The following is a 122,307-nucleotide window of genomic DNA, read 5'->3' as shown; positions in this document are numbered from 1 at the left end:
TAATTGTCAGTTGATTTTTTTTTCCTTGCAAATTACATAATATACTGATAAATTGCATTTTCACTCTCAATTTAGTGTTATCCATTTTTATTTAAAGATATATACACAAAAATATATCACACACACTCATGGTGAGCATCACCATTGGCCCCGCTAAAATGATACTTACCTATTATATATACGATTTCAACGTGTTTCATCGTATCCAATAGGTGAGTGTCACATCAATCGTGTCATGTTGGTGTTCATCATAGGTGTGCAGAATATCTTTTATGATATACACACACTATACTTGAAAACTTAACTAATCAAAATTCGAATTCGAACAAGTTAGTGGAAAAAAATATTGAGTTTGTTTCAAATTTTATCATAAAAAAATAATATAAAGATTGAATTTTAAATTTTTAGTGTTTTATCTACCCATTAAATATTTTAGTGAATTAATAAATTAATTAATGAACTTTAAGGAACTTATTTACTACTTATCTCAAATTACTTAAATAATTCCTTAAACATATTTTTAAAATAAATTAACTTATTATTTATCATAAATAAATTTTGGGAATGTTTTCTTAACATTAAATTTTATCTCAAAACTCCAAGTCCACTCCGGTCTCACTTAATTAACTGAAAAGACAATAACTAAACTACTGTATAAAATAATTAAATTTAAAGAAAAGAATTTAAATCCTCATGAAATAAAAAAATCATTTTTCGCTACTTGAATATGGGAGATGTTGATCGCATGAGGTGTGCTACTTATATGTTTAGAGATGATGCTTCCCTTTGGTGGGAAGGAGCAGTGTAACGTACCGACTTTTAAACTACTTGAAATTTTGCGGAAAAATAAAATTTTCTTAAATACCAAATGAACTTTCAAATTTCCCATAACTAAATTGTCCAACCAAAAGTATTTGCAATAAGATGGATCACAAATAAAGTTTTCAAGAGAAAAATACTTGTTTAAAGATCATAAACCGAAACGTAAAATCAGAGTATTTTAAACATTTCATAAAACTTAAAACATGGCGGTCCTCGGGTTTAGCCTCCCGCTCAGTCCAATCCAGCTCACTGGTCCTCAACTCTCGTCTCTTCAAACTCATCCTCACCTGCATCGATCAAGTCTAGTAAGTCTAAAGACTCAAAATGCATAAATTGGAAGTAACAAGTAATACGTGTATAGATGTCGCCTTGGGAGCCTGGAGTCGAACCATCAACCTGAATATACACAAACAAGCACAACCGTGAAGAGCATCATGAAGGGGCCGAAATCTGCACTTTGTATTTTTCTGAAAATTCTCCAGAGTTAAAAAAGAACATATAAAATTTCTTTATGATGCAGCAAATTCATAAAATTACCAAAAGTCACTCACGTCCCCTCTTAAAAAATATATATGTATCGATAATTACATAAAGTATTTCGATCTAAATCAATTATTTTTATAAAAAAAAAAATTCTAAGAACACACAACACATGTATCTCAATGCATGGGTGTGTTTAGTGGATATCACGATCTAATATTTTTTAATAAAAAAAAATCGAAGTCCAACCACATAGACATATATGCTTACGATTAATTCCCTCAGTCAAAAGCAGTTGTGCATTAAATGGAAATTCTTAAGCTGAATATACTCTACACTCCGTTGAATCGAGATGCTATATTTAATTTAGATGAATCCCATTTATTTAATATGAAAGCTCCAAACTTTTTCCCATCCATATATTATAATTTGTTATGCATCAAAATTCTTGAAAGGGGACAGGGTGCAATTTTCCGGGTCAACAATTTATTTTGTAGTATGTAATTCAAAAAATAGAATTTTAACTGCATATTTGGTCGCATAAATTGTCAGTTACGTCCATATTCATTCTCATCGTACAAAAAAATAGTTAACTCAGATTGTTATAAGGTTTCTTATAACCTCTCATATAGTACATCTAATAATAGATAATCGATTATAAGAAACTATTATATCTAAATATAATATTTGTTTTCGGGATTTTTAGTCGTTATATTTGATTCATTTTAAGTGGGCTACTGGGCTAGCGGCATTTATTTATCGTCATTAGGAATCAATATATATATATATATATAAAATAAAGAGAAGGGATTATTATGATATGTTTGTAGGCATAATGCAATAAATGTTTGAAAACATTAATTCTAATCATTTTTTAAAAAAGAATTATCAGATATTTTTAATTCATTTTTAAAATTCAAATTTGAATCTAAAAATTACATTTTAATGATTGTATTTTTATACCAAATCATGTAATTTATGTTATTGTGTTATTATTATATATTTAGTACAGTGAATTATGCATAATCTAATACATACCAACAATCATTTTTTCAATCATTAAATAAATGGCTCCATTGTTCAATGTCATCCGTGAATAGAGATGGCTGGATAGGGATGTAAATGAACCAAATCGTTTGTGAGCTATTCGAAGCTCGATTCGATAAAAGCTCGTTTGAGCTCGTTTAATGAGGCTCGTTAAGATAAACAAATCAAACTCAAGCTTTACTATATTCGGCTCGTTAGCTCGTGAACATGTTCGTTTGTAAGTTCATGAGTAATCTTTTGGATGAAAAAATAATAGTTTTGATATTTGATTTATTGATTTTGCATATTATTTATGAAATATATAGAAAAATCTATTAAATTTATTTATTATAATAAATTTACAAATTTTAATAAGAATAATATATTTTTCTTTAAATATATAAATTATTTTTAATTAATTTAATAAAAAAAATTAAATATATAATTCATATTTATTAAGCTTGTATAGGCTCGATAAAGACTTGAATAAGCTCGTGAGCCATACATATATTTGTTAAATAAAGCTTGAGCTCGGCTCGATTATAAACGAGTCAAGCTCAAACATTCAAGAGTTTGGCTCGGCTCGACTCGATTACATCCCTAGGGGTGGGTATGGCTAGACCCAAGACCCACTCAATGGAGAAAACTTTGACTCATTACCCGCCTCACCCCGGTTAAATATTATTTGGACCCGCTCCTTTCCGAATACAAAACAGGGCCGGTTAGACCCGTGAGACTCGATTTTAAAAAAATGAAAACAATAATTTTCTTCTCATATGACTAAATTATAAAACAAACAAATATCTAAATACAACACAATAGAAAACTAATTCATTTCTTCGACCGCACTTAATAATGACAAACAAACTATCTTCACGACATAATGAATTACATAAAAAAAGAGTTACTAACTCTCCAAAAAAAAATATTGACATTCTCAAATGGACATTAACAAAACTAAAATCATAGAGTATTTATATGCACATATATAGGCCGGGTATGAGGCGGGTATTATAGGATCCATGACCCGCCTATACCCAGACGGGTCTTAAAAATTATACACGAGACCCGTCCCATTACCCATTTGGTATGCCCAAAGGGGCATGTCCATTGCGGGTTTGGGTAAACCTGGACCCATTGACATCTCTGTCCGTGAAGTAAACCATTCAATAATATATTGGACACTTAAACTCTGATTGATTCGTTGTTATGATCTACCTGCATATGGAAATAATGGAGATTCCAGTTTGAAATACGTCTTCCATGAACAAGAGCTTATTAACCTTTTTCATTAATTTTTTTCCTGATCAGAGGGTGTATTTCTGTTTTTGTTTCATGCTTCGTTGATCTAAATTTTCCAGAATTTGTAATTTTTTTGGTTTTTAATTGTATGATTTATATCAATTTATTTTATTTTTTATTTTATTTTATTATTCAAACTCTCATACTATTAGAATATTTTTATTACCTAAGTCTAAGTTTTGGTGATTGAAAAAATAACAGCATTAAGCTGTTTCAAGTCCAGACGCTCATCAATTTTATTTTTAAGATTCCAGACCGTTGGATCAATTCAAGTCATTAAGATAAGTGCCTTAGAAGATCGAGTTGTTTTGGCAAAAAGTCAAGCCGCAGAATGTTCGAACTCTAGCTGCAAAATATCATTTGTCAAACTGACAGGCAGTGCTAGGGGTGGGTACGGTACGGTATACCGTACCGAAAATATCGGTATGGAATTTTTCCATACCGATACCGATACCGAAAATTCGGTATACCGAATTTTCGGTATGGAAAAATTTCATATCGGTACCGTACCGACACCGAAAATTTTGTCGGCATACCGAAAAAATGTCGGTATACCGAAAATGTTTCGGTATACCGACATTTTTTCGGTATGTTTTAGGTATACCGACATTTTTTCGGTATACCGAACTTAAATTTAAAAAAATAATAATAAAAAATTATTTTCGGTATATATACCGAAATACCGAAAAAAAATATTTCATACCGATACCGATACCGAAAATTTCGGTACGGTATGATACCCTACCGAAATGTTCGGTATACCGATTTTTTCGGTAAGTTCGATATTTTTTTCGGTACGATTTTTCGGTATTTCGGTATTTTTTCCCACCCCTAGGCAGTGCACTTGTTCAAACCGTTGAAAATCCAACCATATTGCCACCGATCAGAAATGAGTTACTTCATATAGGATACTGAAATTCAAGCTATTCGACCTCTGATCTATTTAGAATGATTACATAAGTATCATATCAAATTTTGAATAACAAAAAATTACCTATTTCGATTATTGTACATCACCTTTATAAAAATCAAGAGCTTAAAGTATCAAAAAGACAAATAATGTTAAATGAGCATTTAATTATACATACTGAAAGCGACATGTTCATTATGTCGGATGATAGTAAAAATGACCGTTAAAAATTAAATCTGACAGTTGGATTTTTTAAAACTATAAATATGCATAATTTTTAAAAAGAAAAACCCGATCATTTTTACAGAAATAGAACTATTCTCAAGCCTGCATTCTTCAAGATTTTCGAGCACTCTTAATCTTTCAATATCAAGCTGCTCACTTAGCTTACTCTTATCAGTTTATACCATATCATCAAAGATCATTTCGTGCTACACCAACAACATAATCTGTCAAACTGAACGATGGGTATACATGTCAAAACGGGCTGACGGGGCGGGCCAGCCCGCAACCCACCGCAACCCGCCATTAGGCGGGGCGGGGCGGGCCAGCCCGCCAAATTGGCGGGCCTCTAAATGGCCAACCCAGCCCAACCCACCTTGGGCCGCGGGCTAGGCGGGCCAACCCGCTTATTATTTTTTTAAAAAAAAAATACTAAACAGTATTAAAATAAACATAGAAGAAAATATATTTCAGTTAAATATTTTCATAAAAAACTTAAAAACATTGAAATAAGACATTAAAAGCATACAACAATCAACATAATACATAAAAAAATAAAGTGTTTATTCTAATTCACACAAGATTTCATCGTATATATGTACTAAAAATTAACTCATGTAATATTATGTTTTCAATAATACAGATAATTACTTTATTTACTATATTATTTTGATAATTCTGGATTAGTTCGAGTTAAACATTAAAAAAAGGGAGGGGACTGAAGAGTATAAAATCTTCAAAAAAAAATAGAAGCATATAGATTTTACAAGAGTGATTGAAGTTAGGCACATGAGAAAAAATAAGGAAGAAATATGAATTTTTATATAAAACTTAAAAATATAAAATTTTACTCTAATTTGGCGGGCCAGCCCGCAACCCAAACGGGCTCAACCCATTTGGCCCGCAACCCAAACGGGCTCAACCCATTTGGCCCGCAACCCAAACGGGCTCAACCCGTTTGGCCCACCTCCAAACGGGCTGCTATTTTATCAACCCAACCCGCTCAATTTTATGGCGGGGCGGGCCGACCCGACGGACCTGACCCAATTTGACAAACCTAACGATGGGTGTTTTATTGTTGTCTGGTGAACATAGAGTTCTAAACATCCAGATTTATAAAATGATTACTATAATTTTCAGTTTAGGCATCGATAAGTTATAATTGAAGTGATTTATTACAAAACATTGTAAAATCAAAGTCTTTAGTAGAAACTTTCTTAAGTGGAAGAATGAGTGGCATACGGGTTTTATCTCTAAACATCCATAAAAATATTTGTGTTATTTAATTACATACTTTACACCTTTGCAAATCATATTTCAAAACGTTTCTTGTTGAACTTTCAAATATATTTCGTCACTAGTCAAGCTGGATCGTTCCATTTTTACTCAACTTTTAGTTGTCCAAATAATCTAACCGTTTAAGATTATTTCTTTGTAACCTAAAAACTGTTAAGAATGATACAAATTTTAGAAAATTTTATAAAGTTTATTTACCGCCTCTAAATTTTAATCCGATCCTAACACATACTTACTAATTTTAATAATTAATTATATAGAATAACATCACGTGCATCGCACTGATGAGATAACAGTAAATGAAACAACTTTTTCCTCCATTTTGAAGTATTGAGGGTCATTTTGTTTTATTTTTTATTTTATTTTCGCTTAAATAAATTTTAATACATGTAATATATGTTTTATTCTCGTCACATGTGTCACGTAAAAGATAAATCGGTGTCAAATAAATAATATTTAATGAATTTCTTGGTTTCGAGTAAAAAAATCATCAAAACAAAAAAGTCCAAGTTATTGGATGAAAACCAAAGTTTTATAAATATATGACTAAAACTCAAAACATATCAATTTATATTATTAAATTTACAGTTTTATCTTGCAATATTTCAAACTATGAGACAACTCTCTTGAAGTATTGGGCTTGTGAAATAATTAAATATCAGATTCTCTATGAGTCTATGACCGACAAAACACATACATATATGTGTATATAAAATCAAATGATGGTCCTGTATCATATACAAATTAAATGATGATACTAAAATGACCTACATATAACTCTTCTTGTTTAAAATCATATTCTGGATGTAACATCGACACAGTTGTATGTAGGGTTACAATATTACTTCCACAGAGTAAGTAATCAAAATTACAAAAAATTGAAAGATATATTACTAAAATCAAATTTTAATTTACAACATATAAAATAAAAATTACAATGAAATAAATAGATAACAAGATATTGAGTTAATCGTGCATGAGTGAGAGTGATACTAAATGTGTGACCTCCTAAAAAGTTCTCTTGCGTCAAACTTCCGATGTTGCTTCTCTTGATCTGATTTACTAGGTGGACCATAAAAAAGTGACGTCAAATTTTAACAGATAATATTGTATCTATTGAGGCCAGAACCAAAGGTAGAGAAATGTATGACTGATCTTTAAGATATATGACATAACATATCATGAGACAATATCAGCAGATAGATACGTACATTTCCGAACTCATGGATCTAACCGTTTGATTCATCAGCACCTACTTAGGTGTACTTTGCGCCGCCACGAGTATAAAAAAATAAAGTTTCATCTTGTATAACAAGTATAGTTTTTTATCTAATAATAAATATCCATTGATCCTGACACATAAAAGTTGCAATATTTTCTTTAAATTTAATATCCAAATGATATCAATACAATATTAGTTTAAAACATTATTTTATTTATCATTTCATCTGTGCAAGCCCCAAATCAAGTACTCGAGACATCAATTTAAAACGTATAAAATTTCAAAGCGGTTCACATGCAATACGCTTTCGACACCTGCGCTTCAATGATTAATAAATTGTCTCCTTATAATAATAATAGCTGAAGAAATTGATCCCTAATTTCCTATTTCAGAACGTGTCAATATAATTATTTGCTACTGTGGTCCACAAAATTGAACTAATTTTTGTGATATATCTTGTAGGACTTAACAATTCTATCGCTATATATATAAAAAAAAATGTATTAGACTTGAAATATATAAATTACTTTACACTAATTTAGTGATTTTTTTTAAAAAATATGTTTAAAGTATCATTCTTAATTCAAAAGGATAGGCGAGAAAATTTATGAGCGAAATCGATTGATTAAATAATCGAGCTAAAGAAAAAAACAACTCGATCTCTTTGCAAACGCCCACTCACATGAGAGACTGTGTCAGTTTATTTTTTAAAAAAAAATTGCACACTTAGCGACGGTTTTTGAAACAACCGTCGCTATTAGCGACTGCTTTATAGAAACCGTCGTCGATTTGCTGACACGCGGGCCTCACGTGTTTTGAATTAGTTTAACGCCCAAAGAAATTGGACATTTAGCGACGGTTTTTTCAAAAACCGTCGCTAAACGTTGTTACTTATTTAATGTATTGGTTTAAAGTATCCGTTGGTGAATATAACCGTTGCAAAATAGCCGTTGCAAAGTAGCCGTTGGAATATAGCCGTTGCAAATTTCAATATAAATAGACACCTTGTACTATACAATTCTTCATTCTACAAACATACAATTTGGCAAACAGATACACTTGAATTTGTTTACTCCAAAATGTCTCAATATTCCAATAGTTCAACCTCTAACTCGACAAGTGAAAACGAAGTCCAAGTTGAAGTTGATGACGAAGATTATGATCCGAGGAAAGAGCTAATGTCATTGATACTTCAACAAAGTCGACAAATAGTTGAATCATGTCAAAGTAATAACGTGATGCGGCGAAGAAGAAGGTTCATCCAAAGAAATCGTGAAGCCGGGCATGCGAGGCTCTTCAATGATTATTTCTCCACAAACCCGGTGTATCCAGATCAAATATTTCGAAGACGATTTCGCATGCGAAGAGAGTTATTCTTTCGAATAGTGAACAACCCGTCCAGGGCTCAAACCGAGGATTTCATGAATATCTCCGAACAAATTCCGAAATACATGACACTCATGTGCATCACCAACTTCGTGCCGACTTAGTTGAACATATTTGGTCACAATACAACAACAATCCTTGAATTAGTATTTTGCATCTTCTGTTAAATTTAATTTATTTTCTTTTATTTTTATGCAAGTGTTATTTATTATTATATGTTGTACCGTTTTATTTTAGGTTTATAATAAATTTTTAATTTTAAGTAAATGACACTCATAAAATTAAATTATTTTACGTATTGAATATATAAAAACAAATTATTATTAATATAAAATAATAATAATTTAAATTTCTTAAAAAATTTGAAATTGAATTTATTTAATGTAAAATAAGAGTAAGATGAATGGGTGGACAGCGGGACCCACAAATAATGAGTGTGAATGTTAAAATGAATGTGGGAGAATAGATGTGTTAATGTAATGTGTATGTGGCATGTGGACCCCACGATTTTTGATGTAATGTGTATGTGGCATGTGGACCCCACGATTTTTGGTCCACCGTATTTTCGAAGTTTGGTTTTTTGAACTCACTTTGATTTTTTTTTTCTTCCAGACAATAGTAACAATTGGACCAAAATAGATGAAAATTTAAAAACTTAATTTATCAAAACCAAATTTTATAAATTTAATTGACAAAAACTCAAAATTTGACAAGTTAGAAGACCAAAAACATTATTTCCCCCGATAAACATATAAAATTCACATTAACTTAACACAGGACTCGTACATATTCAAAACATCTAAAAAATTGAATACTACACATGGATCATTACATTGTTGGTTCCGTAACACAAAAAGAATCTCATCACAAAGGCACATAATCATAAAAGTAGATCTCACACACACTGTCTAATTAATATATTTAACTAATTTATTGTTGAGCACCGTTTAAAAATAGTTAAAAGGACTAACGAGAAGCATGTGTTAGGCAAGGCACATGAATTTCTATAATAATTGGTGTTGATGGGGCCTATATCACATAATTTTGATGTAATAATTGAGATGGAGGTGGCTAGTTGGTCAAGTACCCCTCCACCATGCATGTTCCTGCGTGTCTGTGGCTTCCAGAGTAGCATAAAATCTCCTCTCCGTCGCTCTACTTTTCCGCCATAAACTAAAACCATCTTCGATATATACTATACATACATATTGAAGCTGCAAGCTACTATTCATATATATAACATAATGGCTTATAATTCCATCAATGATTGTTCAAAATATGCTGAGATTATCGTGATTCGTCATGGCGAAACCGAATGGAATGTTGATGGCAGACTCCAGGTTTTCATTATCATCATTTGATAATCTTTTGATATATTTATATATATGCCTTTGTGTGTGTATATTCTCATGCATGCAAAATATATAGGGGCAATTGGATGTCGAATTGAATGAAACCGGGAGACAGCAAGCCTTTCTGGTAATTATAAGAGTAATACTAACCTTTTTGTTTGTTTTCAAATATTTCTTGTGGTAATTATTATATATATGTATGTATGTGTATCGTTAAAGGTGGCTGAGCGGCTTTCAAAGGAGCCGAAAATCTCTGCTGTGTATTCTTCTGACTTGAAACGAGCTTCCTACACTGCCCAGTTGATAGCCAAAAACTGTGGGGTGCATCAGGTATATATTATATATATACATACTCCATCAGTATATAACACACACGCACATGCACACACATGTAAATATATATGAGTTAGTTAATGGAAGTACTGTTGTTTTGGCTTTATATAAAAAAAGGTTAATGAAGATCCAAAGTTGCGGGAAAGACACGTTGGGGTCCTCCAAGGTTTCATCGTTCGTGAAACAGCCATATCTCATCCTGAGGCCCACAATGCTTTTGTCTCTAACCGCAGAGATCAAGAGATTCCAGTATATACACACACATATTTACATACCCTCTATCTCTTCATATATATAATTAATATATATTAATTAAAATATAAAATTTTGGTTCAGGGTGGTGGAGAGAGTTTGAATCAACTCTATGAACGAAGCACATCTGCATTGCAAAGAATTGCAAATAAACACCAAGGTATAATCTGATTTTAAAAAATGACTAAAATTGTAAAAGAAGCTGCAAAGTTATCGCACTAATACTAAGACGTGACTAATCAGAGGATAAAAACGAAAACATGGACATAATTTACAATTTTCTCTGTTCTATATCCACTTTAACTTTGGGTCGAGATTTTAAAATTATCGACATGCATGGTAAGAAAAATGATAATTAATTCAAAACGGTTGCATTTGTATATAGGTGAAAGGATAGTTGTGGTGTCCCATGATGTTACCATAAGAGCACTTCATAGGAGGGTTTTTCCACACGGGAAACCCATTGGGAAGGTTATTAACACGTCTCTTAATGTGTTTCTCATATCCGATAAGGGTGAATGGATCGTTAAAACTTGGGGCGACGTCAACCACCTCTTGAACAATGGCGCCGGATTCATGCTCGAATAGGGTTCCGATATCCGTCGAAACACGAGTTTTATTGAATTTTATCCAATTGCATTGAAGTGGATTGCGATTGGAAAAGAATAAGGAAATTTTATGAGATTGTTGGATTATTAATTATTTATATGCTAATGTGGTGAATTGATATGTATGAGGCTATTTGTTTGGTTTTAATTTTATTATTGTGTAATATGTCAAGTGATTCTATTCAATAATAATGATTTATTTCACATGTTACTTTATATGCGGTGATACCATTAAATAAGGATAACTAGTTATTTATTCTTTTGTTCAATTATTGTTAAATGTCAACAAAAAGATTCTCGAGTAGTTTATTTGTGCACCGAAGCAACAGATTTTATTTTAAAATTTTAAAATATTATATACAATAAACAAATTAAATAATATATTTTTGATGTGATTATATCTCTTATATAAATTAATAATTCCTATATGATATGAAGCTTCAATAAAAATATATATCCTTCAAAAGAAAAAATTGAAGTGTCACACATAAATTAAATTCTCGAAAATATTTTTCATTACCTATATATTATTAAGTAATTTTTTTCTTTAGAAAAAGAAATCAATATACCCGGCTCTCGCATTTTTGGTTTCGACTAAAATAATTTATTTATGCCTCTTCAATTGGACCCGATTTATTTGATTATGACTCGCGGAATTTATTTAATATTAAAATAGGTGCAGATAATAAATTTGATGTATATTTTCAATTTTAAAAATCACAAACATTACATTTTTCTTATAAATATATTCGAATATTCTCATCAACCTTGAGTCTCCACTTCACTTACATTATTGATTGCGTGGGCCATGTATTTAATTATGTTACATTTTAGTTCAAAATCATTCTGTCTATCTATACCTCTGTATAATTATATGTGAGATCATTAGAGTAACTACCTTAAAAGATAACAAAAGATTTAATTTCATATTTATCCTTCTTATCCTATTAAAAATCTCCTCAAGTTACAGAAAAAAATCTAAACAAGACTTCTTTTTTAAATCGAACAACTTTTCTAAATTGAAAATAATTTCATGTTAATTTTTTATTATTATTTGATCAAATTAAAAATAATAACAATAACACATGCCACACTTGTGCATCTTTTACTGAAAAGAAAGCTCGTGCTATTGTCGAGAACCCAACATCAACTATATTAACAGAACCCGTCACAATCATAAAACAACAAACTGTAAGTTGGTGCGACCTGAAATTTTATTGTTATAATATAATGTATCATAAAACAATCCTGAGTACAGTAATTTATTCGATTCTTGAAACAAACTCATCAGAAATAATAAAAAAAAAAGGTTAAAGAAAAAATAAAATCTCTTTTGGGGGTGCCCACCGACGACGTCTTGTTTTGAAGCGTCATTTTGTTTTCAATACTCAAAGTTGCTGCAAAATTCCAAGGTGCGATCACCTATAGACGTTCCATATATGATCCTTTCTAAATCGAACCTTCCGGCTAGGATCTCGAATTTCTATTCCTCCACTCTTTACGCGCTTGAACCCGCACTGTTTGAACCCCTTGGGATCGAGCCTACCGCTGCATGCAACTTAGGGTTTTGTGAGGTGTTGGAGCATGCAACTGCCTGCATCAGTACTGCACCACCACGTTTGTTGTCTGGTGCCAGCCACGAGGAACTCATTTGTCGTGCCGAAGGTGGATGCTTTCGAAGGTGAAGTCTGTATTTCTGAAAAACAAATAAATGTAATACATTGTCGCATAGATGACCATCGTATTAATCGATCTCATAGAATCAGATATATACACATGCAGTGACCAATATTAATTAATATAACCGAGGTTAGGTGTGACACCTCTTATCTCACATATAAAAATTAAATGATGTAAAATGAATTTATAATGAGTTTACAATAGACTTCTATAGCAATTTGAGTTAATTATTTTCGTAAAGTGATGACGAATACGAAGTAGTTGCTACAGAGGTCCCATTGTACAGTCACGCAGGCGCAGACCCTGGACCTGAGGTATGACAGTGGGGGTGTTTACAAAGTCGCGAACAGGAGACCTCTTCCCAACAATATTTTTTTAGGGTTACCTGCAAATGGCTTTTGACTTCATCATTGGTCAGACCTTCAAAATTCATCACTTCCCTAATCTGCTTCGGTGTTGCAGCTGTAAAATGAACAAATAAATTATTTGAAGTCTATATACTTATTTTTTTTCTAATTTTTTTTTAAAAAAAGAAAACGAAGTGGGGAAGTGAAAATCTGAAATTATTAATACAGTTATAACCACAATCATTAAATATATTATAAGAAAATCCACAAGGTAAAAACCCGTCGAAGGATGAAACTAACTTCAATATCACCAACAAATATTTTCTTGAAACAATTATGAAAAGGTCCAAATTAAATTTCATACTGCAAACCAAATGACATGATAAAAAAAAAAAAATTAGTATATATATAAAGGAATATGATCTCCTTACACTCTACTCCTCCAAGCTGTTGCAGTGCATCAACAAACTGATTGTGCAACTCCGGAGACCAGCAACGTCTCTGCTTCTTCGGCAACTGCCGTGGATTCTGTTCATGTGGTTGTGGATTCTCTACTGTTACATTCAAATAAATCAGTTCCACCTCATACTCAGCAGCTGAGGAAGAAACTGGATCAACCCCTTTGTTTTTCATGGTGGCTTTCTCGAGTGGCATAGATGCCCCTCCCTTGTGCTTAAATTTCCCTCCTGTACTGCCATTGGCTTGATCTCCTTGACCAGTCTGCAAAAACAAAACTGCTCATTGGTACAAGGGGATCAAATGCAGATATAACTGGATAGAAACCCTTTAAACAATTATTCGAAATGCATAAAAGATGATCCAATAATGATTTAAAGTAAAATTTATTAAATATAAAATTTTAAATGGATTGTAGTGTAAACGAATGTCAAAATAGGTTCATAGAGGAGATTTCAAAGGTAAAATAAAAAATTTGTGTTAAGAAAATAATTGTCAATAACATGAACGACCGGAATATATCACTTGGGATGTAAACATAAAATATTTGAATTATATATGTATCATCGTTTATATTTTTTGATAATGTGGCAATGACTAAATCCTATAATTAGTATCAAATCAAGATCGCGTGTTCATTTATAATGAGCCACAAAATTGTTGCTGTTATTAGGAAGATGATTGTTGAGGAGTAATGATACCCCAATTCAAAGAGATTGGAAAAAAAAAAAAAGCACACACACATATAGGACTGACTTTCGCCGAAGTGCCTATGTGATATCGAAAAATGTTGATGTGTATGCTGCCATATCTGCACTCCGGCGGAATATGATGAAAAAAGAAAGAAAACAAATTTATAGGACTAAGACTCAATTTTGACTAACTAAATTACTAAAACAAAAACTCGTCAATTTAGATAGCGGTTAGAAATTTTCTCTATCTAAAAATATAAATTTTATTTTATAAATTCAAGAATTTAATGGACTTAATTATTTATGTCTAGTGGGAGTAATAAAACAAACTTACTGATTTATGGTGCAAAATTTTGTCTTGGTTTTTGATATGCAAGTTATTGTCATACTGAACCGGAGTGGTCCAGAGCTTAGCAGAACTCATCCATTCCCTCTTCTCGCTAATGTCCTTTGACTCTTCAAACCCTGTAGACCCTTCCAAGCCACTTTTTAGTGGCTTGAACTCCTCTACGACAGGGCATTTTTTACTTTTTTTCCACCTTAGGATCTCCTGTTTTATTATCTCAGTTGCTGCAAATCACCAACCATTAAACAAAAGTTTAAAAAATACCAACAAAAAAAAAGAAAGATTAATAATAAATCAATTATTCTTTACTTTTTTTTTAAAACCCAATTCCTAGGAAAAGGAGCCTGGATACTAGGCACTCGCCACTTGAATAAAAACAAAATAAAGTAATTAAAGTCATCATCTCGACAAGTTTTTTTTGTAAACTGACCATCTTCTAAAAAGTGCATACAATGAGGAAGTTGACGCTTGTAGGCGTCAATACGCCTTGTTTCTTCCTCCAATGCCTGGACATGAAATTCCAGGATCATTACTTTCTTTGCAACATCATCGATTGTTGAAACGTCTACGAGGATTTGTGCTATGGTTTTTGGAACATAAATCCATCCCAACTCTTCGTGAAATTCTTTGTATATCTCAGCCATTTTTATCTTTTTTTAAACAAGAAATTATATGTTGTACAAATCTTTATGTTTTTGTATATTCTCTCTTCCCAATGGCTTTTCTGGTGATTTAAATGCATGGAGAGTGTGGGGTTTCTCCCATTTATATAGATGTGTGGAGCAAGTAGGGTGTAAAGTGTGAAATGTAAATTAGGGGCAAAAAAGGAAAAAAGAATATGGGATTCTTAGAATCAAAAGATTCCTTAGGTTTTGTGTATCACATTCTGGTGGAAGCATAAGTTCATGAATTTTTTTTAATAAGTTGTCTCCACGGTAGGATTTTCTTAATTATATTTTTTAAATTATTTAACAATATTTTATTTTAATTTTTTATAACACACAAACCAGCTGTTAAAAAAATTACTTGGAAACACTTTTAAAAAATAATACAAACTGATTTTATTAGGTGTTTTCAAAAATCTGATTGGATAAACGTTGAATTTTATTCGATGTTTGTCAATTTTGCCCCTGGTTCGTGGGATTAGTATAACCTTTGTTTATATTAAAAGGATGAGATTCCTTGTAATTAATTTTGAGGTTCACCCCAAACCAACTACTAATTATTTATATATATGTAATCAATTTCACAAGATAATCAATCACTACAGTCTATTCAAAGAGGAAAACTTTAATAGAGATTATATATGCTCATTTTATCCTCACTTTATTGAATGGGATTATAGCATTTATTCTTGGATTTCAACATTTTCATCCTCATTCATGATTGATGATTCCTTAGATATTGAGGAAAATTTAAGAGATAGAATAAGATTTATTCATTCTTAAAAAGTCTCGTTCCTTCAAATCAATTTGCTGGATGATTTTTGAATTCCTAATTTCGTTTAAAACTTTATTATATTTATATATATGTGTGTGTGAAATTTTGTTATTATATCGTGAAATTTTGCATTGAATTGATCACAAGACGTTGATAAATGGATTTTGTATTGAATTTTTTGTATTGTAAGAATTGTTGTATAAATTTAGTTGTACATGTAGCATTACTATATATATATAGACACACACACACACGACAAAGACGGGAATCTTATCTTTCATACTAAACTAGTGCACTGACGCACGCGTTGCGCGCTTGTATAATATTTTTTGTAATTCATTTGATTTATATTTAAATGAGGATCAAAATATAATTATAAGAAATAGTGAGAGATTACAAAATGGTCTCAATGAGAATTGAACATATAATCTAAACCTCAAGAAACAATGATTCTATCCATGAACTATATATAACTTACATTAAAATTTTAAAATTTTATTAATATATATAATTATTAAAACAAACCATGACACCAAAGTTAGTTGTATATTTTTAACATTTTAAAAAATTATTGTATTAATTTAGTTGTACATGTAGCATTACTTTATATATATATGTACACGACAAAGACGGGAATATTATCTTTCATATTAAATGGTGCCTTTAGGAGAAAAAAACACATTCGTAAACATTTGGCACGAAACTCAAACTCAAAATCTGAGGTCTTTATTATTTATAATTAGTTAAAATTTAAAAATTAATTTGAAGAGTATAATGTTTTGTTTTGGCCCTTTTTATAAAAATTATAGAAACATAATCTTTGAAATAAAACTAAAATTGAAATATTAAATTGTTAATTGTATTTATGTATTTTTAAAGTTGACACTTAGCATACAAAAATTTTAACATAAATTTTAAATTATGTAAAATGCATGGTATAGTTTTTTAATCTAGCATGAGGCTCATTAGAATTTGTTTAAATAGTAAATTTGACTACTTTTCTCTAAATTACATGTATCTGCTCATATATGCAAATCGAGGGTACCTTTTCGGTTTATTCTACTTTTCAATTAATCCCTTAATTCTAGACGTACGAAATATGTGTTCTTATCAAGGATGATTCAGGTGCATGATTTGAAACATAAGAAAATGGAAAAGATTGATAGCACAGTAATGGAACTTAATTATGAGCAGATTTTAAAATAGAAAGGAACAGTTGATTATTGTTCACCGAGTGGTTTATACTCGACAGGGGTGTGGAATATACATATTCTTGATATTGCAATGAGTTTAAATTTCATATTTATATTTTGTTTTTCGAAAAGTTAAGCTCCGCATGTCCCAAAATACACAAAAATCAGCCGGTGGGACAATTATCATACTAGAATCACCCCGTAATGTCCAGTATAGACTGAGACGACGAACGTAGCAAATTAGCAATCATATTCAGGAAACTTAAGATTTATATATTTGGGGTTTGAATCAGCCATGGCTCAATATCTTTCAAACCAAAAGAACGTAGTACTGTTACTATATATTATATATGATTAACAAGTTGAATGTGAACAGATATAAAAAGTTTATCAAAGTAAAGGAAGAGATTCCACAAACATTTGATTTTTTCAAACTCTATCCATTCGCCGAATTAAGAAATCAGCAATGGGGTTTTTTTTTGTTATGGTTCGCCCTTTTAGCTATTTGTCTAGTTTAAACAGTCAAGATAAGAGAATTTTGGGTTCAAGACGCGTATGGTTAAGAATCCTCGCGTGGGTTTTCCTTGAATCTGAAGAACTTAATCTTTTTTTCCATGTATTAAAGATTATCAGTGCTATTTAATGTTATCGTAACATTTATTTGAATAGATCATATGTATCCTGAAAATAATAAAGCTTAGGTGACGAACATATATAAAACGAGCTAGGCGATCACACGCAACCATGGATCTGAAGAGTTGAAATGCTTTCGACAGCGCGACATAAAAATATGTATACAACAATTCAATAAAGACTAAAGAATAAATCCATGGAATATCGGTCAGACAAAAGAAACATAAACAATCTGGCGAACTATGAGGTTGCATTCGGAGGATTTGGATTCAAACAAATACTTAAAAAGATTTTTATTTTAAATGATTAGGAAGAAATTAAGGACCAACTAATTTTCTCTATTTTATTCGAAATAAAAAGTTAATTGTGTCAGAGTTTTTCTCAAAAATCATGTTTTCACGTATATATAAACATGACAAACAATATGCGGAAGCGGATCGAGAATTACCTCCGGCCATTGAAAATTTCTGATTTCTCTGCTTTTCCTTCGATTGATGTCTTCTAAGCACTTCGTCCTCTCGATAGATGGTGTATAATTTTCTTATGAGGGTGTGTGCTTAGGGACCTCAATCGCTGCTATTTATAGACATTTCTCATACCATCGATGAGTGTATCGGGAGCCAAGAGTCAAAAGAAGAATCATGTATGCATTTCAATTTTCTAAAGTTGCGCATGTTTGTCAAAAGTTGTAGGCATGGCCGTCGTCATTTCCTACACGTCTGTTTTTATTCTGATATGTGTCAATTTTCCTTACATTCTCCCACTTGACACATATATCTCATTACCATAGGAGAAAATAAAAAACATGAATCATGCCGATAGGTCATCTAAAAACGATTATTATCTTCCATGTATTACAATGTATTATATCTCTCAAATAACTTAATAAATAAACTATATGTTTATTCGAGGTCCAACTTTATTGATATTTCTCAAATCAATGAATGTGTACACAACAAATATGAGAAAATATCACATCATAGTTTCATTAACTTTGTTCTTACAACAAAATTACATAAAAGAACCAAGTCTCATTCTTTATGTATGATCCTTAAATTTCAATGGTGACATGCCTTTAGTCAAATGATCTGCAATCATCAATTCAATGTTAATGTGTTCGATAAGTAACTTCTTATCTTTAACACGTTCTCGTACGGCTAAATAATTAATGTCGATGTGCTTGTTTCGACTACCACTTTTGTTATTTTTAGCCATAAAAACAGCAGCTGAATTGTCACAATGTATTCTTAATGACCTAGATATAAAATCCATAATTTCAAGCCTCGAAATGAAACTCTTCAACCATACACCATGTGAGATTGCCTCAAAACAAGATACGAACTCAGCTTCCATAGTGAAAGTAGCAGTCAGTGTCTGCTTTGCACTTCTCCAAGATACAGCTCCACCAGCTAGCATGAAAAATATCCTGAAGTGGATTTTCTTGAATCAATGCAGCCAGCGTAGTCTGAATCAGAGTAGCCAATTACTTTCAAATTCTCAGTTTGTCTAAACATAAGCATATAATCTTTGGTCCCTTGAAGGTATCTCATTACTTTCTTTGCAGATTTCAAATGGTCTAAACCTGGATTACTCTGATATCTTCCCAATATCCCAACAATAAATGCAATGTCAAGTTTAGTGCAAATCTGAGCATACATCAAGCTTCCGACAGCAGAAACATAAGGAATGTTTTTCATTAGTTCCCATTCTAGATCATTCTTTGGGCATTGGCTCAAATTGAATTTATCGCCTTTCACAACGGGAGCTATACTTGGTGAACAATCTTTCATCCGATATCTCTCTAAAACTTTGTTGATATAGGTTTCTAGAGACAGACCTAAAATACCTCTAATTCGGTCTCTATGTATCTTAATGCCAATGACATAAGATGCATCGTCCATATCCTTCATATCAAAGTTTTTAGAGAGAAATTGTTTCACCTCATATAACAGATCCTTATCATTGGTTGCAAATAATATATCATCCACATATAGAATAAAAAAACAAATCTTGCTCACACCGACCTTCTGGTATATACATTGATCCATGATGTTCTCTACGAATCCGAATGAAGAGACAACATCATAAAATTTTAAATACCATTGACGGGAAGCTTGTTTCAATCCATATATAGATTTCTTAAGCTTACATACCAATTTATCACCATTACTAGAGAAGAATCCTTCAGGTTGTTTCATATAAACCTCTTCCTCTAGTTCTCCACTGAGAAAAGTTGTTTTCACATCCATTTGTTGCAAATCTAAGTCGAAATGTGCAACCAATGCTAGAATGATACGAAGAGAATCTTTTTTAGATACAGGAGAAAAAGTCTCCTTATAATCAATTCCTTCCTGCTGAGTGAATCCTTTAGCAACGAGTCTTGCTTTATACCTTTCAATGTTGCCTGATTAGTCTTTCTTTGTTTTGAAGACCCATTTACATCCAATAGCTTTCATACCATCAGGCAACTGAACAAGTTCCTAGACTTCATTATCTCTCATAGAATTCATCTCTTCTTTCATATCATTAAACCATAGTTTTGACTCATTACAACTCATGGCTTGTGAAAACATTTCAGGATCATTTTCGGCTCCGATGTTAATATCCGATTCTTGTAAATACACAACATAATCACTAGATATAGCTGATCTTCTTATTCTAGTATATCTCCTTAGGTTGTTTGATTGATCAACAATTTCTTGTTGTTCTTCATTAACAACTTGATCTACTGGATTTTCATCAGCGATTTGTGGAACTTCAGGAACTGGTTGTCTAACACCCATATTTGGTCTTGAGGGGTGTGAATAACGACCAATCTATTATTTGAATAAGAGGGTTGTGAATTAATGTGATCTTTCTCAAGAACTATGTCATTTGAATGATCACTCCCACTAATCAAATCATTCTCAAGAAATTTTGCATTTCTTTATTCCACAATTCTAGTGTTATGAGATGGACAATAGATTCTGTACCCTTTGGATTTTTCGGCATACCCAATGAAATATCAACTTATAGTTCTTGGGTCCAGTTTCTTTTCATGTGAGTTGTAAACTCTTATTTCAGAAGGACAACCCCAAACGCGTATATGTTGAAAACTCGGTTTCCAACCTTTTAATAAGTCAAATGGAGTCTTTGGGATAGCCTTAGTTGGAACTCGGTTTAATATATACACAGCTGTCTAAAGAGCTTCAGTCCACAAGGATTTAGGAAGTTTAGAGCTACTAAACATTCTCCTCACCATGTCCAATAATGTTCAGTTTCTCCTCTCAGCTACGCCATTTTGGTCCGGAGAACCAGACATAGTATATTGGGCAACAATCCCATGTTCTTGGAGAAACTTCGCAAACGGACCAGGTGCTTGTCCATTCTCAGTGTATCTACCGTAATATTCTCCACCTCTATCAGTTCTCATGATCTTAATATGTTTTCCACATTGCTTCTCCACTTCAGCCTTAAAAATCTTAAAGGCTTCAAGCGCTTCGTTTTTATTATAAAGCATGTAGATATACATATATCGCGAATAATTATCAATGAAAGAGATAAAGTATTCGGACTTTCCAGGTCCATATCTGGACAACAAATATCTGAATGTATGATTTCTAATATTTCCGTACTCCTCTTGGCACCCTTTTTAGACTTATTGGTCTGCTTTCCCTTAATGCAGTCCACACAAGTCTCAAAATCAGTAAAATCTAAAGTACTGAGTACTCCATCATTTACTAATCTTTTAATTCTCTCTATGGAGATATATCTCAATCTCCGATGACATAGTATAGAGGAATCTTCATTTATAACACATCTTTTAATACCTCTCTGAACATGCATAGTGGTGTTATTATTTTGTAAAGAAATAGAGAAAAGACCACCAACCATTGTTCCATTTCCAATAAGATTTGATTTATAAAACAAATTTATTGATTTATCCAAAAACAGAAATGAATAATCAAGGGGTACAAGTTTTGAAACTGAAATTAAATTCTTAGAAAAACTAGGAACATAAAATGTCTTTTTCAATTTTAAAATAAAACCACTATCCAATATAAGGTAGCAAGTCCCAATAGCCTCCACATGCGAAGACATCTTGTTTCCTGAATAGATGCTCCGTTTATTTTCTATTGGCTTTCTTAGGTTTTGCATACCCTGCAAGGTATTTGTAACATAGATTGTAGAACCAGAATCAATCCACCATGTGTTATAAATTATATTCATCATATTAGATTCATAACAGACAAATGAAGTAGGAATACCTTTCTTTTCAAGCCAATCCTTAAATTTATTACAATCTTTCTTCATGTGTCCCGTCTTTTTACAAAAGAAACACTTGGATTCTTTCTTGATGTCAGGTTGGGGTGGAATTATTCCTTTCACTTTTCCCTTGACTTTGGCTTGCTTCTTGTACTTTCCTTGTGTAGTCATAAATACATTATCACTCGTTTTGATTAACAACCTTCCTTCCTCTTGAACACACATGGTCATTAATTCATTGATTGACCATTTATCATTATGTGTGTTGTAAGAAATTTTGAAGAGTCTATATTGTTGTGGAAGAGTGCATAAAATGTAATGCATAAGAAAAGTTTCAGACATTTCCACTTCTAGTATCTTAAGTCGAGTTGCTATGTCCCGCTTAATTAATTAATTTTTTTAAAAAAAATTTAATAAAAAAAAACCGACACTTTGGAAACAATTTAAAAAACATGTGAGCTCTTTTATTTAATTCAATACATTACATGTGATACAATTGATTAATCTCATTCAATTGCATCCTTACTTAAACAGCTGCTTTCTTCTACAAATCCTTCGTAAATATTTTTGCTCTCAAAAAATTTCCTCATCTCGAAAAAAATTTCAGAAAGCAAATCTATAATTTTTGAGATTTCATAGGAGAACTTCAAACTACGATCGAGAACACAATTCTAAGGTAAGTATCTTAATATTATTACGTCCGATCTTTAAATTTTAAGTTTCTTACGTAAATTTCCGAAAATGAAAAACAAATTTTCAAGGTGGAGGTATCACGGCTCTGATACCAAATGTCGTAATTTTTCTCAAAAATCATGTTTTCACGTATATATAAACATGATAAACAATATGCGGAAGCGGATCGAAAATTACCTCCAGCCATTGAAAATTTTTGATTTCTCTGTTTTTCCTCCGATTGATGACTTATAAGCAATTCGTCATCTCGATAAATGGTGTATAATTTTCTTATGATGGTGTGTGCTTAGGAACCTCAATCGCTACTATTTATAGGCATTTCTCATATCATCGATGAGTGTATCGGGAGCCGAGAGTCAAAAGAAGAATCGTGTACGCATCTCAATTTTCTAAAGTTGCGCATGTTTGTCAAAAGTTGTAGGCAATGACCATTGCCATTTCCTACACGTATGTTTTTCTTCTGATATGTATAAATTTTCCTTACAAATTGCAGCAGTAGTACGAAAACTGAATGAGTATATGTTCAAAACTTAGAAACATAATCGATTACTTGTTGATATGATATTTAGGGGTCGTTTGGTAGATATGATTATGTGTGTTTATTTTTTTTAATCCCCGTAATCACATGTTTGGTACGGGTGATTATTTAACCAAGTCTATCCCTCCTATGAATGAATAGGTTATATTAAGTAGGTTAAAATAATACCTCCTCACCCCTAGGATTATTTATCCCACTCTTAATACATCCTATTTTTTCAATTTTACCTTCTCCTAAATTCAAACTCGTCACCACTTCCTTCCACCGACCGCCCACCGCCAACCCCTGCTGCCGGCCGACCGCCACCGCCGGACGACCGCCGTCGCCACTTCCGGTCGACCGCCGCCGCCACCTCCGGCCGACCGCCTCCTCCTCCTCCGGCCGACCGCCGCCGCCACTTCCGGCCGACCACCACCGTTGCTTCCGGCCGACCGCCGCCGCCGCTTCCGACCGGTTGCCGCCCCCCACCGACACACAATTAGAAGGGTAGTTTTGTCAATTCAGCAAAAAATTATTAATTATCACATTCTTATCCATCATACCAAACATAATATTATTTTATCATTATATATTATATTTCTAATTCAATGATTCTTTTAATCATTTCTCTCGTAATCATTTCATTAAGCTATTCTTCAGACCAAACGCAGTCTCAGAGTCTTCACGAAAATGGTAAATGATATTTTATTTTACAAACCAACCCCACACATATGGCATCGAGAGTCAAGCCAAACTCTATCCAACCAAGGACATTTCAGTAATTCCACACCAAATAAGAACAAAAACTCCATGGAACGTCAAAGGGGAGAGAGAATATTCACAGAGCAAAAATCTTCTTCCCGATCAGCACTGCGCTAAACGTCGTCGTATCCTGTGTCAGAAAAACCCCGGGGATCTCGCAAGACGACGCCGTTTCATCGGGCATCGCTACTTTCTTCAGCGCTTCGCTGGAATAAATATAAAAAACAAAACAGAGAGATATTAATCCTATCCCTTTGGCCGACCACGGGAACAGGACACAGGAGAGTGAAATTACGGAAACGCCAGTCCAGCCACTCCTAATAAGTGAACTTCCCCTGGGGCATAATCGATTTTATCGCCACCACGATTGGGTCAACTGTTCCCGCAACCATCGCCGGTGGTGGTTACGCTGTCGTTTCGGTGGGTTCGAGTAATGCGAGTGAATCCAGTTACTGGATCCTAGGTTGAGTTCTGAGGGAGTTCGCGGCGGAGATGTATCGGGCGGCGGTTACGGTCGTGCCGGGCATGGACATGCCGATCATGCATGACAGTGATCGGTACGACCTGGTCCGGGACATCGGGTCGGGTAACTTCGGCGTGGCCCGGTTGATGAGAGATAAGCAGACGAAGGAGTTGGTTGCGGTTAAATACATTGAACGAGGGGATAAGGTTAGTTTCGTGATATTATTTGGTGCTTTTCGTATATGTTTTCCTATTGGGTCTCGGGGTTCTGGTTTTGGTAAGTACTGCTGCGCATTATTTCGGGTTCGATATTTCTGTTGCCGCAATTATGGAATGTCTATATTTGGAAATTTTGTTGGTACGGTGAGTTATGGCTTCCAAAATCGATTTTGTCACTGGATACTGATGAAAAAGCTGCTGTTCCCGAGACCGGATTGATGTTTTTTGCCTTTTTTTGCTGCTAAAATTGGAGATTATCGTTACATGATTAGTTAATATCAGGAAGTTGAGATTCTGCTGCTCCGCATGTTAATCAGCTCTTCGGAGCCAGCTACTAGTATAATCTCATTAATTTGTTAATTTGAGGTTTGTATGTTGTGATGAATGTTTCATGGATGGACTACGGATGGGGTTGTGTAGAAGGTTTTCTGGTTTCAGCAATCTTATCTCTACTGCGTGTGGTGGGATTGAATTTTTTTTTTTTAAAGTTTTGTTGAAGGTTTGTGTTGTTTCTTGCATTGTTTCATCTGTTCTAGGGAAAAATCTCCCTTTCTGTGTTGGTTAATTAACGACTCCTCTGTAATTGTTTTCCTCCACACCCCTACCTCTGTAATGGAATTACTTTTTAGATGTTCCATTTTTGTTTTTACTTAAGATAGTATCATTTTTAGTTTTCAATCTTGGAATTATGAACTTTACTCACTTGGTCTTGTCATCCATGTTCTAAGTAGCATTTCTTGATTTGGACCCTAATTCTGTAACAGAGACGCTCTAGTGGAAATGTCTGAATTGTTTCCCTTATATTCTTTAGTTTGTAATCTCCTATCTTCCAAAGTACTGGTCATTTTCTTCATTACGGTTGAGTGATTTAGAGAGTCTTGGCAGGATCATCTCGAGATCCGACTTCAGACTGATATGACAGATACTATCGACGTGAGAAATCTGTTGCTGGAGCTAGACATGCATATCAGAAATTCCTAATTATAAATTGACCTTTATTGACTGTGAACATGTTTTCAGAATTAAAAATCCTTGGAAATACCCACTGTATACATACTGATGTTAAAAGTTTTGTTGATGGGAAGTACGTAGAGAGGATAAGGTGGAAAGGCAGGTCTCCATATATCACATTTATAATTTGTAGGAACAACGTGGTCTTTTGTGATCCTATAATCTTTTATGGGGTTGGTCTATGCTCCACAGGGAGAAATCATGTGGGTCTCTCAGTTTTTAGTTGAAGTTAAGGGGTAAAATTTCACTACATCGTAGGTGAGAAACATTCCAGGAGTAGCTTGGAAAAATCTTGTTCTATGATAATAATGCTGGTCCTTCAAGGAACAAATTTTCCCAGAAAATGCATGTTATTTGACCTAAATAATGATGAAGGTCTTTTCTGTCGACCGCTGGCGATTTGGAAGTTTATTTATGGGGGCACAGTTGTAATTTAATCCCTGAATTAAATCAAGCGTTAAAAACACGTCACAAAAAAAATGAAGATGAAAATGACACTTTTTTCATTGTAAGATGAGAAAATGTTCATATCTACCACCGTTTAACTGGCACTAAATGACAATGTATTAGTCAGCATCAGTTATGTCTCCACCATCCTCCTGTTTCATACTCCATCAAAATGCAGAGAAAAGTACCCACTCTCTCTAAAAATTGAAAATAGAAAAGTAAACGCCATCTACGGAATCAATTAATAAATCCATTTGAAAACCAAGGCAAAATTTATCTCTAATTTTCTGTCTTCTCATCATTTGTCATGGATGGCCGTTGAGTGATGAGGGTGTGCTGATTTCTATTACTTCTAGGGGGCTTAGCAAGAATTCAGTTGATTATATGGAGCCTGGAACCAAAAATTATTCTCCTAGTGACGTGCCAATCTTGCACGACAGTGATCGATATGAATTGATTAAAAATATTGGATCTGGTAATTTTGGGATAGCCCGGCTCATGAGGGATAAACAGGTTGATGAGCTGGTTGCTATTAAGTATATTGAGCGAGGCAGCCGGGTCAGATTTGCATTTTCATTGCAAAACATGTCTATTTGATCTCTTTATTTTACCTTTTTTTTTTCACAATATTAGCGTTCTTATTTTTTTCTAGGAAATGTTGGGGTGCTAATTTGGCAATTAGCATTCTTATTTTTTTCTAGGAAATGTTAGGGTGCTAATTTGGCAAGCAATAACACTGGTGGCAAATTACTGCATTTTCTTTCAATTATATTTTTTTGCTTTTAATTTAATAATGGGTCATTTATATATTTGTTGATTTATTTATTTTATTTGTTTTCTTAGGCAAGACTGTCTTGCTATTTTCCTGGAAATAGTTATTCTTCTCTTCTTTTGAGGGATGGAACAATTTGAAATATCCAAGAATGCAGATATCTCGGTGCTTATTCTATATTGTGTACTTTGATGTGTGTTTCGAACTTTATTTTAAAGTTTTAAAAGAAATTGTTGCACTAAAATAAGTTTCTTGACTGGAGATCTGTTTACGTTGAGAATAAAGCTATGTGTTCCATCTCAAATAGATTGTTATGTGATTTTTTTAGTGGCCGTGGAATTTAAATTTTGCATCGGTTTCTATTTCTGCTTCAATTTATATTTTCTTATCGTTTGTCCTTATGTCCTTTGCCTTGCCCACTGTTACTCATGTTTTATCATTCGAGATCTAAACTTCATTATATCTATATTTTGGGCTGTAGACCTGGGTTGGGAATATATAAAATAACGTTCCAGCTATGATGGTTACATGTTGGTTTTAATCCAGATTGATGAAAATGTTCAGAGAGAAATCATCAATCACAGGTCTCTGAGGCATCCTAATATTGTTAGATTTAAAGAGGTTAGCCTCTGAATTCTCATTATCATTTTCGCATTTGCCTGACTTGTCATACCAGTGAGTTTTAATGTTATACTATTTTCAGGTGATTTTAACACCAACTCATCTGGCTATAGTGATGGAGTATGCATCTGGGGGAGAGTTATTTGAGCGGATATGCAATGCGGGACGCTTCAGTGAGGATGAGGTTCTTAATTTGCTCATATATGTTTGTTTTATGTAATGTGCGAATTTTGATCAGAGTTATTGTGGGTGTTTCTCATGCAGGCTCGATTCTTTTTTCAACAGCTTATATCTGGTGTTAGCTACTGCCATTCTATGGTATCAAAACCTTCTTTTCTATCGGGAATCTAGTTTCTTGATTTTATTATACGCTGCCCTCTGCAGAATAGAAATCTGATCGATCTCTCATTTTTGTTGATGAAGCAAATATGCCATAGAGACCTGAAGCTGGAAAACACTTTATTGGATGGGAGCCAAGCTCCTCGGTTGAAGATATGTGATTTTGGTTATTCAAAGGTAATCTAAGATATACAAGTAAAATCCCATCTCCCCACCCCCCACCCCCCACCCCCTCTCCCACACCCACACCCACACCCACACCATCTGGGATCGAACAGAAGATATGTTTCAGCTATATTTATATCTTCTTAGAGATATTTTTAAAAGCCAATTTGAAAAATAGTCATCAGCTATCTTCTAATCATTATTTGATCTTTGATCATAATTGTGCTTTTACAGTCTTCTTTGCTCCATTCTCAACCAAAATCTACAGTGGGAACCCCTGCATATATTGCTCCTGAAGTGCTACTCAGGAAAGAATATGATGGAAAGGTAAAACAATTTGGTGCCTTAAAAAAATTTCACTCATCGAAACTGTAAGATGCTATTTTCTTTGTGTGCGTGTGGTTTCATGTGAAGAATTTCGTATATTTTCTTCCAAGATCATTTGACATGCATTTTGGATGTTGTATAAACACTGGCTGTGCCAAATTTTATTTGTATTAGTTATACTGTGGCATTGTGCTGAAATGGCAATGTGCTTGGTTATTACCCAATTGCTTTTTGTTCATCAAATTATTCTCTATCCCATTTGTCCTTTTATCATTTGTTCATTGTTGGGGGCTTTGTTCAAAAGATGTATGATGCAATAAATTGTGCATTCCCGGCTAATTTTTTAATCTTGCATTTTATATTTGCATCAACTAGGGAATAAGTAATGCATTGTTAAGCGAGTATTACCACTGTTAAAATGGTGCTTCTGGTCATCTATATCAAATTTGGTGGTGAATTTCATGGAAAACCTATTGCCAGACTTTGCTGTTCTTGCTGCCGAATGTAGTTCTATTATGTGCTTGTGAGGTTGATTCTGGGTTTTAACCCTCCAATCATAGCTCTATAGTAAATTGATGATCTATTTTCAGACGTCGCTTGAGAACAATTGTGAATGTAGTGGGAGAGATTGATTATTAATTTGTTTTTATATCCCTTGGCATGTTCTGATTAAGGAAATATAAATGTGGTTTTAAGCACTTATTGGATAATTTGGATCTATCATTATAGAGGACGGCTCATGTCCTTGTTGGTAGGAAGTCTTCACATGTTTAATACTAACCCCTGCATAACAATTTAAACAAATGTTGTTTACCAGTTGAACGATGTGACATATTGTCATTCCTTTATAGTACTCATGAGTGATATTTGAAGAGGTCATGAATCTTGACAATGCCTTTGCTTCAGATTGCGGATGTGTGGTCCTGTGGAGTCACACTATATGTTATGCTGGTTGGTGCCTATCCCTTCGAGGATCCTGATGAACCCAAGGACTTCCGAAAGACAATTCAAAGAATCTTAAGTGTTCAGTACTCAATTCCAGAAAATATCAATATATCCGAGGGTTGCCGGCATCTAATCTCAAGGATCTTTGTTGCAGACCCTACACAAGTGAGTTATTTCAGCTTTTTATTTGATTTAGCAATTGATCTGCTTCATCAACTCTTTTTGAGCGAGGGCGATTATTAATCTCAAATGATCCCCCTAAAGATCGTGACATCTTCCAACTTGTGGGACCAAACTCAATTGACCTTAATGAAGTCTTTTGAAACCTAGGGATGTCAATGGGTGGATTTGATTGGACCCAAGACTTGACCAAGATTACGAGGGATCCATATATGATGCATTTCGTTTGCATTTGATGTTTTTAACTAATACATCAACAACTAAAATTAAATAGGAAAATTCAAATTAAGTTGTTATAACCAACGAACACAATCAAATTGATTAGCCAGCATCCTTTATGTCAGTATCTTCTTCATCATCGAACATTCTTTACTAAATAGTTCGGGTTCTATAAAATTCATTAGCCGATTCAAACTCGTCTGATAGAAAAATAAATACCCATTATCCGCACACACCCGTTTAACTTATCCAGACATGCCCCAAATGGGTCGGGTTTACCCATCGTACCTAGAATCTTTGTCATCCCTATTTAAACCGTACAACGGCTCAAGTACTATATTCCAACCACGCTCCCCTTGTCGTAATTATACTCCCAAACATTATACCTGAACTTTTATGTGAACTCAATTACTACTTTAGAGCAATGATCAACTCTTTTTGGTGTATATATAATGCAAGACATGATGAATAGGTTATTAATTAGTCGATTTCCTTGTTAAAATTGGTAATTTGAAGAGGCGTAAGTAAGTAAACCTGTAATGTGAGGCCTGAGAAGTGTAGTTATGAATCAAATCCATTTACATATGACAAAAGGTAACTTGGATACTGCACAAGCAGAAGAAATGGTCGCTATATAAGTATTTATTTTTCAAACCATATTTCTTCCTCTCTCAAATTTGTTCTTCCGAGGAGTTTATATTTGGACCGGAACACTGACCTGAGACTAAGTTCCCAAGTCTATTGTTTCCATATAGTTTATTCTTTATTTATTTTTATTTTTTAATTTAATCAAGCAATGTATTAGTCGTCCAGCATCTTGTTTTAATTTTTTATGCAACTTCTGCCAAATACTTGGACAGCGAATTACAATGGCCCAAATTGCGAATCACCCGTGGTTTCTGAAAAACCTTCCTGCTGATTTGATGGATGAAAGGACAATGAGTAACCAGTTTGAAGAGCCGGACCAGCCCATGCAGAACGTGGAAGTCATTATGCAGATAGTTTCAGAAGCCACCATACCTCCTGCTGGTTTGTATAATCTGGACATGATGGATGATGACATGGAAGACTTGGATTCCGATCCCGACCTCGACATTGACAGCAGTGGAGAAATAATTTATGCAATGTGATTGGCTTCTAATGGTTTCGGGATCATGACGATTATATAATCTGAAAAATGGGAAACTTTTTATGGCCTATGAGGAGAATGTCAACCAAAAACGTACTAGGAGTCGTACTAAATCTTACTCTGCTTATGGTATGAAAACTATCACCTATGTACCTCTATTCTTCTGTCAATTTGGAGTGATGACATAGAAGAAGAGGCATTGGTAATGGTTATTATTCTGCACCTGTTATGTGTCTTCTCATGGTGTAACCGTATATTATGTCGAATTGTACCATTACCTGTTTTACATCTTGACTATGGTGTTGTGTAATTGCTCCTGTGGTGCATGCTATTTTGTGTGTTGTCTTAAACTTGATGACATGACTTTTGGGGAAAACAAAACCAATTCCTTTTGGAGGGATCGGATATAGGCCGCTTCTATGGTCCCCTTCAGTTTGAAAGCTGCTTCAAGGATCCAACGAATAGCTAAGGTTTGTTGACGATCCCTGGTGTGTAATTGCTCCTGTGGTGCATGCTTTTTTGTGTGTTGTCTTAAACTACATCACATGACTTTTGGGGAAAACAAAACGGAAAAACTTGAGCATGTACCGAATTATACTTATTTGTTTATGTTTTTCTCCCGGATTTTTAAGGGGTTAGGTGTTGAACCAACCAATTGGAGCCCTTCACTTTTCTTTATTTTTTGTGAATTTATGATGATTTTGATTTTGAACTATTGATTATCCTGTGGTGCATGCTATTTTGTGTGTTAATCCAACCGTATAATATGTTTAATTTGGTTAGTATTTTGTGTCGATTTCACCACTTGGCTCATGGTTAAGATATTCCAATGCTATCATATGTTTGTAATCCGATCATATCAAATAAAACACAATACGATCAATAGCAATGGATTTGTAATAGGTTAAGTGGGTCAGCGTCTTAGGTTTACAAAGAAAACAAAAACATTCGTCCAAACACGAATTTGGTATTTTGCATGCATCGTCCAAACATGCATTAAATAGATTGACTCATATTTGTCGACATGAGCACATTGAATATATAACTAAATATATTATAATTTTTTTAACTAAATATAAAATATCAATAATTTGTTTTAAATTAATATCTTATACTATATATTATACTTGGAAGACATAAAATTGATTTTATGACGCGTCTTTTTATAAATATCAAATTTACTTTATAAGTTGTGATAATTCTAATATTTGATATCCCGGCAGTCAAAGCTCCCACATAATCAGAACTGTCCAAATTAATATACTATATTCGAGTGAATCCAATTGTCCCAACAAGAGTCTATTTTACTTTTATACATATTTTAAAAATATATATTTTACTCTCAATCTTTACTACCATTAATTCAAATTTTAGATATGTCCCGACTCACATTAATAAAATTTATGGAAAACAATGTTTAAAGTTCTCGAATAATGATGGGAATGAATCAGTCTCATTTTGTTGATTTGAAGACATGCATTAAATCAAAATAGTAAATTCCGTAAAAACAAAGTCTCGAGTTTGAATCTCATAAATAGGAAAAAAAAAAATAGAAGACAATAGAGCTTACAAGGCTTCGACACGATCCAACCAAACTCGAAAATTAGTTTCGTGAAACAAATCGATCTTATTTAGTTGATTTGAACGCATGCATTGAATCAAAATGGTAAATTTCATAAGATATTCAAGCAAAATTTCAAGTTTGAGTTCTATAAATGAATAATAGGCGACACAAGACAAAAACTTCCATCCGACCAACTCTAAATTAGCTTCACGAAACAAATCAATATTATTTAGTTGATTTGAACGCATGCATTAAATCAAAATGGTAAATCTCATAACATATTTAATTATTATGGGAATTGTATAACTAAATGACCTAACTGAGACCCCCTTTTTCTTCTCTTTTTTTCCCATGCAGAAAAGGAGTAAATCGAAACAGTGATAATGGAGATTATCAGTAAGTTTGTGGATAAAAATGGATTCTTTTATTCATTCATTAACGTAAAAATGATGACGCGAAAAGCGTGAACTGCACCGAAATGTGAATTGAGAGCTGGCAATTGTAGTCTCAATGTCAGTGTCATCACTTTTATTCAAATCTCTGTCAGTATCATCACTTTATCTATTTATATACATATTTATAGTATTTATGAGTCGCTAAAAATCTTTGAATTGTTGCGGTTTGCTTGCAACTTTATTCAAATTCAACCTGGCACGTATCAATTCTTTCTGCGTTTTTATCTGTTTTTACTTTTTTTTGGTTGAAATCCCACTTCAGATCTGCTAGATTCTTGTCAGCATTTCATGTTTGGTCTAGATTCGGTGTTTTTGTTGCTTTTAGTTCAGAACCCGTTCGTTAAAATGCACATAATGATGTATATATTGTTATAGATTTTTCTCAAAATCATGTTTTTACGTATACATGAACATGAAAATTCAATATGCGGAAGCTTAAATCGAGTGTTACCTCCGGCCATTGAAAATTTTGATCTCTCTGATTTTCTTCTCGGTTGATGTCTTCTAAGCACTCCACACTCTCAATAGATGGTGCATATTTCTTATGAGGTGTATGTGCTTAGGGACCTCAATCGCTCTATTTATAGACGTTTCTCATATCATCGATGAGTGTATCGGGAGCCGAGATTCAGAAGAAGAAACATGTACGTATCTCAAGGTTCTAAAGTTGAGCACGTTTGTCAAAAGTTGTAGGTAATAGCCGTCGCCATTTTCTACACGTCTTTCCTTCTTCTGATTAATATGGGTTATTTTTTCTTACATTCTCCCACTTGACCCATATATCTCATTTACCATAGGAGAAAACAGAACACATGAATCATGGCGATAGTTCCTCTAGAAGCGAGTATTATCTTCCATGTATCACAATGGATTATGTATCTCAAACTGTATAACTTAATGAATAAATCTTATATTTATTCGAGGTCCAACTTTATTGATATTTCAAGAATCACTGAATGTGTGCACAACAAATATGATAAAATATCACATCATAGTTTCATTAACTTTGTTCATACAACAAAATTACATAAAGGAACCAAGTCTCATTCTTTCTGTATGATTCTTAAATTTCAATGGTGGCATGCCCTTCGTCAAAGGATCCGCAATCATCAATTCAGTGCTAATGTGCTCGATAAGTAACTTCTTATCTTTAACACGTTCTCGTATGGCTAAATACTTAATGTCGATGTGCTTGCTTCGACTACCACTTTTGTTATTTTTAGCCATAAAAACAGCAGCTGAATTGTCACAATATATTCTTAATGGCCTAGATATATAATCCATAATTCTAAGCCCTGAAATGAAACTCTTCAATCATACACCATGTGAGGTTGCCTCAAAACAAGATACGAACTCAGCTTCCATAGTGGAAGTAGCAGTCAACGTCTGCTTTGCACTTCTCCAAGATACAGCTCCACCAGCTAGCATGAAAATATATCCTGAAGTGGATTTTTTTGAATCAATGCAGCCAGCGTAGTCTGAATCAGAGTAGCCAATTACTTCCAAATTCTCAGTTCGTCTGAATATAAGCATATAATATTTGGTCCCTTGAAGGTACCTCATGACTTTCTTTGCAGCTTTCCAATGGTCTAAACCTGGATTACTCCGATATCTTCCCAACATCCCAACAATAAATGCAATGTCAGTTCTAGTGCAAACCTGAGCATACATCAAGCTTCCGACAGCAGAAACATAAGGAATGCTTTTCATTTGTTCCCTCTCTAGATCATTCTTTGGGCATTGGCTCAAATTGAATTTATCGCCTTTCACAACGGGAGCTATACTTGGTGAACAATCTTTCATCCGATATCTCTCTAAAACTTTGTTTATATAGGTTTCTTGAGACAGACCTATAATACCTCGAATTTTGTCTCTATGTATCTTAATGTCAATGACATAAGATGCATCGCCCATATCCTTCAAATCAAAGTTTTTAGAGAGGAATTGTTTCACCTCATATAACAGACCATTATCATTGATTGCAAGTAATATATCATCCACATATAGAATAAGGAAACAAATCTTGCTCCCACTGACCTTCTGGTATATACATTGATCCATGGGGTTCTCAATGAATCCGAATGAAGAGATAACATCATGAAATTTCAAATACCATTGACGGGTAGCTTGTTTCAATCCATATATAGATTTCTTAAGCTTACAAACAAATTGATCACCATTACTAGAGAAGAATCATTCAGGTTATTTCATATAAACCTCTTCCTCTAGTTCTCCATTGAGAAAAGCTGTTTTCACATCCATTTGTTGTAAATCGAAGTCAAAATGTGCAACTAATGCTAGAATGCTACGGAGAGAATCTTTTTTAGATACAGGAGAAAAAGTCTCCTTATAATCGATTCCTTCCTGCTGAGTGAACCCTTTAGGAACGAGTCTTGCTTTATACCTTTCAATGTTGCCTAATGAGTCTTTCTTTGGTTTGAAGACCCATTTACATCCAATGATTTTTACACCATCAGGCAACTGAACAAGATCCCAGACTCCATTAACTGCCATAGAATTCATCTCTTCTTTCATAGCATTAAACCATAGTTTTGACTCATTACAACTCATGGCTTGTGAAAACGTTTCAGGATCATTTTCGACTCCAATGTTAAAATCCGATTCTTGTAAATACACAACATAATCACTAGATATTGTTGATCTTCTTATTCTAGTAGATCTCCTAAGGTTGTTTGATTGATCAATATTTTCTTGTTGTTCTTCATTAACAACTTGATCTACTGGATTTTCATCAGCGATTTGTGGAACTTCAGTAATCGGTAGCCTAACACCCATTTGATCTTGAGGGGTGTGAATAACAATCAATCTGTCATTTGAATAAGAGGGTTGTGAATTAATGTGATCATTCTAAAAAATTATGTCATGATCACTCCCACTAATCAAGTTATTTTCAAGAAATTTTGCATTTCTTGATTCCACAATTCTAGTGTTTTGAGATGGACAATAGAATCTGTACCCTTTGGACTTTTCGGCATACCCAATGAAATATTCACTTATGGTTCTTGGGTCCAGTTTCTTTTCATGTGGGTTGTAAACTCTTATTTCAGAAGGACAACCCCAAACGCATATATGTTGCAAACTCGGTTTTCAACCTTTTAATAACTCAAATGGCGTCTTTAGGACAGCCTTAGTTGGAACTCGGTTTAATACATACACAGCTGTCTTAAGAGCTTCAGTCCACAAGGATTTAGGAAGTTTGGAGCTACTAAACATGCTCCTTATCATGTCCAATAATGTTCGGTTTCTTCTCTCAGCTACGCCATTCTGGTCAGGAGAACCAGGCATAGTATATTGGGCAACAATCCCATGTTCTTGGAGAAACTTCGCAAACGGACCAGGTGCTTGTCCATTCTCAGTGTATCTACCATAATATTCTCCACCTCTATCAGTTCTCACGATCTTAATATGTTTTCCACATTGCTTTTCCACTTCAGCCTTAAAAACCTTAAAGGCTTCTAGTGCTTCGTTTTTGTTATGAAGCATGTAGATATACATGTATCGTGAATAATCATCAATATAGGAGATGAAGTATTTCGGACTTTGCATATCTATATCTGGACAACAAATATCTGAATGTATGATTTTTAATATTTTTGTACTCCTCTTGGCACCCTTTTTAGACTTATTGGTCTGCTTTCCCTTAATGCAGTCCACACAAGTCTCAAAATCAGTAAAATCTAAAGTACTGAGTACTCCATCATTTACTAATCTTTTAATTCTCTCTATGGAGATGTGTCCCAATATCCGATGCCATAATCTAGAGGAATCTTTATTTATAACACATCTTTTAATACCTCCTTGAACATGCATAGTGAAGTTATTATTTTGTAAATAAATAGAGAAAAGACCATCAACCATTGTACCATTTCCAATAAGATTTGATTTATAAAACAAATTTATTGATTTATCCAAAAACTGAAATGAATAACCAAGGGATACAAGTTTTGAAACTGAAATTAAATTCTTAGAAAAACTAGGAACATAAAATGTCTTTTCCAATTTTAAAATAAAACCACTATCCAATATAAGGTAGCAAGTCCCAATAGCCTCCACATGCGAAGACATTTTGTTTCCTGAATAGATGCTCCGTTTATTTTCCATTAGCTTTATTAGGTTTTGCATACCCTGCTTTCTTGATGTTCAGGTTGGGGTGGAATTATTCCTTTCTCTTTTCCCTTGACTTTGGCTTGCTTCTTATACTTTCCTTGTGTAGTCATAAATACATTATCACTCGTTTCCATTAACAACCTTCCTTCCTCTTGAACACACATGGTCATTAATTCATTGATTGACCATTTATCATTATGTGTGTTGTAAGAAATTTTGAAGGGTCTATATTGTTGTGGAAGAGTGCATAAAATGTAATGCACAAGAAAAGTTTCAGACATACCAATTCTATTGCTTGTAAAACAGATTCGGGGCAGGACAGTGGACGCAAAGCAGCAGGAAAGGATACAATCTTATTGATGCCTTTACCAGACATACCACACAGGTAACTTCAAAACTCATCAGCATCATATGTTATTACATTTCTGCAATCATTTTCACGACATTTTCTTGCTGCTTTTTTTCTTTTTTGATGCATTTTTTAGGTATACCCGAATTCTTGGACAGCTATTTTAGTATCATTGGACAACCAAGGAATGTGGAATTTGAGGTCTACGATGTGGGGAAGGCAATATCTTGGCCAACAATTATATCTGAGAGTTTACAATCCAATTCCCAGCTTGGCTAATGAATATGATATACCTACAAATGTTCTACTCTGCGGCAAAGCTGTTGGCAGAACCAAGATTCATGGCTAGCTAGTTCGAGGGTTTTAATGAAATCATGAAGTACTTATTTCTGCTGTTTTCCAGTCATGAGAGGTTGACTGCTAGGCTAGTATATTGAGGAAGAATCTTGTCAATTTTTACACCTGGGTTTATTTTATTTTGTTTTATGTGATGACTATATTTATTTAGTAACTTTTAAAATTATTTTAGTAATGTGTTTTCTTTTTTTTTTTTGAGAACAAAATATTCCATTAATTGTCAGACTAGTTCAAAGTCTTTATATAAAACATTTCTAAAACTAAAATAGGAATCCATTTCCTAAACACCATGTTGGTCTGATAAGTTAAATCTCTTTGTACCCAAGAAATGAGCCACAGATCTAGCTTCAGGAGAGCGAAAGTTGATAGACGCATCCGCGGAATTAGAAACCACACCCCAGGTTGTACAAACGAGATGAGCATCAAGTGACAACAGCGAGGGTTCTTGATTATCTGGAACTACTTGTTTTGCATCGGTTTCGGTCATCTATCTGTGACGATGGAAAGATTTGAGCCACCCATATTCCTCTCCGGTGGCATACAATTCAGCAATATGGGGAGAAAACCGGCATTGAAAATAAGCTTGCTTATAATGGAATTAGATAAAAATTGAATGAATTTTAGAATGAAATGAAAATAAAAATAGAATAATATATCTACTAAATTTTTATAATTGACATGAGAAATTATGAAATTAAATAAAATATAATTATTATAATTTTAAAATTAATATTTTTATTAGAATGAGTGTTCACATTCTAAAGTTATACCAAGCAAAATAATGAATGAGAATAATGTCCATTTTATTTCTACTTCATTCAATCCTTTCAAACATGCACGAGTAGGTCTCTTGTGAGACGGTCTCACAAATCTTTATCTGTGAGATATGTTAACTTTACCGATATTCACAATAAAAAGTAATACTCTTAGCGATAACCCAAATAAAAAATTCGTCTCACAAAATAAGACCCGTGAGACCATCTCACACAAGTTTTTGTCAACATGCACTAAGAGATGATAATGAGAACTAATTGTATTGTTTGTAAATTCATATATTTACATTTTTTTATCATTTTAGACATGTTTCTTCTTATTTTTCATTTTTCGCGTAAAAATAATAATAAGAACATGAGTTGGCTTTTCAAGTATATATATGATAAGCATACTTTCGCCTTAAAAATAGAACTAAATATGCTCTTCTTTTTCGATCCAAATACAAATGAGATCAAAAATATCATCATTAATGTGAACATGTTATATGTTCGATTTGCATAACTTCATATGAAATTTAAAGTAATCTAGATATTAATGTAGATAAACAAATATAAAAAAATCAATTAGAAATCTATATCTTGAGAAAGGGGAATACCAAATTAATTTTTTAATATATATAATATATACACACATAAATAATGATCTGAAGTTTTACAACATCACCAACATGAAATAAAACTGAGAAAAAAATTTCTATATTAAAATACATTTTTCCTAAAAACTTCGCAGATATGCCGTATGCGTCCTAAAAGCGTGCTTCGTTAGCCGTTCCAAGCAGGCCTCCAAAGTCGCATTTATAGATTATATGTGCGGCAAAAGCAAACCCGCTTCTGGGTCTTCCCACCTGGTAACTTGAACTATTTATGCCACCACTAATCGGATCGGAGCGCACATCGGCGGCGTTCTCTCCGCTTGTTTTCCTCTCTATTTTTCAAGATTCGAACATCTATATTATTGCTCTTCCTTGTCCAGGTGGACAATCTCGATGAATTGCGAAGTTTGCCAGCTCAAAGAACTCGTAAGTATCCTTTTTTTTTTTGCTAATCCTTTTGATGGCATATTTTTATACGCTACGGTTAACGATTAATTTTTCACGCAATAAATCAGGAAGTTGAGCATTTCGAGATATGTGAAGTTCTCCGGTGTAAGTTGCTTTCTTTTTACCATTTTTTATTTTAAAACAATGGGTTTGTTATTTATTCTTTGGTGATGAACTGATGATTCGACTTTCTTATAGCTATGTTGATCGTTTATAGTGAGGTTTTTCCATGTTTACTCGTGTAGTTGTGTAGCTGAATTTTGATTCTTTTTGCAGTAATTTTTATGATGAAAATTTGAAATTGAGATTGATGTATGATCTAGAAACATGAATTTTATATGATCGCTCTTAATCTTTTTCATTGGGAACCATGGGTGGTTACTTTGTTGAACAGGTCAAGATTTTGTGATTTGCGGTTGTTTATTAGCGATGCCATTTGTGCTTACAATCGTTGATGGGTGTGAAATTTTGATGTGCAGGCATTCTACACACTGTGTTGTTCCATCGAGCTTTAGGCCTAGTGCGCCCTAAAGATGTTGATTTGGAGCTTTTTGAGATTACATATGTAAGTAATTCCCGTTTTCTCAGAGATCGGTTTATATGATCTTCATTGATTCCATTTTTATTGATTATTCAGTTTCTAGCTGCTAGTACATTAACCCTGCTCAGAACTTTTTTATAGTGTGCAAGTTTTGCATTGCCTTTGAGTAAAGTGTTGATTATTTTGATTGGGACTTTTTTAATGGATAATAAGAGATTGGGGAAATTACCTATCTGATCATGTAACCTGTACATTGTTTATTTTTTATTTTGTTATCAATCAATTCACATATTTAGTACATTAATTTGCATTTTTTTTTAGTTTAGCCATTTTTCACCGGAGTACTGGCATGAAATCGGCTACGTAAATATTTTCTGATAACATACCATCATTTTCCGGCATCACGTCATCACCCCGATGAAAAATAAATAAGTTCGAAAAAAATTGAAAATTATTGATTTAGTATACTAAGGTTGTAAATTTAACGACAACGAAACCAAAAAATGAAAAACATGCGAGTTACATAACTAAAAATATAAATTTTTCTAAAAGTTGGGCTTGGGGGGAGGGATTTGATTTGAGAAAGGATTTCAGAGATGTATTTCAAATATATTTTCCTTCAATTTTCTTTATCCAAACAAGTCGAGGAAATCCGAGCACAATCTAAGAGATTTCGTCTCTGTTTTTAATAAAATTATTGGACCCAATTCTTTGAACAAAAAAAGGTATCATTTGACATATGTCTCCTCATGCATAAGGGATGAATTTACTTCTATCTGTGGTGCTTTAGTTGTATGTATTACATAATTTAAACAGTCAAGTTTTACTCTTTATTTAAGCTTTCTTTGAATTAGTGGACTTGGACAAGCTTCTAGGTTGACTGAGTTTTGTAAATACTAAAGCGTCATGGCACTTCTGCGTCCATAAGCAATTTAACAATTATGAGTCGAAACCAAAAGTTGTAAGATACAACACGATTATACTTCTCGCTTATTTATAGAATCTTAATATGGTTGCCAAGGTGGTGCTTGATGTATGTTCCGATAATGACATAATGCATTATTATTTAAATTTATGTTTTTCTCTCTTGTGTGGTCTTTGGGTAGGTATTCCTTGTATCACCATAAAAAAAATGTTTCTTTTTTGGATGGAATGCCAACATATGCTGACAAATCTCCTAGGTTTTGGATGGAAGGAGTTTGATAGATTTGGATTTCAAATCCTTGCTACAAATCCACTCAAATTATTTGGTTAATTTTCAAATCCATCATCTTTGATTTTAAGGCATTTTTCTTAATAAAACCAAGGTATTTCAAATCCTAAATATTATTGAGACGTTTCAAATCTATTGTTAAAATGAAACCTCAAATCCAAATAGAGCCTTAGTTTTCCTGTAGTTCAATGCCCCGCTCATGGGTAATTTGAGACAAGAATTTTTTTTTTTTGTCTTGTACCAGTTCTTCACCTTTTTTATATCTAATATCCAGGTGCAATGTGGTGATATGGAGGTTGAGAGAAAAATTGATGAGAAGATCGACCAGTTCATTGATAGGGTGGAGAAGCACCCAAACAAGAAAAATCAGGTCCATGAATTGCAATAATCTTGAACTCTACACAATCTGTGGTTCATGCACTTGTGGTCAATCTTTTTTTATTATTTTTAAGCGTGTGGAAGGACCAATGAACACAGACGTTTCATAGGCATTAATTGTGTCTCCATCCACCTTTGATTTTAACTTGCCATTTGTTAATATCATTTTTTTTTTGTCATGCTGAAGAACTTTCTTATAGAATATGGACACACAAGGTCTACCTCCTTGTTGAATAATTCCATCCTAGCTGACATATTTTGCTGTTAATATTTTTTTTCTGATCCCCTAGGGCAAGATGATGTAGCTATTCTCTTGGTTAGGTAAGTGGGTTAGTTTCCTGTTGCAATAGATGATGTAGCATGTATTCTCTTTTCAATGGAAAGGCTTATGAGGATCCAGTCTGTGGTGCATGTGTGTTTTGAATACTTCATAGTAGTAAATGTTTTGAGAGCTGGTCAATTTTCTGAATTTAATACATCTAAATGACAATGCTAATCCACTCTGGTCGCGCTGGATGCAATTTTTTAGTGATACGTGTAGTAGTGTGAGAAGGAAATGGTAGACTTTATTTTTAATGAATTGGATTCTGCCTTGAAAATCTCTTTCTGAATTTATTATGACATCTCTTGATGTTGTTTGTTCTGTATATTACTGGGACCCAGATATGTTTGTCCTTCTATGAAGTCAAAAACAAACAGGCCACATGGTTCACTAACAAAGTTGAACGCCTCCTCTGGGAACAGTGGTACATCAATTTGAATGTTGCACAACACGCTAAAGGGCATTCTGGCAAGTCTCATTATTCAAAAATAGTAGTTGATCCTGGAGGTAAACTTTTAATATGGTTTAGAGATGCGAGTGAAGGTTTAGAGATAAGAGATTTCACTCTTTACTTTTAGCGGGCATGTAGCTGTCACACTAATTTTCTGTTATTGCCCACAGAAACTGTGGCGGAGGCAAGGAGTGCTCGGCGCACTGCATTGGAAGCCTCTCTTCGTGATGTTCTGTTTCAGATAATTAGGTTTGTCAATGATAAGAAGGATCATGTTCCTCCAATACCAAACCTTGAAGGTGTTTCATTTCCCTATGAAATTACCATCTCAAGGTACTCTCCATACTCCGTACCTTCATTTAGATTATTTTATCATGCCTTCGCTGGTAGCTTGTAGGGTTTTGGTATATTATTTTTATACGGCCTTATATACTGTTTTATTTCAATATCATGGTTTTAAAAGGGAAACCTTTTCAATTTTTTCTGTGGTACGTATGATTTCTTGTATTTAAATGGAGTCAACTATAATCTCTGTATACATATATAGGGAACAGAGGAGGTTTTAAATCCTTATAAAACCAGGGGATAGATTCTAATTTAGTTCAACTCAGATTATGCAAAATAAAATCTTTTAAATCTGGTATTTGGATGAATCATGTTTGCACTCAATTCTTTCCAAGGTCATGACACGTGTTTTTACCATGTAATCTAATTATGTTTAAGTGGTGTATAATTTATTTATGAATTGAAAGTTAGGATTGTCTTTTTAAGATGAAAAATATCTCTTCATAAAGATATTCACTTGATGTCCAACTTGTTGGCCAAGCTGAAGCCAGCATATGTGCAGCCGATTATTTTCCATGGCTTCCCATTGCTTAATCCACTACATTTTGCGTGGTTTTTAATTTTTCTAGATGAAATTTGCGTAAAGCTTCTCTTTAATGTGCTAGAATGTCATTTTAGCATTACCTAGGTTTGTAAAATTTTTACTAGGACTGCATAACAACCTACGTTAGATTTAAGTAGTTATTCCATCCAGATGCGAACAAAGCTCTAGCTTTGAATTTGTTGGCAAAAGGTATACAAAAGGTGATTTTCTTACTGAACATACCGCTATCTGGCCTTTTCTTTTCTTTTCTTTTCTTTCCTTTCTGAAAACAAAAATCTCACTCAAATCCTGCTTGATTAGCAAAATGTAGAAATTTACTGTTCACTTTATAGAGCCATAAGAGATGGTTCTTGGTACCACTCATGTCTGCCTGGTTTTCAATAGCAACTGACTAAGAGAAAGGCATTAATATAGTTTGCCACGTTTAGATTAATATAGTTATCCACGTTTAGATACATTGATAATCCTCCGGTTTTGCTATTACAACAAACTATCAACGTCTCTTTCAATGTTGCTATTGTTATTTTTGTCTTCCTAGAGGTACCTGAAGCCAAGTATAAAGCTGCTTAGTTATGTACTGCCTTCTCTTAGTTCATCAGATTCTGCATTTGGGATGGACATGTTCAAAAGGATGCTCCAAACTGGGCATCCTACAATGCTCAGTTGACTTGCAACAACCCCGAGCCGAGCCATTTCTTTTATTACGAGTGTTTGTCCAGGAACTCAAGTAGACTGCTTCACCTGTGAATATTAAGTGTGGGTTAAAGTCTGTGAATTGCAGCGGTAAGCTACAAGCGAATCATTTGATTGAAGAAATCGTGGATATGTATATATCGACATTATAACTGTCATCCCAGAGTCTCACAGATAAAAATTTGTAAGACCGTCTCACAAGAGTTCTACTCAAATTTTAATTTTTTTTATAATAAATCGCATAAACATTTCAAATATTTCGTTTAAATATTTTCTCAAATTCAAATTTTTCGGTACAAATAAAACCTGAAAGGGTTTGGTATGCCTAGTGATCAGGTGCAGCCCGAGGTTTAAATAAGCTCTCTAGACACAAGAAAGGACACCACATGTCTACATGTTTAAAACAAACAATTTAGGTTTGAACTTCTAAAAGTAAATGCAAGTCCAGCAACTCTTGTCATATGTATTTCAATATTCATTCCTTATTTTTACTTTTTATTTCATCGTTTGCCAAAAAGCACCCCTTAATTGTATTATTTCAATAATATTTTATTGCTATTTTTTTTATTTAATATCAAGTTTCATTTAATACAAATCTGAACGACTCTTCCATACTCTTTGATATTCCAACATATTCACATAAATTTAAGCCCAAATTTTTATGTTCGAGATATACTTCCATTGTCTCAAAGTGAGTAGGATTTTTAAAAAAAATAAAATAAAATTGATTCACGTTTTGATTATAATTTCAATCAAAATTGTAGTTCACCCTCAATTGTAGTCTCAATCCAAATTGTAATAAATTAAAACCAATATATTGTTATTTATCGTCGTCATTCCTCGTCATATCCAACCATTTCAACAACAATAATAATATAATTAGTCGACATGTGAAGTAAACACAGCCATAATAGGCCAGCTTCGATTATTTATTTAGAACTAAACTAATTCAAATAAGATTCGAGTTTTAAGTACTTTATTTTGGCAAAATGTTAATTTTAGTCTTAATTACATGTGTTGGTTTTTGACATTTTTAGTCTTGTTTTTTTCGCTGAATCAATTATAGTCCTGTAAATATGTTATTTTGATTAATTTTAGTCATTTTCGCCAAAATTATTTAACTAAATTGTTGATATCATTATCAAAATTTATAATTACGTTGTCAAACATATATATGCATAGAAATTTTCATCATTTACAAAAATTTAACAATAAAATTGAACATTTAATTACATTATTTTGAGGATAATGGCTAAAAATGATCGAAAAAATATATTTATGGATTATAATTGATTCAACCAAATAAGCTGGACTAAAAATATCACACACTAATATATATATATGACTAATTGACATTTTGCATTTTATTTTTAAGTTAAGACTATAATTGATTCAATAACAACAGCCAAGTATGCAGGTTACTATTGCAAGCTAGAAGCGAATAGCCCTAACCAAATATTAAAGTACCATGTGTTATTTACTTCCCTCTGTGTAGCATATAAAGGCATGCATAATCTCATGCCCATGGCTATATATATATTCCCTGATGAAACAAAAATACACACCAATCTCAAAACCAATGGAAGTCTCAAAGCAAAAAAGGGCACATATTGTTCTAGTCCACGGCGCATGCCATGGTTCTTGGTGTTGGTACAAACTCAAGCCCCGACTCGAGGCTGCCGGCCACTATGTCACTGCCCTAGACATGTCGGCCTCTGGCATCAACCCAAGAAGGCTAGATGATGTCCGAACATTCGCCGACTACACAAGACCGTTGCTAGAGGTCATGGATTCGATCCCACAGAACGAGAAGGTCGTTTTAGTCTGACATAGCCTTGGTGGACTGAACTTAAGCCTTGCAATGGAGAAGCATCCTGAGAAGATCAGCGTGGCTGTTTTTGTGTCTGCCTTAATGTCTGATACCAAACATGGACCATCCTATGTGCTGGACCAAGTAAAATTTTCCAACTATGTAGTTCATACATTTATTACTATTATTAAGTTTAAACATAACAGAGAAAAATTTTGGTGTCATGGTTTATTTGGTTTTTTCTTTTGTTTTTTATTCATTATTTCAAAATTAGAATATAGTCCCTCTATCTTTTTATTTTATTATTTAAAGTTACAGTTTAATCCTTAGTACTTTTTACCATTATGATATGACCTCATTTACTTTTTATCATTATGATATTACCCTTATTTGAATATAAATCAAACTAATTATAAAAAAAATTGTACAAGTACGTAACGTATGTATCGATTCACTAGTATATATTTAAAAAACAGTGGACTAAGACCTATACTATCCCAAGTTGGTCTAAATAATAGTTTGTGTTGAGAGCTGAACACATTAAATTGTTTTTTTTATAAAAAAAAAAACAAGAAAACAAGAAACAACAACTGTTTTTCTGTTTTAATTTTTTTAATAGAGAGGAAATTTTACAAAATCAGCACATGATAATTGAGATTTTCAATATTCTACAACACTTTGTGAGAAAATTTCAAAAGATACAGGAAATTTCAATTCTAATTCAAGGAAAATTTAGGAAAATTTATAAATACAAATTGAAAATTTTCAAATGGAATTTAATATATTTTTTATTGATACAATTATTTCACATGATTTTTTAAAAATTAACAAAGATATAAATGTATTTGTAGATTTAGTAGTGATTAAAATTCAATGTATACTTTATTTCATAAAATTTTATGCAACTTTTTTTTTAAAAAAAATGTTGTTGTTTAGCTCAATATCATCAAATTGCATTACCATAATTACGAGTTATTTGAAATTTATGCATTAGCTCCTAAAACATAATAATAAGTTCGTTTTTTCTTATGTTTAATCATGTCTAATTACTATTGACAACTTTTTTTTATGAAAATTTGTTATATAATTTAAAGTATTTGGAGCGAACTCCGCCGAAAGAATGGTTAGACGCAAAACTCTTACCCATTGGTACTCTCGAAGACCCTCTAACATCATTGTCTTTTGGCCCCAAATATGTCAGCGACAAACTCTATCAATTATGTTCCCCACAGGTTATCTCCTTTAATTTCCCTAATCTAATTATGTCTTACATGCATGTTCATTCATTAGATGACCATCGACAAGAAACAAATTTAGATACCACAATCATTAGTCAGATCAGTTGACACGATGTTTGGCAGGATGTGGCATTAGCAAATGCGTTGTTGAGGCCAAGCTCTCTATTTGTTGAAGATTTGTCGAACAAGAGCCCATTCACAGATGAAGGGTTTTGATCTCTGAGGAAGGTTTATGTTGTGTGCACTCAGGACATGGCCATTCCAGTAAGTTTCCAGCGCTAGCAAATTGAAAACTACGAAGTCGATGAAGTAAAAGAAATTGAAAATGCAGATCACATGCCAATGATCTCCACTCCTCAAGAACTTTGCCAGTGTCTCTTGGAGATAGAAAAAAGTATTGTTAGTTTCTAAAGATAATGGTTTGCTTATTTACCCCTTTGTGCTTTAGGCTTGTGGGTTTTGATTTCTTCAAATAATGTTTGTAAATCCCTATGTTGTGGCAAGATTATTACATATATATTACTCAGTAAACTGAAAAGTAATTCAGTAATTCAAGTCAAACTATATAACCATAAGACATTCATACACATATATCTTAGCAGCTAACCCCAACTACGTACGTACAATACAAGTGTTTGATCTATCCGATTTACGACACCAAACTTGCCATCAGTGACCTTCGTGCAATCAGAAAACAATTCCCAGTACCATGCTTGTTGAGTAGAGAGAGGTTCAGTGGTATGTCTGATAAGGATTAATGATACAAACTACTTTAAAAAGTTGTGATCTTGAGTAAAGTATTCTAATTTATGAAACACATAAAAGATGCATCATATGTCAGTTTTCGAAGAAATGTAGTATGTAATTACCAACTATTGGCAAATCATATTTTACATGAATTGGTATCACTATCTATAGGCTTGGTGTTATCTATTCCATTACCTCAGGAGTACCGCGTTTTACCAAAATATATAACTGATAATAATGGTGCAATTAAAATATTTTAGACCGTATAACAACATAAGCATCACGGTTCAATCAGTCTCCCAACAAAGACAATTATCGCACCCCAACAATTTCTCCCTGAATAATTGCACTTCTTGCAATCAATGTGAATCGAACTCGTGACATTGGCTCTAATACAAATTATAAGACCGAGTGATCGTCGCTTTACCAAAAACTATAGCCGATGATAATTGTGCAACTCAAATATTTTAAATCGTATAACAGCATAAGTACCATAGTTCAATTGATTTGTCAGTAGAGACACTCCAACAACCTTTCCAAAGTTGTTTCAGCTAACTTTTATGTTAGCTGAGTGGGGTAAATTTCATTCGGCTTGTACATGTTAAATTATTATTTTTTTTTGAAAACTAATCCAAAATTAAAGTTAATATACCAAATCCAAACTTTGAAAACTTGATGAATTTAAACTTAAACTTGATCAAACCAGAGTAATGTTTCATATTTTAATAAATCTTCTAATTATTTTATGGGCTGGTTAAGAGCAACCACAATGGGTGTTATAACACCCATTTAACACACTTTCTCCATTGTGAGTGGGTGTTATAACGCCCACTCACAAGAGAGAGAAAATGGGGCGTTCATATGTTTGAACGCCCCTCTGTTCGCTTATTTTTTAAAAAAAATTGGACATTTAGCGACGGTTTTGAAAAATCGTCGCTATTTACGACGGATTTTTACAAACCGTCGCTGAACGCGGATCCCACACACGTGTTATTATTATACGTACTAAATATTTAAAAACATACAATTAAATTATTTTACGTACTAATATATAAAAACATATTATTATTAATATAAAATAATAATAATTTTAATTTCTTAAAAAATTTGAAATTGAATTTATTTAATTTAAAAGTAATAATAAGATGAATGAGTGGACAGCGGGACCTACAAATAATGAGTGTGAATGTTAAAATGAATGTGGGAGAATAGATGTGTTAATGTAATGTGTATGTGGCATGTGGACCCTACGATTTTTGATGAGGTGGTGGGTGTTATAACAGTAACGAATGCAGGTGCCCTAAGAAAAATGATATAATTTTATCTATAATAAGTGCTTAAAAAAACAACAGAAAAATGAGAGAAAATGGGACGAGTTGATTTTTATGGGCCAGATAAGTACGTGATCTATATTTGGTTCCAAATATCTTCTTGGGCTTTTAAGGATACCATGGGCTGCCCAATTCAAGGTGGTCAAGCCTTAGTGGGCTATTCGTTATGGATTTGATATGTATTCGATTCGGTATCAAAGTTGGAGTTCAGCTTTCTATTGATCTTGAAATAAATTCGGGTCTTTAAATACCATAGTAAAAGGAGTTTGAGCTGGAGGAATACGTGAGTATTTAATTAGTGTTAGGAGTTCGATTTTCTGTATTAATATAATCTCGGGCGATTTTGTCACACGCACATGATTTGCCCAATATAGTTTATCTATTGCGTAAGTTCGAAGGTTTATCCAATATACATCGAAAGATAGTGGTTGTGGATTTTATCTTCATACAAAAATTAATTAATCACAATATAATTATGAGAAATTAAAATGTTAAAAGTAAACAATCAAATATAAAATTTAATAAGGAAAATTAATCCAATACAATTGTATTTCACACATAAAATACATTTATATGAAGGGGCGCACACAAGTGGTTGAAAGCACGCACTTTACATATACAAAAATTAATGATCAATATGAAGCCTTGATATTTGAGGTGGTGATTGTTTTTATCTGGATGTGAAATTGAAAAGAAATATGATAATTTAAATTTGGATGAAAAATTGAATAGGAAGCAGTGAAAGGTTTGATTAAGCTTATACGAAATTTGTTTTTTTTCTTTGTGTTTTTCACTATCATATAATTTCAATTTTAGCAATGTATCTTCGATTTTTTACGATTTGATGTAAAAACTATCTGCATGTTAAATGCCACATTGATTAGAATTCATAAAATTGCTCAGAAAGTAAAGCTAGTATATACAAATGAACTGAAAAAATCTCGGAACTCGAATAGAGAAAGGACTATAACTTTTTCACAAACTGCGAGAAGTTTGACAATGTCGTCCGGTAGCATTCCTTTGTTGTCATGAGACTCTTCATGTGTTTCGATGATTGCTTTTATCACTGGTTTCTTGTCCTTTCTGCAGAGGTTTTGAAGTCAATTTTTGCGAACAAAAGAAAATCCAAATTTTAGTCTTTTTCTCGTGATTGTTAATGTAACATTACACATGTCAGTGTCTCGTCAGCGCCACATTTATGTCATATCAGTGTCATATAAAAAATGACTAAAATTATCAAATAACAAATATAACAGATTAAAACTGAAATTCGACAATATAGAATATCAAAATCACAAATAGAAAATCCAAAAAGATAAGTTTTTCTTTTCAATTTTTCCCAATAAAACATGAAAAAAGATACGAGGAGGATGTTTCTGGAAGTTTGAAAAGGCTCCATTGACCATCAACGTGTGAACAGTTAATTATTTTAAGATATTTGTAACTCGATGTGTGAGATTAGTAGAAAAAAATGAAAAATCAAATAATTTTTTAAAATGATATATCAATTTTCGAAAACAAATTTATATTGATCGAGTCAAAGGCAGATAGGATAAGATTATTTCAAGTTGACCGAAGATAACAAGATGCGTTAACAAGTTGCTTTACATAACTTGAGGAAAAATTCAATTATTGAATTTGCCTTTAAGATTAATGTCTTCATCACGATCATTTGTAAATGTAACTCTTTCAAAAGTAAATTATTATATTTAAATATTTTAATTAATTTGTAGTACAATATATTTCGTGAATTATATATAATAGACACACACTCTATGAGGAAGCCAAATGAATTATAAAATGTTATTTTATTTAAAGCGAATCCACAATTGAACGTGTTGATTAATGCGTGTATCTACTAATAGTAAAATAATCAATTTTTGGAAACAAACATTAAAGAAGGAAGAGAGGCAAATGTAATTAAATGTTGACAAAAACTTGTGTGAGACGGTCTCACGGGTCGTATTTTGTGAGACATATTTCTTACTTAAGTCATTCATGAAAAAATATTAATTTGTATACTAAAAATATTACTTTTTATAGTGAATATCGGTAGGATTGACTCGTCTCACAGATAAAGATTTGTGAGACTGTCTCACAAGAAACAATCTTAAATGTTGATTGGGGATAGGTACATTTATTATTTCACGCTGCCATAATTTGATTATTATGCATATTATAAATTTATAAGTACATTTTACACTAAAATGTGTGCACGTAGGGTAAAAGAGACAAAGTATATGCATGAATAAAACATTTTCTTTCTTTTTAAAAAAGAGGGATTTGATACCACCCCTATTATTCAATGTTGTTTCCTTTTCTTTTTCTCTTTTTTTTTTTGGTTTATTATATGGATTTTTTTCGCGTTGAAATTCGATTAAAATACTTATTGAGTTGAATATTTATTTTAAGACGTATGATTCGATGGGAAATATGGCATGCTAGGTTTGATAATTAACTCAACAAAATATACTAGGGTTTGGTGGACTAGTTGCATATAAAGTAATGGCTAATTGACCATTTGCAAATTGTTTAGAGATGTTGAAAAATTACAATCAATCGTGAAAGGTATTAATTATAATTTATAATTTAAGTCTTCCCTTGTTAAATTTAAAAATTACGGAATATTCCTTTTAAAGTTCCACTGTTTTTTTTTTTAAAACAAGTAGCTGCTATCTTTGGTATATTCTGAATAAACTCAAAGATTAAGACAGTAGTCTACAAATTATGTTGATCAGATAAACTGCACTTGACAAATCTTGTATGAAATACTTAAAGTTGAAATGAAGAGATCGAGAAAAAGAGATTGAAACTCTGACTTATTGATAGAAATTCATTATATCTTTATCATCAAAACTATTTTTGATGGACGAGTTCCATTCTTTAGTTCGGAGTTGGTGGTACTTACTACTTAACCAGGTTTGCAACCAAACTAATAAGTATTTTTTTTCAAATATAACACTTATTAAAAAACATATAGAGACAAATAATTTGGTCGGATATATTATGTGTTTTATTTCAAATACTAGAACAAAGTTAGCCGATGATATTTTCTGTACCGATTATTTGTCTTATTGCAACTGGTAAAACAAAGTTAGCCGATGTTTCTTTCTTACATTGGCAAGCACGCATATTAACTGAACAAATCTTCAACGAGGGATCGATAGTTGGATTACATTTCACCATGCATTCTATTAAATTCTGTAAGCCTCTGAATATGGATTTACGATCTATTTTTGTTGGATGCAATAATTGTCCATGTTTGATAGAACGATCGAACCATGGTACTTGAGCTGCTGTGCGATTTAAAAGATTTGAGTTAAACCATTACTCACAACTATAGCTTTTGGTAAAGCGGCAAGCGCTTGGTCCTACAATTGATATCAGAGCTAAGGTCATGGGTTCGTTGAACCATTACCACCAGTTATAACTTTTGTTAAAGCGACGAACGCTCGGTCCTACAATTTTTAGTTATCAAAATCCATAATTAAGCAGTTGTTTGACTGGTTATATTTGAAGATTATGACGTGTATAAAACTATTAATAAAGGAAAAATAAAAGTAAATAAACGTACAGATGTGTAAAAGTCAAATGAGATTTGTTTGGTTTGCTAGGATGGTAAAGGGGGTGGGTGGGTTTAGTGTACAACATAAAAAGCAATTCCACCATAGCTTCGCTAGCTCCCACTAGGGTCAATGTCAAAGCAAGAGAGCGGAAAGGCGAATACTTAAATAGGGAGAGCAAACTGGGGTGATGGTAATCAATAGGGATATGTTTTGGATTCAATACTGTAATAAATGTGCAGTTGTTGTAGTGGGTCTGCTCTCTAGTGAACTGCAGAGAAGAGAAGAGAGAGGGGAGAGCGTGAAGAACTGAGAAGAAATTGTGGTTTCTGTAGGTCTTTTAGGCGACTGAAGACGAGTGGGAGAAGGGTTTTTCATGTGATTTATAAAGGCGAGATCTTGGGAGGGATTTATTGACGGAATTTGACTGAAAATCGGAGTTTTGTTGGTGTTTTAGGTGATTCAAGATAAGTGGGAGGAGGGTTTTTTTGATGATTTACAGAGCTGAAATCTTGTGAGGCATTTTTGCATAGGCGAGTAGTTCTTCTTTTTTTCTGTATTCTTGTTGTTATCCTTACTGTGTGTTTTGCGAATTTGATGCTAAAAGGTTGAGTCTTTAAAATATTGGATCTTTAATATATGTGGTTTGCTCTGCAATTTTCCTTCTCTATTTTATTTGACGTTCCTGAGTTGTAAGTGCAGAACCTTTGAAATTCAGACTTTCGCCATAATTCGTGGGCTGGGTACACTTTTATTCTCTTCCTTTAAAGAATCCTTATTTCGTGCTTTCTTAATGGGCTATCGACATTTTGATAGATTTTTTAAACTAGGTTTTTTCGACGGAGTTCTGTAATAGACAGCGAATGTTCTTGCACTTTTCTTCCGTGAGATAGGGTGCTCCGAGTTTTGAAAGCGAAAGTGTCTATTCGGGAGCAAGCTTTTTCTGGGATTCCTTTTAGCTTTCGCTACTTGGGTTTGAAATTGAGCCAACTTTTCTTGGACAGATGAATATTTATGTAAAGTAAAACCTAGAACTCCTGTATTCATATAGATTATTGAATTTGTTTAGTTGCCGGTGGGGATAGACAGAAGGAAAGTTTTAATGCATCTCTCACTATGGAAGCCAATATCTCACTGTGCTGCTCTAATCTTGGACAAAAAGAGCAAAAGAAGTGTTGGATCGGAGCATTCAGCCGATGAAATTAGGTCAAATTCATCAGTTCTGAGGAAACTTCAAGAACACAAGCTGAGGGAGGCTCTTGAAGAAGCATCTGAAGATGGATCCCTTGTTAAGTCCAAAGATATGGATTCCGATGCATTGAGTAATCAAGACGAGGACTTGGGCAGATCAAGGTCTCTGGCACGGTTAAATGCTCAGAAAGAATTCCTCAGAGCCACTGCTCTTGCTGCTGAACGCACGTTTGAATTGGGGGATGCAATCCCACAGCTTAATGCAGCATTCTCCAAGTTCCTCACAATGTACCCTAAGTACCAGTCAACGGAGAGGATTGATCAGCTTAGGGAAGATGAATACTCACATCTCTCTGGTGCTGCTTCAAAGGTATGCCTCGACTATTGTGGATTTGGGTTGTTTTCTTTGCTGCAAACTGTACATCATTGGGAATCTACTGCATTTAGTTTGTCTGAGATTACTGCCAATCTAAGTAATCATGTTTTGTATGGGGGAGCTGAAGAAGGAACTGTAGAACATGATATAAAGAGCAGGATAATGGAATATTTGAACATACCCGAAAATGAATATGGACTTGTTTTCACTGTAAGCCGTGGCTCGGCCTTTAAATTGCTTTCTGAATCATACCCTTTTCACACCAACAAGAAGTTGTTGACCATGTTCGATCACGAAAGCCAGTCTGTGAGTTGGATGGCTCAGTGTGCTAGAGAGAAAGGTGCAAAGGTTCATAGCGCATGGTTTAAATGGCCGACCCTCAAACTCTGTTCGGCTGATTTGAGAAAACAAATTTCGAACAAAAAGAGGAGAAAGAAAGATTCGGCGAATGGTCTTTTTGTTTTCCCTGTTCAGTCTAGAGTCACCGGAGCCAAGTACTCGTATCAGTGGATGGCTTTGGCTCAACAAAACAATTGGCATGTCTTGCTTGATGCTGGGGCATTGGGCCCCAAGGACATGGATTCTCTTGGATTGTCTTTATTTCGGCCAGATTTTATTATCACATCATTCTACAGGGTGTTTGGCTACGACCCAACCGGATTTGGATGCCTTCTGATGAAGAAATCTGTGATGAGTAGCCTTCAAAATCAGTCTGGTCATGCGGGGTCCGGCATAGTGAAAATCACTCCCGTATTTCCTCTGTACTTGAGCGATTCAATGGATAATATTCCTGGATTTGGTTACGAAAATGAAGCCTAATGGGAATGGTGAAGTTAATTCCGAAACCAACCCAGGATCTCAATTACCGGCCTTTTCTGGAGCATACACTTCTGCTCAGGTAAGAGACGTGTTTGAGACAGAGATGGAGCACGATAATGTTTCAGACAGAGATGGGGCGAGCACCATATTTGAAGAATCTGAAAGTTTTTCTGTGGGAGAGGTGATAAAAAGCCCGGTATTTAGTGAAGATGAATCTTCCGATAACTCGCTGTGGATTGATTTGGGTCAGAGTCCGCTCGGGTCTGATAGTGCTGGTCGTTCAAGCAAACTAACGTTGTCAACACCACAGCCACCAGCTTGGTTTTCTGGCCGAAAGAATAATAAGTTAACCTCTCCAAAAGCATCAAAATTATCAAGTAGTCCAATGTATGACAAGAAATTTAATGTGGGGCATCATGAAAACTGCCACGTTTTATCATTTGATGCGGCTGTTCGATCCGTGTCTCATGAATCAGCGCGTTTCATGGATATTCCTGAAGAAGAGCAATATACAGAGGGACACCCTGAATCAAGAAAATGCAGTACTCCCGATAATCAGCATGTTCATGAGATCGAAGAACTTGAGACCAATCAATCAAGTAGTTTTGCTCCGAAGGACTCAAGTACCAATGATTTCCCTTCTGTTTCCAATCATCGGATTATTCAGAATGGGTCAGTTTCTGAGATGTGCCTTGAGAAGGAGAGTGCAATAAGAAGAGAGACAGAAGGTGAATTTCGGTTACTAGAAAGGCGAGAAAAGAGTAGAATCGCTGGTGGCAGATTTTTTGGATTAGAAGAGACTGATCAGCCAAGAATCAAGGGGGGCAGGGTATCCTTTAGCACTGAAGATAACAATAAAGCTCATCTTAGTCATTCTGTGGAGCCAGGAGAACTATCTTCCATCAATTTAGAGGATGATGATTATATCAGCAATGGAGAATATGGGGATGAACAAGATTCGGAGAGGGGTGAACCAGAGATAAACTGCAGGCATCATGATCACATTAACATGCTTGGTCTCAACAAGACCACCTCTCGTCTGCGGTTCTTGATCAATTGGCTTGTTACCTCGTTGCTCCAATTAAGGCTGCCTAGTTCGACTGGAACAGATAATGTACCCCTCGTTTACATTTATGGCCCTAAAATTAAATACGAAAGAGGTGCCGCTGTGGCATTCAATGTGAGGGATAGAAATCGGGGCCTGATTAGTCCAGAAATCGTTCAAAAACTGGCTGAAGCACATGGTATTTCTTTGGGTGTTGGAATACTGAGTCACATAAGGGTTCTTGACAATGCCAAACATCTATCTTTGTGTCTAGATGATACTACCCTTTGTAAACCGATGGAAAATGGCAAACACGGCGGCAAGAGTGCATTCATCAGAGTTGAGGTTGTTACTGCTTCACTTGGATTTTTGACCAATTTCGAAGATGTCTACAAGTTGTGGGCCTTTGTGGCTAAATTTCTTGACACGACCTTTGTAAAAGACGTTCTTCCTTCCATAGAGGAGGAGACTGAAAATTGATACTATGGGGATGGTGGCCATTCTTTTGGTTCACTGCGTGTTGCTACAAGCTGAAGATTAAGAGGTTTATGCTTATATGTATGTATCTCATTTATTTCAGGCAGACCAGAAAAGTAGAATTCAAGAGAGGGAAATAATAGAAACACTCGGTCCCGGTGTAAACCTCCCGCATGTTTGCTGCAAGCTGGTGAATTTGTTCATTCTTGATTTTGATTGGTTGGAATTTATCCTTTGCTTTCTGGGGTTCATGTAAAGATATTTTTAGAATTTTTTTTATCATTTTCTGGTAGTAATGAATTACACTGATATGAATGAGCTTGACATCTCTTTGTCGATAATGATTTGTGGACAGAAGTAATTTCTTGTGTAAAAACTATCATGTTTTACTTGCTCCAATGCTACTACACCTGTATTGTATAACCGTGTTCAATTTTTATGAGCTTCCTGAAATCGAACTTGTCGATTGCTCACTAATTAATTCTTGAATGATTCATCTCTTTTTACTGACTCCAGTGGTGCAAAACGGAACCGGGGCAAGAATTGATTAAATGTTGGCTCTGTAGCATGATATCAAAAGGGGAGATGAAAGTGCAGTGAATAGTTGATCCTAAGTGTTTACTTCATTCATCCTCCACCAAGTGAGTGTTACCTACGCGTCTTACGTGCTGATTGGACACAAATTCAAATAATTGTCCGAAAAAATGATTAGAATAAGACAGATACTACCATTGGAGAAGCCTAGGCTGGACCAATGCGTGCTGCTAGATCATAAACCATTCAAGAACTAATAGATTTAATAGTTTAATTAGAAAGAAGAGCCTATTGCATTTCAGAGAGGTGGAACTCATGTGTTTTAGAAACCTACCATGTAATTTGAATTTTTCCAATTTTTTTTCAGAGTTGACAACTACCGTCTTCCGCTTAAAGTGTGGAGGGCAATAACACAGACTACTGGTTTCATGAACAAAAAATGTGAACAAATGCATAGCATCTACGCTGAGTACATTTTTTTACAAATCCTTTGACATCTTCAGCAGTGTTCATAAACTCTCACTGAAGTACAATTTCATCAGGTAAAGAATGATGAAAATAAATCATCTGACATTGCCACATTGAATAAATGTCAGTGTTAGCAGTCGTTTCCTTGATATCCTACTTTAACAAGCCAGAAGCGGACAGGAGGCGCAGTGCTTCGTTTGAATTGTTCTAAACAGCGGAAGATGTTGAAACCTGCATTTTTCGTTTCTTTAGAAAGCAGCGAATTCTGCACACATTGAGCCAGTGGTATGTCATTCAAAATAACAGGTGCTAACCTGGTCAACAGACCAAAAAAGTTGTTAATTCCAGGTTCAAAAACATCTATGGCAAGAGCAAATGTTTGTGGCAGAGATGTAAAAAAAATTGGAGCGAGCTGAACCCAGTTTTTTTTGGCTTCTCTTTCTTGAGGCTGCCTTCTTCTCCGATTTATCATCCTCAGAATCCGATGTAAAAACTATCCTCCAGATTAAATGCCAGATTGATTAGAATTCATATAACTACTCAGAAAGTAAAGTTGGTGTATACATATGGGCTGAAAAAATCTAGGAACTCGAACAGAGAAAGGACTAGTACTTTTCACGAGCTGCAAGAAGTTTGACAACGTCGTCCGGTAGCATTCCTTTGTAGTCATGAGACTCTTCATGCGTTTCGATTATTGCTTGATCACTGGTTTCCTGTCCTTTCTGTCGAGGCTTTGAAGTCAATTTTTGCGCCAACTTTTTGCGACGCTCTTTCCCTTCACGAAAGACCCTAGAGTCAAAATTTGTCAATGACAGGTCATCGACAAGTTGAATTCAGAGCAATTATCAACAGAAACAAAAAACGGTGTCATTAAGCGCATCCAGATGGGAATCTGAAAAGGACGCAAAATAGCTGTAAGAGGTCAAAATGAGTTTTCGAAGAGCTTCAAATTGTAAGAAAAAACCACAAAGCAACAATGATAAATACAGATACAAACAAACACAACATAGTGACTGACTTGCAACCAAATAAGAGTTCTCTTCCACACCACTTCAACAAGTAATAGCTCGCTCTTTCAAAAAATTTCTTAAGAAGTAGAGCAGCCCCGTGCTATTGCCATTAAGTATTTTTATTTAAGCTCTTTTCTTTCTAAAAGGTGGAATAGAATAACATCATTGAAGCATAATGATCATACGTCTGTAATGTATTGTATGTCACATAATAGGTCTCATTCTTCTACTTTTTCCCGGAAGTCGATGACTATTCATAGCTATTATCTTGACACTAAGTGAAGACTCAATGCTTTATTCTGTCCTAGTTGATCCTGATTCGACCTAGATATGTTAACTTTAGAATGGCAGAAAAATATAATTTTAAAAATCATGAAATTCAGACAGGGGGTCGCATAATTTATAATAAAAATAATATTGTTTTAAAAAAACTAATAATAAAATATTTTGTGTAGCTCATAGATGTTGGTCAAAAAATTCTGTTCTGTAGACCATTTTTTATATTTTGTGTAGCTCATAGATGTTGGTCAAAAAATTCTGTTCTGTAGACCATTTTTTTCAAGAAACAGATTGATTATTTAATTACTATATAATATGTTTCGAGTCTAAGTTTTGACTTAAAAACCAACTCCTTTACAATGTCATTTTAAAATCTGACTAATTAAAAAATATGTGTAGCACTGATGAGGTCTCAACTTTGAGACGAATTTGTTTTGGAGACGTCATATTAACTAACCCTTCATAAGTAAAATGAAAGATAAAAAATTGTGATCGCTTCAAAACTAAAAATCATATTTAAAGTGAACAGTAACATTTTTAACCATAAAAACAATATTTTTAATGAATCGTGTCAAATTGGATGTCTGTTTCAGGAAATTGACTCCGAGAAAGTTTGTGTGTTAAATCTAATAGACATTAAATAAATTTTGAAAAATACGTTTATGATTGGCAAGACATGATTTTCATTCAATCAATTAAACATGCCATTAATTGAAGACACGGTTAAAAATCTATTCCAATTTTTCGAAATTCTCCTCATTCTTTTTTTGCAAATGAAAAGAATCACATACATCTTCATAGATCTGCGATGAAATTAAGAGAACTGATCATATGATTATTTCATCGAAGAGGATACCACAGAATAATCGTCGGTAAGATTTAATCATAATTTAAAGTGGATTCAAAATTAAAACATGTTTAAACGGAAGCTTGTAATTTCAAATACGTGATACATAAAATTTTAATTTTTTCAATCTATCGATATTTAATTTTTTCCGTTGTTATCCAGTTCTGTTCATGCAAATTACATGTGTTTTTTTGTTATGTTGTCGGTGTTTTAGTCTATTAATTTGTATTTTTTTTAATCAGTTTCAATTGGAGTATTGACTGAAAATGAAAAATAATGATGTGTCATCGAGAATGCGGAAGTTGTGAGGACTCAGTGAAAATAAACGAAGATTGGAAAATATGTATATTGCAAGTTAACCGATAATAGGACCACGTAAAAAATTATAATTTCCCCATTTACAAAAAATGTCCATACATAATTAGAACAATTATTAAATATATTAACCAAGAAAGAAGTCACGAGAAATCGCGTGGTTGTTCATCCTTCATGTGCTTCAGCACCTAACAGATAAACTCAGCCTGTTTATTGTATAAAAGTTTCTTCTTCTTCCACCACTCTTGTTTGCTTCTACGCATCAAAACCCAGATTCTTGCAGCAGCCGCCATGGACAAGCTGGAGCAGAAGCCGTTGGAAGTTGGAACATTCAATTATCTGAAATGACAGAGCCATTACGTAAAAAAAAACATTGGAGTACATTTAATTTCTTCCTACCAATATCAACTGTACCCCTTTATTGCCACCATTAATTCTATCCATACAAGTCAACCTTCTCACCATCGCCATCTCCATTTGGATTTCCACCAGTAAATTTTTTACTGGGTTTTTTCCCTTTATTCTGATGGTAAATCCTCCAGTTCACCCACAATGAGTTTGCGCTTCTTCCCGATAGTTATCTGTTTAGTTCTCTCAGTTTTAGCTCGGTTCTCTTCTTCTCTGAGGATCATCTCAACCGGGTGCGATCATTCTTGCGGTAAAACCCGCGTGCCATATCCGTTTGGGTTCTCCGATGGATGTGAAATAAGGTTAAAATGTAGTAGCAAATCGGGAAAAGCTATGATAGGTGATTTTCTGGTTCAGAATTTGACGTCGGATCAGATTTTGGTCAGTGTTCCGGCGATGTGTCACCGTCCGATTAAAAAATTGTCCCAGCTTTTCGGCGAGAACTTCGCGCCTACGTTGTATAACGGTCTTCTGGTGGAGAACTGCAGCTCCAGCCTGAATGATTGCGTGGTCCCGGGTAGGTTGATTCAGTCCGGAGTCAGTTTCGAGAGCTGCAATCGGGGGAACGATCTTCACAATATAAGCTGTTATTCTGAGGGGATCGAAGATGCGTCGCAGTTTTTGGATTATGAGAAAGTTTTGAAAACGGGGAACTGCACTGTGTTGCTCTCTTCGGTCACGGTGCATATGATTGGAGGTTTTGTTGCTGGGAACGGGAGCTCCGCCGTTTCTCTGGAGTTTCAGACGACGGAGCTGGGGTGGTGGGTTGCGGGGAACTGTAGTTGTCATCCAAACGCAACGTGTACACCGGTCTCCAATAGGGGGGAGCGGAAGGGGTTCCGCTGTGAGTGTGCTGAAGGTTACATCGGAGATGGTTTTGTCGGTGGCGTAGGTTGTCGGAAAGGTCAGTTCATTTTCATTTAATTAAGTTCGTGATAATTTTTTGCATAAAACTGCATGTTGACTTTGGAAGGTGTTGAACTAGTCAATTGAAAGATGCTACATTATTTTATTTTATTTATGAAAAAATTTAAATGCCATCTCCCATTTTTTTTAAATATGTTTATTTATGGAGTTTTTTCTTTTAGCTAATTTATCGAAGTCTTTTTTTTTTTTTTTTTTTTGGGTAAGAGTTGTCTTTAACTAAAAAATCCCGTCCTCAACTTGGAACAGATGGGCTTTGAGCCATTTTCAAATTATGGAAGTTGTCTAATTGTTAAAGAATGTGAAGAATTGACTTAACTACCGACCATGAATCTATATTCCATATTGGACTACGTATTTGGTCAAATAATCTATTTAGCCTTCCCTAGATAAAACTTGAAAATTATCTTATAATAATATTAGTTTTTGGATTTTTTGGGTTAAAGAATGAAATTAGGAGAAAGCATCCACTAGGTAGATGAACCAAATGGTACCTAAAATTTTATTCAACTATATTGGGAGGCTATATTTTCTTAAACTATTTAATTTCTTGATTTTTCATGGTTGGTTGGTTGTTATCTTCACATATATGTTGTCCTACTTTGTCGGAAAACAGTCGAGAAATTAGAAAGGAGCATAGTCCATCCACTAGACTTAGATATAGATTCCTTTGAATATTCAAGTTATTTATAAATTTCAAATATTTATTCCAAAGAAGTCAAAAGAAATGAGAAGATATGGATTGCTAAATAAAAACATATACGGGTTAATCTATATTCCATTCGAAATGATCCTATCGATAGAAAGAGATCAATGAATCTCGGTAAAGAATGATGTGGAAATTAACGTGACGTTTTTTTTATCCACGTCGGAATTATGGGATGACTTGTAAGATTTGAAAATACCTCCTATTTACGAAGTTGGTCTTCTGACGTTTTTTTTTTTTGTTTTTTGTATCAGTTTCCCACTGCAGTACTTCAAGTCGCCTGTTGGGTAGATGTGGCGGAACCAAAGTACGCATTCTCATCGGAGGTACTTCTTTCGTACCTTTCTTCGCGCTAAATTCGATGCCATGCATAGCTCTAGCATCAAATTTTCCTTTGTTCAACCGTGCATCCATCCATCCATCCATCCATCCTTTGTACAGTAGTTGTATCATCACCAATATCTATTTTTGTAGGGATCATTGCCGGAGCCTCTTCAGTGGCCGGCCTGGCTTTCATCTGCTACTGCATAAAGAAACGCTCCAGAGCTTTGAAAAGCCGGTTAACCATAAAGCGTCTAATCTCTGAAGTAGCAGGCAACTCCAGCGTCCCATTCTATTCATACAAAGAAATCGAGAGAGCAACGAATGGCTTCTCAGAAAAACAACAGCTGGGAACTGGTGCATTTGGCACGGTTTATGCAGGAAAACTCTACAACCAAGAGTCGGTCGCAATTAAAAAGATAAGATATCGTGATCATGAGAGTGTCGAACAAGTAATGAACGAGATCAAGCTTCTGTCCTCTGTGAGCCATCCGGGTTTACTCCGTCTTTTAGGATTCTGCATCGACAATGGAGTGCAGATTCTCGTTTATGAGTACATGCCGAATGGGACTTTATCTCAGCATCTACAGAGAGAAAGAGGAACTGTACTTCCATGGACTGTTCGCCTCACCATTGCTGCTGAAACAGCTCGTGCTATTGCCTACCTTCACTCGGCCATGAATCCTCCAATATACCACAGAGACATAAAATCAAGTAATATACTCCTAGACTACAATTTCAAGTCGAGAGTAGCAGATTTTGGGCTATCGAGATTCGGCATGGTGGATGATTCCCACATTTCCACGGCCCCCCAAGGAACTCCTGGCTATGTCGATCCTCAGTATCATCAGAACTTCCATTTATCAGATAAAAGTGATGTCTATAGTTTTGGTGTTGTCCTTGTGGAGATAATCTCGGCAATGAAGGTAGTGGATTTTACCCGGCCTCACTGTGAGATCAATTTGGCTGCACTAGCAGTAGACAAAATTGGAAAAGGTCGTGTTGATGAGATAATAGATCCATATCTCGAACCAAATAGAGATGCTTGGACCCTTTCATCTGTACATAAAGTGGCCGAAATAGCATTTAGATGTCTTGCTTATCACGGGGACATGAGGCCTTCCATGATGGAGGTGGCAGATGAGCTAGAGCAGATTCGGATAAGTAGTTGGGCGCCGTTGGACGAGAATATACACATGGGATCATCAGTCGCCTCGTCATGCTCATCACCCTACCATGGAAGTGAGAAATCTTTTAAAGCTTCAGCAACATTCAAGAAAACCCGGGTGCCGAGTAGGAGGCTGATTGTCCCACAGAGAGAAGCAGAAGATGTGAAGGACTGTTCCCCGGTTTCTGTACAAGATTGCTGGTTGAGTAGCCCGAGCTCCCCCTCAACCAACACCTTATTGGCCAATGTCGTCCAGTAATTATATCATTGCATGTTTTAGCCGTCATTGTGTTATTTGTGAGCTGAGTAGGGCAGTCCAAAGAGCAGAATGACTCGTGAATCCAATCGAGATATGCAGAACTACGATATATTTTGAAGAGGAGAAATGTATTGTCTTGCTTATGACGATGGTCGTCGAATTTTTTTTGCCAAGTCTTTTATAGTATAAATACAGAGGAAATGCTTTTCCAATTTTCATTTAAATCTTGCAAGTTGGGCACATTTTGCAAGTGAAGTACATAGGCAGACCACTAAGTACAGATAAATTCTTACATAAATTTCCAAGAATCCAGAATTTTACAGTTAAGTTTCACATAGGCAAAACTAATAATTTTAAATACAATCACAACATGAACAATAAAACAAGCTTGACTCACGCTTTCTTAGCTTCCGGCCCCAAAATGGCGTTCACAATCGAAGAAGCGATCACAACTCCGAGCAGCTCCGCCACAGACACCGCTCCAGCCTGCGCCAGATTGCTAGTCCTCACGGCCTCCTCGATCTCCTTCTCCGCCATCTCTAATTCCTTCTCCGCGACTTCAATCTCCTTCTCCGTGGCCTCTAACCCTTCCTTCACTATCAGCTCCGCCTCCTCCTCCACGTTACGCAGGCCTTTCCGGAGCCCGAACAGCGGTATATCCTGAGCTCTCGCGGGCATTACCATCGCCGTCAATGCAGTGGTGGCGGCGAACAGAAGCAAGGACTGCCTCCTGGACGGAAGCGCCACCTGCGCATGCTTGATAACATGTTCCATCTGGGGAGTGGGGTGCGCGGGGGGGATTTGTGCGGCGGCGAGCGAACTTGTGGAGGCCATGGATTTCGTCTCGAATGTGATTCTCGATGGAGCTCCAAGAAAACGTCATTCAGTGGTCGTGATTTAGCGGGATTAGAGAGTAAAAAGACCAAAATAGTCACCATAAGCCTATGTTGGCAACTTGGAACACACACATTGTTATACGTAATAATAATAATAATAATTTTTTTAAGCTAAAGCTAGATAATATTAACGGATAACAATTTCAGTTTGTACAACATGATTCTAAAACATCATTTGGTAAATGGATCGTGAAATCAAATAATAAAAATGGACCACTCATGGATAATAAATCAAAATATAGATGATGTTCGAAGCATGCATGTCGAGTGTGCTTCTTTTAGGATATGTTTTAGTTTTTGATGTTTTCCGATGGTCTTCTAGTTTCATAACGAAGATGATGCGTCTACGACGAAAATTCAGCATCCTCTTATCATGTTTTTTTTCGTTTTTAAAATCTATGACAGAGAAAAGTGTTACCGACTTTCTTGGTCTCCCCTCACTGAACAAACTTGAATCCAAACTATGATTCAGGTCAAGTCTTACCCCATATTGGATTTTTCCTATTTAAAAAAAAAAAAAAAAAACATTGGATTTTCTGTTCGTGCCATATGTACCTCGTAACACGAGTGGATAGAATTAGGGATGTAATCGAGTCGAGCCGAGCCGAACTCTTGAATGTTTGAGCTTGGTTCGTTTATAATCGAGCCGAGCTCGAGCTTTATTTAACGAATATATGCATGGCTCACGAGCTTATTCAAGCCTTTATCGAGCCTAAACAAGCTTAATAAATATGAATTATACATTTAAATTTAATCATTAAATTAATTAAAAAGTAAATTATATATTTAAAGAAAAATATATTATTCTTATTAAAATTTGTAAATTTATTATAATATATAAATTTAATAGATTTTTTTATATATTTCATAAATAATATGCAAAATCAATAAATCAAATATCAAAACTATTATTTTTTCATCTAAAAGATTACTCATTAACTTACCAACGAACGAGCTAACGAGCCAAATACTGTAAAGCTTGAGTTTGATTTGTTAATCTTAACGAGCCTCATTAAACGAGCTTTCATCGAATCGAGCTTCGAATAACTCACAGACGGTTTGGTTCGTTTATATCCTTATATAGAATATATTATTGGGCTGGGCCATAAGTTTTGTATGTAATTTGCAAATTGGACATAATATATTAGTCAAATTATGGGTTGGGCCGCCCTCTAACAATTTGACCGTAAAATCTCTGGTTGAATTAAGTCCTCAATATGTCGTCGTTTTGTCGAGGTTGCGCTTTTAATTACGTGGCTTTCGGTTTCAATTTGGCGCGGTGAGGGCATCTCATGTCTTCCATTTGAAACACAAAAGGAGCGAAAGGGTTTTCCAATATTCTCAAGCATGGTGGGAGAAGCCGCGAATTCTTCGGCCCAGGGTCCTGCGACTGACGAAAACCTCAATTCTGTGGAAGCTACCATCCAGTCGGGAGTCGATTTCGGCGGCGCCGAATCCACTTGCAATAACAGCAACAATGTGAGCAACGGAGAAAGCTCTGTTGTTGTGTCTGGTGTTGGGCGCGAGAAATCGCTGGGATATGCGGTGGAGTTGATGGTGCGTGGCTCTAATGCTTTTGAGGAACGTGATTATGCTGAAGCTACTGATTGCTTCAGTCGTGCCCTAGAAATCAGGTGACCAGAGCTCCAAGACTTATTGAGTCGTTTCACATTTCCTTTTGGTAGTTCTTGTGTCAGAAATTGTTGTATGTTCTAAAAATCGATTATGATATTGAATTTGTATTCAGGGTTGCACATTTTGGTGAACTTGCTCCTGAATGTGTCAGTGCTCACTATAAGTACGGACGCGCACTTTTGCATAAAGCTCAAGAAGAGGCTGATCCATTGGCTTCTATGCCCAAAAAAGAGGGGTCTCTCAGGAAGATTGTGATAAAGATGAAGAAGAGGCTGATCCCTTGGCTTCTATGCCCAAAAAAGAGGGGGTCTCTCAGGAAGATGGTTCTGTGGAAAGTTCTGTTAATGGTGGATCTTCTGCTACCTCAGTTTCTACTATTGAACAAGAAGGAAGCACCAATGGTCTGGATGAAGTTACAGGTTGAATTTAGTGTTTAAATCGTCTATATTCACCGATTATTGAAATGGTCATTTAATGGATAATGAGTGGGTAAACTTAAAATGATCGTTACAATCCACCTGATTATATGCATATTTCATTTGTTTCATTGTTTAAATAATGTTACGCATGAAAAACTTCATAATTATCCTCTTATCAAGGAACTGCAATATGTGTTCACATATATTTTTCAAAATTATGCATGAAGGGGGGTTGTGTTGATGAGAACCAATGACCTCTTCATTCATGGGGGAGTCTGCTGCCATTCCAACTGACACGTGGATAGAAGGAACTGAAATTTTCGGACAGGTTAATGTGGTGCTATCAATTGCTCAAATTCCAGTTATACCAATTGAGTAATCCATCTTTTGGGATTTCTTGTTTAACTTCTCGGGGAGGGTGGATGCGTATAATCTCTTAAAGATGCAGTTATATAGGATTTTGAGGAATTATGTAGATATGGATGTTTATAATCCTTTAAAGTTGCAGTTATATAAGATTTTGAGGAGTTACGTATATTTGGTGTACCTGGTTTTCTTCAGCGACATTTGTTTGGAGCATGAAATGCATTTTTGCTCAGTGGCTTTCTTCTTCTTCTTCTTCTTCTAAATAACAGCAGAAGGGAAGAATGAAGAAGAAGAAGAAGACGAAAGTGATGCTGAAGACCTAGCTGATGGTGATGAAGATGAATCTGACCTGGATTTGGCATGGAAGATGCTAGATGTTTCTAGGGCAATTGTTGAGAAGCACTCCGGGGAAACTATGGAAAATGTGGATATCTTGTCTGCCTTGGCAGAAGTAGCTTTGGTAAGAGGTTTGCAATTTGTTTCAGTGATTGCTATCATGACTATATATTTAAATAGCTTGGTTATGTGGTCATTTTTTACTCACTATAGAAACTTTCTGCTTTGTCCAGAGGATATTGAAACTTCACTTAGTGACTACTTGAAATCCCTGTTCATTTTGAAGTGCCTGGTTGAACCTGACAGTCGGCTTATAGCTGAGTTGTATACTTTACAAAGTTGGACATTGCAGCCCAAAAGAATTTTTTTGCAAGTTTGAGGGCTTATGATGGATTAGCATTAGGTGTGTCACCCGGGTTTTAAATCATTTTTTAAACCTATGTCACAATTGGTTCGTGAAGATTTCTTAACATGAGAACCAAGAAATTTTAGGGTATGCCTGTGTTTGGAAATTGGTTCTAAACCTGCAGAAGCTGTTCCATATTGCCAGAAGGCTATTTCAGTTTGCAAGTCTAGACTGCAGCGACTTACAAATGAAATAAAGATCTGTCAAGTAGCTGCTGCGAAGACACCGGCTGCCTCTGAATCAAGAGAACTTGTTCCACCATCTTCTTACGCATCTCAGTCAGGTGATCTCATGGCTCACAAAGAATCTGAGATTGACACACTGACTGGTCTGTGTGATGAACTAGAAAAGAAGGTAAGCATTAATCAAATATCGACAATCTTTGAGCAGCTTTGCCATTGTATTTACTTGTTTCCATATTGCAGCTAGAAGATCTTCAGCAGCTTGCTTTAAACCCAACATCGATCCTCTCAGGCATCCAGGGATGATGTCCGCAAAAGCAAAGGCTTGTGAGAAAAGTGCAGTTTCAGTAGCAATGAACTCTTCTCAGATGGATACAGCCAACATTGTTGGAATCACGGTGTCTCCAACTGTTTCCACTGCTCATTCAAATAACACTTCTGTTGTTACTCATCTGGGGGTTGTTGGAAGAGGAGTCAAGCGAACGGTCATGAGCTCGACCACCGAGTCTGGGCCAACTAAGAAGCCTTCAATTGATCCATCATCAAATAATAGCGGTGGCAGTACCTCTTGAACCTTCAGTGCTGACCAAGGAGATGATTTAATGGTCACCGGTAATGCTTTATCATGTACAAAAGTGGATCATGAAATATATGTGAATCTGAGTGTCACAAGTGTTCATTTGTTGTTTGCTTTCTCTATCAACGTTAAGGCTGTTATAACCTCGTACTTTCTTGTGTAATCATAGTTTGTGTTCTACTAGTTTTACACTTTTACTGACCCATTGTCGATGTTTGTACCTTCTGCTTATGATGGTTGTACGTATGACTGTAGTTCACACAGGCCAGAAGGTCAATAGTCGCAAGTGTCCCGTTTCGATTTTATTGCATTGGCTAAACTCGAAAATAGTCAACCTGTTCATCTTTTAGTTGCTTACAATATAGAAAGAATTATAGTAATTGAACTTGAATGTTTTTGCTCTTTTATTCGACTCAACTCTCAAGTTATCCAGTCCTATGATAGATACGCATAAAATGTTGTAAATTTAAGAGAAATATTTTGACTGATTTTATTTTTTTGAGTAAATATTTTAACTGATTTTGAATGAATGGTGAGTGTAATATTTGTGCTAGTATTTTACAGAATAATTGCATGATCATGATCATTATCACGTCTTACTCGTGAACATTTGAAAATTTGAATTTTATATTGAAATTGTTAGATACTACTTATAATTGTTTAGTTCTATTTATTATTGTTATTCAAATTGAAAGGTATTAGAGGTTTATATATGGTTTTATATTGTACCTTTTTAGGTAGATGAAATTATCTTGCCTTTTAATTTATTACAACATATGATATTGAAAAAGAATTTATGATAAATTTACTAATATACGAAAGTGTTTCAATTCTATTCGAATTTTATTATAAGAAATGTTATTTCAATTTTATCCGAATTTGAATGATTATACTACTTCTGATACAAAAAATTTGTAAATTTGTAACAATCCAAAATTTTTGTGATGGTTAGTCAAAATTTAATTAATTAATTTAAATAGTAATGATAAAAAAAATTATTTGGTTCAATAAAAGATTTGACATCGATAAATAATTTGTCATATACATTAATCTACTTAATATCTAAAAAGATTGTGATGAAATAAATAAAAATGCTTCTAAATAATAATAATTATTTAATTATATAAAAAGAATTTTATTTTATATATATTATATCATAAAGTGTATTTCATATTTTATTGAGCATATTGTTCAAGATATTTGAATTTTTGTAAATATTAGTTCTTGAATAGTTAACGATGAGGTACTATCGACAGATTGAAAATGAATGACTGAAGCTCTGGACAACGGTCTATGTATCGGATTGCCTAGTTCACTGGGCAATGAGACCTATGACTGGAAAGTGAGTGCAATGAATAACGAGTTAAAACTCTTGTGTATGGACTATGGTCTATGGTTAATCTGAACAGTGTGGTTTTGATTGTAATAATTAATTTTATGCATCTTACTTGAGTACATGGGAAAAAGTGATAAAATCGAATATTGGTGAGAGCCACCTCTTTAATCCAGAATATCTACTTCAGAGTTTTGAACCGTCGTTGCATTTCATTTGACAAAATATTTCCATAATAATACATTATTATTAATATATGTCATCTTTTATTGAATTACTGTATAGATATATGATCGTTTGAACTGTTATAAATATATACGAGCTCAGTTTATTCCCTCACTAAATCCCTAAAGACTTGACTTATAGTTTCTTCTTATTTTTTTTTAAATTCTTGATACAAGATTTCGATTATGATGAAAATTGAGAAAATGTATATGTTGGTTTAACAAGACTGTGATTTTTCTGTTGAATTTGTATTTTTATTATCTTTTGTAAAATCGATGATTGTGCACGTTTTCGCCATTGTAAGTTAAAATGATAATGACAATCTTATAATTTGGGGTTATAAGATGTTATAAAACAACAATTTTTAAATAATTGCAGTTATCTTAATTTGAGACTTATATTTTAATAAAATATTTTAAAAAATCTCTTAAAAATTCATTTCTAAAGCTTTTAATAATTTTATGATCTCTTGAATTTTTATATAAATATTATTTTACAACCAAACAAAATCTATACAAAAACATACTAATTAATACCCCACAGTTATAACGTGTGCATAGGAAATAATGCTGGTTAACGATTTACCTTCTAGTCATATTTATGAATTATTATTTGCTGTCGGGTTTTTTTTTTAAATATGCATTTATTATAACAAACAAATTTACATTAGAATTTGTGGAATGTTACACATGTGAGAGTGATTTCGTGGTTGATGTAAGAAGGAACATGTAGTTTGGATTCGTTGGTTGCTGCGCAAGTCGTTCAATAATCAATTTCCGATGAAAAGTCGCACACTTTCATGTTAGACTATAACTACTTTTGTTTTATCTTCTTTGGATTCACGTTCCCTAAAATGTTCTCAACTACGTAGAATACATAGTTATCTATTAACTCTGTCCCATGCATGTATATGAGTAAATCTTTTGTGAGATGATTTCACGAATCTTTATATAGACGGTCTCACGAATCTTTATCTGTGAGACGTGTCAATCATACCGATATTCACAATAAAAAATAATACTTTTTCATGGATGATCCAAATAAGATATCAGTCTCACAAAATACGACACGTGAGACCGTCTCACACAAGTTTTGCCTATATATTTATATTTAGCAATACTTCTTCTGTTATTTTATTAATATGGTTTTATTTAATTTGAGATTTTGTAATTAACTAAGTAATGTAAAAATAACAAACATTTTATATAAACACTCAATTATATAAGGGTGAAACTGATTTTTATTTTAGTAATTGATATTTTCAATGAATTTTTTATAAAAACAAACAACTTATATTATTGAAACATATCATAAAGTAAAAAAAAAAATTCAATTATATATCGTGTCGTTTTTTATTAAATGTGATTTTTTTGTCTGTTTGTGTGTTGTTTTAAATGATTTGGTTTTTAGTCTCCGATATTCTATAAATTTGTAATTTGTTTATTTGGCTCGTAAACTGTTTTTTATTCAATTTACATATAGTTATTTCTTGGATATTTTATTATTTAAAATAAAATTTGTATTTTTTTCCTGAAAAAATCAATTATTTATGCATTCTTATTTTAATGATGATTCTTTTGTTTGTATTGTACATACACTCATTTATGACTCGTTAGATTAAACTTAGAGAGTTAGTTCATTAAGGCACTGTTTGTCTCGAGTACTTCTCAGTACTAATATAAATAGTCCTACTCTTATCTTACCACTTGTTCTGTACAAGTATTATTTATCTCGATCAATCATATTATTAATCATTTATCTCACATCAATCAAATTCGTAATTATTTATCTCACATCAATCAAATCAATAATAAAAAATACGTTATTACCCTTAATAAATAATATTAGTAATATTCTATTAATATTTTCAACAAGGACAAAATGGTAATATCATATTATCTCAAATTTAATCAAACAAATCAATCAAATCAAACTCTATATTAACTATCATTTTCTATTTATTTTATTGTTACAAAGTATTACTTATCCCTGTACTATATATCTCATACCATGAACCAAACGGTACCTAAATGTTTGTGTCATTTTTGACAATTTAATAATTAACGTAACATATTAGATATTTGTGATAGTTATGTGCATTTAATTAACAGCTAGTATTTTCTTTTTATTTGTTAATATATATTTTTATTTTTAATTAATATATAGTAATTAAGTTTTGAAAAACATGCAATAAATTTTTAATAAATTAAATAACGATAAATTATGAAGTTGTATGTAAATTTTCTTTTCTGATGTTTTTTCTTAATTTGTGTGTTAAAAAACAAGTCTATAAAATTGAGATAGAGACAATAATGTAATATATTCATTTCATTGTCTGATGGACTTCACTTATTTTTATTTTAAATTCAGATAATTAATTACACATATTATATTAAAATATGGATATAAAACGGATAATATGAAACGATCTTCTATAGTTTTTTCTCTCTCTCTGTATATAAATATTTGGGTGGGATGAAATGTACACATACCGTTTGGTTCAAGTACTGGTAAGTACTAATATAAATAGTCATATCGTATCACTTGTTTTGTACAAGTATTATTTATCCTAATCAATCAAATTATTAATTATTTATCTCACATCAATCAAATTCGTAATTATTTATCTCACGTCAATCAAATCAATAATATAAAAGTACGATATTATCCTTAATAAATAATATTATTAATATTTTTAACAAGGACAAAATGCTAATATCATATTATCTCAAATTTAATCAATTAAATTAATCAAATCAAACACTTATATTAACTATCATTTTCTATTTATTTTATTATTATAAAATATTACTTATCTTCATACTATATATCCTATATTATGAACCAAACGATACCCAAAAGTAGTGTGTGTAAATTTATGGGAGTATGTTTCACCTTGTCTCATGTATTGGAAAAATAAGTTTTAAATGAATATATTAGTAATTTTAAAAACAAATTAAACATGCATAGATTATTAAAACAATAGAGAAAATAATAATAAATATGAAAACTAAACTTTGTATGTGGAACGAAAAAAATTAAATATAAATATATAGGATTGAGAGACTATAATTAATTCATAAGAACAAAAAGAAAGGATCAATGGATTTAAAAAAAAAATGTCAGTATATAAAAAAATTAGTAAAATACAATTTTTTTTTTGTGATTTTGGTTCGTCAGTTTCGATTTTAGTCTAATATCGCTAATCTTTTCAATTTTATTTTATTTTTATGTGATAATAATATGATACTGAGACTGATGTATGTGTAGTTTTAGGTTAACGTTTATGAGGGAAAAATAATTAAAATTGCTAATTTTTTTAAAAAAATAAAAAACGATTACCAGTGATATTTGACGAAACCAAAATCTGAGGGAAACAAAATCCATGTCAACGTGTGTGGGAGCAAACATCCGCAAAGATAAGTGAGATTCCATATTTAAAATTTGGGAGTCCTGTGGGAGTGGGAGATTAAATCAGAGACACCGGCAGAGAGTTAATGTGCATTTACTGAGTAGATGTCGAAATTAATGCCAAGAATCGAGATTCGATGATCAACAGGTGTCATTCACGCTAATACATGTGAGCTAAAAGAGATTTGAATTTGGTTCACGGGGTATGTTTGACCAACCTAATTTCAAAAGCTCAGAGATTTCGTGTTGAGGTGTGTTCATATTTAATAAGAGGCATATGGCACGAGCAAGGTGTAATGAAAAATAAATTTTATTATAATTAGATCTCGAACGATAAGATAGGAAAGTTATATAAGTCATAGGTCGAAAGGAAAGTTACGTATCATTAATATTTTATTCAAGTTACAAAATCTTTAAATTTTAAGATGTATTATCTCAACTGTTATGTGATATGTCCAACCTCGAAAGCAAAATGGACTCAACATGAAGTTTTGATGAGTTCAGGCTCTTGAGATATACTAATCATGGATCTTTTATGGCCTAAAATAACGGAAAAAGAACACTAAAGATACCTAACAACTCATGATGATTACCATCATAATTACAGCAAGAAAATGTTTCTTTCTTCATTTTGAAACCCAAAAAAATGCTTCTTATAAAGTAGAAATAATTCAAAATCGCACTTTATATCTCAAAATCCAACCGACCTTTTTTTCGATCTTTTCCATTCACTCTACAGTTCAGGCATAGAAGTACAGGAAAAGAGGGAAGATTCTGGTATATTAATTTGATTCAAATAAAAAAAAACCCCACCCCGAAAAGAAAAGAAAAGAAAAGACCAATCAATCCAAATTCGAAAACCCATTATCTTTGAACTTTAATAATTTACCTTTCTCGATTTCTGCTCAGAGCGACATTTGTCTGTTCCAAAGTTTCTTGAATTTCTTCCTCCATTTCTCCCTTCAAGTACAAACAAGTGAACTTCCCCCCCCTTTTAGTTTTCCACAAACATAATCATTCCACGAGACCCAGAAACTCAGAAATTGAAGCTCATTTTTAGTACTCATTGCACACGTAGTCAAGTCGAATACCCTTTACCTCTGCATGATTCTTGCTTGAATATGTTGAAGCCAGCATCAGAAACACCCGGTTCCAAAGGGCAGGCATGGTTGTTAGCTCAAACTCCCACACTCTGAACTCAGATTTCTTTATTTTCTCGTTGCCTTTCCAAATCTTGCTTCTTGAATCTCTGTGCATTGGTTGCAGGTTTTGCACAACAGGGTTGCCGAGTGACGTCATAATCGAAGTTATTGACATGACTTTTCGTCTTCACAAGGTCAAGTTTCCTCAAATACCTCAGAAGTGGTGTCTTATGTTGAACACTTTCACTGATATTCTTGTTTTCTTGTGTTTTAAATCTGGATGAACCCAATTTTCAGTTCCCTCTGATGTCAAAAAGTAGGAAGCTTCACGACCTGATAACTGAAGAAGAGAAAAACCAACCAAGAATCACAAAAGTCCAAAACCCATATGAATCCAGCAAGAAAATTGACAGCGATAATCAAGAAGATCAAGACATTGAAGAGGACGAGGAAGAGTGTCACATCACCTTCCCAGATTTTCCGGGGGGTTCTGAATCTTTTGAGACCGCCGCGAAATTCTGTTACGGTGTGAAAATAGATCTCTCGGCCACCAATACCGCCGCCCTCCGCTGTGCCGCTGAATACTTAGAGATGACTGAAGAGTTTTCGGCTGACAATCTCATTTCGAGAAGTGAGATTTTTCTGTCCCAATCTGTGTTCAAGAATATCAAACATTCTGTTAAAACGCTATCCTCTTGCGAGAAGCTGTTGCCGATGGCGGAAGATCTCGGCATTGTTTGGGGATGTATAGAGGCCATTGCCACCAAAGCCGCCGCCGTAGACCCTTCGCTGTTCGGCTGGCCGGTGAATGATGAAGCTCTAAGCAACATAGGGGTGCATGAAGCTAGAGGGAGTGCGGAATTCAGTAGAGGAGGAGGAGCAGCAGGTGGGGACTCATGGTTAGATGAGCTATGGCTTTTGAGTCTTCCGATTCTCAAGCGCTTGATTTTCGCCATGAAAAATTTGAATTCCAGCTCAGAAATTATCGAGAGCTGTTTGATTTCCTACGCGAATAAGTACATTCCCGGAATCTCTCGCACAACGAATAAGCCATCGTCGTCTTCTAGGGTTCCAACAGAGAACGAGCAGAGAGAGCTTCTAGAGACGATTGTTTCTCATCTCCCTGCATATAAAACCTCGCACTCGAATGTATCGTCAAAAACGACTAGATTTTTGTTCGGATTGCTGCGAACAGCGTATATTTTGAATGCTTCGGGGGTTTGCAGATCAGCACTGGAGAAGATAATCGGATCACAACTAGAACACGCCACCTTGGATGACTTGCTGATTCCGAGCTACTCGTACTTGAATGAAACGTTGTATGATGTCGATTGTGTGGAAAAGATTTTACGATATTTTCTTCAAGGAATTGGAGAGAGATCGGTAGATAGAATAGGTGGAGATGAGAGTGGTAAATCTGGTAATCACAGATCGGCGGCGTTAATTCTGGTGGGAAAGTTGCTAGACGGATACCTATCGGAAATTTCTTCCGACTCTAATTTGAAGCCGGAGAAATTCTACGACCTCGCCGTTGCGCTGCCGGATCACGCCAGAATATTCGATGACGGACTTTATCGAGCCGTCGATGTTTATCTCAAGGTAAACAATAATATCAAATCAATCACCGAAACTACGTATTTCAATACTCAATCCATTGTTTTGCGAATTTATGCAGGCTCACCCATGGTTATCAGAAGCAGAGAGGGAGAAGATTTGCGGTGTGCTGGATTACCAGAAACTCACTCTAGAGGCGTGCACTCACGCAGCTCAGAACGAGCGTCTGCCTCTTAGGGCGGTGGTTCAGGTGCTGTTCTTCGAGCAGCTTCAGCTCCGTCATGCCATCGCAGGTACAAATTATATCTCCGCCGACGCAGGAACCTCGGCGGAGTTGTCTCGGCCGTCCAGCGAGAACGGAGGAAGAGTGAAGGCAGCGGAGGACGACGCGGATGCGTCGGAGGCGATCTCGCCGGAGGAGAGACGGACGTGGAGAGCGGCGGTGAAGGAGAACCAGGTGCTGCGCGTGCGCGTGAATAGCATGAGGACTCGGGTGCACGAGCTGGAGCGGGAGTACTGCACCATGAAGAAGACGATGGAGAAAATAGAGATGGTGGGCCCACAAAGACACGTGGGGAGAGGCAGTTGGCTGTCGAAATTCGGGTGCAAATTTAAGAGCCAGGTGTGCGATTCGCATGAACGGGCGGCGGCGGCGGAGACAAGGAAAGGCCGCAGCCACCGCCCGGCCGCCATGAATAATTGATTCAAATTTCTTCCGTTTGTTTAATTGTGTAAATACTTGTCATAGATTTCTTAATATCTTATTCTGTATGAAATATTCTGTTTTTTTATATATATAAAAAATCGCATGCTAATTTTAAGTTTTGATTTATTTCAATTTGTACAATTGACATTTAAAAATGATTAAGGCCTTTTTAATATCTAAATGTAAAAATTTAAAAATACTATAAAATAAGTCATAAAAAGAAATTTATTATTCAAACGATCGATCGATGAGTGTGTATAACTTATTTTAGCAACACCGAGAGATGATAATCCAGAACAAAATTATGTTGTACGCTTGTTACATGGTGAACTACACAATGAGAAACACTCTTTATCGATATCGAGATGAGAATTGGATAATATTTCGGTGTTGAAGCCGACCCAACAACAAGGCGATTTGGTTTAGGTTAGAAGCTGCAAGTAGAAAGAAGTAGCACCACAGTTGCAGATATAAACGAATCAAGTTGTTTGCGAGCTCGGAGCTCGGAGCTCGACTCGATAAAAAACAAAATTAAAAGATTAGCTATAACTCTCATATCTTAGTGGACCTGTGTCTAAGAATGCTCGATGATTAGCTAAAAAATGAGCTTGTTTAACGAGCTCGAAAATTATCTTATTTAAAAAGTTAAGAAAAGAGCTGATCTCGAGCCAGCTTCATCAAACATGATAAACGAGCTATTAACGACTGGAACTAATCGGGAACTTAATAATATTAAAAAGAGTCGAGCTCGAGACTCATGATAAAAGCTCAAACTGAGGTTGAGTCTATATAAATTGAGCTTGAGCCTAATACTATTATCTTGTTTACCTGCGTAACCACCACAAGGGAGACGGTAATTTCCACACTGTAATCAAACGATTCTTGAAAAACTCAATATATATTTTTTGTGAAATGAGAATATTTTTATTAGAGGACAAATAAATAAGTAAGAAAAGTTTATTCATTAATTTTGTGTTGGCTGGGTATAAATTTGGAATCTAGTGCAGAAGGTCACGGCTTTTAAGAAAGTGGACACAAAATGATTTTCCAGTTCAAACGGCATTTTGCATGGCCGAGTACCTGCATGGTCATGGACCATTTCGAATAAATCGTGAAGCTTCGATCTTTATAAATTTTAAAGGAATTCGTATGTTACTTTGAAAACGAATGAGTTTGTTTTAAGTTTTTGCTTTTAGTTTTTCAAGCCCTAACCTGGCTTTTATCATATTTTTTTTTTATGATATGTTCAGACTTCAGAATGAATCAAGAAGTGAAAAATGAGAAAATTGAAATATGTTTATATATATATATATATATATATACACACACACACACATTGTACACATACATCAGGGCATGTAGAGGTCATTTCACCTTCTCATTGGTGTCACGTCTGAAAAGAACAAAAATGGAAAAAAAAATTGTAGACTAATATTGAAAAAGACCAAATTAAAATTATGAATATACAAATATATGTAATCAGAATTGTAATTTACCGAGCAAAAATAGCATGTTTTCAAGCTGATTGGTTTCCATTCAACATGAGATGAGAATGTCAAATGTTTTGGAAAGTTTACATGGGACCAAATGAAAAACTTTAGTCAATGGTGAACTTGTTTTGTATGACCAAAAATGTTCTTGTTGATTGATCAAGAACCAGCAACTAGAAGTCCTTGGAAATTAGCAGAGAATAAAATTTAGAACCATATATATATATATATATATATATATATATATATATATATTTTCAAGTTCCTATACTCGTATTTGTCGATATGGGGGGTTCTACTTTTTATCTAAATTTTTTTAAATTTGCTAAAATGGTGTATACGAGAGTGAACATTTATCATGAACTCTATTGTCATGAGTATAATATCTCATATATTAACCCATTCATTATGCATTAACAAGAATGATACAAGTAAAATAATTAATGAATTACAATTCGAAAAATTCGAACGTTTGGAAAGTGAATATTTACAGTAAATTTGATGAAACTGATACGAGTTCATGAAATATAATTATCAGAAATTCTCAAATAGTAAGTACAAAACTGGAGAAACACAACCATGCAAGGTTTCACATTCACATGTATTCCCTATTTCATATTCCTTGTACAAAAACTTATTCCCTTTGATTCATGCTACAGGGAGATAACGCTGAAGGAGTTCCAAAACGGCGGACCTTGACCAAATTCAGAGCCAAACCTTTAGACCATCTCCAACCCACTGCACTACATTCTGCACTATATTCTGCACTACAATAGTGTAACACTAAATTCGTCTCCAACCTATCTACACTACATTCTACACTAAAAAAAAATATTCTCAAAATATTCTTATAATATTAATTTTAATTCAATAATAACTATTTATAATTCCATTACACAATTATACATAATAGATATAATTATATTATTTCATTATTTATTACAAAATCGATTAATTATTTTATATAAATAAAATAATTATTTAATGATACAAATATTTTATTTCAATATAATCATTGAAAACGATATAAATATTTATTTCAAGAATAAAATACAATACAAGCATAACATTATATATAAGATAAAAAACATTGAAAATGATACAAATATTTATTTTAAGAAATAAATACGATACAAGCACAATATTAAATATTAGAATTACTATATTCTTCCCATAAGTGCTCAATTAACGCATTTCGTAGTTCATAGTGAGCATCTCTGTTTTTTATTTTCTTATACCGAGAGAGAAATTTTTCGAATCTTGTACTTTCGTCATTGACCACCATTTCCACATCGGCAAGCGGTGCTTCCCTTGCATCTTCAATTGGTGCACTGAGGTCACGTTCATCTTCAATAATCATGTTGTGCATGATAATGCATGCTGTCATTATATCATGCAAATTGTTTTTACGCCACGAACGTGCTGGATTTGCCACGATTGCAAATCGAGATTGAAGAACACCAAATGCTCGCTCCACATCTTTCCTACACGACTCTTGTTTCATAGCAAAATATCTTTTTTTCGGTCCAAGTGGGTTACTGATAGTTTGCACAATAGTTGACCACTTTGGGTAGATACCATCTGCTAGGTAATAGCCAGTATTATATTCTTTGCCATAAATAGTATAATTGGCAGGAGGAGCAATGCCTTGAGCCAAATTTGAAAATATATTGGATGCCTCTAAAACATTGATGTCATTATTTGATCCAGGCATACCAAAATATGCGTGCCATATCCAAAGATTATAATCGGCCACTGCTTCTAAAATAATAGTTGGAGACCCACTTCGACCTGAATATTGCCCAGCCCAAGCAGTAGGACAGTTCTTCCACTTCCAATGCATACAATCCAGACTTCCCAACATTCCTGGAAAGCCTCGTTGTTTACCAATATGTAAGAGTCGAGCAACATCGTTGGCTGTTGGAGCTCGTAAGTACTGGGCTCCAAAAACTTCCACCACTGCTCGACAAAACCGTTGCAAGCATTCAATTGCAGTTGACTCTCCTATTTTGATGTATTCATCGGTCGCATCCGCGGCCATGGCATATGCTAACATTCGAATTGCAGCTGTTGCTTTCTGATTAGTTGATAACCCTAGTCGTCCCAAGCCATCACTGTGTTGTATGAAGTAGCTATCATGATTCTTGACACCATCCACAATGTGAAGGAATAGATGACGAGACATCTGAAATCGTCGTCGAAAAATACCTTCATGAAATCTGGAATTTTCAGCAAAATAGTCGTTGAACAAATTCTGATCGGCTATTTCTCTATCGCGGTGAATTACAATGTGACCTGGAATGGATCCTCTTCTCGGACCTTCGTTAACTTGTTGATTGATGTAGGTGTGTAGTATCGTATTGCGTGCATGAATATGGCTAATGATTGCTCCTTGAATCTCATCAATGGCTTTATCGATGATCAAATAATTAGTTATTTCATCTTCATTATCGGATAATGACGATGAGTCTGATGAAGAATTCATTTTTTTAATATAAATTGTTTGAAAAATGTATACCACGAATTAGAGTTTATATAGAATTTATTACGATAATATGGATGAGATTTCCTATCTCGAAATCTTTCCATCCATAGAATTAGATTTCATTAGATAAGGAATCTCATCCAATGGCATTTGCTTTTGGTGATCTCATCCTTGTACCATCCGTAGGATTAGATTTTGGTAATCTCATCCGACGGATGGTACACAGATGAGATTTCAATGGCTGATATCCATCGAAATCTAATCAAACGACTATCATTTCTTTTGCATATTTTCTAAAGATAATCCGAAATACTATAAATAGTAACATTTATATTCAAAACATATCAATACACCTATAAGCATATTAGCGAAAGATAGATGGAAGAAAGTTCAAGAAAGAACTACACCGTTGATGAAGATAAGTTTTTGTGTCATATTTATCTTGATGTTTCACAGGATCCCATTATAGGTATAAGTCAATCGAGAACTCAATTCTGGTCTCGGGTTGCTGAGAACTACAACAAATAAAGAAGAAGTGATTTACATCCACGACCTCAAAGATCAGTTGAGAAGCGCATGGGAAACATCCTCACTTCTGTTGCCCGTATGAGAGGATGCATTCGACAAATTGAAAACCTCAAGCCTAGTGGTGCATCTGAACAAGATATCGTAAGTTATTTTTTTAAAAAAAGTTATGAGTCATTCACATTCAAATTTCTTAACTAATTTTTAATGGTTTTTATGTAGATGAACCGCGCAAAAATACTGTATGTACAAGACAGTAAAGATAACAAACCATTTTCATTTGATCATGTGTGGGATATTGTGAAAGATTGTGAAAAACTTTCAGGAGATAAAATTTCGATAACCAAAAAATCTAAACTACGTGCTACTAATCTGGATACTTCACAGTCTGATACTCCAGCTGAAGAATCGCCACAATCAGGTTCACCTAGCTTATCTGCATTTGCAATACATTTAAATGACGACAATATTGATGACAGTTTTCAAAGACCAATTGGAGTGAAAAAAGCCAAATTGAAGAAGAAAAGAGATGAAGATATTTCTCAAATTCAGCGTACAATGGAAGAACAACATCGCGAACTTTTGGATGTTTTGAAACAAGGAACCGTTGAAAGACAACAAAATTATGACCTTCAAAGGATGAGACTTCAACAAGAGGAAAGAAAAATGGAAGATAGAATTTTATACAAAGATTTGAGCAAAATCATTGATCCAATTTTGCGTGAATACACTAGAACTCAACAAGAAAAGATTTTGCAAAAGAGACTTCAAGCTGAAAATCGAGACAACTTTGGATCTTATTTTGGCGATATTGGAGGATCATGATCTGGTTTTCCAGATTACTAAATATCATTTAATAAATTTTATTGTTTGTATCGTAATTTTGTTGTTTGTTTGTTGTTGTTTTTAAAATTATTTCATATTATGTTGTAAAATGTATCATTTTAATGTACTAGTAATATAATTTGGTTGTTTATTAAATTAATTTAATATCTATTTAATTTTTTTAAAAAAGTTTTAAAAAAATTTAAATTAATATTTAAGTTTCAAGAAAAAATTATTTTAAAAATTTAAAAAATAAAAATATTAATTATATAATTAATATATAATAAAATATTAAATATTTATAATTATTAAAAAACAAATAAAAAAATTTTTTTAAAAAAAGAGATGTAAGACAGATATCTTATTTGGGTCATCCATGAAAAAGTATTACTTTTTATACTAAGAGTATTATTTTTTATTGTGAATATCAGTAGGGTTGACCCGCCTCACAGAAAAAAATTCGTATTTTATCCGTTCTGATTATTCAGATTTTTTGGTCTTTTTCGATTGTCTCAAAATATATAACTCATTTTAGTATTTTTTATTAAATATAACTCTATGCACTAAAGGATTATTGCATTCATTTTCTTTATACTTGATATATTTGATTGTCAAATTTAAAATTATAACATGTGTAAATTTTGTTTTCCAATGATTTTCTTACCCTTATAATATATAATAGTAACATCATATTAACATTGTCGTATGATATTTTTTGATTGAAAGAAATATTTTTGCAAAATAAATTTATATTTTCAATTATGAGACCAACAACATTTTTCGAATATAATTATGTTGACACCAACCGAATCCTACTGAATACTCCAATCTGCCCCCAATCCAGTGACTCGAAATTCCAAATCTACCCCCCACCACGTTACAGGTTCCATTTCCCCCTAGACCTGCAAAATCCAGCCCTAACTTTTCAACCTATACATACAAAAACAATATCTCTTCCCCATTTTCACTAATATTTTTTGCTCCACCCTCTCAAATTCCTCGTAACCCCCCAACTCCACCGATTATCTGCCCATTCTCCAACCCTTTAATTCTCCTTTCTTGCCCCTGTTTTCATGTTGTGCCTGTCACATTTACGTACCCCAATTTTCCCAGCCGAGAGTGTATTTGGTCTCTCACACAATTCACATCTAATTAGTACCCTAATAAATTACTAGTCAAAAGTTGCAATTTTCGTCTAAATATTAAAAAAAAACCCACTTCGAAAAATTACGGTGATCCACAGTTCTTTGAGGTACATTACCTACACAGCCTTGAGTTTGTCTGTGAATTATTGATTTTTTTTTGGATTCCCATTTGTTATGTATGTGTATGTATATGGGTATTGTTCGTATACGTGTGACATGTTTAATGGTAACATTGCATAGCACATCCATGGCCTAAGCCAAGAGTTTTCCATCACAATTAGCAGGTAAAATTAAGTGACCCAGTAAAGGAAACAACTTGTATCGATCTATTTTTTTGGTTAATTAAATTGGGTTCGTGTCAAAATTTTGTGTGCCATTGACTGTAACTTTACTGTTGCGTTAGGGGGTTCAAGAATTAATTTTTTTGTTTCTTTTCACGTGTTGTAGTCTGTAAAATCTTTGTACGGGGGGGGGGGGGGGGGGGGGGGGTTTAAATTTTGTAGTGAGCTAAAGTCTTAAACTTTTATTTTTCATTTGATTTGATTTTATTTGTTTAGGGTTTTAATTTTTGCTTCATATGAGATGATCTTTTAGGGTTTATTAAACAGATGGATGCTTATAATTTGGCGGATTTGACAGCAATTTAAAGGGCTTGTATTGGAAAATGTGTTTTTTGGGAAGGGATTGTTGTTCAATGTTGCATACTGGGTAAAGTTCTAGTCTTTGCATGTAATTCTTGAAATTCAGTTGAAAGAACTAATTTTGAAGTTAAAAGTGTAATCCTATCAGCATTTTTTATTTTGTCTCGTAATCAATGTGACTGGTTTTTCTTCCTTTTAATTTTTTTTCAAAAGTTTACTTCTCTATTTCTGCATATTATTGGGATATGTTCAGTACAAGCTCAACTTACGCCTGTATTGACTTGGGACGTCTCTAGGTGAGTTTTAGTTCGGGCATGATCTCCACACAATGAGCTGGAATAACATAAATGCTAAATGGAGCTTTATTGAAAAGACTACATAGATAATAATCTTACTTATTTGGCAAGTTTTATCGGGATCTTCATTTAAATGCTAACTACTTTTAATCAGCTAATTAATTTTTTTGTTGAAATTGTTCCCTTTTTAGCTATTTTCTGGACTGTGGATCGAGATATAAAGAAAGAAGTAATTTCATTTCGGATGATGATTTTAGTGAAGTGGTACCTTGAAACTAAGTTGATGGCGGAATTTATTATTTGAAAATTATGATTTTTTTTTTAAGTTTGACTAGCCCAGTGTGGGACCGCCTCTGAATTTTATCGCAGAGATAACAGTTAAATTACTGGGTCGAGGAATTTGGTAAATTACATCGCTCGTCGTTGTATTTTAATTCCTCTGCATCATGTTCATGGTTTTGACGCAGACATATGCATGCATGGGAAACTTGTAACTACATTGATGACAAGTCCTGAAAACCACCAATCTTTTACTTGGAAATACTTTTTGTATTTTAGCTGCATCGTTATTTTCTTTGTACACTCCCTTGAATTTCTTTAACCTCACTGTGTCTGACTGCAGATTTGATTTGGTTTAACTCCTTCTATGGACATGAGCTGACATTAAAACTTTTAGTTTTAAACAATGGAAACGCTGCCATGTACTGGTTCACACAATGTGGGAGAATCCGATCGTTCTGAACATAGCTTGCAAAGAGCTTATAAATATGATGGAAAATCGGAACTTTTCCTTGATGCAGAACAAGTTGGGAAAGAAGATCTCAAAGCTAATGGTCTAGTGCTAAATGGGGTTGAGTCTCATGAGTTTGGGGAGGATGGTGGTCAATTTATTTTGGAAAGATTCCCTACTTCAGAAGGCTGCTCAAATGTAGATATGTATAATGATTTTGATGCTGACAGACAAAATCTCTCCGGTGACTCCCATAATTCTGAAGATGACCATTTAGACCAGAGGGATCATTTTTCTGGACCTGATGTTGCCTTAGATCACTCTCAGATAGTTTTTGAAACTGGTGAAAGCGGATTGCCATATGACAAGCGAGAGGGATTATGCCATCCTGAAATCAGAGATGTAGAATTAGATGAAGCCCAAGCAGTTTGGGTGAAGGTATATATAACTCTATTTCTTTTGGCTGACCTTTTACAGTTTTATAAATATGTCGGTGGTTTCTATCCAGTGTTCATTATAATTGTAGTCAGCTCTGCATGATATCTCAGATCTAGTTTCCAAGTTGAAGAAAATAAACAAATATCCAACATTGATTCTAGGGTCTGTGTGATGATCAGAAATTTCTGCAGTAAAATAATGTAACCCCATGAACTCCAGAATCACAACGTCAGCAATACTAAAAGTTCATCAAAATGCTTAAAATTGCATGATGATCATGTTAATTGGCATGAGGCTTCAGATTTATGTTCAAGCTTCATGAAATTTGAGCTCAAAGTTTCATGTATAAAATGCTGAATTTGTTTTTTATTTGCACATGTTATGCTGAAGGTTAATAATGCAATAGAACACAGGAATTCTGATCTATGACTGTTTGACAAAAAAAATTTCAACTTCCCTGTAATATTTCTACCACGAGTTCATTTTTATGAAATTTACTCTTGTGCTTATGAGAAAAGTATGAATATCATTGAGGATTATTTGATACTAACTTTTCAGTTTTGACACTTGTAGTGGAGGGGGAAATGGCAATCAGGGATTAGATGTGCAAGGGCTGACTGGCCGTTATTGACTGTGAAAGCAAAACCAACTCACGACAGGAAACAATATCTTGTGATATTCTTTCCGCGGACTAGAAATTATTCTTGGGCTGATGTGCTACTAGTCCGTCCAATCTCCGAATACCCGGAGCCAATTGCTTATAAAACACACAAAGTTGGTCTGAAAATGGTGAAAGATTTAACTCTTGCTCGTCGTTTTATTATGCAAAAGCTGGCTGTGAGCATGCTAAATATTCTCGACCAGTTGCACCTTAAGGTTTGCTTTTGAAGTTAATCCCTTCATTTAACATACATTTCTAAGCATGAGTGTATGAAGGGATTTTCAGATTGGCGAATATTATTAATTATTATCTTTATGTCGATTCTGCTGCTATCGAATTCTGTCTCAAGATCTTTTCATGGTAATCCAGGCTTTGGTTGAGAGTGCTCGTGATATGATGGTTTTGAAGGAATTCGCAATGGAGGCTTCACGAAGTAAATTTTATTCTGATCTTGGAAGGATGCTTTTGAAGCTTCAAAATGTAAAATTTTTTTCATTTCATTTAGTACTATGCACAACAAAAAATATTGTATTGTTTACTTTTATTTCTCCTCCATATGTTGAGGTTACATCAGGGTAGCTATAGTTATTTCTGCTATTATGATTCACTTTGCAGCTGTAGAAGTTGAAATTAAGCTTAGCCTACTGTGGCTATGAATAAAATCTGAAAGAATGTTATAGCTACGAGTTTTTATTGTTGCTAATTTTTTGAGCTGAAATCTGTTGGTGCTTTTTGCCACTATAGATCCGTTTATTGATTTGTTTCTGTCTCTGCTCCTTCAAGTTATCACCCCCTGTTTATGTTCCCCATTTTGTGGTTTGAGATTTACAAAATATTTTATGTTTGTAGTAACTTATGGTGGTGGTGGTGTGTGTATTTCTAATATTCTAATTGCCATAAAATGCCCTAAACAAGTTAGTGTTACCCTACGCAAAGATTCATTGAATTTACTGTTAGAATGATTCAGTATGGTTCCTGGATAGATCCTTTTCCAATACAATACAAAACTTCAAATGTATTGGCTTTACAGGTTTTGATGTTTCCTTAGATTTTGTTAGTACTTGATTTATATATGTACCATATGTAAAAATTTGGATGAAATCAGTTTAGCTGGTATAAGAGAGAGATAATGATGTTCTTTCAACATCTGATTGGCAGTGTTTGTTATTTTCCTGATCAATATAACATCACAATCTGGTTGTCTTTTGTTTTTCAGATGATACTGCAGAGCTGCTTGAATTCACATTGGCTTCAACATTCTTTGCAGCCTTGGATGGAACAGTGTCAGAATGCGGATAATGCTGAATGCATAGAATTGCTTAAAGAGGTACTTGCAAAGCCACAAGTTTCAATCATGCATAGTTGTCCGTGGATATGAAAGTCGTTGGTGCAAATTTAATAGCATCTGAGTCAACTGAGATAGCCACTCAATTTGGTGTACTTCGTAGTATTTATCCTCACCAGAGTAATCATTTACCCCATTAAAAACTTGGCTTGTAATGTCCGCATATGGCTTGATGTTTTTTTTCCCCCCATTTTTGAACTTGCTCACTGCATATCTTGATAAGTTATAATCTGCTGTTTTAGTTAATGTAGAATTAAATTCTTGATAACGCAAATACATGAGTGGTGTTGAACATACAAATTTGCGAAACTGTCCTGATTTATGGATTTGATTGTGAAGCAAATCGGAATGCTTCATGCATTTTCTTTGTAATGGTTTTTAATTTTGTTGTTTTCTTTCTGAGAGTTATCCTTGGGGCATCATCCATCTGTGGAATGAGCTATTAATCTTATTTTAAATGGAAACTTAGCGGTCAGCATGCACCTTGATTGCCATGTTATAAGAGTTCAAAAATGAGAACCTCATCTTGATTTCTCCTGTTTCAAATGCAGTGAATTCCTTTTTCTTATTTTTATCTTGTACCATCAGATTCTAAGACAACTATTTCGATATTTTTCATGGTTCAGGAATTGAACGACTCCATATTATGGTATGAGGTAAACTCTAGGTCAAGTTCAGCATCATCGATGGAGCTGGGATCTGATTGGAAGAGTTGGAAACAAGAGGTGATGAAGTGTTTTTCAGTTTCACATCCTATATGCTCTACTGTAGGCTCAAACGAGCCTGTTAATGATAATGCGTTGACTGGGGGGCTTCAGATAAGCAGGAAAAGACCTAAGCTTGAGGTCCGTCGCGCTGATACACATGCGTTTAGTTCGCACCATTCTGCTCCTTCTGAAACCAACTCTAGTTTTTTCAATGGATATGGTGTTGTAAACTGCTCAGCACTGAATTCTGAGGCTCCAACTATGATAAGTTCTCAGGACGCAGCTGCCCCAGCGGCATATACTGGATGTGTTTCTGATAAATGGGATGATATAATTGTCGAGGCTGGAAATGTGGAAGTTATTCAGGCTAAAGACGTGGAACTGACCCCTTCTGCTTCTGTAATGCCAAAGTTCCAAGAATCAGGAGATCGTAATCGACAATGCATAGCTTTTATAGAATCTAAAGGAAGGCAGTGTGTGAGGTATGCTAATGAAGGCGATGTATATTGCTGCGTGCATTTGGCTTCTCGTTTTGCTGGAAATTCAGCAAAAGCTGAAGCAATGCATTCTGCTGATTCACCTATGTGTGGAGGTACCACAGTGCTTGGGACAAAATGCAAACACAGAGCTCTAATTGGTTCTGCCTTTTGCAAGAAACATAGGCCACTCGATGTTAAGAATATGATATCTGCCGTTCCTAACTTTAAAAGAAAAGGCGAGGAAACTGTCGTGTATCCAGAGAGTAAAAGTCCGACACAATCGGTGCTTGACCGAGTGACTGAAAATCCTGCCCTAGTTGATCCATTGTTAGATATGGGAAAAGACTTTATCTCAGCAAGCACTATGATAGAGAAACCTGAGCAGCTTCAGCAGTCTCACAGCAGCGATGAGATGGTAGAGTGCATAGGTTCATGGCCCCAAGTTGGAAATGATCCTTGCCTCGAAATCCCGAAACGCCATTCTTTGTACTGTGAGAAACATATACCTAGCTGGCTTAAACGTGCTAGGAATGGTAAGACTAGGATTGTGTCGAAGGAAGTATTCATAGATCTCCTAAAAGATTGTCATTCTAGGGAGCAAAAATTGCAGTTGCACCAAGCATGTGAACTCTTCTACAGGCTTTTGAAAAGTATATTATCTTTGAGAAACCCAGTACCCAAAGAAGTACAGTTTCAATGGGCAATCTCTGAGGCTTCCAAAGATCCTAGGGTAGGGGAATTTATGATGAAATTGGTGCACCATGAAAAAGAGAGGTTGAAAAAGCTCTGGGGCTTTGGGGTCGAGGAATTAGAGAAAGCATCATCAACTATTGAAGAGTTGGTTCCAATTTCGATGCTGATGTCTCATGATAGAAATCTTGACGAAAATGTTATCAAGTGCAAAATTTGCTCAGAAATGTTTCTTGATGATCAAGTGCTTGGAAAACACTGGATAGATAGCCATAAGAAAGAAGCCCAATGGCTTTTCAGGGGCTATGTTTGTGCAATATGCTTGGATTCTTTTACTAATAAAAAGGTTTTGGAAACTCATGTGCAGGAGAGGCATCGTGTGGAGTTTGTTGAGCAGTGCATGCTTTTACAATGTATTCCCTGTGATAGCCATTTTGGGAATCAAGACCAGTTATGGTTACACGTTCTTTCAAGTCATCCCTCCCATTTAAGGTTGTCAAATGCTACTTTGAAGCAAGATGAAGGTTCTTCGCAGAAAGTTGAACCAGAGAAGCAAGCTCCATTGAAGAACTCCAATCCGGGGGATCAATTGGGCACGCGGAGATTTGTTTGTCGGTTTTGTGGCTTAAAATTTGATTTGCTGCCTGATCTTGGTCGTCATCATCAAGCTGCTCACATGGACCAGAATTTTACTGGTCCTCGCTTGACAAAGAAGGGTATTCAATTTTATGCGCATAAACTAAAATCAGGGAGACTGACACGGCAACGGTTTAAAAGAGGTTTGAATTCAGCATCGTATAAGATTCGAAATAGATTACAGTCCTTGAAAAATGGCATCATCCCATCGAAGTCAGTTAACCCGGTGGATATCATGGTTCAATCAAATGTGCCTGAGGCTTCTGCTCTTGGTAGATTGGCAGATTCTCAGTGCTCAGCTGTTGCTAAACGGTTATTTTCAGAAATTAAAAAAACAAAACTGCAACCAAGTATATTGGAAATTTTATCAGTTGCAAGATCGGCTTGCTGCAAGGTAAACCTTGTGGCATCATTGGAGGTTAGTTATGAAAATCTGCCAAAAAAAATATGCCTGAAAGCTGCCAAATTGTGTAGTGAGCACGACATTTTAGTTGAATGGCATCGCGAGGGTTTCATATGCCCCAAAGGATGCACCCCTAATGCTAGGTCACCAATTTTGTCTCCATTGGTAACCTCATCAGATTACACATTTAAGGGAAAATCTTCTATTCAGTCACATCTTATGACATCAGAGTGGACAATGGATGAATGCCACTGTGTTATTGATTCCCGACATTTTTCTCTTGATCTCTCCGAGAAAAATATCATTTTATGTGATGATATAAGTTTTGGACAGGAATCAGTTCCAATAGCTTGTGTCGTGGATGAAAATCTTTTGAATGCAGAGGGGCCTGATGAGCGAATTTCAGAATCCTTTCCATGGGAAAACTTTACCTACATCACGAAGTCATTAATTGATCAATCTCTTATTCTTGAAGCGGAGGTATCTTCATGCAACTTGTCTGCGAAAGAGTTGATCATAAATGAGTTGTTTCTTTTTTGATATTGTGCAGTTACATTTGCTGTATCATGAACAACTGCATCCTCCTTCAGTTTTTCACATATGAGCAGCAGAATATTACAATGTAGTCTGCTTGATCTTAACCGTGTTTTCTTGTTTTTGTAATTTTAACTAATATTGACAGTGCTCCTCATAAATGCACATGCATTCTAGTTTTCTAACCAGATTTACGAAATGATCAAATCTGTACTTTGTCCAGAGTTCACAGTTGGGCTGTTCTTGTGCACATTCTACATGCTTTTCTGCAACATGTGATCATGTGTACCTTTTTGACAATGATTATGCCGATGCGAAAGATATTTATGGCAAGCCCATGAATGGAAGGTTTCCTTATGATGAGCGGGGTCGAATTATTTTGGAGGTAAACAACAGTTTCTTCCCGGCTAGTCATATCTTCCGATTTGTGCAGTTTGGATGCTCTCGAGCATTTTCTGTATGATGGTTGTTTTACACAAATAACTGTTCTATTCTCGGAACCTGTGCATAATGATTCTGGCCGTTGGGTTTGATTTTTGGTTTCTTCGTTTATCATATTTTTTTCGACGACCTTCAAATACTTATTCTGTGATTACTAGTATATCATTCACGTAAAGTAATAGACTATGTTTTTCTAGGAAAATATTCGAGAGCCATTTCAAAATTGTTCTGTCTAATTCTTCCAAAAATTACGTAGTATCGCATTCATCTCAGAAAACAACTTCTCGTACAAGTTTAAAATTATGAAAGTTGATTTTCCCAAGCTTTTGTTACACGTTTTGATTCAACATTACATAGTTGCATCTTGGTTCACCGTGATACTCTTTGCGCATAACATCGTGGAGTGATGTACGCTTAATGTCATTCAATTGTATTTTGAATCAACAAATACTTGAGGTCGTTTAATGGTCGATGATGCTGTTATTATTTCGTGCTTCTTCATGGAGAAGTTATCTGCATAACATGTTGAAGCTTTTTCTTGAATTGTCAGGAGGGGTATCTAGTATATGAGTGCAATCAAAGGTGCTGCTGTAGTAGAGCTTGTCAAAACAGGGTTTTGCAAAATGGAGTTCAACTGAAGTTGGAAATATTCAAAACGGAAAAAAAGGTGACTCTCGGAAACTATATGGAATTTTTTCAGTATTGGACTAAACTCTAGTGTCCATCCGAATTGTAGGGCTGGGCAGTGAGGGCACGTGAAACGATTCTTCGTGGGACTTTTGTATGCGAGTGTATTGGTGAGGTCATTGACGAGCAGGAAGCAAATGAAAGACGAAACAGGTTTTGTTTTTTAATACCTGATCAAATTTATTTACCAGTTGATCTTACCGATTTTAAATTGTTATTGACAGATTTAAACGTTCTCCTGCTTTTTGTATAGCAGGTATGGTAAAGAAGGTTGCAGATATTTTTATGAGATCGATGCTCGTATTAATGATATGAGCAGACTAATTGAAGGGCAGGCCCCATATGTAGTTGACGCCACTAACTATGGAAATGTTTCACGCTTCATTAATCACAGGTGAGGAAGGTTTTAGTTTCTTGTCTTTTGAATTTTTTCCTCATTGAACTTTTGTTAACATACAATAGCTCAAAAGCCAGTTGTTTCTTCATGTGGAAATGCTTTAAACCTGCCATTCTATTTCAAATTGCGCGAGACATCTGATTGTGTTTAAACTTCATGAATTAAAATCGTTGAGGAAATTTTAAATTTTTTTATCTGGCCTAAGTTTTTTTATCCATGATTAAAGATGTGATCTTTATGCATTATCCATAGATGATGTTGCGCTCTCAGCACCAATATGATCCTCTTATGTTGTTCTCAGTTGCTCACCAAATCTTGTGAATCATCAAGTTCTCGTTGAAAGCATGGATAGTCAGCTCGCACACATTGGTCTCTACGCCAACCGAGATGTATGCATTCTTAACTTTTCCTCCAAAGAATCAAAACTTGATGAAGCATTAACCAGAAGCCCGTTGAAAACTTTTCAACCCAAGTTTCTAGTATTCTAATGCTTTTAATCTTGTATATATCGAGCAGATATCTTTAGGGGAGGAATTGACGTACGATTTCTGTTACAAGCTGTTGCCTGGAGAAGGATGCGTGTGTCTGTGTGGAGCTTCCAATTGCAGGGGAAGGCTTCATTAAACTATTCCTATACTGGAATTAGCTCGACTGCATAGTTCTATCTTTATTCTTGTAGTGCACTGCTAATTTTTCCTCTTGAGAGTTTAGATATTATTTTTCTGTTGGAACTTCGTTAGGCTGGTAACGTGGACGTATGTTGCACATTACAATGAGGTCGATGATAGACTATGAATCGTATCACGAGCTAATCAGTAAATGAAAATGTAGAAATAATCGAATGTCCGTGCCTTTTATCTCAGTTTTTGCATAAAACAATGAGAAAGCAGGTGATTGATTATATTGCTTATTTTATTTTTCCTTTCACATTAATTCCCAATGATTTGGTTGGATTCATATTGAACAGCAGAAACATTGAACTTTTTACAAGAACATAGCCATGGACTGGAAAGATACAGAACCTCTGATGGTTCTGAATCAGTTTTACTTGGCCGAACCTATTGGACAAGTTTTATGTTTAAGAAGAGTATGTATCTCGTGAGACGGTCTCACGGATTTTTATTTGTGAAATGAATCAATCATGTTCATGTTAATAATAAAAAGCAATACTTTTGGCATGAAAATTAATATTTTTTCATGAACGATCTATATAAAAGATTCATCTAAATAATTGACTCATGAGAGTATTTGTGTTTCAAGAATATTTCCTGGTGTTTATATATAAATTCTGACTCCATATATGAGAGATTGTTTTAAGTATTTTTTACTCAAATTTCAAGCTCCTATAATATAATCCACATGAAAGAAAGATATGGCAACGTGGGGCAAATATCAGAAGAATGCCATCTCATGCAAGGAATTGTTTTCATGGTTATGATGATGCTTGCCTATTTGTTTCAATCTCATAATTTGCCCACCATCGCCTTTAAGTCCTTTTGTTCCAATTTTACAGCAACAAAATGGTCCATCCTCTAAAAAAAATAATGCAAGAAAAGATGAGAAAGTCAAAAGAAATTTTGAATCCACTCAATGATATATTGGAAACATGGGGCCTACTCTATCTTTACCCAATTGCTTTTACTTTTGTAATTCGTGCCCTTCAATTAGAGAGATGACTATTTCTCATATATATCCGTATAATTAAAAAAATTCATTGACTGAAATTATAAGTTACAGAGGCATCTCCAAGCTACTGCAATTTCAAATAATTTTAAGATTCTATATCCTCAAAATACAAATTATGCGAGATAAGAGAAGATAAACTCCTAAAAAATATATCATGATCTTATCAAAAAATAAACCAACCAACAGTTTCTACTTATATTTATTAGTGTTGAGTTCTCGCAAGCGTAAAAGCGGACTGAACATACCCTAATGTAAAATTCAAGGGTGTAAAATTGATTTGGACATTGTTAAAACTATAAAATTATATAATTTTCATATAGCCAAATTAAAATTGGACTCTCGTTAAGTATCTAGTTTCATAGAAAATTTATTAGTTTGAACCATCGAGTAAGGTTGTATCAGGAGTAGATATCACCTGGACGTTCAACAGTTGATAAATATGTCTTGAACATCAAATAATAACATATTATACCGCGATGGTATCTGTATTCAGGCATCGTAATTGCTAGGCGTGGTCTGATTAAGAATATTCAGGCTTAAGCCATTGCTTTCAGGATAGACTCCTCCACTCTCACGCACACAAAGCCCACAAAAAGAGGGTATTTTAGACTACTCATGTTCCAAAAGACGTGGCTTGTAATCTACGGTGTCTTCGAGAAAAAGCCATTGATTCCTGTCTCTCTCCAAACAACCAATAAATAAGCCACAAAGTCCCAGGCACAGTAGATTGAAATGTGACGCAACCCATCTCTTCTTGCATGCTTGTCTCTCTTTTTGTTCTCTCAGAGTTTGTTTTCGTGTGTGTATTGTCTGTGGAAATAGCATGAAATCATTAAAAAAAATTACTTGTTCAAAACAAGAAAGCATTTTTCAGACACAGAGTCACGTGCAGATTGCAAAGTTACAAAAACAGGCATCAACAAGCCTGTTTTGCACCACTCCATCTTGCACTGATTATTGGCTAGTGTCAAGTTGTTTATTCAAGATTTCTTGATCTTCGGGAAAATAATAATTAAAAAAAACTGTGTTGAGTCCGGTTTGGTAAAGCAGTCCCCTTTATGCTAGACATCATAGCTTCCTCTTCAATTACTTTCAGTGGCTCATGGGCCATTGAGTAAAGTGTTAAAGAGACGGGATTCTCAGAGAACCCTCTCAGATTTCTCTTTTTCTTGGTGAGTTTTGCTTTTTCATTCTGGAGTTCGAAGAAATTTCAATAAAATTGGTGTCAGTTTCAATCTTTGCGCTTCTTTTGTGATCTCTTGGATTTTTGCTGTGAAGCTCTCCAGAAATTGTAGAGAGAAAATTCCTTTTAATTTCTCGCGCTCTTGCTTTTGGTGAAGAAAAATATCATGTTGTGGTTTAGATTTTCTTGATTGATCTTTCTTGCGACGGAGAGAGTGACATTTTCATGTTCTAATTTGGGCACTTTTGTTCTTCATCTTTACTGATGCCAAATATAAGAAGACAAAACTATTTGAAGTTATTAGCATATTCCCGATTTTTTTGGGGTTTCATGTTTAGTTTCCTTCATAAAAGATCCGTTTCGACTTAATTGGGGATTTGAAGTGTTCTTGAATATGTCTGAAATAAGGGTACCGAGAGTAGACCAAGCTCAAACCAAAATTAGAAATGTTCCAATTGCTGTGACCCCCGAAGGATTTTGGTGTTGCCCTTCTCCCACTGTGTTTCAAAAGAATCTAAAGACACAGCCTCCATTGAACAAGCCCAGATCATCTCCTTCTCCCCATGGTACTACTTCGGTTGAGAGAAAGCAAACCTCAGCGACTCTGAAAAAGTCCGGAAGTGTGTCGAGGAGGACAGATCTTGTTACTGAGGAACCAAGCACTGAAAGTTCCAATGCGCCTGTTCTTAATAATAATGCCCCGGTGAAGAATGAGAGAGCTCCTCGGCCGAAGCTTGAAAATGTGACTAGGAAGTTGACGATTGAGTTTGGTGAACCTGGAACAAGTGATTTGAAGTTAATTTTGCTAGGAAAACAGGGACTTGCTGTGAAGTTGAGCGTTCACCGGAATATACTCTTGGAAAATAGTGGTTACTTTGCCAAGAAAATTTCTGAACAGCAACCTGTCTTCCCGTGTCTTGAAGTCGAAGACTGTGAAGATGTTGAGATATATGTTGAGACTATTGGATTAATGTACTGTAAAGAGCTGAAGCCACAGTTGATCAAGCAGAGCGTGTCACGTGTGCTTCGCATCCTTAAGGTAGTCGCAATATGTTTCTCAAATATTGTGTGAGCTAGATACTAGTTGAAAGATGTTTTTGTGATAGTTTACGTTTTTGAATTTTTCTAAATCTGTAGAAGAATTCGGGACTTTGAGCTGGTATATGGGTATCCTGATGAATTTATTCAGACAAATCTCAGTTAGCCTGACTTTGACTAATTATATCAAGAATTTGTTCTACAATGGCTTCCATTATTCCGATTCACATATTTTAAGGCTATCTCCCTGTTTATAATGCATTCTGTAATTCTGATGGAAACTCTCTTTTAGATTGCTGAACAACTGGGTTATATGCCGTGCATCCAATCGTGTTTGGAGTACTTGGAAGCAGTCCCTTGGGTTGGTGAAGATGAAGAAGAAAAGGTCGTGTCTTTGGTCTCAAGTCTCCGAGGTGAGGGATTAGGAGTTGGACCTGTATTAAAACGAGTCTCTCCCGAACTTTCAGATCCACCAAAAGACACCCTTTCTCACATATTACATCTAGTTCTGAAGAGCAACGAGGAAAGAGGGCGACGTGAGATGAAATCCACTGTCCTTAAACTCCTCAAAGAGAACCAGAGTCTTCCTGGCTCGAATCACTTGTGCAATGAAACAATCTACACTTCTTGCGAAAGCTCCTTGCATTCTTTGGTGTCTCTGTTCAGACAAGCTACTGCGCCCGAGTTTTGCAACAAATGTTTAGATACCAGGGACCCAGTGGTGAAGTTATTGGTTCTCGAATCCGATAACCTCTTATGGTTGCTCGACATACTAGCCAGCAGACAAGCGGCAGATGAGTTTGCTACAATATGGTCAACTCAGCAAGAATTGGCTTCGCTACACACAAAACTTCCAACCCCGATTCGCCACCATGTTAGCTCGATTACAGCAAGATTATTTATCGGAATCGGGAGAGGGGAGTTGCTTCCATCCAAAGATACACGACATTTGTTGATTCAAACGTGGCTACAGCCACTGATCAATGACTACAAGTGGTTGCTACACAGCTGCAGATCATTTGATCGTACCGTTGTGGAGGAAGGATTAGGCAGGACAATCCTCACACTGCCTCTAGAGGATCAGAAAGGCATTTTGCTCTCTTGGCTAGGTAGTTTTTTGAAGTCCGGTGACGACTGCCCCAATCTTCAGCGAACTTTCGAAGTGTGGTGGAGGAGGACTTTTATCAGGCCATATGCCGAATTTGAGATTCTCCCGCAGGGAGATGATGGCCTAAGGACATCAACTTCAAAGATGGAGGTTGAACAATAGAATCTTGGTATTTTCAGTCACAATTTGGATCTTTTTGTGACTTTATTATTTAATCTGATCTTTAAAAATTGAACTCCCCATATGCAGTTTTTAAATGTACTCCCCTCTTGGTGTTGCATATATCGACTGAATTTCTATAGTAAAGCGAAGTCATCTGATTGAGTAATTGTCAAATTCAAGATTTTACATACTCTATTAAGGTGAATATCATGTTTATTTTCTCTAAAATAATGAGTTAGTTTTTGTTATTGTAAACTAAGACAAACGAAGCTTGGACGACAATTTGCATTCTTCCCAATGGTTCAAGGCAGCTTGGTTTGGTTGAAGTAGTTTAAGTTGTTAAAAAAAAAGTACCACAAACTTGTAAAAAATTAGTCTATATCTATTCTAATCTATCTATATCTATACCAATAAAAATATAGCAATGAAAATCTTTGGAGTAGGTTTTTTGTGAAATGATCTCACGAATCTTTATTTATGAGACGAGTCAAACCTATCGATATTCACAATAAAAATCGATCCTCTTAACATAAAAAGTAATATTTTTTCATAGATGACCAAGTAAGATATATGTTTCACAAAAAACGATCCGTGAAATCGTCTTACACAAGTTTTTGCAATATATTTGTATGCCCTGGTCTTTTAAGTTAGTATAATATAATTGGTTTTCTTGTAATTTCCTACCTTAAATGTGACTAATTAATGTTTGGTTATTAATATACTTCGAGTTGTAAGATTTTCTGGTCCAATCAAGAAGTTGCCAACACTTGCGTGACATTAATTAAGCATGTGCAAGTTGCAACGGTTGTTTCGGTTTGATTTTGGCAAATTTTGATTCCATTTTTCAAATGCTTAATCCGACGAACAAATCATTTTATTTTGGTATGGTTTGGTTATTTTTTTAATGGCAAAAATTTGTGTGAGACGGTCTCATGTGTCATATTTTGTGAGACGGATACCTTATTTGGGTCATCCACAAATTTTTTTTTATTTTTTATGCTAAGAATATTACTTTTTATTGTGAATATCGGTAGGGTTGACTCGTCTCACATATAAGGATTCGTGAGACCGTCCCAGAAGAGACCTACTATTTTTTAATTATTATTATGACTTGGTTACTTGGTTTGGTTTATATGATTTAAGTAATAAACTGAAAAATACATTAAGTTGTGAGTTTTTCTTATGATTTCCTAATAAAAATTTGAATATTCATTTAAGATCTCTAAAAAATCAAATATTTTATAATTATCAAAATATAATAACATAATTAAATATAATATAATGACTAAAAACATTAATTAAATATTTTGTATTAAAGTTCAGTCTTTTGCATCGGTATATTATCCTTTTAAACTAATTTAATATTTTACATATAAAAAATTAACTATTTTAATATTGCATATATTAAATGTAAAATAATCGATACGTTTTTTCACAATTTTTAAATTTTAAAAATCAAACTGAAGAACTCAAAATTGAAACCGGCTGAAAAACCCTTAAACAAACTAAATAGGAAATTCACAGTCTCGGTCGATTTTTCAATTTAAAGCCTTTAATGAGCACCCCAACATAGCCTTTAAACCTTCAATTAAAGAAGGAAAAAATCTCTTACAAGAAGGTATCACAAATCTATATATGTGAGAGCCGTCAGTTAATTTTATATTTACAATGAAATTAATATTTTTAACATAAAAATGATATTTTTCATGAGTCAGATTGAATCGGATATTTGCCTCACAAAAATTAATCCGTGAGACGATTTTATATGAAATTTTATGTTAAAAGGAGAATATACGAGATTCATATTAAATTTTTACCAAAACAATTAAACACAAACTTCAATTCCATCTACATAAAAAAATAATAAAATTATTTTAATATGTGAAACTGGAAATATAAGAAAAAGACCTTAAATCGTTGAAAAAGGGGTCCAATTTTTTAGGCCCAAAGCAACCCAATTTGAGGGCCCCGTGTAGTTGTCGATTAGTCCTATTTAAAGGGCCCATTAATAAAGTGGTTGATCAAATTCAGTAAAAATTACCTTCAAAATTTTTTTTCAGTAAGTTGGTAGAATCTGACAGTTTGTCTCTAACTCTCTATACCAATTTTTTAGATTCTTTGGCGGATTTACGCTGTTTTCTTTCTTTTTATTTTTCCTAATAAATAATAATAATATTTAATGACGAATAAAAAAATAACAATAATCATGAATTTATAAAATAAAAATTATAATCGAGATTTTCATTTGATTTATATGTTTTTAGGACAAACTAAATTAGATATATAATAATTTATTGGTATTAATGCCAGACAAAGAAATTATTCTCAATCCGTTGTAAATTCCTAGGCTACAGATGCCAGAATCCACGTAAGGTGAGTAATATATTATTTTATTTGGCTTATACTACCAAAGCAAAATATTTGACAATCGGGAAATTATATTTTTAGTTGGGTAAATTACTTTTTTTTTTTTATTTTTATCGTGTTATTAGTTAATTTATAATTTTAGCATACTAATTTACGTGTTTTTTATTTTAATGTTGGTCAATTTTCACGGAAATGTTGACATGATTTATGACATATCATCGATATTCGGAGGCACTCCAACAATTTTCAATGACGCATTATCAATTTTTAATGTCACGTAATCATTTCTCATCGTAATGTGCTGAATCCAATGAAAAAAGACTCAAATTATAAAAAATAAAATTAGTGGATCATGATCATGAATTAACTAATAATATGATCAAAACAAAATACCTGTAAATAAATTTGAAAAAAAATAACAATATTACTTTGATATAATATAATTATTAAAAGATAAAACTAGACTATATTTAACAATACAATAACTTATATTATGTTTAATATTTTATTTGATATGATATAATTATTTATGTGATTATTGTGTTTGGGCTTTCAAACAATATACCATTTTTTGTTTTTCTGTGCGCGTGTGTATGTTATATGTATAATGTGTTTAAATCGAGGCATCCTGACTCAAATTCAAGACTACCCATTCGTACAAAACTATTTATTTTCCGACAGCGAATTCAATACATATATGTTTTGGTTGGTTAAGAAGTAAAAACAATTGACAACATTAATTCACATGTAATTTGCGGCCATCCTAGGTTTCCTGCTGGATCATCATTGTTTGGGAAAAAGAAAGAAGTATGTGTTTAGCTAGGCCACGAATTGGTTTAAGGAAACATTGTTGTTTAACTTCTTTTTTATTTGTGTAATTTTGGTTTTTTTTGTTTTTCGAATTTTGTTAATTTTAATCTTTTTTTTTTTTCATGTAACATTTTATACTGACCTTCACGTCGTCATCAGGTCATCGCCACGTTGAAAAATTGATCATAATTACCCAAAAAAAGACAAATATAAGTTTTATGAGTTTGATAATATAATTTATTGTGACGAAGAAATATCTACCGGAGATTCCCATAAATAGGAGTTTGACATGAAGAACCAAGGATTATAGGTAGAATTTTATCCATTATGCAGAAAATCGATCGCTGATATAATCTTAAAAATGCAAACTTACTGCACTAAAACTAAGTTTTGATTGCTAAAGGACCAAACTCGAAATATGATTGTTTTCCCTTTTTATGTATTTTGAAGATGCCCGATTTTACTTCAAACATTGTCATATATGTTGATTCATGTCTGACCAACATCTCGAACCTCACATAATTCTTAATTTAACAAGTTGTCATTAGCATTTGGAGAAAATTATATTAAATTTCATTTGCTTGAGTACTCTAAAAATGAAGATAAATTATTAAATACATGTTTCCATATATATTCCACATATGGAATTTGATTCTCAGTTACAATCAAACAAGCTGGTAAATGGTAATTGTTGCTTTGCAGGTAATATGTCTAAAGTTTAAGGAACTTGTTTCTTCTCAAATATTATTTGCATTTGTTTCCCTTTCGTTTTCTCCACCAAACAAATTTGATATATCTGGTGGAGAGATCATAGTTTTACTCTTCCATGTTAACGTACTGTGTATATAACATTGAAGAAAAAATAATTGCATACACATTTACTAGTAAACATATACACATGTTATATGCCTGCACGATTGGTTTTTATGAATAATTATTGTTGGAGTTATATTAATATTTAGATTACGAAAATTGTGCTGTTTTTTAAATATATATATATATATATATATATATATATATATATGTGATGTTATTTGTTTGTAGGATAAGAGTAGTATTGTCATTTAGAAATTCAAATTACTTTTTTAGTTAGCATTGTCATTTAAAAATTATCATACTAAGAGATCAAATAGATTCTTTATATATCTGTATAGATACAAATATATTATATGTGAAATTACATATTTGATCATGTAACTTGCACGCTTTTTATTTTTGGTCATATTGTGATACTAGTCTTTCATTATATTTTAATCATTTTTCTATATAGTGCTGACGTGACAATAGACATGTCAACAATATCTACCGCCATGTAGCAATCTTCGACGTCATGTCATAATTTCAGGTGATAAGTCATTATTTTTCGATATCACGTCAGTTATCTAGTGAAAAACGATAAAAAATGAAAAAATAATGTGCAAATTAATGGAGTAAAAATATTAACTATCTAACAACGGAACAAAAAAACCTAGAAATTATAGGACAAAAAATATTTTTATTTATATAATTAGATATGATTTGTCATACTTTTTATTTTCTTTTCATGATGACGTCTAATCAATCGTACACATCGAATGTGTTAGTTGTCCTACATCGGTTGGATAAAATACATAGGAGTTGTATATATAATCATGAACAATCCTCCCCCCTTGAGCTAGTTTTTGGGGTTGAGTTAGGTCCAAGTTCCAATCTTAACATGATATCAGAGCTCAGGTTCCACCGTTATGTGTTTGACTGCTCATAGTTGGGTCACATGTTCTGCCTATAATTGAGTCATTTGTAAACTTCACACTCCAGATATTCATTCATGGGCGTGAGGAGGTGTGTTAGTTGTCCCACATCGGTTGGATAAAATACCTGGGAGTTGTATATATGGTCTTGGACAATCCTCCTCCCTTGAGCTAGCTTTTGGGGTTGAGTTAGGTCTAAATTTCGATCTTAACAGAATGTATATATATCAAAAGATAATATTTTTACATTTTTTGGTTGAGAATTATTATACTACATTACCTCTATAATTGAACAGAGAGAATTCTACCGGAGCATTTGATTAGGTCTTTTACTTGTTAATTATATATACATATATTTTATTCTAAATTATATTGCAAAAATTAAAAGTCCTAGATGTCATTTTAGCTCTTCATTTCTTGCACGCATTCCACTAATAAATTAATTAATTAAATATAGACAACTGTTAATTGTTATAACACACGCACGTAAAGAAGTCAAAGTTCATATAAAATAGAAGGAGAAATAATTCCAAACCCAAAAAAATATTGTGATTTTATAATTTAATATATTATGATATAATATTTAAATGAAAAAGCTGCATTTTTTGTTATGTAATTTTAACACTTTGCGATTTTAGTATTATGAATTTATTAAATTTCAATTTGAGGCCTCCATCTTCAATTTTTTTTTGTCATTGAAATTTTAATTATTTTTCATTGTGATTGCTGATGTGTCACTGCACATATTAGCGTCACGTCGAAAAAATGAATAAAGTTGTAAAAAAAATAAGGGTGATGAAGTAAACTAAAATTTGATAACATAGATTATTAAAATCGCAAAAGGGCAAATAATATTAATAATAAAAAAGAAGCAATTTTCGCTATTTAAATAGTCAACAACCCCAATGTGTTTTATAATAGTATCCATTCCATATTTTTAATAGGACGTACATTAGTGGTTTAACTACATTAGTAGAATAAATTAATTGAAGTCATGGCTTGTTTATTTAGATAAGATGATTGCTATTTTTTTTTTAATTTTTATAAACATTTTTCAAATTTTTTTTTTGTTTTCCAATATATTTTTCGTTGTTTCGTGGCAATGACATTATAAAGAAAATTATACGGATCTTGCCACGTTATGTGTGAAATCGATCTAGGAATTAATATTATATTTGTATAATAAAATCAAGGATAAATTGTAATTTTGATCATTTATGTTTCAAATTTTTTTTTTTTTGCAATGTTTATCAAATTTCAATCTAATTAGTTGTATATTTTTAGTTTTAGAAAATTTTATCCTTTTATCAGGAGTGTTGATGCAACACTACAAAAGTCAGTACTACAGTGATGCCGCGTCAGCGTCATGTAGGAAGAACGACAAAAATTGTCAAAAAAAAAAACAAATATAGTGGACTGAAACTGAAATTCGATTACATTATTATTTTAACGAAATTCAATACATTTAAAAGACAAAAATTTGTGTGAGACGATCTCACGGATCGTATTTTGTGAGAGATATATCTTATTGGAGTCATCCACTGAAAAAGTATTACTTTTTATGCTAAAAATATTAATTTTTATTGTGAATATCGGTAGAATTGACCCGTCTCACAAATAAAGATTCGTGAGACCGTCTCACAAGAGACATACTCCATTTAAAAATAGATGTATATCAATGCCAATATTATCTTACTCCACAACAAATTATAAAAGTACTAGCTAATAATACTCCACAAATTAGTTGCAGAAGTTGATGAGATTAAAAACTTCTTTAAAAAAAAAAAACTATATAAACACGCAATACGTGCATTGTGATATTAATCTCTTTTATATGTAGGATATGACAATAACTTAACAGTAATAATTTTTCATATGGGAAGTTATTTTTGTTTTAGGTACACTAAAATATTATTTTTCTTGTGATGAAAAGTTTTTTTTTTAAAAAAAGAGAGTACAATTTCCGTTATATTAACAATTTTTGAAGTATGAACAACATTTTCTATATGTATATATATAAATTTATATACATTTATATATATATATATGTGTGTGCTGAAGGAACATATAATTAGTAATGAGAATTAATTTTCCCAAAATTTAAACTATACAACTTTAGTAAAATATTGTACACATTCTCAAATAATGTGATTAATTTATCAAAGCAGAAAGAAACAAAAATAAGAAAAGCATACGAGAGAATATGACAAGATTTATATTATACTATCTTATTAATAATAATGATTTGATAGTTAACCTAACAGCTAGCCCCCGAAGTCTCTGATCGAAAACCGGCTCTTCTCCGGAAAGTTTCCGGCGTGACGTAATCCTAGCGTAAGAGACACGTCGCCCGCATTCGCCCCAAACCTAATCAGCGTGGAGGATTCATTGACTTCTGCAGTAGAGGGCTTATGTGTGAGGCCGGAGTCAGCCTCCTGCATGCCCGGAAAAGATTGCGCCGCCGACGTGGCGGCATTGTTATTAGTGTTGCTATTGCTGGCTTGGTTTTCCGAGAAGCGTTGCCTATTAATTGCGATGAATGAAGGGTCGCTTTCTGGGGCATTGATTTCATGAGATTTTTTGCGTGCAGACGGAGGAGTAATTGCGGAGGTGGTGGTGGCGTGAGGCGTTGAAGTTTGTGCATTGTTACTGTTGGTACCTGCAGCTGCTGCGCTGGTGCTGCTGCTGCCGCTATGGTCCCGCTGTGGATCTGCCTCATCCTTGGCTTCTTGTTGGTACATCTCTTCGACCATGGGTTTCCACAACCGAACCCTTGCATTGATGAACCAGTTTGAAACCTGGAAGAAACATACATATAACACAATAATAAAAAAAACCATAATTAACCACTAAATAAATTCATCGCAATTCAATGCAAATGAGTTTAAAATGCTGAATAATCCTGGGACATGACGGCCTTCCTCTAGGTCGTCTCTCAAGTAAATTCAAATACAGTCGCAATTGTATTTCAATAAATAGTTTGATCACTAGATATTGATATCCATCGATTAAAGGTTTCTATAGATAAAGAATTATATCTACTTGAACTCTAATGAGATCAACTATATGAAGAATGCTATCCGATCCATTCGACATGTCGCTGCTAAAAGGAATTTAATGATGCAACATGCGATGTAGGTCTATCCATTCCGCAGAAATTAATAATTAAGAACTTTGCAAAAGACAAATGCGCTCCACCGTAGATGCATGTTCGTGTCATTTTTAGGGTTGATTCCAAGAAAACAGACTTATTTCAACCACTTTCTTTGCATAATCTGCATCACTTTATATATAACCAGTTGAACCCACCATTTTCAGTAGAAATCCACAGACTGAAAGGGGGTGAGATCATTGAATGTGTATGCTGTACGTAAAAATACATATATGCATGTGTATTAAACACTGGGAAATTTTCATGTCGTACTCTCATGTACTGGTCTGATTTCATCTGACCCTAAATATAACTATCAGCTATTTTTTCTCTGTTCCAGAAAAATTGTCTTTCCGGGAAAAGAATCCAAAGAACCCATTAAAAGGGATTTAAAAAAATTTGGTTTTTCTCCAACAGAAACAAAAAAAATCACATAACAAAGACGCAAATCCTCGCAAAGCCAATACCCACGACTCCGTACCCCACCTCAACAACCCCTCTACAGGAGTAATAAATGATACCAAAAATCATGAAAACCCGCTTTTGGATTGCTAATGTGTGAGAGAGAAAGCAGATGAAAAAGGCGTGATTATGGAAATGTGATGATAAAATGAAAAGGAATACCTGGTTCCTCGACAGGCCAGTCTGCCTAGCCAGCAGATGCTTATCTGCGTCGCTTGGATACCTTAGAAAAAGTGATCAGAGGAAAGAAAACGACGTTAGATTCAGAAAACAGAAGCCTTCTTGCCAAAACTGTGTAATTTGACGATCAAACTTTATACTAATTTTGGATTTATGCAACAAAAACAAAAAGAGAGATATGTACGTAGTTAGATCAAATTTTCTTTTTTTTATAGAAAGTTTTTGTTGCTGCATGGGCGGGACAATCTAGGAGGAACATAGCAATTACACCAATGGCTGGCAAAAAATTCAGAAATTAAAGTCGGCAGCTGCGGTCTCTGCTCTCTTCTCTTTTGACATATCCATTTATCGTATTCTCTGAATGCTATGTATTTTATACAAATATATTATTATTGAATCACGCAATAAAGAGACTAATGAGGACATAATATGCTAGAGTCAGAAGCTTGTGAAAAAGAGCATTAAATGGTCAAAACACCAAGTTATTGCATGATAATATATCTTAAATTTATATGACATAAATAGATGAAATTAAAGGGGAAGGAAAAAAAGGAAGGAAACAATACAACGCTCTTTTCAGCTTTTTTGATTGAAAGGACAACATCAGGGGCTGCATTTCAGTACCTTTAAACGATAATCACAAGCAAGAAAGAATTGAAGGGGTGAAAAATAATAAAGGGCGAAAAAGTAAAACAGTTTCCCAGGCGGAGTTTCACGAATCATGAAGGAATTTGCCTTATCACAGAATTCCACAATAATGATTAATCTTTAGTGATTAACTCCTTTTCTTGATCCTATATAGTAAAGATAAACTCAATTTTTTTCTTACTGCACATCACTGTAGATAACGTAAAGTAAAAAGGGCAAGAAGAACGTACGGATGCAGGAAATGTTCGAAAAGCCAAGCTCTCAAAATGTTGACAGATCGATCGGGCAAGCCTCTTTGAGGCCTCCACGCTTCTTGCTGCATCATTCCCATCTGATGAAATGCTCTTTGTTGCCGCAGGTTTTGCTCGAGGATTTTCAGCCTAGGTGTCTCGCCTTTTGTTATCCCTGAGGTGCCGCCATCTTTTTCTCCCAGCAGCTCGCAGGTGTGTTTCAACTGGGCGGCGATGGCGTCCTTCAGACACCGGAAATGGCGAGACATGGCTTTCTGAGCAAGGCAGGTGTACGGCACCGCCGTGCCGAAGCCCATCACCATGTCGAATGAGTTCACCACCATCTGCATTTGCTCGCAGTAACGGCTGTATTTTCTATCCACCTGCAAAAACGTAAACTACTGATTATATATATTACTTTGACAATATTCAAGTGTACGTGACAAGATGTCTGGACAGAAATTATTTTGCTAATAATTGTTAGATGATTTTAATAATACTCTTTCATTTTTATTAATAAAATAACAAGATCTAGAGTCGAAATACTAACTGCGTGTATATATGGGATCAGATCATCGGATGGTACACTGAAATGATTGCTGATGTGAAGGAAGAATATCCTTTGTCTCATCTGTAATGCAGTCTTTGGGCGATACAGCCATCAAAAATTTGATTTTTTTATATGGGATTATTTGAACAAACAAGTATTGTATGATTGGAAAAAAGCCGCAAAAAATAAAAGCGAGCGATGGAAGAAAATCCAACTTCATTATGTCAAGTCAACTGAAATGAAACCCAATCAGATGGAACTGGATATTTTTCAGTCCCGGTAGTTACCTAGTCTCGCGTTCACTCACCAACTTGTAATCCAGCTAGAGTTCCCTAATTGTGTCCACTAATTCTACCATTTATGCTTTTAAAAATGATTTTTTTTTAATATTATATAGCCTGTTCCATAAGCCGGTAATAAAATATCCTAAAGAAGTTGCCGGAATTTTCTGTGTCCCGGTGCATTTTATTATAAAGAATTGGACTAAATAAAAACAGGATTAGGCTGAAAAGTGGAGAGGGAAAGAGAGATTACATGCCTCATCAAGCATGGATAACAGTTTGACCTTTCTTCTTTGATGCTCGATTCTGTCGGCAGCTGACAGAGGAGGGAGATCTTTTGAAGAAGAGGAAGAATTGACACCACCGGCGCCGCCACTGGGGTTGGAACTAGGGTCAGCGTTGTTGCTGTTGTGATTATGCTGCCCGAGTTTGTTATTTTTGAACTGACCTCTTCCAACGCTACAAAACTCTTCCAACAACTCTTGGGCTGCCTTCGTGTACTTTGAACTCCTCAAAATACCGACCGCTCCGAAAGAAGACCCCAACCCCACCTGCAACTGGTAGTTCTGACCAACTACTCCGCCTTGCAGATGTAAGGAGGAGGAGGCGGTGGCGGCTCCGGCATTCAAATTATTGAACTGATACTGTGCTACAGAATTAGAGGTCCCTCCGCCTTGCCCAAAACATAGCATCCCTCCTTCTCTCATCCTCAATTCCTCGGCCTTCACCGCTTCCAAGTGTTGAAGTGAAGAGGATAAAGATAAAGATAGCCCTTGTCCTTCCATTACTCCCGGAATTTCATTAGGGTTGATTTCGTCCTCGCTCTTTGGAACCCATGTGAATTGACCAAAAGCCGCTCCCGGTGCGGTGTGAAAGGTTTGGAGATTGGAAGAATTCGGTGAAGAAGAATGGTTAGGAAGCAGCATATGAAGAGTGGACGAAGTAGGGGGAGGATGATGGTGTGAAGAAGATGGTGAAGGAGACCTTTGCTGCTGTGAGTTCATCAAGAAAAGTTGCATGGCTGCTGCTGGATCCGCATTAATGCTAGAAATCTGATTCTTGGAATCTCCTAATCCACCGCCTACAGCCATCCCTTGACGGTGTAAGAACCAATCAGCAGCAGAAGCTGCTCCGGTAGGCGGCGGCCTCGGATTCCGATAACTCTGTGAAATTTGACTCTCCAACAACTCAGTAACCGTAGGTACACCTCCCGACGGGAAACTGAACATTTCAGATAACATCCCGACAGTTTCGTAAACTGGGAGCACACCACCTGATTCTTTCTCTTCAATACCGACTAAGTTCGACGGTGGCGGCGGGTCGAAGCTTTGAATCCTCAGTTTATCCCTTCGGATCTGCTGAGCTATATGCTGCTGCTGAGCTTGCTGCTGTACTTGTTCTTGTTGCGATCTCTCGAATTCATTCGAGAAACTGTAGATTCCTTGGTGGTAAGCTTGAGACATAGGATTCGTCGAATTTCCTTGTCCAAGAATTGAATTGAATTGTAATCTTGTGAGCGATAAGTAATCACACAAGCCACTGCTATTCCCATATCTCCATCATCATCATCATCGATTTCCGGCAAACCGATCAACCGCTGATTCTGTGAACAAATCCATCAAGAAATGAAAAACTCGTACTGGAATTTCAATACTCGACAGAAACCAAAGCTGTATCCCATATGAAAATACATGAAAAGAGAAGAATAAAAAGGGTAGTGAGGAGCAAAAGCGAAAGCATCAAATTATGAGTTTATTTCTTTTTTGTTGCTTACAAATTCAGCTTTATCAATCCACACAGACATACATACCTACTATAGTGTCAGGTTGTAAAGGTTTACAAAGGCATCAGACATCGTTTTCTTCTTTCTGGGATTTGAGCAAAAAAATTAAAAACAAAATATAAAAATAAAAATCTAGAATTCTTCTTCTTCTTTTTTTCTTTTTTTTTTTAATCTCACTGTCTCCTATTCGTGAGGCTGTCGTTTCTATCACACTCTCTGTCTAACTATTTATCTCCTTTTCTATCTCTTTGCAAAAACTAGCGAGAGTCCTGTTCTCTGCAATCGCCTTCTCCAAAGAAAGAAAGAACAAATAAAAATATTATATACATGTGTGTGTGTGTGTGGGGGGGGGGGGGGGGGGGGGGGGGGCGATGTCTTTTTCGTATGTATGACGAAGGTGATTATTATTTCTGTGTACACCATATTTATATTTTGTTTGTAGAGTTAAATTTTCTCTCACATACTCACTGTGCTTTCCATTCGTTTACTTAAATTCCAAAAACAAAAGAATAACAATTTATTTAGTTAAATCCGATATTTTTGTATACTTGTACGATCAAATAGTTTATTTAAATAATTAATTTATAGATAGTGATAATTTATTTTTAAAAAATTAACAACGTTAAATTATATATTATGTTATATAATTTTTAAATTTTGTTTGAGAAAAGTTTCACAAACGGTATATATTTAGACTCCGGTTTATTCGTAAAATAAGATAATAAATAATAAACCTAAACATAGTTAGTTGAAATAGCAAAATGTGAATTACACAAAGAAAGTTTAGAAACTGTTGCTCCACTTAATTTATTAACGAGTAGGTCTCTTGTGAGATGATTTCACGAATATTTATCTGTGAGACGGGTCAACCCTATCGATATTCACAATAAAAAATAATATTATTAGCATAAAAAGTAATATTTTTTCATGAATGACCCAAATAAGATATTCGTCTAACAAAATACGACCTATGAGACAGTCTTACACAAGTTTTTGTCTTTATTAACATGCCGAATGACGATTTTGACCTTTCCCTAAAAACAAAAATTTTAATTTCCATTGATTTCCGAAAGATTAATTAATTAAGAGTACATAAAATACTAGATATTCCGCAATATAACTATTGTTCAAACTGCGGTCGAGGTTCGATTTGGACTTAATTCTTTCATTAGTTTGTATGATTGAATGTAGATTGTTTTTAACCTTATTTGTAATTTAATTATAATAATGCAAACATAGTTTTTTTTTCGAAATATTTTAAAATAAATAAATTTAAAGACTTTTTTTTATTTTTCCATAAGATACTTTTGTTTCGCCATATAATTTATAATATATTTTAAAAAAAAACATTGATTTGTAGCAACCAAATTGCTTGAGTTGATTTTTACAAGAAAATTCAAAGGGCGGAGGTAATTTTATCCAATGTGTTCTGTATGGCAATCAATAAACTAATCAAACGTATGCGACCAAATAATTGTTGCAAAAACAATGACTTAAGGACAAATTTTATCTTTGATTAAGCATTATTATAATTATGTCTAAGTCTGACTCCTTCCTATGGTACCTAATATCACTTGACTGGAAATTTGTGAAATAAAAAATAAATTAGCATGAGATAAATTAAAAAATAGTTTAATTTGAATTTTTTTATTTTATGTATCTTGTCATATTTAAGGATATTTATAAATTTAATTATGATATTTGACTAATTAAAGTTCTTGATAATAAAGTGACGTGTGTTTAATAAATAGTAGAGTGTGTATATATATAATTTTTTTTTATTTTTTTATCTTTGAACTCATCTAAAAAGTAAAGGGAAAATTATATGTTTGGTCATACAACGTGCGTGTTTTTCATTTTTATCCTTATGTCAATCAATTCACAATCTTTTGTTTACTAATTTATTTGGTTTTTTTTTTCAATTTTAGTCTTTTTCACTTGAGATGATATGGTATTAAACATGTCAACAATATCTCACGCCATATCAGAAATTTAAAAAAGTTCAAATTGGTGTACTATGGCAATAAATTGAACTACAACATACATGTCAGTTACAAAATTCAAAAAACAATTAAAAAAAACTACTATTTTTCCAAAAAATTAAGTATGGAAGTACCACCCAGAAAATGCACTTTCAACTTCTAATTAAATTATTTTTATTGACTTGAGATGCAAGTTTCTTCTTTTTGATTTATTTCCTTATATCTTATTTGGGAGTTATTTCCTCATTTACAAATATAATTATCATATTTTTTCCATCTGTCTCAAATATATAGTCCAATATCTATATTTAGTATTATATTTTCTATTCTTTTACCAATATGCCTCTCTTCATTATTGACTTCCAAAAAAGTTTTATATATTATTAAAATATTCATTAAATAAGGGTAAAATGTGAATATCATGAGTAGTAAAACTTGTTTTTTTTTAAATAATTTTCTTAATATGTGAAAAATACACATAAACCTAAATACATGGAACAAAACGAGTATTAAAAACCATGCATGTCTTCAAAAAATTTTTATCATTTAATGATTTTGCAAATGAAAACAGTGTGTCGGCTAGTAAATTTTAATTACAGATGATATGTCAGGATTTCATATTGAGATTGATAAAACTTTATATAATAATTTTTTAATGGACAAAATTTAATATTTTGATTATCTATATATATTTTTACAAAAAATCAAAAAAAAATTTATTAATATTGTTTATATTATTTTGTTTTTTTTAATGGTCATACCAATTTCATACAAATATGAAAAGTATTAATTTTCATTATAGAAATGGACCGAATCGACATGTCTCGTGAATATATATCCGCGTCATCGTCTCACATCATACCTACTCCATACAAATACGTCTTTCGTTTGGGAAGAATTAATAATGGAGGTCGTGGTCTGAAACTAGAATATTTAGGTTTCGGGTTAGTAATTTCGAAGATTGAAATTTCGAAAATTTGAATTTGTGGGTTAAAAAAATAATTGGAAAATTAGTTCAAAAAAAAAAGTAGCTAGAGAGAATTAATGCTCCATTGATATTGAAATGGGTAATATGGTGGCACGTGGCAAAAGTTGATGTTGGGCCGATAGAGTTAGGTTTATATGCCTGAAAGCCACACTAACTGATTACCTTTTGCATCTATGAAATTTTTTTAAAATTAATCCTCGAGAAATGTCTTTTTTCCTGAAACTTGGCCTATTTTAGATTTCAGTCCTTCAAGTAGTCGAATTGGATCTCAATGCAGTAAATTAGTTAGTTTTTACACGCTTAGTCCATTTTTTACTAGATCATCGATAGATCTCGGACATGTTAACATTTAATTGTAATATTTGGCGTCATGTCGACAATATCCGACATCATTCAGTAACATCCAACACAATATCAGTATTCCAGTAGAGAAAATAGACCAGAGTTGCAAAAGCAAATGTCAATTTATTGCACTAAGATGAAATAGTAGCTAAAATTCAAAACATATCAACTCATACGACATTTTAATTTGTTTATTTTCCCTGAACTAAATCTTCTTTCCCAAATAAAAATGTATGATTATAAATGGTCTCTACTTAGAACAATCCGTAAATAAATAAAATATTTGTTAATAAGATAGACTATAATAAATTTAGCTTTAAATTGGAGGGGACATAATAAAAGTCAGACGAAAAAGAAGTATCTCGCATAGAATCTGCAGAATATAAATTTTTTATATAATTCTGTAATCAAATTGATCATACTGAAAGTGACAATGGGAAAAAAAAACTTTGTCTTGTTTAAGAAATAAAATAGGAGTATCTGAATCGTACATTATTTATTAATTAAATTACTCTTTATAGTACATAGACATAGTCGTCTCTGATTGTACTAATTTTTTTTTCTTCCTTTTTTTATAAACAAAGAAATAATAAAATATTGGAATTTTCTGTCTTTATGAGGTAATTGAAGTATATATATACACACATATTCGAATTGTAATTTTTTTGAAATTGTAATGGAGACACACACACACACACACACATATATATATATATATACACACACACATATTGAAATTGTAATTTCTTTGAAATTGTAATGGAGATTGCATATTCCACATTTAAGGTTATAAGCATAAAGTTGGCCTATGAATCATTTCATAGAGTTATGTCGAACAAAATGAAAATGTGTGAATAGGGCAATTAATGTGGCACATGAAAAGTTGGAGACATCTTCACACGTTGAAACTAAGAAACTAGAATCTAGACAGTAAACTCCTGTACAAACCCAAATTTTAGATGAGATGAAGATGATAGCTAGCTTGGTTATTTTGGAAACCTAAAAAAATTTATCATGAAATTGTGTCACAAATCAATTTTATGAGATGAACGTGTTAAATAATTCAACTCGTGAGAAAATACTATTTTTATGACAAAAGTATTATTTTTCACTTCATGTATAGACCGAGTCAACGTATCTTATGAATATAGATCGATGTGACTGTCTTATATGTGACCTATTATTTTGGAAAATAGGTTTTTTCACCGCCGATTTTTCAAATTTTGATTTTTTTACGTTAATTTTTAATATATGGTTATTTTAGTTCAATTTTTTATATGACGCCGGAAAACACTCACATGACATCAGAAAATTACAGACTAATAAGATATCATGTCAGCAACTAGATTAAAATTGTCGAAAATAAAAAGTTAATATGTTAAAACCAAACTTTTAAAAAACTTAGTGGACCAAAACTCAAAATTTGATAAGTTAATCGATATAAAAAATCATTTTGCCTCCATTATATTTTCAAGTTACAGTGTTGGTAAATAAGTTGCTTATTGTTCTTTTAATCATTTTCACAAAATTGCTGAAATAACACTGAAAATAATGACCTAACACTGAAAATTGATAATTTGGCACTAGAACTTACAGAAATAATCAAAATCATATCGGCAGTCTAATGAAAAAAAATACACAAGGACTTGTTGATGGATTTGAAACATTTCGTGAATTTCGAATTCACCTCGACACAAAGCTTTTCCAAGTCCTTTTTTTTTATAAGTATTTTCTCAAATCTTAATCTTCGAACTCAAATGCAACCTGATTCATGGATTCGGAACAAAACAATTTATTTGTTTGTTTGTTGTTTGTATAAATCTATTTGACAATGAATTTTAAATTTCTAACTTCTTATTATTTGAATAATTATAGCGAATTTCAAACTCATATGATCTAGTCATTTTAAATCATTTCTCAAATATAATCTGAAAGATTTGATATAGCGAATAATTTGAAAAATGAATTTTAAATGACACTAAACATCATTTTATTTGAAATCCACCAAAAATACTATTGTAAATTATTAACTAAATGGTTTTAAAATTCTCTTGAATTCTAATATATCCCGAACAAGTTAAGTTAAATAATTAAAAATCCTTGGATACAAATTCAAAAGTGAATTTAAAACTTAATCTCTATGAATATTAATTAAGCATTTTCAAACATAAATCGGATGAATTCAATGTATAGTGCACATTAACGTAACGAATTTTATGTGACTCGTGGCCATGGATAAGTAGGATGTGGAAGCAAAACTTTACAACTAAGACGTGGACCAGATTGATAGGTGGCAGCCAATCTGCACATCATTTTTTAAATATATTTTTTATATTATCTCAATGTCTCGTGAATCTCAGTGCCACTGGCGAACTCCTTTCCTCCTTTTGCCTCTCTTCTACTTCACTACGTAGGTGACATGGATGCCAAAATGATTTTAATTTTATATACTTTGATTTTCTTAATTTTGTATTATGTTCATGAATCATGTTCACGGTCGTTAATAGGTCGAATTGATACATAAAATTTTGTTATGTCTTTTAATTATTGTTTGGATAAAGATAATACAATTATATTAAATATGTGATTCGTAGAAAAATGTGAATTTTTTAAGTAAATATTGTAGTTATAAATAAATTATATGAGAAATATTATTTATTTAAATGAATATGATATTTTCGTAAAAGCTAATTGGTATCATAAATTCGGACTATAAAAAACGTCAAACTTTATATATAGAAGTGAAGACATATACTATTTTTCCAAAAGATAAAGGAAAAAATATTTAAAATAGTATTAAATTGGTAATGCTTAAATGGTGAAAAAGAAAGAAGGGTAAAGAAGGGCATGTTGGTACGAGGAAGCGTCAACGCCAATTCATTTTTATCAGCGGTCTCTTGTTTCCCAGTGAAGGAATTTTAAAAGATATCAAATTATTATTATTTTTTTAAAAAAAGATATTAAATTATATTATACATACAAACAAACAAAAAACACATACAAATGCTTCAATAAATCAAAAACAGCCCCATCGCATTAGAGTGGGGACCGGAACATGGTAATAAAAAACGAATATTGAAATTATATTGAGGAAAATCCACATTTTAATGGTATGTTCAGTGAAACTATAAATTTTGAATAATATTTTACTGGTGAGGGCTAGTAAATTAAACGATTTAAGATTTGTATTTCAGGAATAAAAAGTGTAGAGTTACAAAATATATTATGAACATGTTTTTTAAATTTTTTGAGGTTGCGATGACAAATATGGATACGAGTGAATTGAATCGCGATGAATAATTTTTTATTATCTTTATTAGCATCGGTGTCAATGAGTCGGATCGGATTGTGTTTGAAATTTGGAAAATGAATCATTTTGACTGCGAGCTGGGATTGAATGAAAATATGGATTTGGGTTCAATGTTGATTTTAGTTATTCAACTTTTATAAAGAAATTAATGAATATAGAGAAATGTATACATGTTTAATAAAACTGATATATATATATCGTGCAATAATCCTAGTTTATATTTGATTAATATCTCCACATCCATAATCTTCTTCGTATGATGTGACGTCGGGATATAATGATTTGAAAGTGAACGAGTGTATTGATAAATATTCATCTTTATATGCATTTTTAGAGTGTGTCGTTAAGAGTAACATGAAATTTTCTCGATTAGAATACGATATAACAATTTAACAGGCGAATTGCAACTCTAATCATGCTCTCATGCTTACCTAATTACACGTAATTCTAAAGTTTATTTTAAAAATTATCCTTAAATGGGGCCTTTTTTCCTAGAGGTGATTTGTGTTATCAAACAAGGGAAAAAAATTTCTGGTGTCACCAAACGTGATATTTGTTAAGATCTTGACATTAGCTAGAGGATAAGTCGAAGATAATAAATAAAGTTTACCAAAAAAAATATAATATTTGAGGGGATGTAAATTTATAAGTTTAAACTAAAATTGGACTTTCAAACAAGAGTAGGTCTATTGGGAGACGATCTCACGAATCTTTATATGTGAGACGGGTCAACCCTACCGATATTCACAATAAAAAGTAATACTCTTAGCATAAAAAATAATATTTTTTCATGTATGACCCGTGAAACCGTCTCATGTAAGTTTTTTCCTTCAAACAAATCCAGGATGAATCGCAGGAACAAATTTAAAAAAATAAGTATATATAATTCAAAGACTTGGGAATCAAAAGTCTTTTTTCGGCATTAGTTTTTATTTTCAAGTGGACAAAATGATTGACAACACTTCTTGCCTTAGTAAATGTAATACATATGACTAAAAATAGCAAAAATTAAAAAATAGTGACTAAGATTGAAATTCAGATTTTATTATTGAGATATACAATAGTTTTGAGTTTTGCTCTCAATTTTTTCAAGGCTCTTGCTTTGTAATCAAAATCAAACTTATCAAAGGTTTACTTTGTGGCGTTTGTCGGTTGATCTCATACGGATTGTCAAGGAAAAGTTCTTTGAAAGTCCGTTTGATTTTTTAATTGTTTCATTGTGATTCTTTGTTACTAAACCACGTAGTTTAGATGTGAAAATCACGTCATACTTGAATCAAAAGATCGAGACACAACAACAAACCTTGTTCGTTATTGAATTGATGGTGTGATTCTAAATTAATCGTGTTTGTTATTATTACGTACGTGGATTCATATTATTTGGTTCCATTAATGATTACTTATACCTTTTGACGAAACTAATCACACTCGAGTTTATTAAAGGTACATTCCACCTAATGATGTAAAATATTAACCGACAAATTTCAAACAATTGAAGTCATATCCCGAGATATAATAACGATGTAATTTAAGCAACACAAACCTTTTTATTTTACTTGGTATTTCAGTCTCCTCCTCTATTGGTCCAAAAAGTTGAAATTTGTACACAATGAGAATATGCCATTAAAAAATATATTACTAAAATCATGTCAAATTTAAGTGATTTAAATTTTCAAAGGTGCCACACGTGAGTTAAATTATTTGTTAACTATTGTGATTGGATGATCAATTGGGGCCAGGACTACAAATATTAAATGCCTTCCGGAGCATTTTACTAGAGTTAATCATGTGATATTATAGTATTACTAAATTACTATATTAGACAAACCAAGTAAAACAATTGGTGCATTTTAACCATTTTCAATTGGGAATAGTTTTTTTATATATATATATAGTTTTGGTAGGGATTTTTTACAATTGAACTTCAAACTCGATTTTTTATAAACAATCGGCAATTGAGATTTGGCAAAAAGTTACGTGAGACGGTCTCACATGTCGTATTTTATGCTAAGGTTATTACTTTTTATTGTGAATATCGGTAAATTGACTCGTCTCACAGATAAAGATTCGTGAGACCATCTCACAAGAGATCTTTTCTGGAGATGTTAAATCATTACATGCTATCGAGGTAGTGGTATTAAATCTAACAATTTCCAGTTTACCATGTACACTCTCGATTTCTACTTTAAAATTTCATCCAACTATCGATATTCACTCGAATTCAATAATTCATTTTATATATATATAAAATATTATTGGGAAGTAACAATATGTCTCTCAAGATACTTAAAAAGTTTTGATAATATGTTGATTATGAGAAGTTGGATGGCCCATCCATCATATTATAGAAATATAATAAGACTAATGTGTAAAATAAACAATATCCGATATTATTCAAGAGTCGAGACTAGACCAAGAATATATTAAAATTTAAAATAAAATAATTTTTTTCCAAATTTTTTTTTTAAATTGTTAAATTTGAAAAGAGTGGACCATGAGAATGTTGGTCATTTCAATTGAATGTAAACCTTCAAAATAGCAAGTCACTCAATCGTGAAGGACATTAACTCTTTGGTGCCCGAAGAAATAACAAAATGTCCTAACTTTCTTGGATTATGTGTAAAATTTTGGCTCAAATAATTACCACACAAATTATATCTTTTACATTATCATTTCCTTTTTCATGGGAGTGGTGGAGTGTGTGAAAATGCCAAAACTGATTTGATTAGATTTTGAAAATGAAACGTGCATAAATTACAATGTCTAAAAATTTATGGTAGGTTATAAACTGAATGTTGATTCAATAAGTTATGTTCGGTTTTAAAGATGGATTTGGTTCGATTTTGATTCGGAAAAATCAAATGAAATCGATGGTCTCCATTTCTATGAAACGGAAACCGATGAATCGACGATCATTTGTATTTGTGACCGATTATAGAACCAAAATAAAAGAGAGGTGGTAGGGATAAAAGCATGAAAAGATGAAAATATAGGGATTGTAAAGTTCAGGGGATGGGTGGGTCATGAAGACAATGACATGAAATAATTGAAGGGGGTGGCACTTGAAATGCATATGGTGGCCAATTGAGGTGGCTTGGCCGGCATGGGGTGGCTGGAGCCACGTGGGAGCGGTGGTCCAAACAAGACACGCCCATTCGAAGCGTGACACTTGTCGAAAGAAAAGATAAGTGCCAGACTAAGGCTAACTAAAAGATAGCTTCGAGGACGATGTGATCAAATTAATTATCAAAAGTGGTCATCTTCATTTAATATATCTTGAAAAGTATTGAAAAATCGAAGACGTGATTGGACATGGGCTTGATTAAAGTCAATCACAGTCCGCATCTACAATGGAGCTCTTATGGATCTAGCTTTAGGCTAGATTTGGATGGAGAAGGGTACATCATCGGCCCAATAAGAATTGTTGGGCCTAAATTAATGATGTGGTGTTTGTTTGAGTGAAGAAGTGCTTTGCTAACTTAGTTTAAAAAAAGAAGTGCTTTGCTAACTTTAAAATCTGCTAGTACTCCTGTACATGTGTTGGGTGTTTTTATAATTCATTTTTTTAACCAAAAAGAAAGAACATTAAAATTTGAAAAATAGGGTTCTCGTAAATAAATATTCATCAAAACATAATAGACACATCAATTTTATTAATTTACAAAGACAAGTGACATTTTCATAAATAAAAAAACAACAAATGACATAAAATCAATGTTAATTTGATAAATAGGAAAACATATAATGACTAAAAAAAGAGAAGGTCATATAAAATGGCTAATTTGCCTTAATTTTGATTTTGTTGGGAATTAAGTTAGGATTTAAAATGTTAAAATTGTTTTTAGTCTGAAAACCAAAGTTTTAACCGAGATTTGATTAACATTCCATATCCATATATTATTTACATTATACTTCATTTAATTCTCAATTCTTTGAAACTTAATAATCATTATTCAAAGTATTAACATTTTAGGGAAAAAATAAAGAAACGTTTAATAAGAAAAAATAATTATTCAGTAAAATATCTACTATCGCATACAATGCATCGTAAAGAAGATTGAAATTGTCGCATTCACGTGGTAGATGTATACAATCATTATTGCAAAGTTGTTACAAAAACTACAAACGGTATGAATTGCTTGAATCGCGTCAAATTAGATGCTACCGTTGCAGTTCCAATGTAGTGATAACAATGTTCGAAGAAGTTGCAATATTGTTCATTGGATATTACGTGGAAAAATATATGATGTGGTAATGATAATACCAATAATATACCGAACGATACATATTATTAATAGTAAATAACATCTCAATCTTTAAGGAAAGCTACAGCAATACCACAAAAACATTTGTCAAAGTGAAAGAATAAAAAGGACATAATAAATCTTGAAGATGATGAAAAACTATGTGATTATGCTAAAAGGTGAAAGAAAATGCAATTTTTCAAGCAATAAATTCTGTGAATATTAAGATAAAAAAAAAAAAGCGTCAGAAAAAAAAGAGTTGATTTCAAAGAAAAAATTATTATCGTACTATATGAGCAAGAAAGATATCATTTCAGTTTTTTAATTTATATTCTTTATGTTTAGTTCGATTATTATCATACTTATATCTTATATGAACATGATGTCTTTTTAGTTTTTGATTTTATATCTCTTATGTTTAGTTTTAAAACAATGTTTATGAATATTTTCGATTATGAATATTTATTAGATATTTATAAACATATATTTAATTGGTTTTATTGACCTTTATTTGTGAGATAGATAAATTTTTTACATATTTATAATAAAAAATAATATTTTTGATATCGTGAGTGATCTAAATAAAAGACATGTGACCGGTTTCACGAGAGATTTTTTTGTGTTAATTTTTAGTTGGTGCAAAGAGATGAGCCGATCCCATGTGAACTCAATCTTAAGAAGCTAAGTTTGGTAATGAAAAGTCAACAAAAGAAAAGAACACTATGAAGGAAGGCCCCCTTTCAGTTTCCCGAGACGACGCTTTCTCAAACCGGAAATGTCCACGTCAACAAACATATAAAATCTTGAAATCGAAACCCCTTTGCCTTGTCATTGTCATAAAAAATCACAAGATACACGTATCATATGCACAGTATATTAATACATCTATTGTCTCACATTCATTTTAATATTTACACTCATTATTTGTAGGTACCGCTGTCCATTCATTCATTTTATTCTTACTTTAAATTAAATAAATTCAATTTCAAATTTTTTAAGAAATTTAAATTATTATTATTTTATATTAATAATAATATGTTTTTATATATTTAGTACGTAGAATAATTTAATTTTATGAGTGTCACTTATTTAAAATTAAAAATTTATTATAAACCTAAAATAAAACGGTACAACATATAATAATAAATAACACTTGCATAAAAATAAAAAAAAATAAATTAAACTTAAGAGAAGATGCAAAATACTAATTCAAGGATTGTTGTTATATTATGACCAAATATGTTCAACTAAATCGGCACGAAGTTGGTGATGCACATGAGTGTCACGTA

At 33.7% G+C, this 122,307-nt stretch overlaps 13 protein-coding genes, 2 long non-coding RNA genes and 1 pseudogene across 24 annotated transcripts; 11 read left to right on the top strand and 5 right to left on the bottom strand.

The window, feature by feature from the left end:
• Window positions 1–9,777: 9,777 nt before the first annotated feature.
• LOC142515683 (phosphoglycerate mutase-like protein 4) lies at window positions 9,778–11,427 on the top strand. 2 transcript variants are annotated; one of them, XM_075619811.1, is made up of 6 exons: window positions 9,778–10,006; window positions 10,095–10,145; window positions 10,238–10,348; window positions 10,469–10,600; window positions 10,688–10,763; window positions 10,989–11,427. In XM_075619811.1, the coding sequence occupies exons 1-6, from the start codon at window positions 9,911–9,913 to the stop codon at window positions 11,189–11,191; spliced, it is 669 nt and encodes a 222-aa protein (XP_075475926.1). In that variant the 5' UTR covers window positions 9,778–9,910; the 3' UTR covers window positions 11,192–11,427. The 2 variants fall into 2 exon arrangements, with proteins under 2 accessions (XP_075475926.1, XP_075475927.1); XM_075619812.1 differs by lacking the exon at window positions 10,469–10,600.
• Window positions 11,428–12,709: 1,282 nt separating this feature from the next.
• On the bottom strand, window positions 12,710–15,376 carry LOC142548036 (myb family transcription factor EFM-like). Its single transcript, XM_075656652.1, has 5 exons — window positions 15,163–15,376; window positions 14,721–14,956; window positions 13,670–13,958; window positions 13,277–13,353; window positions 12,710–12,907 (listed from the first exon to the last, which is right to left on the bottom strand). Exons 1-5 carry the CDS (start codon window positions 15,374–15,376, stop codon window positions 12,710–12,712), a joined length of 1,014 nt encoding a protein of 337 aa, XP_075512767.1.
• Window positions 15,377–24,326: 8,950 nt separating this feature from the next.
• Window positions 24,327–31,381, top strand: LOC142552135 (serine/threonine-protein kinase SAPK10-like). Its single transcript, XM_075661805.1, has 8 exons — window positions 24,327–24,884; window positions 27,673–27,747; window positions 27,830–27,931; window positions 28,012–28,065; window positions 28,171–28,263; window positions 28,486–28,578; window positions 29,485–29,688; window positions 30,783–31,381. Exons 1-8 carry the CDS (start codon window positions 24,708–24,710, stop codon window positions 31,050–31,052), a joined length of 1,068 nt encoding a protein of 355 aa, XP_075517920.1. The 5' UTR covers window positions 24,327–24,707; the 3' UTR covers window positions 31,053–31,381.
• Window positions 31,382–39,450: 8,069 nt separating this feature from the next.
• On the top strand, window positions 39,451–44,362 carry LOC142551961 (autophagy-related protein 101-like). Of its 3 annotated transcripts, none has more exons than XM_075661617.1 (7): window positions 39,451–39,696; window positions 39,786–39,822; window positions 40,197–40,282; window positions 41,746–41,841; window positions 42,513–42,639; window positions 42,793–42,955; window positions 44,052–44,362. In XM_075661617.1, the coding sequence occupies exons 1-7, from the start codon at window positions 39,664–39,666 to the stop codon at window positions 44,176–44,178; spliced, it is 669 nt and encodes a 222-aa protein (XP_075517732.1). In that variant the 5' UTR covers window positions 39,451–39,663; the 3' UTR covers window positions 44,179–44,362. The 3 variants fall into 3 exon arrangements, with proteins under 3 accessions (XP_075517732.1, XP_075517654.1, XP_075517814.1); XM_075661539.1 differs by having other exon boundaries at window positions 39,457–39,696; window positions 42,513–42,678; XM_075661699.1 differs by having other exon boundaries at window positions 39,460–39,696; window positions 42,513–42,678; window positions 44,103–44,362.
• Window positions 44,363–45,691: 1,329 nt separating this feature from the next.
• Window positions 45,692–47,750, top strand: LOC142515667 (salicylic acid-binding protein 2-like). Its single transcript, XM_075619810.1, has 3 exons — window positions 45,692–46,158; window positions 47,109–47,246; window positions 47,376–47,750. Exons 1-3 carry the CDS (start codon window positions 46,066–46,068, stop codon window positions 47,466–47,468), a joined length of 324 nt encoding a protein of 107 aa, XP_075475925.1. The 5' UTR covers window positions 45,692–46,065; the 3' UTR covers window positions 47,469–47,750.
• A 5,180-nt stretch (window positions 47,751–52,930) lies between these two features.
• On the top strand, window positions 52,931–57,238 carry LOC142551853 (uncharacterized). The gene is given in 2 exon segments (XM_075661333.1): window positions 52,931–55,275; window positions 55,277–57,238. Coding segments are annotated over 2 exon segments (2,808 nt in total). The 5' UTR covers window positions 52,931–53,995; the 3' UTR covers window positions 56,805–57,238.
• Window positions 57,239–57,741: 503 nt separating this feature from the next.
• Window positions 57,742–58,901, bottom strand: LOC142551917 (uncharacterized). Its single transcript, XR_012821658.1, has 2 exons — window positions 58,416–58,901; window positions 57,742–58,301 (listed from the first exon to the last, which is right to left on the bottom strand). It is a non-coding gene; the product is annotated as an uncharacterized LOC142551917 (long non-coding RNA).
• Window positions 58,902–60,531: 1,630 nt separating this feature from the next.
• LOC142551693 (wall-associated receptor kinase-like 14) lies at window positions 60,532–64,527 on the top strand. The gene is made up of 3 exons (XM_075661099.1): window positions 60,532–61,566; window positions 62,547–62,618; window positions 62,767–64,527. Exons 1-3 carry the CDS (start codon window positions 60,807–60,809, stop codon window positions 64,038–64,040), a joined length of 2,106 nt encoding a protein of 701 aa, XP_075517214.1. The 5' UTR covers window positions 60,532–60,806; the 3' UTR covers window positions 64,041–64,527.
• Window positions 64,307–64,941, bottom strand: LOC142551780 (uncharacterized). Its single transcript, XM_075661217.1, has one exon. It carries the CDS (start codon window positions 64,872–64,874, stop codon window positions 64,434–64,436), a length of 441 nt encoding a protein of 146 aa, XP_075517332.1. The 5' UTR covers window positions 64,875–64,941; the 3' UTR covers window positions 64,307–64,433.
• Window positions 64,942–66,198: 1,257 nt separating this feature from the next.
• On the top strand, window positions 66,199–69,058 carry LOC142551619 (uncharacterized; annotated as a pseudogene).
• Window positions 69,059–74,438: 5,380 nt separating this feature from the next.
• LOC142551432 (BTB/POZ domain-containing protein At5g66560-like) lies at window positions 74,439–77,320 on the top strand. 2 transcript variants are annotated; one of them, XM_075660789.1, is made up of 4 exons: window positions 74,439–74,994; window positions 75,093–75,162; window positions 75,266–76,567; window positions 76,644–77,320. In XM_075660789.1, the coding sequence occupies exons 1-4, from the start codon at window positions 74,948–74,950 to the stop codon at window positions 77,223–77,225; spliced, it is 2,001 nt and encodes a 666-aa protein (XP_075516904.1). In that variant the 5' UTR covers window positions 74,439–74,947; the 3' UTR covers window positions 77,226–77,320. The 2 variants fall into 2 exon arrangements, with proteins under 2 accessions (XP_075516904.1, XP_075516822.1); XM_075660707.1 differs by having other exon boundaries at window positions 74,992–75,162.
• LOC142551569 (uncharacterized) lies at window positions 75,030–75,575 on the bottom strand. The gene is made up of 2 exons (XR_012821592.1): window positions 75,436–75,575; window positions 75,030–75,308 (listed from the first exon to the last, which is right to left on the bottom strand). It is a non-coding gene; the product is annotated as an uncharacterized LOC142551569 (long non-coding RNA).
• Window positions 77,321–81,411: 4,091 nt separating the features above from the next.
• LOC142547216 (uncharacterized) lies at window positions 81,412–82,553 on the top strand. Its single transcript, XM_075655762.1, has 2 exons — window positions 81,412–81,872; window positions 81,951–82,553. The coding sequence occupies exons 1-2, from the start codon at window positions 81,780–81,782 to the stop codon at window positions 82,551–82,553; spliced, it is 696 nt and encodes a 231-aa protein (XP_075511877.1). The 5' UTR covers window positions 81,412–81,779.
• A 924-nt stretch (window positions 82,554–83,477) lies between these two features.
• On the top strand, window positions 83,478–93,690 carry LOC142551116 (histone-lysine N-methyltransferase SUVR5-like). Of its 6 annotated transcripts, none has more exons than XM_075660511.1 (13): window positions 83,478–83,805; window positions 85,258–85,803; window positions 86,377–86,679; window positions 86,834–86,944; window positions 87,681–87,791; window positions 88,436–88,534; window positions 88,628–91,204; window positions 91,482–91,643; window positions 92,250–92,366; window positions 92,436–92,539; window positions 92,643–92,780; window positions 93,085–93,172; window positions 93,300–93,690. In XM_075660511.1, the coding sequence occupies exons 2-13, from the start codon at window positions 85,321–85,323 to the stop codon at window positions 93,405–93,407; spliced, it is 4,401 nt and encodes a 1,466-aa protein (XP_075516626.1). In that variant the 5' UTR covers window positions 83,478–83,805; window positions 85,258–85,320; the 3' UTR covers window positions 93,408–93,690. The 6 variants fall into 6 exon arrangements, with proteins under 6 accessions (XP_075516626.1, XP_075516390.1, XP_075516318.1 ...); XM_075660275.1 differs by adding an exon at window positions 84,307–84,406 and having other exon boundaries at window positions 88,436–91,204; XM_075660203.1 differs by having other exon boundaries at window positions 88,436–91,204.
• A 1,471-nt stretch (window positions 93,691–95,161) lies between these two features.
• On the top strand, window positions 95,162–98,126 carry LOC142551027 (BTB/POZ domain-containing protein At3g50780-like). The gene is made up of 2 exons (XM_075660104.1): window positions 95,162–96,691; window positions 96,983–98,126. Exons 1-2 carry the CDS (start codon window positions 96,047–96,049, stop codon window positions 97,958–97,960), a joined length of 1,623 nt encoding a protein of 540 aa, XP_075516219.1. The 5' UTR covers window positions 95,162–96,046; the 3' UTR covers window positions 97,961–98,126.
• A 6,797-nt stretch (window positions 98,127–104,923) lies between these two features.
• Window positions 104,924–110,504, bottom strand: LOC142550932 (BEL1-like homeodomain protein 2). The gene is given in 5 exon segments (XM_075660016.1): window positions 104,924–105,665; window positions 106,643–106,703; window positions 107,539–107,921; window positions 108,627–109,846; window positions 109,849–110,504. Coding segments are annotated over 5 exon segments (2,271 nt in total). The 5' UTR covers window positions 109,922–110,504; the 3' UTR covers window positions 104,924–105,131.
• Between the last annotated feature and the right edge of the window lie 11,803 nt (window positions 110,505–122,307).

Source organism: Primulina tabacum, chromosome 1 (assembly GCF_025594145.1).
Source record: "Primulina tabacum isolate GXHZ01 chromosome 1, ASM2559414v2, whole genome shotgun sequence".
Lineage (NCBI taxonomy): Eukaryota > Viridiplantae > Streptophyta > Magnoliopsida > Lamiales > Gesneriaceae > Primulina > Primulina tabacum.
The sequence above is the reverse complement of the archived record's forward strand: the minus strand, read 5'-3'. Positions and strand labels throughout refer to the sequence as shown.

Bases quoted from the DNA above. Each gene is read 5' to 3' on its own strand.
- LOC142551027 (XM_075660104.1), top strand. From the start codon at position 96,047: ATGTCTGAAATAAGGGTACCGAGAGTAGACCAAGCTCAAACCAAAATT. The intron at 96,692-96,982 runs GTAGTCGCAATA...ACTCTCTTTTAG, and splicing joins GTGTGCTTCGCATCCTTAAG to ATTGCTGAACAACTGGGTTA.
- LOC142547216 (XM_075655762.1), top strand. From the start codon at position 81,780: ATGGGAAACATCCTCACTTCTGTTGCCCGTATGAGAGGATGCATTCGA. The intron at 81,873-81,950 runs GTAAGTTATTTT...GTTTTTATGTAG, and splicing joins GTGCATCTGAACAAGATATC to ATGAACCGCGCAAAAATACT.
- LOC142515667 (XM_075619810.1), top strand. From the start codon at position 46,066: ATGGAGAAGCATCCTGAGAAGATCAGCGTGGCTGTTTTTGTGTCTGCC. The intron at 46,159-47,108 runs GTAAAATTTTCC...TATAATTTAAAG, and splicing joins CATCCTATGTGCTGGACCAA to TATTTGGAGCGAACTCCGCC. The intron at 47,247-47,375 runs GTTATCTCCTTT...GATGTTTGGCAG, and splicing joins ATCAATTATGTTCCCCACAG to GATGTGGCATTAGCAAATGC.
- LOC142551961 (XM_075661539.1), top strand. From the start codon at position 39,664: ATGAATTGCGAAGTTTGCCAGCTCAAAGAACTC. The intron at 39,823-40,196 runs GTAAGTTGCTTT...TTTGATGTGCAG, and splicing joins GATATGTGAAGTTCTCCGGT to GCATTCTACACACTGTGTTG. The intron at 42,679-42,792 runs GTAAACTTTTAA...TATTGCCCACAG, and splicing joins AATAGTAGTTGATCCTGGAG to AAACTGTGGCGGAGGCAAGG.
- LOC142552135 (XM_075661805.1), top strand. From the start codon at position 24,708: ATGTATCGGGCGGCGGTTACGGTCGTGCCGGGCATGGACATGCCGATC. The intron at 27,932-28,011 runs GTTCTTAATTTG...TTTCTCATGCAG, and splicing joins GACGCTTCAGTGAGGATGAG to GCTCGATTCTTTTTTCAACA. The intron at 29,689-30,782 runs GTGAGTTATTTC...ATACTTGGACAG, and splicing joins TTGTTGCAGACCCTACACAA to CGAATTACAATGGCCCAAAT.
- LOC142551780 (XM_075661217.1), bottom strand. From the start codon at position 64,874: ATGGCCTCCACAAGTTCGCTCGCCGCCGCACAAATCCCCCCCGCGCAC.
- LOC142515683 (XM_075619811.1), top strand. From the start codon at position 9,911: ATGGCTTATAATTCCATCAATGATTGTTCAAAATATGCTGAGATTATC. The intron at 10,007-10,094 runs GTTTTCATTATC...CAAAATATATAG, and splicing joins ATGTTGATGGCAGACTCCAG to GGGCAATTGGATGTCGAATT. The intron at 10,146-10,237 runs GTAATTATAAGA...GTATCGTTAAAG, and splicing joins GGAGACAGCAAGCCTTTCTG to GTGGCTGAGCGGCTTTCAAA.
- LOC142551116 (XM_075660203.1), top strand. From the start codon at position 85,321: ATGGAAACGCTGCCATGTACTGGTTCACACAATGTGGGAGAATCCGAT. The intron at 86,945-87,680 runs GTAAAATTTTTT...TTTGTTTTTCAG, and splicing joins TGCTTTTGAAGCTTCAAAAT to ATGATACTGCAGAGCTGCTT. The intron at 87,792-88,435 runs GTACTTGCAAAG...TTCATGGTTCAG, and splicing joins GCATAGAATTGCTTAAAGAG to GAATTGAACGACTCCATATT.
- LOC142548036 (XM_075656652.1), bottom strand. From the start codon at position 15,376: ATGGCTGAGATATACAAAGAATTTCACGAAGAGTTGGGATGGATTTAT. The intron at 13,959-14,720 runs GTAAGTTTGTTT...TTGTTTTTGCAG, and splicing joins AAATTTTGCACCATAAATCA to ACTGGTCAAGGAGATCAAGC. The intron at 12,908-13,276 runs GTAACCCTAAAA...TTTGTTTTTCAG, and splicing joins AAGTCAAAAGCCATTTGCAG to AAATACAGACTTCACCTTCG.
- LOC142551432 (XM_075660707.1), top strand. From the start codon at position 74,992: ATGGTTGTTAGCTCAAACTCCCACACTCTGAACTCAGATTTCTTTATT. The intron at 75,163-75,265 runs GTCAAGTTTCCT...CCCAATTTTCAG, and splicing joins TGACTTTTCGTCTTCACAAG to TTCCCTCTGATGTCAAAAAG. The intron at 76,568-76,643 runs GTAAACAATAAT...GAATTTATGCAG, and splicing joins CCGTCGATGTTTATCTCAAG to GCTCACCCATGGTTATCAGA.
- LOC142551693 (XM_075661099.1), top strand. From the start codon at position 60,807: ATGAGTTTGCGCTTCTTCCCGATAGTTATCTGTTTAGTTCTCTCAGTT. The intron at 61,567-62,546 runs GTCAGTTCATTT...TTTTTGTATCAG, and splicing joins TGGCGTAGGTTGTCGGAAAG to TTTCCCACTGCAGTACTTCA. The intron at 62,619-62,766 runs GTACTTCTTTCG...CTATTTTTGTAG, and splicing joins AGTACGCATTCTCATCGGAG to GGATCATTGCCGGAGCCTCT.